At 34.3% G+C, this 144,179-nt stretch overlaps 2 protein-coding genes across 6 annotated transcripts; both read left to right on the forward strand.

Moving 5' to 3' along the window:
• The first annotated feature begins 25,435 nt into the window (after positions 1 to 25,435).
• LOC129924977 (uncharacterized) lies at positions 25,436 to 36,237 on the forward strand. Its single transcript, XM_056022772.1, has 10 exons — positions 25,436 to 25,720; positions 26,318 to 26,401; positions 26,546 to 26,726; positions 27,789 to 27,864; positions 27,986 to 28,066; positions 30,334 to 30,385; positions 31,186 to 31,295; positions 31,690 to 31,784; positions 33,458 to 33,581; positions 34,216 to 36,237. Exons 3-8 carry the CDS (start codon positions 26,680 to 26,682, stop codon positions 31,771 to 31,773), a joined length of 450 nt encoding a protein of 149 aa, XP_055878747.1. The 5' UTR covers positions 25,436 to 25,720; positions 26,318 to 26,401; positions 26,546 to 26,679; the 3' UTR covers positions 31,774 to 31,784; positions 33,458 to 33,581; positions 34,216 to 36,237.
• Positions 36,238 to 38,997: 2,760 nt separating this feature from the next.
• LOC129924978 (uncharacterized) lies at positions 38,998 to 84,276 on the forward strand. 5 transcript variants are annotated; one of them, XM_056022776.1, is made up of 12 exons: positions 38,998 to 39,024; positions 40,981 to 41,009; positions 53,865 to 54,028; positions 58,236 to 58,382; positions 58,957 to 59,045; positions 59,270 to 59,340; positions 70,708 to 70,796; positions 72,405 to 72,526; positions 73,100 to 73,193; positions 79,064 to 79,125; positions 81,049 to 81,113; positions 83,001 to 83,041. In XM_056022776.1, exons 4-9 carry the CDS (start codon positions 58,366 to 58,368, stop codon positions 73,144 to 73,146), a joined length of 435 nt encoding a protein of 144 aa, XP_055878751.1. In that variant the 5' UTR covers positions 38,998 to 39,024; positions 40,981 to 41,009; positions 53,865 to 54,028; positions 58,236 to 58,365; the 3' UTR covers positions 73,147 to 73,193; positions 79,064 to 79,125; positions 81,049 to 81,113; positions 83,001 to 83,041. The 5 variants fall into 5 exon arrangements, with proteins under 5 accessions (XP_055878751.1, XP_055878749.1, XP_055878748.1 ...); XM_056022774.1 differs by lacking the exon at positions 38,998 to 39,024 and adding an exon at positions 40,176 to 40,584; XM_056022773.1 differs by lacking the exons at positions 38,998 to 39,024; positions 81,049 to 81,113; positions 83,001 to 83,041 and adding exons at positions 51,065 to 51,180; positions 51,995 to 52,098; positions 79,464 to 79,533 and having other exon boundaries at positions 40,853 to 41,009.
• Positions 84,277 to 144,179: the final 59,903 nt, after the last annotated feature.

A 144,179-nucleotide genomic window follows, 5' to 3' on the forward strand; every position in this document is an offset into this window, starting at 1 on the left:
TTAAATACAACTTTGTGGCCTAGCATGTTTCAACTTCTGACCAGTTCCTCACAAGTGAAGGTTCTAATCCTCTGATAACTAGACATTGATCTGAAAATGTTCCAAAATTTAATTATGATAATGAATACATAAAACATTTATGCAGAGTTGTTGAGTTTAAGTCTGTTTGAAGATCAAATTTCAACTTAACCATTAAAACCTTTTTTTTTTAAACTAGATCTATAAAATTTATATGAAGCTAAATGATTAATTATCTAACAATTATTCTTAAAATAATTTTAATTAAAAACATGCTCGATTTGCATGCAATAACACAAAAGGTAAAGCAACAAACAAACAAAAAGAATGAAACTTATAAAGACACTTGCTTTGCTGGATCAGCGGTTTCATCGCTTGCCCTTGCTTAGTAAAAACATTTTTATGATAATAAATCAGAATAGTTAAATTCTAGCTTTGTATGACTACTTGCCTTAAAGAATGCCGGCATCCTTGATTCACCATTTTTTTTTAAAGTGTTTTCATTTCTTGTCTGTTTCTCAAAGGTAATAATTACCAGCAATCTTTATGATGTTCCCATTGTATATTACAAAGAAGAGATCTGCGTTTTGATCTGAAAGAAAAAAAAATCTGCAGTTAAAAATTATTTATTGCAACACTCCTGTTTAAAATATAATTGGTTGGTAAATTTTTTAGATCTAACTTATATTTCTAGCATAACAAGGCACCATCTTTAATACAAAGGACTGTGAGGGTAATGAATAAGTAGACAGTCTTTAATACAAAGGTTATGGATGTGTAGGCACCATCTTTAATACAAAGGACTGTGAAGATTATGGATAAGCAGACAGTCTTTAATACAAAGGTTATGGATAAGTAGACACAGTCTTTAATACAAAGGTTATGGATGTGTAGGCACTTTCTTTTAAACAAAGCTTATGGATAAGTGACACCATCTTTAATATGTAGGTTATGGATGAGTGACACCATCTTTAAAATGTAGGTTGTGGATGAGTGACACCATCTTTAAAATGTAGGTTGTGGATGAGTGACACCATCTTTAATACAAAGGTTATGGATGTGTAGGCACCATCTTTAATACAAAGGTTATGGATGTGTAGGCACCATCTTTAATACAAAGGTTATGGATAAGTGACACCATCTTTAATATGTACCTTATGGATGAGTGACACCATCTTTAATACAAAGGTTATGGATGTGTAGGCACCATCTTTAATACAAAGGTTATGGATGTGTAGGCACCATCTTTAATACAAAGGTTATGGATAAGTGACACCATCTTTAATATGTAGGTTATGGATGAGTGACACCATCTTTAAAATGTAGGTTGTGGATGAGTGACACCATCTTTAATACGTAGGTTGTGGATAAGTGACACCATCTTTAATACGTATGTTATGGATGAGTGACACCATCTTTAATACAAAGGTTATGGATGTGTAGGCACCATCTTTAATACAAAGGTTATGGATGTGTAGGCACCATCTTTAATACAAAGGTTATGGATAAGTGACACCATCTTTAATATGTAGGTTATGGATGAGTGACACCATCTTTAATACGTAGGTTATGGATGAATGACACCATCTTTAATACGTAGGTTATGGATGAGTGACACCATCTTTAATACGTAGGTTATAGATGAGTGACACCATCTTTAATACGTAGGTTATGGATGAGTGACACCATCTTTAATACGTATGTTATGGATGAGTGACACCATCTTTAATACGTATGTTATGGATGAGTGACACCATCTTTAATACGTATGTTATGGATGAGTGACACCATCTTTAATACATAGGTTGTGGATGAGTGACACCATCTTTAATACGTAGGTTATGGATGAGTGACACCATCTTAAATACAAAGGTTATGGATGAGTGACACCATCTTAAATACGTAGGTTATGGATGAGTGACACCATCTTAAATACAAAGGTTATGGATGAGTGACACCATCTTTAATACAAATGTTATGAATGTGTAGCCTGCAGTATTTCACATGACTATGCAGACCAAGTTGTCAATGCATATTTTGCCACAAATGGACAACTTAAGACCACTTAAGACCTAAAATCTAAACTAAGTAACTAGTTATGTTATTAAGGCAGCATTTTTCTTTTCACAAATATAGTTAGGAACAACTTAAGACCTAAAATCTTAAGTAACTAGATTTTACTAGATCTAGTTATGTTCTTAAGGCTGCATTTTTCTTTTCGCAAATAGTTATGCTTTACAGTATCTTTTTTTGTTTGTTTACACATTTATCATTAAGATCTAGATCTAGAATGTTGTTTGTAAGCTATACAAGATCTAGCAAGACTAGATCTAGATATAATCTAAATTATTCTAAATCTACAGGTCAGCAAGCCTAACAAGGAATGAAAAAGAAATGTCCAAGTTTTGCATAATCTCTGAGCTGGTTTAAGTTTAAGCCCAAAAATTGATTATTCAACTAGATCTATAGTTACAATGGCAACAACGCCCCTTAAGGATTACATTTTTGATAAGTTGTGCTGACAGCTATTTCTAGGACTAGATCTAAGCCAATCTTATCTAGAGCTAGTCTAGATCTAGAGTTCTAGAGTCTTGATGATTAATAATAATACATCTATGGTAGATTCTTATAACTGAACACAGACTTTCGGGAACTAGATCAATTTTTTATTTTATTTTTTTATTTGGTGAAGGTTTAACTTACAAAAAAACTGAAAGCAGATTCTTATTCTGCAACTAAAGGACTATAAAAATAGCTGTGTTCCTTTGTATTACCACCCATAGTCAAGATTTTATTTTAAAATAAATTAGGTCACTTCATGCTCCTATTTTGAACGCAGTTTTTGGGCTTTCTCCTTTAGTTGAACAGTGAGCACCGGTGTTGAACACCACTATGTAATTGCTAATAAATTATATCGGTGTTACTTAAAAATTATTTAGATTGTAGTAAAAGAAGTAGATTCAATTTTGCAATATGTATTTATAGTCTATTTCCTCATATACTCTCTCTATTTGTCTCTTTTATATATATATATATATATATATATATATATATATATATATATATATATATATATATATATATATATCGTGTATAGTTTATTTATTTAAATACCTATATAATCTATGTGTAGAAACAGACAGAAATAAATTTATATAGATTATAGAGCTATAAATTAATTATTTTAATTTAATAAACATGATATTTTCTACTAGGCTACTTGTATTTTCTCTCTGTCTTTCTTTTAACTCCCATCCAAGGACCCTCTTCTTGTTTTCATAATTTGGATGTTCGTTTTGTGACACCTTAACATCCCCTCCCTCCCATAGATGCTTATAATTCTTTTCATGACTCTCTCCCCCTTCCCTCCACTGCCTGTTGGATAGTTTGTGACACTACTCGCTGAGTGTATACCTCTCCTTACCGCCAGCTTATCTTGCTTGATCACATGCAGTGGGCATGGTCTCTGGCTTCAAATTAGCAGCCCACACTTTTTCTTTCATTCATAAGTTATATATTCTAGATATCTCTATCTAGGTCATGTTTATTCATTGAAAAAATCATAGATTTATTAATCCCAATAATATTTCTTAATACAATTTTGCTGTGTTCAAAAAGGAGAATGAGCTGAATTCATTATTATTTGTTTGGACACCCCCTTTTTTAATTTTATTTAACAGCTAACGGTATAAATGTGATTGGAATGTCTTTCTAAAGATGTTTGGAAGCTTATTTTGATATGCCCATCAGCCTACGATCAAACAGGCTCATGATATAGCCTTCATCCCTTATATGGGTATGAATTGCCGGGGGAGGTTAAAACAACAGCTTAACATACATGGTTACCGAGAATCTAAATAACTGCCATCTGCTTTGGAAAAACGGAACAAAATTACCAGAACTTATCTAAAATTGGACATGCTCAGTCCCGAATCGTCGATTTTAGCTCCAAACATAAAAACAAATGAATTACAAACAAAAAAAAGCGACCCGTTTAGAAAGGAGAATCCGATGGGGTGTTCAAACTATAAGAGCCTCCTCTAGATCTAATCTAGATTCTAATGAGACTAATGTAGAGAGGTCCTATGACTATGTAGTCATGATAAATCTAGTTTACTGTAATAGAGTTACTAGATATAATAGATCTAGATCTATATTCTATATAGCATAGCCATAGCCGCCATAGGATAGCATAGGCCAGGCATCCATATTAATATATATATGAATTATATGATAGAGAAGACCACTAGACACTAGAGATAGAGATCTAGATATAGATCTAGTAATAGTAGTATCTAGTAACTAGTAGAGATCTAGACTACAGATGAGCTGGTTACCCTAATAAAATTATTAATTATTCTACTTTTGTGACTTTATCTAAAAATAAAAGGCCTTAATAAATGCCTATCTATTATTATAGTATTAATTATTATTTATAGATGATAATAGATCTAGTAGGCTATACTATTAAATTACTAGTAACTCTAGTATAGTTATACTAGTTATAGAATAGATCTATATAGATCTAGATAAGATATAAAATATAGCTATTATTTAGATTCTAGACAATCTAGAATTCTAGATCTAGTCTATCACTATCATATTATAAAAGTTATTGAATCTTTGACAAAATTTATTACCATATCATAAAGTAAAGAAAATAGTTTGTTGCCAAAGCAAATAAATATTGACTAGATAAAACGATGGTATGAGATCTTCTTTATAATAGTTGGATGACACTGGAAACGAGATGACACAGATAGAACTAGATAAATAGGAGCGTACCGTTTGAATGCGCCACACGTGACTGAGCTCTGTTCACTTGACCACGGCAGTGACCCATCATATGATCATAGGCATCTGTGCCAAAACTTGATTTGATTAGATCTAACTAAAAGATGACCGATTGGTCAATTTATCCAAGGCGTGAAATAGCTTGTTACATCCGGAACTAGATAGACCTACACGGTACACACTTTGACGTTTAGTTACTATGAAACTATAGATCGCTTAAATTACTCTGACCCGTGACCCCTAAATACACATACACACAATCTACTAACCAGTGGTCGCCAAACTCGTCATCCAAAAGAGAGATATGTAAACAATACAAAATTGAAGTTTGATCAGAGTTAGCAGCCCTGAAGACATTTTTATTGCAATAATTAGGTTTAAAAGTACAATCTCGCGCCAACCGCTACCTTTGTCTTAGGTTGGGGGGGGGGGGGGGGCTAAAACTTAGTATTATACCAGGGCCGGATTTACCTAGCCTATAGGCAACACATGTTAGGATTAGGGTTAGCCGTCCCTAACCCTCACAAGCTACGGTCTGCGGGCTTTTTCTGTGCACGACCTACAATTTGGAACTCACTTCCCATTGATCTCAGACAACCTGCTTCGGTACACTACATTCAAGAAGAACATTAAGACCTATCTGTTTAAAACTTTTTTAGATTAGTTTGTCATTTTATGTTTGTAATGTTATCACAGCGCCTTGGGCCTACATTTTTTGTTTGTTAATTAACAGCGCTTTATAAATAAAATTATTATTATTATATAGAGCCCCAAAACATATTTAGCAATCACATAATCAGGACTTGGCCGGCTAGGGTTTAATTTGTGTTGTTTTATTCTCTGCGCACTACGCGGCACATCCGAGCAACAGTGTCTCTTTGCCTGTGTGCTGTTGTCAAAGACTGTGTTTACGTCATCTCTTAGCGTCCTTGGCTACCGATGGACGATTGTTCAGCATGGCACAGAGGCTGTTTGTGGTATTGTACCTTTGTTGCCCCTTTCAACTAGGAACGAGATCTACCTTTAAGGTGTGAGCTAATGATTCGACCAGGTTCAATATTTTGCTGAGTGATTCGCTAGACTTGCCAAGGTGTGTTGAATTTATGTTGGCCGTGTAGATTGGAAGTTGTGTGAAGAGATAATAATAAATGTAGCTTTTATATAGTGCTACCTTCATGCTTGTAAACACAACCCTACTCGAGTCGGGTGTCGAACCTCGAGCCCCCTTCATAGGTAGCCAAGCCAAGATAAGTTCAAGCGTACTTAGCCTCTCGACCACGCTTCCCAGATGTGACGACATATTCGATGATTAAATCGCAAAGTGTTGCGTAATAACATGACTTATGTCACTCAATTATTCTAAAGTGTTTTACATGTTTCGGATGTTCCTTCAGAGTAGAAGATAATTTACTTCCTAGTCCAAACCTTAGCCAGGAAGACGGGAGCGGGCGGGGTTTGAACACGGGACCATCGAGAAGTGCGAACGACAGTCCAGCGCGCATACCGCACGACCAGGCAGCCATCCTCGTAAATTATCCCCCATCGTAAATTATCATTCCATCAAATATTGACTATGTTCGTTATCTGTGCACAGTGAATAGTGAATACTCATGAAGATTTTTAAAAAATTCTATTTCTCTCTCTCTCTCTTGTCTTGTCGCATGCTCATGAGTCATTAATAATAATAATATCCCTCATAATATGTACAAGTAGCTCCGAATTTACGGCAGTGCGACTACCAAAAGCCTTACCGTCCACAAACTCAAGACTATGGGCCTACACTTTTTAAAACTAAAATATGCGTTTTAAAAAAATGGTTTTTAAAATGAGATTAAATGTAAAAGTAGGTCTACTATTTCTTTCTTCTAAAATATGGCATCCTTTTGGATATAAAAGTACCGGTAGTTATTTATATTAATCATAAGTGGGTCTTTTTAAAGGTTTTCGAAAAAGTGTAGGTGCCTTAACAAAATCCTGCCCCGGGGCCTACACATATTTTAAATCCGGCCCTGTCTATTTCAATAGCCGACGCTTAACGATAGTGCCATGTGGCCAGCACAGCGACCAACCTCCCCACCAGGTACCCATTAGTAGCATTAGAGTAGTGTAGACACAGGCGTCATAATTATCACGAACTTAAAAATACCAGTCTTTAGAAATTCTTGCTGAGAACCCTTGGAAGCCAAGTGCTTCACCACACAGGTACTTATCCCGCCTTGGAGTTTTTAGAGCGGATAAAACAAAATGGAGTTGGGGGTGGTAGCTCATAGCGCACCCACCCACGTTCCCCTGTGTCCACCAACTGACATTTATACTGTTACGAAATGTCCAGTTCGGTTGACTCATCGAACAGCTCCGTGTTAGTCCGGCGCCTTCACGGGGGTCACGGAGGTCACGGTTAGTCTCACATTTCGTCCCGCGCCATAGACATCTGCCAGTCTACCATCACAACAGTCTATGGCAGGGGCTCTCAACTGGGGGGTCGATCGACGATTTGCCAGGGGGTCGCCTAAGACCATCGAAAATATGGATTGTTATTGTCTACTCTTTTAATGCTGTATGTGTGTGTTGGAGTGGGAGATTGTAAAAAGGGGTCGCCGAGCATAGAAGATTGAGAACCGCTGGTTTATGACGTAATCTTCTCTGCTTGAGATTTTTTTTTCTGGTTGCGCTACATCGAAGAAGGCGCAAGTCACGGAGAGTTCATAAGGCTGTCTTTCCCGAGCGGGTCCTTCGCGATCAGTGCAGAAGTCGGCTCAGTGCAAAACATCGTGATTTAATATAGACCACGGCGACTCGTGCCAATAAGTCCCACAAGGCACGATAAAACCTTGGACATGTGTTATAGCAACATAAAAATGGCCTACACATCTCTATCGTTATTTCCCCTCGAAGAGTCGGACCACACTTACACCCGTGTACAAATCGGTTTTAAAAACAACAAAACCCGAAGTACAGTCCATCCAGTCATGGTCTGACGACGCTGTTTTACAGCCACAAAGTTGCCTGGAGCAAACAGATTGGGACATGTTTGTAAACAACTGCCCAGACAGATGAACTTACCACAACTAAAACATTCAGTAATAATAGACCCTGGATGACTAACATAAAAAAAAAACATTCTGTCATCGAGAATTCATAGAAGTCTATTTATAAAGCGATGGTTATGAGTGTGTATGTGTTTTTCGTGTGTGAATGTTGTTCGTATGTGCATCTATATCGTGCATCTATATTGTTATTGTACAGGAGTTACGCTGAGGGTGTCAATTGTAGTCAAACTGAATTTCCATTTGATTGGATCAATAAAGTTATCTTACATATTATAAACGTTACTTCAAAAAGGAAAATAATTACGTCATATCACGTGTCAATCTAGTACCAAGTGTCTGCAGTCAACCCCGCAACGTGTCATACAGCCCAAAAGTATCTCCGTGCTTCAACACAGCCATCGCGTGTGTCCATTAGCGCACGAGTTTCTCGTCAAAATAATGCCAACATTGGCAAGACTGCACTGGGTCGGAAATAAGGAAATTAATTCAAGTCATTATAATAGGTTAATGAATGCCTGCTGACCACAAGTCCTCAGTACTTGCAAAGTCCTTTCTTCAGAGAACAGTACCAGGAAAAAGAAGAGGCAGACAGAGAAAGCGATTAGAAAACAACTTTAAAGAATGGAAGGGGCCTGTCTTTGAAAGAGATTCTATTCAAAGCAAAGGATAGACAGGGATGGGGGAAGACGGTTGAGCGATCATGAGTGGTGCCCCAACGGGCTAACAGACCAAGGGATAGGTGGAAGTCAATAAAGGCGCCACGACAAATAGTACAGAGACAGCTGGTTCAATGACACCGAGTTAATTTTCGAATCCCCACGGCCTTAAGTGGCGCCTTGGTAGAAATGTTAGCGGAAGCAGATAGGCGAACAGCGGGTAGTGAGCCTCGCTTCTGTCCGTTTTTTGTATCGTTGTTATTTGGGGGGTGGGGGGGGGGGTATTTTTTTTTTGGTGTTTTTTTAATGTTTTTTTTTATGTTTTTGTTATGATATTTTTTTTTCAGTGTTTTCCAGTGCCTAAAGAGCCCCGCCACAAAGAGAATCTTTCGTCCCCTTCAGCCCATTGTACAAATATTCGTGCCCCTAATGCTATCTTCATTTTTTTTTTAAATACAATTTTGTAGTAACAAAGGGAGGATACTAGAATCAAAGCATACCAAACGACGAGAGAGAGGAAGAGAAACACAAAGAGAGAAAGAAAAAGAGATGTCGACATTGTGTTGATGTGTATGTGTTTGTATGTAGAGTTATTCCCCTTGGTAAGAAAGCTCCTATTTGTGTGTGTTACGTGTGTTATTAAAGAGTGTGCATGTACCCAGCGTCTAGTGTTAGCGCGGCACCTTCGACACGGAGGTCACAGTTAGCGTCGCAGGTATAGAACATCTTAATCGACCACCGGCGGACAATGGTTATGCTTGCCCTGGGTGTAGTAAAATATGTAGGTCACGGCTGGGACTGCATATCACGAGAAATGTTGCATTCCCCATTAATCTTCGGACTCCAAAACAAGCATTATTATTATTATTATTATTAGTTAAGCTAACATGAGAGGGAAAGAGAAAAATATAGAGAGGAAAACAGAAAAAATGAGAGAGAGAAAGAGAGATTGGAGCCCTGATGATACTCGAAGAGAGGGAGAGAGAAGGAGAGAGAGAGAGAGAGAGAAAGAGATAAAAAGATAGACTTGTTGACATTGTATTTATGTGTATGTGTTTGTATGAAGAGTTAGTCCCCATGGTAAGAAAGTTCATACTGTGTTGTGTGTAGCCTGTGTTTTAGAGAGTGTGTTATGAAAGAGTCTGGTGTAGGCTATCCAGCATGTAGTGTTCTTAAGTGCTTTATTAGGCTAATGAGTGTATCATTATTTAAAAGAAATAATTTATTATTTTAAAGAAATAGAGGAAAAGAGAAAAATAGAAAGAGAAAGATAGAGAGAAAAAGAGAGAAAGAGATTGGAGCCCCACCACAAAGAGAATCTTTCGTCATCTTCAGCCCATCCTACAAATATTCGTGCCCCTAATGACACTCGCTCAGGCCCCGTCCAATGCTAACGCCGTCTCTGAAGACTGCCCACCTTTTTGAAATAAATTACCATTTTTTAATTACTTTTTTTTAAAGATTAGAAGTTGTAATACCATCTTCCAATAGAACTAGACCGTTGCAATATGACGAATTATAGATATTAATTAAAGATAGAATGTGTCCATTTCGTACACCAAAAAAATAGGTGATTCTTTTCATTACCTGCTGGTGTGTGAGCATTTTAAACAACACAGACTAAGGTTGGTAAAAAATGAAAATATTATTCCAGGCCCAATGTTGAAAAATTAGCTGAACTGTTAAATTCTAAATCTGTAAAAAAAAAAAAAAAAAAAAAAACTTAAAAAAAAAATATTGGTTAATTCATAAAGTTAATTCTGCCTTTTTTCAGAAGCTAAATCGTACTATAGAATGTTATATTGTTATTTTAATATATACGTTTATTAAATTATTGACATCAATATTCTCATATTGTGTGTTGCTATGTCTATGGCTTAGAATGTAATTGGGTTCTAGATGACAATTTCACTGTTTGTGAATCACGTGATCTGATAGTTGCGGTATTGTTGTTCATTATTACTGTTGTAAATATAATTTAAATTACCGATTTCATTATTACTAGTCGACCGGCGGCGTAGCATACGCCGCTATTTTGCAGGGCCGAGCTTAGGCCACTGCAACCTACGCGACCACAGTGGGACACGCACTTTTATAGGACCCGCGCTAATTTTAGGTGTATAAATTATTAAATTAAACCATTTTATAACTTATAACAGATTTCTCGCGGCCTCCTGTCGATTTAACAGGAGGTCCTGGAAATATTCTGAAATTGCAAAATATACCTACGAAAAAGTCCTGGAAATATCCTGAAATTATTAAAATCTTTTGAAAACTTATACAAATCTCATGTAATATATAGACGAATATTGTCATTTTGGGGTGTCATTCAATATGGAAAAAGCCAATCCTACGCACGATAAAAAAAACGGCATTTTGCAATACCCGCAATTGTGGAATCTAGTGAAATAAGCTTCTCGCGCCTCAAACTAATGAAGAATTACTTGAGATCAACAATTCTCGTAGATAGGTCGAAACATTTGGTAATTCTTGCTATTGAGCGTGATCAATGTAGGAAATAGAATTTTTATGATAGACTGTATATGACTTCGCTACACGCAAGGCTCGTAAAGTAATTCTGTACGTAGTAAAGAATGAATAAAAATGCAAAGTCGAATTTATTTTCTAATACAAACTCTTAATTTTCACTTACTATCCGTAACCCTACCCAAACTTGGCCCCGCGAAATCCGTTTCGCATAGGGCTCTACAATGGTTAAGTCCGGTTCTGCTATTTAGAGACGGATGAATAGTACTTCACCCTCCCCCTCTCTTTTTTTTTTTTGCCTCTAGACTCTAGGATAACTCCCTCCGTCCGACTTGCAAAAATAAAAGAGTGATCTTTCCATGGTGTCCAAACTCTTGAGCGTGCTCCGTGTCGCCTCGATAGTCACTACAGAGTAGATTACCCCCCCCCCTCCCACACACCTTTTTTTAACGTGAGGTAGAAATAAAAAAAAAGTGATATTTCAATGGTCCGGCTCTGCTATTTTGTGACAACGTGTTAACCCCCCCCCCCCCTTGTTTTCTCGTAGAATATCCGCAGAGATAAGAGAGTGATCTTTCCTTTACTTTTATACTATTGAGGGAAGAGGAGAATTGTATGTATATATATATATATATATATATATATAGATTACTTTTCATTTATCTTAATCTTGATCATGTGTATGTTGAAGTTTTTATTTTAATTGACTGCTTCAGTAGCACTTGTGCTTAGCGACGAAACAAATCACATTATGAAATTGTTCAAAAAAAAATTTTATTCTTGTAGTAATGCAATTTTTATTTTTTTAATAAGAAAAAGAAATGTAATATACATATATTTATAATTCCCCCCCCCCCCCCCAAAAAAAAAAAAAGGATTGTAGAAGCGCAGGGAGGATACTAGGATCAATCCATAATTCGTGGATTATTTACCCTGTCTATTTACAGTGTTTAACTAATCTCCATCGTTTGAAGATCAACATGTTTAAGAGAGTCTCAATTTTAGAATAATTTTGTTTCAAATCATGTTGCTATTGATGTCTAGATGACACATTGTACAGTAACTGTTAATAATTATTGTTTAAATAAAAAAAAATTCAGAAATTTTATAAATGTCATGCATTTTTAATTTTTCTTTTTTTCTTCTTTTCTTTCATTCTAAAGAGAAAAATAATTAGGCAGTACGAGGATCGAACCCACACGCTGTAGCATGACGCTATAATAACTTAGTTAACCAGCCATACTACTAAAAAGTAAAAAGTAGTTACCCTTTCAGACCATGCGGTTTATAGGGAAGATGATGTTCAGGTCATCTATATCTTAAGCCAACGGTTTACAAGAGTGTCATGTGGCCAGCAAAACGATCAGCCTCTACTTCCCTCAACTAAAGTCATTAGAGTTGGGTGGACTCTGAATGCAGAACTAGAGGGAAGGATCCTAGCAATGAAATTGAGATGCTACTAAAAGATCCTAGGTATCACATACAAAGACCTTATCACAAATGAAGAGATTAGGATTAGCACTGCGATTGGACCCCACGATAACTTGCTAACTACTTTCAATAAAACGCAAACTAAAACTCTATGGCCATATCACAATATCCTCAGGGCTTGTAAATGCCTTCCTTCAGGGAAAAGTACCAGGTAAAAAAAAAAGAAGAAACAGATGGAGAAAGAAGAAGGCAACATCAAAGAATGGACGTGCTTGTCATTGAAAGAGATTTTATCCAAGGCAAAAACAGAGACGATCTATTGGTCTAAACTGGGTCAAAGGTTGTGACGAAGCAGGTCAAGGTTGAGGTCTTCTATAGCGATTGGACTCCATTAACTACCCACTTTTAGACTTTGCGGTCTACATGGCAGATGATATAGAGATTATTTTTCTTTGACAAACGGTTAACGAATGAGGGTGTCATGTGGCTGACAAACGATCAACAGCCTTAATTTATCCCAGCTAATGTCAGGTACCTATTATAGTTGGATGGACTCATAGGTGTCCTAAAAAATCCCGAAATTCAAAAACCAAGCCTTCACCGAGATTCGAACCTGAGACCACTCATCCCCCAATGCCACATAGTAGGCCTATTTTTTTTAAAAGAAATCGTTAAATGAGGTAGTTTCGTATTCCCCCCTAGTCACGTGGTTGTGTGTATACAACGCGCACCGTGCTTAGTTTTAGTTAGTTTGTAGTGGGAATCTGAAGCGTTTTAAGTCAATATTTAGTGGTTTCAATTTACTCATTAGCGCTAAACTATAATTTGTTAATAACAGGAGAATCTAGAGATACATTTTTTAATAGTTTCAACTAAAACAAATAGTTAAACCTTTGATAGAAGGTACCGAAGCGTTGGCCTATAATCTGCCATACTGAGATCAAGATTTCATGATCTACAATGAATGACTTCACTTACAGTTCTTAGCGTTCGGGTAACCAGTCCTAGAAAAAAAAAGTAACACTTTCATCCCCCCCCCCCTTTTTCCTCTCTGCCCAAAAGTAAACAAACTTGAACTTGAGTAGAACACTAAAAGTTGGACAGCAGACCAGTGTGTATTGGTCAGATAGCTCTAGGGCAAGTCTAGTGTGTAGTCGATATGTCGACTAGTTGTTATAAAAGATAAAAAGACCGCCATGTGTTTTTCTTGTGCGTAATAGGCTTCAGTTGTTTAGCGAACAAATAACACATCTGATAGTCAAGGATAAATCTAGATCTACTCTTACAGTTACACAAGCCAAATGTGTCTTACCCCGCCCTTTCATTGTTAAATTTGGTTTCTAAGTAATAAAATAGATCTAGATCTGTTTCGTCAACGCATTTTTGAAACTTTAATGTAACATTTTGTGAATTTCTTAAAAAAATGTTAGAACTTTTAATAACATAATAATACATCATGTATCCAACACAATAACCGGAATATGAAATATATAACGTTAAAAAATAGCTGAAGTTTATGAAAATAACAATGTTTCAACTAATATGCATATTATCCCATATATAGGCCTCTCTCTCTCTCTAAATATATATATATATATATATATATATATATGTGTGTTTGTGTGTTTTGTGTAGTTTATACCAAGCTTTTTTTTTTAATCTTACAAGAACGTTTGTAAAAACATCTTCTGTATGTGAATGTATCATCGGAAATGTGTTGACGCTTGTTGTGGACTATTAAGGAAATATCATTGATAATTTAAAATTTATCCTTAAACAGTTCTTGGCCCTTTATGAAAACATTCGTAAAGTTATTTGAACATTCAGGGAGTTTGTTGATGTACTCTGAATATTTTAAAATGTTTGTAAATGTAAAATTTCGTAAAAATAGAGGAGCAACAGCAATGGAAATATAGGAAGACAAGGCCATTCTCCTCTTTGTTGTCCAACGATCACGTGACTTTGGTTAAAGTAGGTCAGAAATAAGGAACTACCTCATTGTCTGTGCTGGATCAACTATCTTGCATAGACAGTAACAACTGACAGTAAATGCCTTTCAAAACACATATAGAGGTGTATGTTTTACAAGTTTCGGATGTTCTTTTCAATATGAAGTGTATTACATCCTACGGCGTTGGTGGGGTGGCGGGCGAGGTTCAAACTATGCACGAGTGAGACAACAGAGCGCATAACACAAAACCTGACAACCAAATGTCCACATTTGATATCCCATGAAAAGCTCTTGCTGAGAGAGAGAGAGAGAGAGAGAGAGAGCTTATAGAAATATACTGGCCTACAAACATACAAACAGACGGAAGTACGGATAGATAGATAGATAGACAGACCATGAAAAAGACATGTCGTAGAAATCAACGTGCATGCCCTCAGGCCTGTCTACCAAGTCAAGTGAGACCATGGGATAGAAATGGTGTACACATAGCACTGGCTTAACGAGTTCTCTATTGAACTCCTGGAGAGTAGTTCAGGTCATTTAGAGCAGTTTATCTTTCTAAAAATAGTTTTCTTAGTCAATGGTCGGCTTTGAGTATTAACTTGTTTGAATTTCCTTTCATATGTTTCGGATGTTCCATCAGAATAGAAGATGAATACATCCTAGAAACCTTCGCCAGAACAACTTGTGTAAAGCAACGGGCGGGGTTTGAACCCGGTACCAATGAGACAATAGCCCAGCGCTCTTACCACGTCACCAGACAGCCATAAATAAAGTAATCACCCCTTTTTTACCTTGCAATCTATAAGGCAGATAGTGTAAAGATCATCTGTTGCTATGGCCTACGAAAGTGTCATGTGGCCAGCACAACGACCAACCACTTTTACTTTCCCTAACTAATGTCAGGTTACGTGTTGATAGATAGATAAATAGATAAGACAACAGGGGCGGACTGGCTATATGGACATTCGTGCAAATGCCCGGTGGGCCGGTATCCAAATGGGCCGGTAGCCGGTAGGACTAGAGTAAGCATCTTCTTTTTTTTTAATCACGTCTGTATTTTATAAGATAAGGGCCGCATGGATGCCACTAGTATTAAATTGTTAAATGTTTTATAATATTCTTTTTTCAGGGGAAGTGGCCCCTGAGCGAAGTAGTCTTAGTAATAGTAGGTACTTCAACATCGCTATTTTTGTACGCCGGAAGTGTGTTTAAATTCTGGTCCTCATGGTTTCGGTCGCGTCCCCGGTTACCGTCGGAAAAGTGCGTAAAACGTCATTATTTATGAACCGATCTTCTAGATTAGAGTATCATTTTGTCGGGGAGAAAATGGCGATTCTTTTGATACCAAATTTGACGGGATTGGTTTACTAGTACTAGATCGTTTTTTTTTAAGTTTCCAAAATTAGGGTGTGTTCCAGATATGATTACTTTTTTATTTTTGTTTTGTAATTATTTATATTGGTTAGTAATTTGTAGTATCCATATCTACATAAGAATCACGTGTGATTATAAAGCTATTTTGGATGGCACTCTTGGTATATGAATGCCATACTAATAGTAGTTGTTTTTTTTTTTAAATATACTCTACTAAGGCCTATTAATTTAATCTAACATATTTTCCGAAATAATGTAATAGCCTACATTCTACATCCATAGAGCTTCATCTTTTTAGGGCCTATGCCTATACACTTTGCGATTAAAAAGCAATATAAAGGCTTTATTCCTTATAAGGACACAGTGTTCACTGTAAGCATGTGTACAGCTTTCGATACATTATCAAATTTAACATAATGATTATGACGTCAGGTAGACCTAGATCTGGATGTCCATCATATAATATACAATTTATGGGCCGGATGGTATAGAATGCCTGGGCCGATTTTGATACCCAGTCCACCCCTAACAGACAGACAGATATATAGTGTAGAGCACCTATTTTAGACCTTGCAATCCATAAGGCAGTTGACCACGCTTAACTAGAATGTCATGTGGCTAGCACAACGACCAACCGCTTTTACGTTTGCTAACTTATGTCAGGTACCATTAGAGCTGGATGGACTCAGGAGCACCCTTAAAATCCAGAAATTCCTAACCAACTTTTCACCGAGATTCGAACCCGAGACTCATCGGTTAGCAAGCCAAACCACCAAGCAGTCATCAAGCATTTTCTTTCTTACAAATTTTATTTTCGAAACAGGCCTAAATTGATTGTATGCAATCTCCCATAACAAATATTGTTCTGTTACTTTGATATTGTCCTTAGAAACTTTGCAGGTAAAAAAAAAAAAAAAAAAGCACAGACATATGCCTTTATGTCTGTGGTAAAAATATAAACTTAAGTAATTGTTTCGTTCCCCAAATACTTCAAAAAATAAAACTCGGCCACTTTTGAGTCTTGAACTTACAGCAACGCACAGACCACAATTACAAGTCGCTAAGGCACTTTATTGATGTAAAGTAAAAAATAAAAGTAACTTTTTATAACAAAATGAATTTTTTAAAAAAGCACTATTGTGATATAAATTAAATTTTGGATACATTTTATTCTGAGCGCTGATCTAAAGTATTACCAACAAATATGATAATAATATTCACATAGGCCTAGTTACTAGAATTCTAGTATATTAAGTATATAAGTATAATATACTAATATAGCACCTATACCTATAGTAATAGTATCCTATAGATCTAAGTATATCTACTACTAGATTTAACTAGATAGATTGACTTGATCTAGATCTAGTTAAAAAGTAGTTAGTAGTAGTAGTTTATTATACATTATAAGGCTTGTCTTTGAGTCCCAAGATTAGAGAGGAATGCTTGTATTTCCCATGACTGTGCAACCCCAGCTGTGACCTACATATTTTGCCACATCCAGGGCAAGCATAACCATTGTCTGCAGGTGGTTGATTTAGATTTTTTTTTTTGCCATCTGCATTTGTCCTTGGCAGCGGATTTTATTTTTGTCTCAAATGTGTATCCCGTGGCCTTCGTGAGTGACCTCTAGCTGTCTCGTTCTGAGGCCGCCTGCAACCAGGTGCTCTCTTCTATGTCAGCTAAGGAAAGTGGACACTTAAGCTGGTGTTTGAAGCGTTTCCGTGGAGCACCTCTGTTACGTTGACCACCTTTTACTTCATTAAAAAAGACTGCCTTTGTCATACGTTCGTCTCCCATATGGGATACGTGCCCTGCCCAGCGTAACTGTCAGACCATAAGAAGCCCTTCTATACTGTCTATACTGGCGTTTGCAAGGACATCACTGTTTGTAGTGCAGTCTTAACACTGTATGTCCATGATGGAGCGCAAGCATCTTTGGTGAAAGCGCTCAAGAAGTCTTAGTTGTTTTCTGTATAGTGTCCATGTCTCAGAGTCATACAGAAGGGTTGGGAGAACCACCGCCTGGTAGACATTGATATTTGTAGGCAGGCGGAGCAATTTGTTATGCCAAACTCTTGCCTGAAGGCATCCAAAAGCGCTACTGGCCCTGGCCAGACGGTTATCAACTTTCCTTGAAAGTGAGGCGTTATTTGACACAATACTACCTAGATATGTGAAGTGGTCTACATTTATAGTACCATTTTATAATTAATATTGTTATAATATAGAATATCCTAGATACTGGAGATTTAGTAGAGGTAGTCTAAGGTCACTATGGAGATTTAGTTACAGTTAGTGTATGAGATTAGAGTCTTATTAAAATTAATATTGTTTGTCTACAATAATAAAATAATCATTTCATATCACCAACAGAAAGAGAGACCTGACAACCCAGCAAGTCCGACACTTCCTTTTTCAAATTAAGGACACAGAATAGAGGTACTTACACAGCTTTTGTAGTTACAAAATAGGTATATGAAGAAATAACCTGTGGTTAGCACGGCCTTTGCCCCCTTGTAGTAAGTGGGCTCATGACTGGAGTCTGGGCACTATGTATGTGGCACAACCCAATCTAAAAATGGTTGCTGCCTTTGTGGAACCTTGAGACAAGACTTGGGTTGAAGAGATTTTGATCCATATCTGGCCTTAAGAGAAATACTTTCTAACAGTCAAATGAATAATGGAGAGCATTACAAGCACTCTGATTTCCTAATTGACTTTTTCAAAGTCTACAAATGTGTATCCAGTTTTAAAAGAAAAAGTTCTGAAATATATCTTGCCTTTTCAAAATTAAAATTTATATGACGTTACTTTTTCAGCATTAAATTGAAAAAATAGGAACAGATGTGGCACAGTGTCTCAGATTAAAATTAACAACCAGGAACAGATGATCTGTCATCTCGGTTAGGGGGGGCTAGGTATGCATATGTTAAAAGTTTAGGAAACGCTGGTGTAGATCTATTTGAAAATTTAATTACATGACTGATCCAAACTTATTGATACAGCTATAGATGCTTAATATAATCTTTGTTTTTCTTTTTTTCTCTGAATACTAATAGCTCTGATGTACTGTTACATAAAAATGATTATGCTTTGTTTTAAATATTTATGTATTTAATTATACTTCAATGTTTATAGAACACATTTTTTGTTTTTGGATAGAACAACACATTAACAATATATTGTTACGTATCTCTCCTTCTACTATCCAGGCTCTCTTCTCACTGCACCACACGACACAACAAACTCAAAGAACCTCACAACTCAGGGCTCCAAAGTAACAGTAGCAATTTAATTTCAAATACATTACAAATACTGTACAGTTGGCAACAACATCACACTAACTGTCCAAAAACCTAGCCTTGCTCCACCTGACTTCACACACTGTGCTGTTTCTAACTTCGCCTCGTCTGGTCACATTGCGAGGTAACGTGAAGTGATTCTGACACACTCGCTCTTATATAGTGTCTCTACTGGCCTCGAACCTTCTTGACCACTTCAGTTGATCACTTTCGCCCGTGACTTGCGTCCGTAATATTTACTACACTGTTCCTTGCCGTACTGGCGTGCACTGTCACTGGTCACAGTTGACCACTCGTACTGCGCTGGACTGTGGCAATTTGAGTAGGCTAAAAACACACAGCACTACCCCCATCTGTGTCACCACCAGGTTTACAACAATATTTTTTTTAATTTACAGCTGCAAATATATATGGATCCATCAATCAGGTTAAGCATTTTTATTTTATTTAATTATTTTCTTTAAAGCACAATATTTCATACTGTTTTTCATAATTGTAAATTATTTTTAATGTACCAGTATTTTAAAAAATCACCCTGTAGTTTATAATAAAACATTAAGCATAATTGATAATCTTTGTTTACCTTTATTTACTTATTTAACTTTATTATTTCTTATAACATAAGTGATGCTTATGCCAGATACATTATGTGTTGAACCTTTTTACAAAGCTTAAATATCAACTCTCTATCTGCCTGTATGTTATGTCTGACACCCGATCTCAGATTAAGCTGAAATTTTTCACAATCATTTCTTTTACCTGATAATACAACAATCAAAAAAAAAAATTTAGTAAAATAACTATTGGTAATTTATTATTTTGTTTCATATCTTGAATGAGGGAAAGAAATTGTTCCGATACTTGACTGAAGTGGTGGTATAAATTGAATGTCCCCTTTATAGGTTGCCCCTCTGAATGGAAACAAACATACAATCTTCCAGTCATAAGTACCTCACTAGCAGACTGGTTAGCACCTCAGCCCAAGGAGGCATGAGCCTGGATACTAGTTTGAATTCAGGTCATTCCCTTTTTTTTTAAATGCCTTTAAAAATCAATTACAGTAACATCCACCCTGGTCCAGATAAGTGTCATAGCATACTGAGAAAGCTAAAAGCATGAAATAATTCTAAAAAAAAAACGTTGGTAAAATTATTATTAATCGTACAGATTTATTGTTGTTGTTCAATATTACTATAATTTCTTATTATAATTTGTTATAATTATAATCTATTAGAAATTTGATTACATGCCTGATCCAAACTAATTGATACAATTACACTTCGTTTAAGCTTTTTTTTTTTCAAACCATTTTTGTTTTTATAATTTTAACATTAAGATCAATAGTAACTCAACACATGCATGGTTGCAGTGCTAGTCATTTAGTGTTGAAGAGTCATGTTTTTTTTTAATTTATTTTTTTAAGCATTTCAATAGTACCTAGTTTCAGACATTGTAATACATGGAACAGATGATGTACATGTCATTTGTTTCTATGGCTGATTAGGGTGTCATGCTGCTAGCACAATGGCCCACTGCCTTTACTTTCCCCAAAAAATTTCAGGTAACCATTAGAGATGAGTGAGCTCAGGTGCATCCTTAAATTCCTGAAATTCAAAATCAATCAGATTGGAACCTAAGATCCCTCTGTTTAGAAGCTAAGTGCTTTGTCACTAAGTCACTTGCCCTTTTTAGCTTAATAGCTTATGAAATATATTAAGTTTCAGTATTTGTAAACCTGCTTTCTTTGTCTACATCTTTACTAGGGGTGCACCGGATAGTCCCTCCGGCTCCGGCTTCTGCCGAATATCCGGCATTTTTTACTATCCGGTGCTATTCGGCTCCGGTCGGATATCACTACCGGATAGTAAACCGGATAGTAAAAAATACACCTATTTAATATGCATAAAGTGGACCTCGTTCCATTACTGTCTGTTATAGAATGTATTAATGCTTATATGAAAACAAAATAATGTGCTTAAAAATAGAGCCATTATGAATATGCACCAAACTTCGTTTATTATAAAGACAAGACGTGTTAATAACTTAATATAAATAGAGATGAAACTTTACATCATAAATGCGCTTTACATACAGAGCAGCAATGGCTGGCACTTTTTTCAATTTGTCTTGACCTTTGAGTAAGTTAGTTAACATGTTAAAATGCTACATTCCTTGACTACGTCATGCTGACCAGACGTCTGTCTAGCTGTGCGGGTATATCTCCAGAGGTAGAGATGAACAACTCCCACCCCCTTTTATTTGTTTAGTCCATCACATTGAGTTTTTTTATGGGTGGGTAACCACAAGTTAAATACGATGGACGTAGGTTTAATGTCAGCGTATTGACACTCTCTAGTGGTCACACCTTTCGAGGGAACTGAGTTTGTTTACTTAGTAGTTAATCTTTATTGGGGGGGGGGGGGGGGCTGGACTACAAGAGCCACACCTCTAATGTAACCAGGTATATTTCTAGATGAACAACTCCCTTCCCCTTTTATTTGTTTAGCCCATCACATTGAGTTCATTGATTGACAGGTGACCCCAAGTCAGATACGATGGACGTAAGCACTCTCTAGAGGTCACACGAGGGAACTAGGTTTGATATTGGGTGGTGGACTAGACTTTACATTATAAATTCGTATTACATACGTAGCAGCGATGTCTGGCACATTTTAAAAGCTTGTCTTGACCTTTGAGTGGTCTTGTAAACACGTAATATTCTTTAACTACGTCACGCTGATAATCTGTCTAGATGTGCGGGTATATTTCCAGAGGTAGAGATGAGCACCCCCACCTCCTTTTGTTTGTTTAGTCCATAACATTGAGTTCACGGGTAGGCAGCTGACCACATTAAGCCAGATGTCAACGTGTTGACACTTTCTAGAGGTCACATCTTATGAGGGAACTGAGTTTGTTTACTTGGAGAAGAATTTTTATTAGGGGCGAGACTACAAGCCAAATCTCTATAAGGTTAATCTGGTATGAGTTTGTTTATTATGAGATAGGTTGTCAATCAAGGGTCTGGTCCACAAACCAAATTGTTAAGACATATTGACACTGTCTAGAGGTCACTAGATGATGACACTAAGTTTGTTTACTTGAAGAGAAATGTAAATTAGAGCGCTGAACTACAGGACACATCCCTACAAGTATTTTGTTACACAAGCCACGGGTATAAAAGTGGCATGCAAGGGCATTTAGTAAATTAAATAGTAATAATAATGGCTGATAAAAAGTCATCACTTATATGGCGTTACTTTAATGTCAAAACAATGGACTACTCTAAAGCAATTTGCAATGCTTGTAAAATAGTAATGTCACGTGGTAAACCAGGCAAACCTAAAGACTTCTCAACCACCACTATGATTAGTCATCTACGCTCGAAACATCCAGACTTATTCAACGAAATGACTGCATTGAAATCAGCATCAAGTAATATCACTGCCTGTGCCAGTACGTCTACGAGCTCCAGTGATTCGTCAAGCCTCACACACAAGCAGCAACCAGGGATTAAAGAGGTCTTAGACAAAGCTAAATTGTGGGATATTAATAGTGATAATGCTAAACGCATTCACTTGGCCATAGCAAAGATGATTGCAACTGACATGGAACCTTACCAAGTAGTTGAGAAGCCTGGATTTATTGGACTTTTAAAAGTACTGGAGAAAAGATACACTGTGCCTAGTCGCAAATATTTTACAGAACGTGTTATTCCAGATATCTACGACAATATTTCCTCAAAGCTTCGTGAAATGCTATCTGATGCTAAAAGCATCGCTTTCTCAACGGTCACTTGGACAGCTGATAATACCACCGAATCATATTTTGGTTTAACTGCCCATTGGTTGAATGAGTCATTTGACCGAAGCAGCTATGTTTTGCATTGTACAAAATTTAATGGCCAGCATACGGCTGCAAATTTGCTGTACTTAAGATATTTACTAAGCCATTATCTGTATTAGATACAAACCAGAAGCGGTTTGTGGCCTTTAAAACACGAGCCTAAGGACAAGTTGATGGTGTGAAATACATGAACACAAACATCTACCCACTATACAACTTAGATTGTACTTATGAAAGATTTACGCTATAAAACCAAGAGTGAACTTCACCTTTGAAAGATTTACATTAGTTACATATATGTTTATATATTCTGCATGAGTTATCCCACATTCTACTTTACAATACATACGCACACACCATCCCATTTTACAAAGATTAGTTTATGATAAACATATCTGTAAAAAAAAATGCTGTTCATTTTAATTTATCAATCAGTGATAGAGTTTAAAGTAAGAAAGTAAATAACAAAATAATATGAATATAGGTATGTTATATAGAAGATTTGCAAAAACTTCAGTAAAACGAGCTGTTTGAGTCATGTAGGTATCCGGCTCCGGCTGAATATCTAATTGTACTATCCGGTTATATCCGGCTCCGGCCGGATATCAAAAAGTACTATCCGGTGCACCCCTAAATCTTTACAAAGAAATTCAATTCAAATATTGCTAAGAGTTCGCCCTCCTGATCCAAGTGAAAAAGACTTTGCACCACGAGTTCTGGATGTTAACACTGCAGACAATGCCATTATTCTTCACACAAAGCCAGAGCCTAAAATTTTCAGATATGACAATGTAGCAGATGCTGACACCACACAGGTCGGTCACAGTAAAGAATGAAATTTTATCCTTAACCTTTAACCTTTAAAAAAAAAAAAAAAGAAATGAATTAGAATGTTTTATCTAAGTTTTTGATGTTAGAAACTACTTTTCCTTTAATATTCCTTTTTAATGTGAAACATTTAAATTGTGTGAATGCTTGGTCCAGACAGTAGTAGAGCAACTTAGTTTATACAATTAAAAACAAATGTTCACTCTATTCAATTTTTATTTGCAAGAAATTCTATCAAAATTTCTGCCGCTGTCTTAGTAAGCCTATCTATATAATTCAGTGTAGCAAGCAGGAAAAAATCATGTATGATTTGAGATGAAAATGTGTATATTTTTATATACACAAGAGTAAACCATATCCTCTTTGAATGCCCCTACCTAATCCACCTTAGGCAGACCCTACTTCCACTACAGCCCAACATAACCAACACCCTTTACGGCAGTGCTGAACAGCTGAAGAAAACAGCACACTTTTTTTCCTTGGCACAGTCTGCATAAGAGCTCACAGCTCAGCAGCAATAAAGCTGGCTAGAAGAAGAAGAAGAAGATATAAACAAGAGATATGATTTACAGTAGACAAATAGAATAGGTTTAGTTTTGAAGAATTGAAGATTTCCTTCTTCTTCTAGCCAGCTTTTTGTTGCTGAGCTGTAAGCTCCTTTGCGATCTGTGCCAAGGAAAAATTAGAATGTTTTTTTTAGCTGTTCCACACTGCCATACTGAGTGTTGGTTATGATAGGTTGTTGTAATATTGTCTGCCTAAGGTGAATTAGATTGGAGCATTCAAAGAAGATATGATTGACAGTTTCAAGAGGCTGGGCGCAATGTTTGCGGAGGGGTTGGTGGATCTGGTTTATTCTGTTATGGTGAAAATGTAAAGCTTTGTGTCCTGTTCTAAGTTGAAAGAAAGTAGATAGCTGTTTTAAGGGGAGGAAATTGATACTGTTTAGAGAAAGCTTGTTTTGCATGGTCATGCAATTGCTTGCTAACATTGAGTTTTGAGTGTGGCAATTAAATGGTCTGTTGGGTTTTTCCATGGATAATTTGCCTATTCATTTCCCATGATGCCTGTGTTACCAAGGATCTATTGTAATGTCACAGTGATGTTAAAATTCAACATTATATAAGATAAGATAATGTTTATTGATCCAATCTAATGGAAATTCAGTTTGACTACAATTGACAACCTCAGCATAACTACTGTACTGTATAGGTTATCAAGATTTCTTGGGCTAGATGAGTCTGTACAGACAATAATCTCTGATAGTGATAGTTGTTATAGACTTTGTTTCTTACTATCTGTAAAGAAATAGTGATTGCATCCATTTCGGCTTCAATATTTGACTAATGCTTTCCACATTTTACATTTATCCTTAAGTGTTTATTTTCGGGAAAGACCTGGAGGACACTTAAGACCATCATTTATGGTGGCTTTGAAGAATGAAGTGTATATGTGGATAGCTATTTTTGGATAGCTTTCTATTGATTCTAGAGTACCTGTATCCAATTGGTTAGGTTACTGCTTATTAATTTTATCTTTTAGATTTGAAGATAAATTTCAAGATATTATTAAAACATTTCTTTTTCATTTCCAGGAAGCTGTGTTTTCACTAGTTGGTAAAAAGATTATTGAAGATTGTTTAAATGGCTACAATGGATCCATATTAGCTTAGTAAGTCATGAAATCTAATTTATTGAAGGTATTTAGAAGATGGAGTGATAAATACATCATTGTCTAGTAGTGTTTGTCAAGTCTTAGCTCTTTCCTCTTAAGCTTCAATAATTTTAAAGCTCACCTTTGTTTCAGATTTGTTTTTAACTTGTAACAGTATTTTTTTTTTATACAAATACTCTGTCAGGGGCAGTGGTAGAGGTTTGTACACTGTACACTTACATTTCACTCTCTCTATTGTTAACATTTTATTTCTTTTGCACTTTCTTAGTGGCCAGACTGGCTCAGGTAAAAGTTTTACTATGTTTGGTAAGTGTTCTTTCATCATTAAAAATATAAATCTTGGCATTTATGATATTGTATTATTTTTTTGTTACAACGAATATTAATTTTAAAAATGACCTTAAATTAAATAGATTTTCTGAAGGAGACGCGGTGGCTGAGCGGTAAAGTGCTTGGCTTTCAAACAAGTGTTCAATTCCTGGTGAAGACTGGGATTTTTAATTTTAGGATCTTCAGGCGTCCACCCAGCTCTAATGGGTATCCAACATTAGTTGGGAAAAGTAAATGTGATTGGTCATTGTGCTGGCCACATGACACCCTAAGTAACTATAGGCCACAGAATCAGATGACCTTTACATCATCTGCCCTATAGACCACAAGGTCTTAAAGGGGAATAAGATTTTATGAGTTCTTTGGCCAGCATTTCTCAAGTAGGGAGACATGACATGCATACAAAAGGGAAAGCTTTTTTTCAAAGGACAAAATATTAGTTATATTTTAATTGTAGTTATAAATATCTATATTTGAATATATTGATCTAGTAAAAACTGCATTATTGCCGATGTTTAAGAAAAACATTTAACAGAGAAATTTATTTTAAATCTTTTTTTTTTTTAATTAAAGGTCCGTCTGAGAACTTGGAAAGCTCGTGGTGTGATTCCCAGAAGTTTGGAGTATCTCTTTAGTGTAATAGCTCACCAACAAGATGTAACTTTCTTTTATTGTATACAATTGTTTTTATAAGGTTTAACTGGTGTAATGAAACCATTAGATTTAAATGTTTACTTTTTTTTTTCTGCCCCACTTTTGTTTAAAACACAAATCATAACATTTTTTTAATTCTCTTCACAGCATGTCAGTAAAAAAACAGTTTTTGTGTCACTGCTCCTTTTTAGAAATCTATCAAGAGCAAATCTTTGATCTTTTGGATACAGCTTCACAAGGTATTCGCTTATGTAAGAATATGAACAAAGGTGTCTTTGTAGATGGACTCATTGAGCAAGTTATCTGCAACCCAAGAGATGCTTATCAGGTATTAAAGCCATCGAGTTAATTCTAGTTTTACACATTTTTGTTTTTTGTAAGATTTTTCTTGATAATAATATGCCTGAATTGAGTTTTAAAGGAATGGAACATACTTTGTTGTCTTCAGTTACTAATCAAGGGCTAGTTGAATCGTAGAGTAGCTGCATCGTCCATGAACAGTGAGGGCTCACGCTCACATGCTGTTTTTACAGTTAAAATAGAGTCAAAGGTATAGTTTTTATTTCAATTAAATGTTAATTAAAACATGTACACTTAATGTACAAATAGACATTTATTTTGTCTGTGTTGATCTACTAGGAGGAAGTAGGTGGTTTCCAAAAAAGCAATATATCACAGATAAATCTAATTGATCTGGCAGGATCAGAGAGACAGAAAGCTACCAACACTGACAGCACTTGGCTCAAAGTAGTTCTTCATTTTCTTTTGGAGTAGAACAAAGTTATATTAATTTCTGATAATTGCTCATGAAATAGTCTATGATAGAAAACTAATGTCAAAATGGATTCTAGCTGAATTTTATGTTTTTGCTAAAGTTACTTATATTCTGTGAAATTTTACAAAGGAAATGTTTGGTAAGTTTTAATGTTTCAATAGAGATAAAAGAAAAAAAAAGTATAGTTTCTTAACTTTGATAATAAAAATCATGCAAGTAATAATTTTTTATTTTGTTATCTGAAACTAAAATAACTTTTGGTCCTTTAATGATTATTTAATTTTATTAAAAAGGACATACATTTCTCCTTAATTCTTTACCAATCATAACATTTTTTTAATAACAAAAAGGTTATTGAAGTGAAATCATAACAGGCTAGTGAATGATGAACATGCCAAGTTAATAATTCCATCAGATGTTGAAAATAATTTTGGCAAGAAATATTTGAACCTGTGCCTTTGTACTATTTTTTGCTTCTCTGAAACATATATATGCTCATTAAAAGACCATATGTGTACTATACAATAGGCCAAACTCATGCACTCTAACAAGTCTAAATCTCTGCTAGTAAGTTAAATATGTTTTACATAATCAATTTTTACCTTTTTACTTCAGATCTCCAAAAATAGAGGATTTGAATCTTTCTTTCAAAGATTATCAAAAAATCTTTTTACAGGAGGATTCATTTAAGGTTGGTTGAACTTGAAAAAAAACCTGTGCTCATAAAGTGAAAATAAGATATCATGTATATACATTTTTTTTTAATTGAATTAGGGGTCGGTGAAAAACTGTCTATTTTTATTTATTAACAGAAATTGTATGCTGTCAATAGTAAACTTCAACAAGAAAATCAAAACTTGCTGGAAAAGTTGATCTTTATGAATCACTTAGAGGTTTGTTAGTGATAGCTAAAATAAATTAGCACTTTTCATTTAAAGTTTTTATAAAACCAATATTTATGTATTGTACGATAATAATAAGGCTTGTCTTCGAGTCCAAAGATTAGTAAGGAATGCAGTATTTCCCGTGGCTCCTCAGCCCCAGCTGTGACTTAAATATTTTGCCACATCCATGGCAAGCATAACCATTGTTTGCAGGTGGTCGATTTAGATTTTCTTTTCGCCCTCTGTGTTTGTCCTCGGCAACGGATTTTCTTTTGGTCTCAAATGTGTATCCTGTGGCCTTTGTGAGTGACCTCCAGCTGTCTCGTTCTGAGGCCGCATGTAACCAGGTGCTCTGTTCTATGTCAGCTAAGGAAAGTTGACCCCTAAGCTGGTCTTTGAAGCATTTTGTAGGGCGCCTTTGTTACCTTTTAGCTCACCAAAAAAGACTGTCTTTGGCATACGTTTATCTCCCATATGGGATAACAATAGACTTAAAATGAGTTCTTTGTTTGCGCAGCAGCTTTTAAAATGGATGAATAAAAAAATGACCTGTAACAAATCAAAGCAGCACTAGGGTACTTAAGTATAAAGTTAATAACATTTGGTGAAGCATAAGCTCTTAAATCATAGAGTTCTGAACTGCCAACCTTGACCAGGTACTAAGCTAACATCTGACTGTGCCATACAGGTCCCCCCAGAAAAAAAAGCTTCCAAGCCAGTAGAGTTATTTTGGTCTGTAGACCTGTATTGTTACCTAGGGTAATGTCAGAGCCTATCTTTGTTTCACCAGATTTTGTTCACTTTTTTCTGTCAGCAATTATTGTGCTTATGTTATATGTCATGTTTCATTTGTTTTAGGAGGCCTGGTAAATGCTGGCCCTCCAAGCCGGGGGTCCCGGGTTCAACTCTTGGTGAAGACTGGAATTTTTCATTTCAGGATCTTTGGGCGCCTTAATTGGTACCTGACATTAAGTGGGGAAAAGTAAAGGCTGTTAGTCATCATGCAGGCCTTGTGACACTGTTGTTAACTGTGGGCCACAGAAACAGATAACCCTATATTTCACTAAGGAGAACTTTACTGACAACACTTTTTTATTTGTTTAACATTTAAGCTTCAAACACCATTTACGTTACCTATTAAAGAATCCCACTTTGTAAACTTTTCTATTTAAATGTTAAAATGGTTAAAGTCCACGTGATAAAGATGTAAAGAAAGATACCGTTTCTAACTTCTTTACTTCTTAAAATTTGCTTTCAAATTCCACAATCAAAGAATAAGTCTTGTACTTTTCAACCCCTTTGCTAGAAATAGTTTCACATTTCAGCAAATGTCAAAACCTGTCTTTACTTGCTTGCCTGGAGAAATGGGATGACTTTGTTTGAAAAGATTTAACATGCACATACATTTCATGTGCAAATAACCAATTGGGATAGTGTTGATGGCAAACATAAAGGCTATCTTTCACTCTTCCTTAGAAATATTAGTTACAAAGTCACAGGAACAAAACAATTTCTTCCTTGAGATCTCATGTTTTTCTCATTACCTTGAACATGCTACGCTAGCGGATAACACTGTAGTACCGAACATGGGAATGATATGTTTCCAAATATCCAAGTAGTTCTCTGAACTGCCTGTGATCAAGACCCCTAGCTCTGATAACTTTGAGCTCTGAGATAGTTGGGTCAATAACATGTCTAATATTCAATGCAGCTTTTCACAAACTTTCCAGTGTAGAGGTAAGAGGATATTGTTCTATATTTTATTAGGAAAGCTTTGTGCGTGTTTTTCTCAGTCAAAGCTCGGACACCATGTTGTTAAACTCGCCATCTTGTTCCATGCCAACCCAACACTTTCAACTAGTTCTTTATAGTACTGAATAAAAAAATGGCCTGAGTTTGTGTCTTTGACTAAATGTTTCGACATATTACCAATTACAAAAATCCTCCTTTACTTTAAACTTATTCGAATGGCATACAAAGAAATGTTTCTTTAGCGTCTTCGTCATAAGAATCAGAAGTTTCAATAATTTAAATAGATTTTTAAAATCATTATATTTTTACACATTATGTAGGCATATATAATGTTTTTGGGTGTCAGCGGGCGGCATAAAATGCTCCAGTGGGCTGCATGTGGCCTGCTGGCCATAATTTGCCCCACCCCTGGTCTAGATGGAAGGGCAAATTTTTAAAATTCTTTAATAAGGGGAGTGGATGTACAATAAACCTTATTTAAAAAATTATAATTGGTTAAAAAAAACTTTCATTTTGATTTCTAGAAATTTGAAAAAGACAACAAAGTTTTACAAGCTATGTTGAAGCACACAGAAGGTAAGACTGCCCTATTACTAACAAATATTTTATTGTAACTTTCAGAAATAAATTTGCTTAGTTGTTTGACATTGCATTCTGATAATAGGAAATTTCTAGCTCAGGTTCTCATGATAGTCCCTTGCCATTAACAATGTCAGAAGGTTATTACTTTGGTTTGTAAATAGATGTATGTGGTATTTGTTATGCTTGCTCATGAAAAGTAAATTATATAAGTAAAAAAGTCAAAAGGACCAGGTAGCCCATCCATACCTAGTTGTCATTGTAGGCAGTGGGCTTTTTTGAGGGGAAAACTATCTGAAAAACCTAGGAAAGGGAAGTCACATTATTTTTCTTGTATGAATTAAACACTTTAAAAGTTCAAAAGAAAATACAACTTATGACACTTGTAGTTGTATAGTTGTATAGTCTTATTAAATGAGCGTCACTAAACAAGATAGATAACTTGGACCCACTACAACTATGTGAGATCATCTCAAAATGGACAAATTCTGTCAAGGAAAAAACTGAACATCACAAAAACATAAACAAATGCATTAATGGCTCTAACCTATTAGCTTTGCTACTTTATTTCAATTCTTTTTTAGTATCATGATTTTTTTTTTTATTTAATACTTTGAAATAAGAAAACTGCAAAATAAAACAACTTAATGAAATAAAAAAGCTTCTGTGTTTATTTATTTAGCTCTGTAGTTTGTAAAGTCATTGGTCTTTACCAAATTCAAATGATCAAGCTAGAATAATTGTATAATTTTGACTTTTCTGGAATAAAATCATTCTAATTTCTTTGTGTTCAATAGTTTGTGAGCAGAAAGCTCCTGAAGTGCCAAATTTTCAAGTTATTAAGAATATTGAATCAGCCTATAGCCGCAAGATGGAAGAGTTTGAGAGGTCAATCTTTGGCAAAGATGTAAGTATCAAAGATACTGTCTAACTGTTGTAACTGTTGAGGAAACTGTAACATTAACAAAAAATTCCTATGCCTTTTTTTTTTTTTTACAAACCCTGCCTTTTTCTTAATTAATACAATGATTCTTCACCAATTTAAGGACTCAGCATTGATTATGTTTAATTTTACTTGTTTAGATTTGTAATCTGTTTTTATGAGTCAAGTTTACTTAGCCCTTTTACTAATATGTTATTCTTGCAAGGTTTAAGAAATTCTAATTTATCATTCTTTTAATGGTCATTGTATTTCCTTTGAACACTTGTAACTGAATATCTCAGCTACACCACCTTGTGATCAATATCATTTAAATATTGCATGCAATTATTGTAACTATACATGTTTTATTTTCAATCAGAAAAAAGTAGCTGAGTTATTATTTGAAGTAGCAAAATTAAAAGAGGAACTTCACCTTGCAGGGAAACACATGCATCTGTTCTAAAAGACAGGAATGTAAGTATATTTTGTATTTTGCATTGTTTTCCCCCTTCACTTTACAATTGATTCATCAAGCAAACTAGGGATTACTAAGACACTCCCTTCTCCTATATTAAGCCTTTTTTTTTTTCTTTACGATGCCATCTGTTCATTTAAGAAACTGGTGAATTCTGGGACTCACCTTTGATTATGTTGATCCCCTCACAGCTTAAATTCAATGACACACCCTTAAATCTTAACAAATGCATCATGCCCACCCAGTTGAGAAGGAGACTTTTTATAGTATCACAAGCCTTAACATTAGGCTCTACTCAACAAAATCTACTTTGACTCATTCCTTTCTGTCTTTTCCATTTTTTTCCTTACATTTTAGTGCTGTTCTGTGGAATCTTTTCAAACTTCCTTGAAACATTGAGAACATGCACACAATTCAAAACTTCCCACTCTTGATGGCTAGCCATGCAGCTTTTGCCATTCAGAAGCGTGGTCGAGAGGCCAAGTGCGCTTGAACTTGGCTTGTCTTGGCTACCTAGAAGGGGGCTCGAGGTTCGACACCCGACTCAGGCAGAGTTGTGTTTACTGAGCGCCTAAAGCCAGCACGGAAAACCAACTCCTAGATACCCCCTCCCCCCCACCGGTCCACAAATGAGATTGGACCAAAAGCACTCTGAGCATGCTATAAGCATGAAAGTAGCGCTATATAAAAGCTATAATAATAATTCAGCTGAACATCACGTTTATAAGTAGAAAAACTCCTGCTCATGAATACATTAGATTGAATAGATTTTAAAGACATTTTGTAACTTGTATTAATTTCCTCAAGTCAATGATGCTAATTAAAACACTATTTTTAAGGTATTAATAATCTATTACTTTTTTCTAATGATTCATTTTAACACAGGGATGTCTACCTTGTCTAATTGTCATTAGATGGTCACAATGTTGACTTAGTTGACTTATTCCTTTTGACTCCCAGAAGGGCATAGGGCTTTAACAGTACCACTCCATGGGTGTCTGTTCTGGGCAACTCCCTTCGGTTGAGTCTATGTTGCTTCTTGGATGGCTGCCAGATCGTGTGCTTTGTGCTCTGGACTGTCATTAGATGGTCATGATTGTCACAGTCTCAGTTGACATTGCCTGATTTAATGTTCACGTCATGTTAAGAGGTTAAAAGACACGTGGAATTCCTGATGTAGAAAACAGGAAAAGTAAAAAGTATGCTACAGGCTTGGAAACTGAGGTTTGCATTGCTCAGTCCATACCACATTTGTTACTGATTGTCCTGATGGAAAGTTAAATTTGAATTTGGCCATGTTAGCACTATTGATAAGGGTTAGGATCATTGAATGTGTTTGTTCTCGCTCTCAAAATTACTGAAAGGATATAGACTATATACATTCTATATATTTTTAACATTTTTGCATAGTATCTTTTTCATGCTTAGAACATGATCATTGCTCTAAGGTTTTTTTTGTTTTTTTTTTTGTATGGAAATGGAGGGGGAGGGGTATATGGGTTAAGGTTTTCTGTGCTGATTTAGGCCGTCAGCAAACAACTTAGTTGGGTTTCGAACTAAAGCCTCCTTGTAGCCAAGTAGTTTATGCCACTGACTTGTAAGAACATATTCTTCTTGTTTTCATATCAACACAATTATTTTACACTTTATTGTTATTTATTTTTTTTTTTAGTGCAATAGAATGGGTGCTGCTGAGGCTTTTCAAGTATTTCAGAGTGCTGTGCCTATGCAAGGAGGTGCTATTGGTGAGCCTGGAGAGAGAAAGTCATCTTCAGAAAAAAATGGCTCGGTTAGAGGTAATTATGCCCAGAATAGTAATGCTTTACACTTTATATATTTATATTTCACTACACACACAGATTATATCACCCAATTATATCACCAAAAAATGGACAACAAAGATTAAGACTACCAAAACAATGTCCTTATTATGCATTACAAAAAATATTGTCAATGTACTATGCTGTCATCTGTAATATTTTATTTTTCAATATCTGCCTGGTTTGGTATTCTGAACATTAAAAATAAAATTAATATGCCCTTAAAAGTACAATCATTGGCATTTAACACAAACCATACTTGGATACTTATTTGAGGAAAACATTAAGAAAATTATAAATATTTTAAAGATAAACACCCTCTGGGTCACAATTTTAACATTTACTATCACATGGACAATTATAAAGACACTGATCACAAAAACAGAAAAACACTCTTTGTGTTTCCATAGCAAATTAATTATTGAATAAAATCCAACTTTAGATTTTAACTCCTAGCACTGTGTTGAAGTGAACTGGGCAATGAATGTATAAAATGTATTTATTTGTTACAGTTTAGTAGCTATTAGTATAGATAAAGTAGTAAGTACATAGATCTTCATTAAAAATATTTAAGTATTTTTTTGATTCTATTTACTGTTACATTTTTCAGGAAGAACTCTAATAAAAGAAACAAAAATGCCAGAAATAAATGAACAATCTTGGAGAAGTAAAAAAAGTGAATGAACTAATAACATCCTTTTAAAGAGTCACTGTTTTTGTAAAAGCAGTATAAAGTTTGTTTTTTTATACCAATCAATGGTTATAATTCAAATGAAAGCCACTTCATTCTTCTTAAAAAATCCAGTACAAGAGATACAGTACTTGTAAGCATGTCAATGATTGGTTGAATTCTACCAGTATTTGAATTAACGTATATTTTAGTTTGATGCCCAAGATTGGCATTGACTCTAGACAAATAATTGTGTTTATACACAGTTTGACTGTAAAAGAAATATGTCGAGATATTTTTGTTAAGATTTTTCTTAAGTTCTACTACACTCTTTTAGTCAATAAGTTCTACAATGGAATTTAAAAAGATGTTTATGGAAATTGTCTTTCATTTCACTAGCCATTTGTTTCTCATAAAAATTGTGGAATTGAAAATGTCTGTTACATGTGCTTCTATATCTAATATTTATGAATATATATATAGAATATTCTCTGCTTAAAAGTATGCTTTATTGGAATATGTTTGATGTCAATACTTGTAATAAAATGAACAAGAGGTGTTTCACTCTAGTAGTTTAAATTTTCATAAGTTATGAACTAGAGGCCTTAAATCAAATTGACTACTTTTGGATAAATTTGTCATCTCTGTAACTGTAATGTAACTAGGCCTCAAGGTTTCCTAAATTGAGCAAAGAGAAAGAGCATCCACATTTATCTTTTTTCTAGAAAGAACAAAAATAAAGCTCAAATATTTCTCCTATTTTGACACAAATTAAGAAAAATAATATGACCATTTTTGTAGGAGCACACAAGGTTGAATTTATAGGTAGGCTAATTAGGCATGGTTGTATTTTACACAGCTACAACTGTATTAATACATAAATAAGCTGTCCTATTGTAAATATGTACTGTACATAAAGAATTAGTTATTAGAAATAGCTATTTGATCTTCATGTATTGTCTTGAATCCTTTTTTTTTTTTGTTGGTGTTTTGATTTTTCTGAATAACTTATATGTTAAACTACCTGTATAATGTGTTTGTAAATATTCATATCAGATAATTTCTATTGCTGTTTATTATGACAGTCTTAAGTTTAAGGAAGTTGGAAGTTTTTGTTTATGTATCAACACAGACCATGAGCTCTATTATAACTGTCTGTCTGGTCTTTCAGTTTTTCTTTGGGTCATCTTTGTTTCATTGTGGCAGTCTGTATTTATATTTAGTGTATTCTTGCCATTTTATGCCCATAATTGAACCCAGACTCCTTTGGTTCAATCCTTCTAGCACCCTTAAATGCTTTGCATGTAGCTGCCAAATCTGAGAGCCATAATGAAGTGCTTCGAGGCCACTGCCTGGTAGATATGTAACTATTTATCTATCACTAATTGCAAAGTTTGGGCCCTCTGAGTCCACCCAACTCTAATGGGTACCTGGCATTAGTTGAGGAAAAGTAAAGGCGGTTGGTCATTGTGCTGGCTACATGATACCCTCGTTAACTGTAGGCCACAGAATCAGATGACCTTTACATCATCTGCCCTATAGACCACAAGGTCTGAAAGGGGAACTTTACTTACTTACTTAATTGCAGAAGTGTTGTACATAAAAACATTCCGTACTCAAGTTTAACTGCCATTAGTTAGAATCAATATCTTAAATAGAATAAGGTGTAATTTTTAACATTAAGCCACAGAAATGTGACCCTACAATGACTATGCTACGAGTAGTAGTTGTTATTTATAATTATAGCAATCAATTTTTTTGTTAAAGGCCCCTAGCACTATTAGATCTTCAAATTAGCTTAGTGATATTGTAATATGTGATTTATATTAGCTGATATTTTATTGCTTTCATGGATTAACAAGAATTGGTTCTGTTACTTTTCATAACATTTGTCATTACACCACAACTGATGCCTTGCTGAACAAAATGTTCTAATGAGTGAAAATAAAGTTATTTATTTTCTAATCTTGTTTTCAAGTTTCATCAATTTTTCTTTTACTTGGCAGAATTTACAACAGAGTAAGAAGCATCACACAAATTTTATTGGGATATATAAATAGGGTCATCAAGTGGCTTCTATACTTTAAATACCAAACCACACCTTATAGTTCTCTAGTTCTGACTCAGTGTCATGTTGATCTGGTTGCTCTGTTCATCACATTTGACTTATAGCTCAAGATTTGAAATAATTGGAAAAAAAAAAAAGCTCAACATTTCTTTAAATTTGTTCAAAATTTAGATTAGACCAATGAAAATGATTATATAATTTCAAGTAAACTTTAAATGTATAAAATATTAATAAGGAGAGATAATATAGACCTAAAGGCTGTGGAATATGCTAAATTTGAAGTAAGTGGGAACTGGGAATAAAGGGAAACAACTGAGCATGATGTATATTCTACAAACGTACTTTTCTTGTTAGTGAAAGTAAACATGAGGATATAACATGTTCTATGTTTTAGATTTGTATTTTCACTCCAAAGAATTTGAAGGAGGGTGCCATTCTATTTTAATAATATAGATCAAGTAAGTGATAAATGCATTATAACTTAGAAAGAAGATAGCGAATAGAGTAGGAGCAAGTACACAGCCCTGCTTTACGCCATTTTCTATTGGAAAGTGATCAGAAAGGGCACCTCTGTGTCACACTGGCTTTCAGAAAAGACCTAGTCCACTAAAGAGTGGGTTAGTCGGTCGAGCAACACTCGAGCAAAGATCTTTCCTGCAACTCACAGAAGTGTAATGCCTCGATAGTTTTAAGGTTTGAGCAGATAGACTTGACACCCTTTTTGTATAGGGATATGATTACGGAGTCTCGAAGTTCAGGTAGGACCACGCACTTCTCCCAGCGTAGAGCGAACAAGTCTGTTAGCCTCTCGGTTAGGGCGACACCACCCATTTTAAATATTTCAGCGTCCATCAGAGCCAGGTGCCTTGTGTTTTTTTTTTAGTTTAGATATTCCTGTCTCAATTTCCTCTGATGTCGGTAGGTCGTCGAGCTCCTCTCTCATAGTTTTCTGGGGGACATTTGCAAGCGATTCCTTCGATAATGATGGGTCCATTGAGGCAGCGATTGCACGAAGGCATCTATATCCAGCTTCGTTCTACCGGCAATGTGTTCAATCTTCGACGTCTACTATTCCATACAAAAACAAAGGAGATGGTCATAACGGAGCTTCTCTATGCCGATGATTGCGCCCTGCTAGCTCACAATAAACATGACCTCCAGAACGCGGTAAACGAATTTAATTACGCTGCCGCCTAACCCTAACCTCGGGAAAACAGAATTCATGTTCCAGAAGTCGCCCAATAAAACATACTCAGCCCCAAGGATCACCGTAAACGGACAGCCCCTTAATGTGGTAAACCACTTCACATATCTAGGTAGTATAGTGTCAAATGACGCCTCACTTTCAAGGAAAGTTGATAACCGTCTCGCCAGGACCAGTAGCGCTTTTGGACGCCTTCAGGCGAGAGTTTGGCGGAACAGATCGCTCCGCCTGCCTACAAAAATAAGTGTCTACCAGTTGGTGGTTCTCTCAACCCTTCTGTATGGCGCTGAGACATGGACACTATATAGGAAACATCTAAGACTTCTTGAGCGCTTCCACCAAAGATGCTTGCGCTCCATCATGGATATACGATGGCAAGACCGCACTACAAACAGCAATGTCCTTGCGAACGCCGGTATGGACAGTATAGAGGGACTTTTTTTTGGTGTGACAGTTGCGCTGGGTAGGGCACGTATCCCGTGGGAAGCGTGGTCGAGAGGCTTGGCTTGGCTACCTAGAAGGGGGATCGAGGTTCGACACCCGACTCGGGCAGAGTTGTGTTTACTGAGCGCCTAAAGGCAGCATGGAAAACCAACTCCTAGATACCCCCTCCTCCCACTGGTCCACAAATGAGATTGGACCAAACGCGCTCTGAGCATGTTATAAGCATGAAAGTAGCGCTATATAAAAGCTATAATAATGAGAGACGAACGTATGCCAAAGGCAGTCTTTTTTTTTTTTTGGTGAACTAAAAGGTGATCGACGTAACAGAAGCGCCCCACGGAAACAAGTCAAAGACCAGCTTAGGCGTCAACTTTCTTTGGCTGACATAGAAGAGAGTAGGCCTACCTGGTTGCATGCGGCCTCAGAACAAGACAGCTGGAAGTCACTCACGAACGCCGCGAGATACACATTTGAGACCAAATGAAAATCTGCTCCCTAGGACAAACGCAGACGGCGAAAAGAAAATCTAAATCGACCACCTGCGGACAATGGTTATGCTTACCCTGGATGTTGCAAAATAAGTAGGTCACAGCTGGGACTGCGCAGCCACACGAAATACTGCATTCCTGTATTATATAATTATATAAAATAAGATATAATCTTCGGACTCAAAGACCAGTCTTATTATTATAACAAAGAAAATAACGTGGAGGTCATTGATCCGATATAGCATGTTCAGTTAGTATAGACATATAGATATAAGTACTGTCATAGACTATATATAATCTATGGTACTGTCAGTAAAAAATACTTTTAAAATGTTTCGTATAATCTTTTTTTTTCATTTCAAACATTGGTATTCGTTTCGGATCAACATCAGAGAGAGAGAGAAAAAAAAAAGGGGTTATTTGACACGGTTTTCGACTGGGTAGTAATGAGCTCTTCTGTTAAACAAAATAAGATTTTTTCGTTGTTACAATTTTTACATGATTTTTAATTAGATGGGCCTTAGCCTTAGGCATAACTAAGTAAAGTAAGTACCTAGCTAGCTGATTAGTTTTACCGCTGATTCTATTTTGGCTAAGATCTAAATCTAGACTGACATCTAGATCTATCTAGGATTAGAATCTATTATTATTCTTTATTTTTATTCTTATTATCTAGAATCTTAGATGACTGGTTCAGTGGTTGCCGCATCTAGAAACCATGATACTTAGAAACTTACTAGTCTAATACTTATTATCTTATACTTATACTTATATACTAGTAATAGTAATACTATGCCATACTATGAGTATGAGTTATGAGTAAGTATGGATTAGTCTTGTAGTAAGTAGTAGCAGTCTAGATCGTCTGACTCAAGATCTATTGCTAAGGCGTCTAAGTCTAAATGTAGATTCTAGTAGTACTACCGTAGTAGTAGTAGTAGTAGTAGTAGTAGATTTAAGTAGATACTAGATCAATCTATCGACTATTCTAAAAATAAAAAAAGAGTCAAAAGACTAAATCAATCAGCAATCTAGTCTAGATCTAATGATCTATAGTATTAGGAAGTATACTTTATATACTATTTACTATACTTAACTCAGTCAGTTAATTAATACTTGACTAAAGTAGAGTCTACTTAAAACTTAGTCATAGTACTTATAATAGTTATATAAGATAATAAGTTACTAGTCTAGTTAGACTCTAGTTATTAGGACCAGTGACAGTGTCCCAGTCACGCCCAGGCCAGTGACAGTGCGTTTTGTGACACTAGGCGTGACTAGAGCAGGGGTTTAGACTTAGTGACAGTGCAGTGAGCGACTGACACCGAGTGAGTGCTTTTTGAAGTTTTTGTGTATAGATCTAGATATGATATAAATTAACTAATAACTTAATATAAGTCTCTATCTAATTTAGTAATTATATATCAAAGTATTAGTTTACATGACTAGATATGCACAATCATGTGGTAAAACTTCCCATCGAAGGACCCTTTTGAAGAATGTTATGCAAGTGGCAGTGCCACGCTGGCTATTGCTTCAGTAATCAGGTCACAAGTTTACCGGCTTGACGGTGTCAGTAGTATCTCCCTCTAAAGCAAAAAAAAAAATAAATATTAACATCAAGGCGTCGATGTCAGGAAGTGTCTTTTTAGACATATATATGATATAGGCTATATTATATAGTATACATGCTTTTGGCCTAGAGATCTAATTTTGAAGTCTTGATATTGTTATAACTGTGGAGGCAATGCAGATAGGGGAATTGTGTGTGTGTAATCAGCTGACACAGATAACAGTGGCGAGTGCTTGGCAACCATTCAGCATAGATTTGTGTTGTAAACAGTACTGAGGCCAGTCACATAGGATGGGTTATGTGACATCCAGAAAGGACAAGTGAAGCTCTATTGGTTTTGAGAAGGCTTTTAGGGAACCTATGTAAAGAGAGAAGGTGACAGTCAAAATGGTTTGGTTTGGATTCAAAGTGAGGACACTTCACAAGTACGAGACAAAGTCAAGTTCAGTACAGTGAGTCCAGTGTGAAGGTGGTACAGAACAGTTGAATCCAGTTCGAGCCTGGGATGAGGTGGAGAGGCCAGTAGAGTTTGGTACATCAGTATGGTTATCTACTTTGAAGCATTTGTACATTCATTGTTACATGTTGTCAGTGGTACAGTATTGGCTGTGATTTATTAGTCATTGGTTACTTTACACATTATTTGGAGCCATGACTTCTCAAGCTCTTTGAGTTCTCAATGTGCAGAGTATTTATTTGTGTCTAAATATAGACAGATGTTACAATATTTAAATCTAGTAGTGCTTATTGAACTTTAGATAGAGTAGTTTATTTATTCCAGACATTACATGAATTTGGACAACTTGAAGTGTTGTTGATTTTACCTCGTTTTGACGCGATTTATTTGCAAAAGTGAGGGTTTGTGCACTGTGCATGTCCATTTTCAATCAATTCTATGTCACTTTCGTTCGTTTTCAATATTTTCCAGACAGTATACATCATTTTTAAAGTTGCATGGTAAGCCATTTTTATTTCTGTCACCTGGATAAACTTAGCTAGCTTCCGGATGAAAAGTTTTTTTTTTGGTTCCTGTTAAATGTTGTGGACTTTCAAAATTGATAATTACGTTCATTTATAGACAGAGCATCACTTGTCACATTGACTGTGCTTCATTTATAGACAGAGCATCACTTGTTACATTGACTGTGCTTCATTTATAGACAGAGCATCACTTGTTACATTGACTGTGCTTCTTTTATAGACAGAGCATCACTTGTTACATTGACTGTGCTTCATTTATAGACAGAGCATCACTTGTTACATTGACTGTGCTTCAAAGATGTGTCATTACAATCTTAAAGGGATGTTGCGATTCAGATTTTAAAAAGCGATGGAAAATTTATTTCGGACAACTCTCCAAGAATAAAAATGACCGAAAAAAATAGCCAAAATTTTTTTTTTTTTTTTATGCTTCTATGGACCAGACCTAGTCTATTTTCTTTTGATAGTCTATGAGATTTTTCTATTTACTAAATAATTTTTTTTCCTATTTCTAATCTAGTCTTAGCCTATAATATTTTTTTCATTCTTCTTTGCTTTTTATTTTTTAAACAATTCTTTTTGATTATAGACTAGATCAATTAATTCTAGACTAGAGATTCTAAATTCAATTTTTTGATTTTAACTCCAGATTATTTTAAATAGAATTGAATTGAATAAATATTTATCAAATATAGTCTATTTATAAGATAATTTTATCCTTACAAAAGAATACCAACCAAAAATCTTTAAGAAGGTTTTCCAGAAGCACCGATTCAAATTTCTTCCAATGGCACCCATTTTTTACTCCTCGCTCCATGATACCTTCATCCCATTAGCTAGCCATCTCCCTAAACCCATTCTTCTGATTATTGATGGGCTGTACACCTCTCACACTTCCCTCATTGAAACATCCCAACTTTGTTTTGATTACCAAATCATTTTGAATTGTCCTCTTCCCCAAGCCTGATGCAGCCCCTTGATCAGGCATTTTTTGCTGCCATTAAGAATGCTTGGAAGGATGCATTAAGATAGCACGTGGCATCAACTGGTGATGGTGTGTCCTTAGAAACATTTGCTAAGGTTTTTAAGCCTACATGGGAAAAATGTGCTAAAATTGAGTTAGTCAAACAAGGCTTTATGGCTGCAGGGATATACCCTTTCAGTCCAGAAACAGTTAAATCAAAGCTGGAAAGTTGGGTCCCAGTTTACTATACAGACCACAAACATTGTCATCTGCCTCACTGGCTGTGCAAACTCTTTCTTCCACCTCCTATGATGTCTCACCTCTTGCTTCCCCACTCCACGATGCCCTACCTATTTCTCCCACCTCCCACGATGTCTTAACTCTTGATTCTGCCTCCCATAGTCCTGCCATCACTCATGATGTCTCACCTTTTGCTTCCCCACTCCATGATGCCCTACCTATTTCTCCCACCTCCCATGATGTCTTAACTCTTGATTCTGCCTCCCATAGTCCTGCCATCACTCATGATATCTCACCTCTTGCTTCCCCACTCCATGATGCCCTATCTATTTCTCCCACCTCCCACGATGTCTTAACTCTTGATTCTGCCTCCCACAGTCCTGCCATCACTCATGATGTCTCACCTTTTGCTTCCTTTTCCAATGATATTCTACATCTTCCTTCAACCTCCCATGATAACCCACCTCTTCCATCTGGCTCTTGTTCCTCAACTCTACCAGCAACATCACCTGATTCACCTTTACCTTCCACCTCATATGGAAGTTTTTTTTCAATATTGGCTAATCTCCTAACACAGAGTTTTCCAAACCTCATGACAAAATTATATTTGAAAAATTTAGTGAACTTTCCCTCTCTGAGGACATTTTAAAGATACCCTCCTTTAAGAGCAAGGACAAAAGTAGTGCTAAACCAAAAAAATTACCCCCAACTCTCCCAATTCTTGTAAGCAGCGAGGAATTTTGGCAAGCCTTTAAGCGCAAGATTACAGAAAAAGATGAGCAAGAAAAGATTAAAATATCTAGGAAGGTAGACAAAGATGAGACAAAAAGATGAAGATGCACTGCAAAGAAAAGTCTTGAGAGAAAAGAAGAAGGTAGGGAGACAATAGAAGAAAGATGATGATGCAAGGAAGAAAAAGGAGAAAAAAAGTTTTGCCAAGAAGAATGACCAATGAAGACAGGAATGATGACTCTGAGGTAGAGAAACTGAAGGAGGCTGAACAGAAAAAATGTGAAAATGAAAGTGGTGATAAAGTTTCTGACAGCCTTGTTGAGTAGGGAATGAAGATTGTCCTGCTGGTTGCCTTACAAGAAACAAAGGCACTCTTTAGGTTCTATGTAAACAAATGAAGATTGTCCTGCTGGTTGCCTTACAAGAAACAAAAGCACTCTTTAGGTTCTATGTGAACAAATGAAGATTGTCCTGCTGGTTGCCTTACAAGAAACAAAGGCACTCTTTAGGTTCTATGTGAACAAATGAAGATTGTCCTGCTGGTTGCCTTACAAGAAACAAAGGCACTCTTTAGGTTCTATGTGAACAAATGAAGATTGTCCTGCTGGTTGCTGTAAGGGAACTCGGGTGAGTTCTTTACCACTTACATATGGCTCGATAATCTAGGGTATGATTCTCAATTACACTTGTCAATACTTGCTTAACTCAAATACGAACACTTAGTATACATCAACTCTAACTCCTTATATTCACGAATATCGATAATACTTTAATACTTAATAAAGCACACAATTATATCACTCTATGAAATACACAAAACATCAGCACCCTACTCAGACCAGGTCAGCTCTCCAACTGTAAGACTGACCGCTAGAAAACCTAATTATCCCCCCTTGAAAATCTCGTGATAAAAACAATTCACACACCAACCAATAAAATAAACAAACACACACACAATCTCACATCTTACACACCCACGCTCTTGACATCTCCCCCTTACTTCCCCTAGATTTTCCCTGAAAATCTAAGTCTATATTATGTACACTGAAAAAAAAAATTATTAATGACATTGTTGAAGTACAACATGGTTAAAAAAAATACTACTCAAAAATACACAGTACATCTTACTATGTTTACATAAGTAATTAATTGCATTTCAACAAATTACACCTATGAGTTTAAGTATGAAATAATGAATACTTTGTTTCTATGCATCAACATTAATAAAATACATGAATTACCTTTCCATTACCAAACAAAACAAGTTCATCAATAATAATGCATATGTAATAATAAAACTAATAATATAACTAAACTAATCTTCATCTGTTCCACTTGTCCAGTTCCTTCTCTTGTGACGTCAGGTTACAATGTAGGCTACTGTTTATTGTTTATGAATATAGAGCTTAAGACTTGACTTCCGATGCTTCTCAATACTGGATGAGACGACGCGTGTTGTGCAAAGTACAATTAAAACACAAAGAGATGAACAGTTCAGTCAATTTAATTGAGCAATAATAATAATAGTAGTAGTAGTAATAGTAGTAACTTCTCTGACGAGACGATCATAGTTGAAAAAGTTCAACGTACATACTGGATTGCTGAGACGTGCACAGTCTGAAAACGTTACAATACCAGGTATGCTTCTGACAGAGGCAATAATGTGAGTTCAAACTGTCAGCCTAGACAATGGGTCAGCCCAAAAGTTGTCTGTACCTTTAATGTGCTGTATTTCAAAGTCAAAGTCCATAAGGTATAATATCCATCTAGCAATACGAGCATTGGTGGTTGCAGACTTGAGATACTTGAGATTCAGGTGATCAGTCCAAACAATGAACTTACGTGAATACAAGAAGTGTTCCAACTTCTTAATTCCCCATGTTAATGCTAACAACTCACGCTCCATAATGCTGTATTTACATTCACGTGGGAGTAATTTTCTGCTGAGGAAACGGACAGGATGCAATTTGTTTCCCACGTACTGTAGAGCAGCAACTGCAACAGCCTTGTCCGAAGCATCACACTGTAGATAAAAACATTTATCCGGATCAGGCAACATTAAAATGGGGTGAGAAGTCAAGTATCTTTGTATACGCTCCAATGCAACCTCCCCCTCCACAGTCTTAGCAACTTTAGAAGGGTGCCCTTTTTTAAGAATTTCAGTAAAGGGAGACAACAAGCTTGAAAAGTTTGGAATGAAGGAGCGATAATAATTGAGCAGACCTAATAATGATCGGGTTTCCTTCTTTGTTTTAGGGTACCGTAGCTGCAGAATCTTACTGACATTAGAATTTTCAGGCTGAAGAAAGCCTTGGCCTATCTTATGGCCTAGGAATGTAATAGTTTGGAACCCAATTAGTAACTTGTTAGGCTTAACAGTAATATTGAATTCTCCTAACCTCTCAAGCACCTGTCTCAATGAGAACATGTGACTTTGCCAATCAGTGTTGTACACACACAGATCATCAAAATAACAAACTACTTGTTCTAAACATTTTAGCACTCTACGCATTGTTCTGTTAAAGAAACTAGGACTGTTTTTTAAACCAAATGGGAGATATTTGAATTGATAGTGTGCATTAGGTACTTTGAACGCTGTGTACTGCTTACTACTCTCTTCTAATGGTACCTGCCAGTAACCTTTCGTTAGGTCTAATTTACTAAAATATTTAGCTTTCCTTAGTGTGATAAATAGTTCTTCTTGATCTGGTATGACTTCTGCATCAAATTTTGTTATGGAATTTAATTGCCTATAATCAACAACTGGTCTCAAGGTTCCATCTTTCTTTTTGATTAAGATCATAGGAGATGCATAAGGCGATTCACTCTCTTCAATAATATTCATGTTAATCATCGACTCAATTTCTTCTTGTAGCCTTTGTCTCAATGCCATTGGTACATTATAAGGTTTTAAATTGACAGGCTTATCCGATGTTAGAGTTATTTTAAAGGGCTCCACTTTCGCTTTTCCTGGTACATCTGAGATTACGTGTGCGAAGTCTTCAAGGAGTTTTTCAATTTCATTTTTCTGAGTTTGGTTTAAGTCTTTATTAATGGTTATTGCCCTTTGGTTTATTTCTCCATTTCTATGGATCATTTCCGGTAGTTTTAATTCCTCTATTTCATTATCAATGATTTGCCCTGTTTCATCATGGTCATATTCATCAATGACTCCAATAAATGCAGCAGACAAAATGTTACTCTTACAGCTACTGTTGGCAACATTGTTACTTGATGCTTCAACTGGGGTGTAATATTTGATTAATCTGTTTACATGAAATATCTTTGATTTGTTTCCTTTCTTTACTATGTAATTTAAGTCTGATAACCTCTTTTCTATCTTGTACGGGCCTTCCCAATATAATTTGAGCTTATCTCCCTTTTTTGGTTTCAACACTAATACCATTTCTCCTGTAGCAAAACTTTTTTTTACAGTGTTTCTATCATATAGTCGTTTTTGTTCTTGCCTCGCTGTGTCTTCATTATCACATGCAATCTTAGCTGTGCTTTGTAGTCTTTCTTTTAATTCCTCAAGATATTCAAACAAGTTAGTATAATTAGTGTCAACTTCTTTTTCTTTGGTCATTATTTTATTCCATAGTGGTGCCCGAGTTTCAATTTCTTTTTGTTCCTTCTCTAGACTCCCTTCTTTACTTGTTCCTATAATCGGAGTCTTTACATGAGTTTCTTCCCTTTCTCTGTCCTTCATTCCTCTCGTCTCTACGGCTGACACAAACAGACCTTTCACATTGCCTATTAACACATCAGCGACCGGCTCAGGAAATAGCACAACGATGAATTCTCCTTTCAGGTAAGGTGTGTCAAGCATTGCCTTTGCGGTTTTGTATATAAATACTTGTCCGTCTGCTAAGCACAAGGAGCATTTCTCTGGCAAAATATCTTTTTCATTGACAAGTGTCTCTCTTACGGCGATAACGCTACAGCCGCTATCTCTCAGGATCGACGCCTTTCTTCCATTCAGCTTTCCTTCTTCTATATTTAGCGATCCTATAGACTTGTCGTTCATAATGAAGTTAGCCACACTTTCTGGATTATGGTAAATCAGATTGCAAGTCCCTTGTCTTTCAGGCAATTGCACCACGGCACATTCGGCTTGATTGGAGTAGTTCCTTCTTGTCTCATTCCTATACCTTCCTTGGTTATTCTGGTACATTCCATTTCCATAGTTGTTTCTTCTGTTAAATTGGTCGCTAAATGTGTAATTTGGCCTATTCCATCTCCCTCTTGCTCTGTTGTAAGAATTGCTATAGCGGGGTCTGATGAAATGTCTTCTGGGCTCATTGTATTCAATGTTTGGCCTGATATAGTTTGCTCTGCTAGGGCTGGTTTGGTAGCGGTAATTTTGCCTATTCAAATCTCTTCTGTCACTCACTGCGTTGGCCTGATAATTTCTCGATTTCTTGAAAATGCTTTTGCTCGAGAAGATAATCTTTCTGTTCTCCAACAAATCAACTAGCTTTTCCAACGACTCAGGTTCTTTATCTAGGATCTCTTCTCTTACCTCCTCGTTTAGGGCACTGAGTATACAGTCTTTCAATATTAACTCCTCCAGCTGTTCAAAGTTCCGTTCTATTTTCGCCGCCTCGCACCACTGTCGGAAGTTCTTTTGTAATGCCACAAAAAATTCTCTTGGGCCATCTTCAATTGGGACAGTCTCATGCCATCTTTTCCTGCAGGCTTCCTCCGTCATTCCCACATAGTCTAAGAGCTCTTTTTTTATCTTCTCGTAGTCAGTGCAGTCCACTAATCTTCTCTGTGTCAGGAATTGCCTTAGTTTAGGTGTTATTTTCTCCTGCAACTGTGCCACCCAGTCTTCTTCTAGAACCTTGTCTCTCCTAGCTGCCATTTCGAACATGTCGAGGTAACAGGGTAGATCTTCTGTTGTCATGGCAGGGAAACCTTTACTCAGTCTTGGTCTCTGGGCCGTGACTCCGGTTGTCGCGCTTGATTGTGTTTTATTTTTTTCCTGGGCAATTAGTAAGTCAAGTTTCTTCATTTCTCTTTCGTGTTCCCTTTCTTTCTCTTTCTCCTGTCTTTCTTTGTCTTTCTCCTGTCTTTCTTTTTCTTTCTCCTGTCTTTCTTTCTCTTTCTCCTGTCTATCTTTCTCTTTTTCCTCCAATTCCAGTTCCTTTAATCTTATCATCTGTTGCAGCTTGGACATTTCTCTTTCCTCCACCCTCTCAGATCTTTCTCTTCTTTGTTTCTCTGCCTCACTTTCTTTTTCCATGTTTTACTTTCTAATCCTTATAATACACAGCACTCAGTACGTTTGCTACACTAAGTTTACAGAAAATGTTAAAATAACAGTCCTAGTATTTCTTTTACCTTAAATTACTACCTTAAGAATAGTTATAGTGCTCTATTATACATACAATAAGAAAATAAAATCAATCCTAATTTTGCAGAATATTTTTAGTTATACAATAGATTAGAAAGACTAACTAGGCAAGTAAATGATCAAGACAGAAAAATACAAATTGAAATAATGATCAGATTATTAGATTCAGATAGGAAGTTAGAATACTTTGAATTAAAGACTCTTGCTTTTATAGCAAAAATTGGCAACGATAAAATCAGAAAGAAATGACTGAAGCCTTAAATTGAGAGGCTAGTATGATAGTAAAGAAAAAAAAAAGCAGGAATATATATGATAGTCATTTGAAACAAATTATAATAGAGGCAAGAAAACAGAGGCTAGAAAGTAGAGGGTTCAGCTACACGAGAGGTAACACAAATCACTTAACTTCCACTCCCTGCACGTGATCCAACCTGTCCTCGTGATGCAACTTCGGGCTGTCGCTGTCCTCTCTGTACTGGTACTTCAAACCACCGCCGTTCCTCAGGCCAAATCAAGGGGCATAACACATGAGGAAAAATGTTTGAAAATAGAATGAGTGTCAAATTAACAACAATATGACATGTAGAACAATATTTGTAAGTTTAAGTACATCAATAACAATTTATAACTGCTCTACTTATACAATTTATGCGACGAGAGGTCCTGGTTTTCTTTCACAAGAGCCCCCAACTGTAAGGGAACTCGGGTGAGTTCTTTACCACTTACATATGGCTCGATAATCTAGGGTATGATTCTCAATTACACTTGTCAATACTTGCTTAACTCAAATACGAACACTTAGTATACATCAACTCTAACTCCTTATATTCACGAATATCGATAATACTTTAATACTTAATAAAGCACACAATTATATCACTCTATGAAATACACAAAACATCAGCACCCTACTCAGACCAGGTCAGCTCTCCAACTGTAAGACTGACCGCTAGAAAACCTAATTATCCCCCTTTGAAAATCTCGTGATAAAAACAATTCACACACCAACCAATAAAATAAACAAACACACACACAATCTCACATCTTACACACCCACGCTCTTGACAGTTGCCTTACAAGAAACAAAGGCACTCTTTAGGTTCTATGTAAACAAATGAAAGATTGTCCTGCTGGTTGCCTTACAAGAAACAAAGGCACTCTTTAGGTTCTATGTGAACAAATGAAGATTGTCCTGCTGGTTGTCTTACAAGAAACAAAGGCACTCTTTAGGTTCTATGTAAACAAATGAAGATTGTCCTGCTGGTTGCCTTACAAGAAACAAAGGCACTCTTTAGGTTCTATGTAAACAAATGAAAGATTGTCCTGCTGGTTGCCTTACAAGAAACAAAGGCACTCTTTAGGTTCTATGTAAACAAATGAAGATTGTCCTGCTGGTTGCCTTACAAGAAACAAAGGCACTCTTTAGGTTCTATGTAAACAAATGAAGATTGTCCTGCTGGTTGCCTTACAAGAAACAAAGGCACTCTTTAGGTTCTATGTAAACAAATGAAGATTGTCCTGCTGGTTGCCTTACAAGAAACAAAGGCACTCTTTAGGTTCTATGTGAACAATGCGATCAGTGGTGGCACACTTGTTGCACAACAGTCCCTCAGAATGCAGAAGAAGGATTAGAAAAATTCAACCTTCTGTGTTCTGCCTGTTGCCCCGATCAATATCGTTAGTTCACATTAAACTTTTAAAAAAAATGTTATCATACATAACTCTTTACATTTCTATATTAAATACTTTCATTATTTCATGCTATATTATAGCATTCATAATTATTGTTATTGTGATATTATTGTTAAAAAGTTAAAGATGGTCACTTTAATTTTATTTTTATTTATTTTCACCAATTGTGAATAATATTGAAATTGTAAATATATAAATTTGAATACAGCTGTATATAAATCTTTCTAAGCCTGTAAAAAAATCTTTGTTTTTTTTTCTTTAATTTTTTTTTTTTTTACTTTTTGGTGAAAGTAAATAATATTAATAACATGTTCATGCTCAGAAACCACAAAACAAAAAATTAAAAAAAATAAAACCTAATTTAAAATTATATATTAATAAGAATAGTGAAAAATTAATACACACAACATAAAATAAAAAGTCCAAATTAAAGTAAAGCTCTCAATAAAACATGCAAACATAAAATAAACTACAAATTAATATAGGCTACAATCTTCATCATTTAACTCTATTCAGTCATACAATATAAACTGATTTTAGTATGACAAAACTACTTTGAAATTAAAAATAAATCTATATTGTCTTATTGGAAATGCATGGGGTATCTTAGAATTTTGTTAATATTAATATCAAATTAAAATCTGAGTTTATTAAAGCCTGAAATAAATTATGATGTCCGAAATCAAATAAACTGTGACAAATCTGTCTGAATTAAATAATGACACATGGTCTCTTTGACCTTAAATATAATAAAAAATATAGGATAGGGGTACAAAAATAAGTAGACATCCTTTTCTTCTTAAATTAAAGAACATTTTGGTACTTCATTTTCGTTTCTATGTCAAACAATTATCAAATAATGCGCTGTCAAAGTCAAACTTTGAAATTTTGGCCTGTAGGTGTCCAAATAGCATAAACTACTCTAATAATTTTTAACGTATACTCCAATTTTTGGCTGAGTCTTACTCTGCAAGTGACTGGTCTAAAATGTTTTTGTTATGAAATGGCTGTTATTTATTAACGTTTTGTTTTCTCTACCTACAGATCTTTGAATCAGCTTGTTGACTTTAAAATCATTCTGTATAAATAAATATAGAAAAACTGTAAAATGTTTGACATTATTGTTCTAACAGAAGGTTACACCCAGCTGGACTCACAAGGTATAGACTTTATTTTTTTTCTTTGTTTTCTTGAAATCATTTTTTTTATTCAAGAATACTTAAGGACTTAATGGTATTAATCATTTATAACTTTTAACCCATTGACATTTTTTTAATGTTTAAATATTACTGAAACCCTTGGATTTAAAGGTTCTGTTTTTTTTGTTTTTTAAAACCTATTCTGTATTTGCCAATAGATGATAAAACTTTTAATTTAGGGACCATGGCTTCTCAGCTCAATAAGTTGGCAGTTATCTATCCTTACATATTCTGACATACTATTCTGACCTACATGCACTCTCTCTCTCTCTCTCTCTCTGTCCTAGTTGATCTAGATCTAACTGCAAGATCTATATGTGATATAGATTAAATACTTCAATGATTTATTCTGGGTTTGATTTGACCCCCCCCCTCTTTCCCTTTTACCCCTCCCCCCTAAAAAAAATCTTCACATAAGCTATTGTAATTAAGCTAGATGTCAAATCATTATAATTGCATACAAATGGTGTTATTATTGATAATTAGTGCTATTGTATTCTATAATCTACTTTTAAAAGGCTTCATCATAAATAAAGTTCATAATTTGATTCAGTTTGAAAAGATGTGGTAACACATATTTTTTTTTTATACTAGAGCAACATTTAAAAAAACAACAACCAATGAATAAGAAAATATTCATTCCTTTGATTTATAAAATTTTAGACCAATTTATTCTCCTACTTATTAATATTATGAAATTTGCTGTATAATACATATTTTTTTTTTTTTTTCAAAATCTACAATGATGTTAATTAATATATCGTTTACTTTGAAGGAACTGTTAGATCATGTAGCACTGTCACACTTACTAAAAGGTCCCCACCGCAACATTATTGTTAATACCGGGAACCCTTGGGGAAAGGGACTTACTTCTCAAAGGTAAACTTTAATTTTACTTTCATTTTTTATTTTCCCTTTTTTAGGATATATTTAGCTCTAGATGATCTGCACATCTTTGTGAATAGATTTGTGTCCGAACCTTATATAGGCCAGACTAGATTTGTATCCGAACTTTATATAGGCCAGACTAGATTTGTATCCGAACTTCTTTGGTCACCTACTGAATACATGTAGGATTGCTTAGATCCAATATTTTCCATCTAAATAGCTTTGTATTGCTAATTGTCTATAAATCTGTCTTTCATCCAGTAAAATCTTTTCTTATATAATACTGATACTTGGACTCATGCATTTCTTAACATTTTTACAGATGTTTAGTTTTTCATTTTGGCTAATTCAGACAGATATTTTATGTCTATTTGAACTATTTCTCAGAAAGAAAGGCACTTAAAGTATTAGACCATAATTGGAAAAAATGATTAACATGCTTTAATCTTTCACTAGTTCCTGTTTCGAACCTTGCAATCTATTGTGCAGATGATTATGTGGCCAGCACAATGACCAACTGCCTTTACTTTTCCCAACTAAGTTAGGTACCCTACCTATTTCTTCTTGGGACTGTGGGTCACACTAGAATTCTTGCTTAGCCTTTAAGATCAGTTTTCATCTCCAAACCAAGTATTTCTCAAATATTTGCTGGTCGAAAACAATAAGAATTTCATTTGTGCCGCCTTAAGTTGGCTGGAGAAATTTTTAGCGCTGTAGGCTTTTACAATGAAGGCTTTTAGAATGTAATGAAAAAGAAGACATATTATTATAAAACAATATTCTGATTTTATTTATCATAAATATTTACAATATGTATAGAATCCAAATTTATGTATTGGTATTAAATGTTCATTGACTCGCTGTTTTTCTTCCACCCCCCTTTCACATTTTTTCAAATTGTCACTCCCCACAGTTTGAGAAATACTGTCCTAGCCAAAACCTCTTGCAGGGATAAAAGCAGTCTGGTTCTAACTTTGGACCATAGTGGTGACATTCTAAAACACATACCAAAATAACTAGGCAGCCATCTCTTCTGTCTACTAGTTGCTTGCATCCCTCTCTGCACTCAGAATGACAGTCACAGAGTCAGTTCTGTCCACTCCTTGCTCGATTCTTTCCCCTTTATAATTCACCAGATGAAGGACAAATGATGTTGTAACATGACCATACATTGTTTATGGTTTTATCAGTAGTCAATAGGGCACCATGAGAAGGAATCAACTTCAAAACACTTGTCACAGTACAAATAATGTTGTTGTTTTTTTAAACTAAAACAGATGTTTAGACACAATTTATATTTGTCTTCATATTTTTACTACTTTAAAACATTTAAATACTGTACTCTTCCCTTTGAGGCCACATACTTTTTTTTCTTTAAGGTCAAGTGCATTTGTCTTTGAGGCCAAGTACCCTTTTCTTTTTAGGCCAAGTACTCTTTAGCTTAAGACAAGTACTCTTCCCTTTGAGGCCACATACTTTTTTTTCTTTAAGGTCAAGTGCATTTGTCTTTGAGGCCAAGTACCCTTTTCTTTTTAGGCCAAGTACTCTTTAGTTTAAGACAAGTACTCTTCTCTTTGAGGCCAAGCCATTCATGAGACAATTCCAGTACATCATTTTCTTGCGACTAGTCATCTGGCCTGCATTTTGACAACCTAAAATAACTTTCTCCAACATAATTCACATACATAAGATCTGACTTACATAAAATAAGAGTTAAGATCTTTTTTTACTATTTAGAATCTGTGTATGCTCTGCAGCTTTGAGTGACCAGGGTTTGAAACCTGAAGACATCCACTATGTTATTTGCTTAAATGGACACATAGAACAGATTGGCAACCTCAACCTCTTCTCTAGAGCTGTCCAATGTGTAGGCTATGATATTTGTCGACATGATCAGTACTTACTGCATGAGTTGAAAGAGGTATCTACAGACTATTATTTTTTGTTTGTTTTTAGTGTTTTGTGCAGACACAGTTTAAATTCTTTTTATTGCTCCCCTACGATTGCAGTAGTTGCATAGATAAAGATTTTGTAGACATAATAATGCAACTAGCGAAGCTTCCCTTTGCTATCTTAATATCCATATAGCTGGTGAAGTAAAAGTTCATCAGTCGCTGGGCCATTTGAAGAGCTCTTTGTCAAACTCAGAGATTATTCTAATCAGGTCTTAAATGTAATTTTTCTATGGGAAGATTGGACAGACATCTTAATGTAGACAGAAAATGTGATTATTCTACAAATTTATTCTTAAACACTCAAACATTCATAAATGTTCTCAAATCTTAAGGCAATTCTCAAACAGAATCGAACTATCCAACTCATCACATTCCATTTAAATTCCTCTTCTGCTATACCATGGCATTACGATGTAGCCTGATCAGTGGCGTAGCTAGAGTATATGATGCCTGGTGCGGTACCTCATCTTGATGCCCCCCCCCACCCCCTGTATAAAAAAACAAGAACTAACTAATTAATAACATTGCAAAACCTTACTTTTTTTTCAAAATAATATGTATTCATTAATCAAATATTGTTAATTCTTTCATGACCGCAGCATTATCATAGCCTTGACCCCTGCAGTCCATTATGTCTAAGCCATCCAAACGCAATTTCTCTAGAATCATCTCAGCGATTCCAGCAGCATGCGTGTCCTTTGTGTCGATGAAGTCAACAAAAGACTCACGAACCTGCACCCCATCATTGTCCATGACAACATACCGTAAAATTTGGGAAATTCGATCCAGCTTTGAGATGTCAGGTGTACTGTCAAAAATAATAGAGAAATATTTGGCTTGTTTTACTTGCTGTATGATTTGTTTTTTAGCGTGATCCCCCAATATTGTAATAAATTCATTTTGTATTTGTGGAGACATGTATGTATTCGGTCTGAAACAAAGATTAGTTCGAAGCACATGCTCCCTCAAGAGAGGATCGTACTTTGATAGTAATTTTACTAACTCTCCAGGTTTTTGTCTCTTGTATAATCAAATCTTGGGCCTTGTTGTCAATATTGTTCCCTACTCTCAGGTGAAGTTCCCTCCAAGCAAGTGATGACTGAATGTGAGCTCTGCTGGTCTCATGTTTTTCTATTTTTGGGGATAACCTCCACCACTCATTGAATCCATCTTTGGTTTTAAATGAAGATTTGGTACTTGATCTTGTTGAAAAGAGTGTGCAGGGGAAGCAAAATAAGGATTCTTTTTTTTTTTTTTTTTTTGCGAATAACACGTCCACTTTTTAAGAACTTTCTCGCCGTTTGACATTGCCGGAAAAACCAAGCCTTTGAAAGCTTTCTAGCCTTTCCTTTTGCAGATTCTTGATGTTTATACGCCTCTCTGAATTGACTGTCCATACGCTGAACTTTTTCAGATCCTTGAGTGACAAGGTGTATGCGAATATTATCAAAGAAACTGATTTATGCGGATCACATTGTCCTCTGGTCAACCGGCAAGAAAGCTGACCAAATACAGGTGGCATTACAAGCAGACCTCCAAACCATCTCCTCGTATTGCGACAAATGACAGATTCAGATAAACGTTGCCAAAACGACCTGGTCCCTGTTCAGCCTAGGGATCGACATTCTTAAGGCTCTATTCGAGCTTCAACTCGGTGGGCTGCGACTCCAACGTGAAAACACGCCAAAATATCTAGGGGTAACCCTGGATAGAAAGTTGTCAATGCTCCAGCACGTCCAGGAAGTTGAAAGAAAAGCCTCGGAGAAGTTAGCGTTACTAAGAAAGCTGGCCAGCACTAAGTGGGGTGCCAAAGCTTACATGCTACGCACATTGTACTTAGGGGCAGTCAGATCACAAATTGAGTACAGCTCAAGTATATTCTAGTAAAACTTCCCTCGAATCACTCGACCGAGTACAAGGTTCATTTGTGGCACCTTTCGGACAAGCCCAACAAACGCTGCTGAAATCTGAACAAATGTGGCCCCTTTACATTTAAGAAGGGAGAGGGCGGTACTTACGGCCTACGAGCGCTATAAAAGGGGCGACTCTAGGCTACCCACCTCAATATTAGTGCGACAGTGGAGAGAGAGGAACCGCATAAAATGCGATTGTTCCTCCACATTGCGGCCAATTTGTCTAAATCAGCTGGGCTCTCCACTGACAGAATCCCAATTAGAATAATTAGTACTTGCCCTCCGTGGAGGAGAAGCCGGCCCCACAAATAAGCATGTCCCTTTTAGGGCAAGAGGGAGCCACCAAGAGGCGATTAACACCTGCCATACTCCAAAACTTGGCATCATCTACACTAAAGTCCTACCCATCAGATGCTATTTTCTGTTATACCGATGGGTCGGTAATGAGGGACCCCGATAGATCTGGGTATGGGGCCCTTATAGTCTACCCAGACCGGACAGAACCAGAGATGCCGATTTCTCCGTCTGAGCTTAAAAGGTTTTGAGGCGCTGAGCTTAAAAGGTTTTGAGGCGCCAGCCAGACTAGTCAGTCTTGAGCATTGTTCATCATTTTGTTTTCGTTACAGTATTACAATTAATTAGTTAGTTTAAAAAAAACCTCGTAGAAAACAAAGGTTAGCTTATTTTAAAATATTGACATTACAATAGAATTATTTCCAAAATTAAACTATAAAGAATCATTAAGAAATGAATAAACTAAAACAATTGTTTAGAGCTAGAGTTTAGAAATATATGTGTAAACTCAATATCTAGATTGAACCAATGGACTAAACAATGAAGTAAAAAAAGGTTGGCCTATCTTCTTCTTCTTCTTTATATTACAAAGCATCGATCAGTGTAGTAACAACATGTACCGTGTGTCCGAAATAAATCTAGTAAATTAGATTCAAACTGTTCTATAGCCTACATTGTATGGAAGAAATAGTCAAGGAGATGAAACAAAATAGCGACATGACTAGTTGATAAATCGTTAGCTCATGTTTAAAATACAGTAGTTTATATTTGTTCGTGTCCATACAATTAGTCGTTTTTACTGAAAATCTCATGGAAATTGATACACACTTGGAGAATTTTGGTGCCCCTCTCCACTTGGTGCCCTGTGCGGCCCGCACCACCCGCACATTGGTAGCTACGCCACTGAGCCTGATTTAGACATTTTTATTTTTTGACATGCTGAAGTTGAAGTTTTGTTTGTTGACTGGCTTGCATTTTGAACATGTTTATGTATTTGTATTGATGATGTTTACTTTTGATATCCTTGAGTTATTTTTGTGTAAAACAAGATAAGAAATAGAAAACTTCATTGTTACACTGACTGTTTAAATAGAGCTAAGTAATTTTTTCCCTATTTCATTCATTTGTTAGTAAATAAAGCAACTGGCTTGTTTTATCAACTACTTTTCATTTGCCATTAATAATTGCATACAACGTTTAATTTCTTTAAATATCTTTGCGTGCTTAACTACCTAGAATGTCATCATTATCCTTTCCTCAGGGGGCAACACAGAGTATGATGAATGTATATGTCAGATCCTTTCTATGTGCTAATTTCTTAGTATAAAAAAAAATAGAACTTAGTATAAAAAATCAGAACAAATTAATTTCTTAATAAATAAAAATACAAATCATTTTGTTTGAATAAAAACGTTTCAATCTTGAAATAGCTTGAAGAAGCCATCAGTTAAGTGAATATCTCATGTTTACTTTTTTACAAATATCTTTCTGAGTCCTACCCTGCGTCACTGCACATTATGGATAAACTTTTCTTTATTTATTCTTGATACTGCAGGTCTTATTTGTTCTTCCTGCAGGGGATGCCCTTCAACATAGATGAGGATGTAGAAATAGGGCCAACACCTGGTCATACAGGAAATGATGTGTCGGTGGTGGTGAAGAAGGCTAATCTTGGAGTATTAGTTGGGTTGGCTGGTTGTTTTTTTGTTGTTGTTGTTACTTGGTGTACGAAAAGTACAACCTTCTGCTTGACACAGAAAATCATGTTGAAGGATTTGTACTATCCAGCTTTAAAAGTATGGTTAAAGTTCCCTTTCCAACCTTGCAATCAAACGCAATATGATGTAAGGGCATATGTTTCTGTGGCCCCCTGGTTCAGAAGCCAAGGGCTTTACTGTTCAGCCATTGGGCCTCCTGTTTATTTTCAAACTGATGTTTAATGTTTTTTCAATTTTGTGTTTCACAGGGGATTTATTTTATTGTGAAGGTGATCTTTTCTCCCCCTCCCTTTGGCTAAAAAAAAAGTGAGCGACCAAATCTCCAGGTGCAATCAAGATATACCATATTGGAGATGACTGACTTTATCATACCAGGACATGGACCTACGTTTAAGGTGCATTTAAGTTGTTTTGTCCTTCCCTTTGGCATGAGTCTGTCTTATATGTTTACAGCATTGTCATTTTCCTCTTAATTGATGTGCATTCTTGAAAAGTTTATGTTTGATTTTAGTAGTATTTAAGTTGATTTTAAAAAACAGTTGGATATAAAACCATTGTTTAGATTGATAAGTGTATTGCCAGGCCTAAGGCATTATCTGTTGAGATTATGTGAGACTCCATGACCTGGTACATTACAGTTTGACCACTCACAATCTGTTGAGATTATGTGAGACTCCATGACCTGGTACATTACAGTTTGACCACTCACAATTGTGATTTGTTTTTAATCCAAAATGTAATATCTGCAACTTATAGAATGTATAAAAAAGTAGCCATTGGACAAAGGTTCAAACTGAAATGTGCTTGTAAATAATAATAATATGGGATTAATATTAAAACCGTTTAGGCACCAATATCCAACATTAAGTCTGATTTGAGCTGATCAGATTTTTAAAGACTGAATTAAGAGACAAAATAAACTAGTGCAAAATTTATTTTTTTTATTCTGAAATTTTTTCCTTCTTTCAGGTCCCAAAAGGCTATAAAAAGTCAGAGGATCTTGGACGAACATGAGGAACACATCAGCTCTCCACAGATGACAACATCCACTTCAGAATGTATTATTATTGAAACTGATTAATTGTTTTTTTGTTGTTTTTTTTTGACAAGTTCTAGATTTCTAGATTATGAAACAAGCAAATAACTATGCATACAACATATCTTTTTTTTTTTTTTAAATATTAAAATTGATATTTCTTGATTTCAGAATCAAGAATGTAGTTGTATTTTAAGCCAGAATGCTTTACTAAGCCACCTCTTAACATCTTTATGTTTCCTATAGTGGATGAAAAATTATACTGGACGAAAGGAACTGCTGAAATAGATGAAGGAAACAGAGGCGATGGAAACGAGGTAATCCTTTTTTTTTTTCCATTTACAAATATATTCTGTTATCAGATGTAAGGCTTGCTAAGAATACATCATATGGTCTATTTCTAGGGGTGCATGGGATAGTACTTTTTTATATTTGGCCGGAGCTGAATATTGTCGAATAGTAAAATATGATATTCAGCCGAATCTGGATATCTACATGTCTTGTAAATACCTTGTGTTGATGAAAATTTAGCAAAACTGTTAAATAACACCTATATTATTTTTTTTCCTTGTATATGCCTTATTGTTTTAAACTCTTGTTACTGGTTAAAGTTAGGGCCCTAACCCAACCCTGCCTAATTAACTAATCTGTGTAGCATGAGTGTCTGTGTTTGTGCGACCAATTGTAGAGGGTGTGTGTGGGAGGGTCAATGAAAATATGTAACTAGTTACTAAAGTAAATTTTTCAAAAGTAAAATCTGGCTTGTATAGTGGGTAGATGTATGTATTCATGAATTTCAGACCAACAGCTGATCATCAGACTTTAAATTTAAAGTCCAAAGACCGCTTCTGGTTCTGGTTTCAAGGGATTTATACTGATAATAGCTGTTTGTTAATAGTTGGAATCTGAAGCGTTAGTTGGAATCTGAAGCGTTGTAGATCAATATTTATTGTTTTAGATTAATCCGTTTGATGTAAATATTAGGTTAATAGCGGGAGCATCAATAATACCTATTTATAGCTTGAACCTTAGATGGTGCCGAAACATAGTTTTAATTGTAGTCTTTAGGCCTGTTATTGAGATCTGTTTAGATCTACAGTTGTATAGGTCTAAGAGCATTAGGAAAACCAAATATAGAAGAAAAAAAACCTCTTCCACACCCTCCCTACCAAAAAAGAACATAAATAGACTGTATGTTTGACTGATTGTAACAACCTGGTCAGATAGATGTAGTGGGCTTACACATATAGTCCTAGTGTAGTTTGTATTGTTGATGGTGTTGACTATCACACTTTTTTTTTACCTTGGGCATATGCAACAGTGTTGAGTGGTTGTCAGGCAAAAGGATTGGCCTGGTCAATCAAGCATGTAGACTTAGTATACCCGTACACTAATTACAGGGGTTAAGTGTTTCTTAACACTCCAGTATATGTTTGTTATTTCTTTGCTAGATTTAATTGCGTGCCGTAGATCAATTTCTTTTATGTGATTTTAACCTTTACTGTAAGCTTTTCCATTATAAAATAAGTCAATAGAATTAAACAATGAAATGAACTTTCTTCACATGCACATCTTTGTTTTATTTTATTGTGCAAAGAACCTATGCCTATGTAAAAAAACACATCTTCCTTAATTATTTCTGATTTTATTGTGGTTTCTGTAACTGTAACAAAATGGCACGGTAATAAGCCTATAGGTGTTAGGAAAATTAGATCAACCGTAATATTTATTTACAGTGTAGTATGCTTCCTTAGCACATTGTGTTTTTCCATTCTGGCTTAAAAATGGTCAATCTCTATCAGTAAATTGAGTGAAATAAAATTATAGGGGTGTTTAAAGATAGGCCTGGTCGTGTTTTTTACGCCAATATACACAAATCTGAGACTTGTACTTTTTTCTACAAAATAATTAGTTACTGGATAACTGGGCTATGCTTTGAGTTTGTTCTGTGTAGCAAAAGGTCACTCATTTAGTTATTCCAGCTAACTGAGATTTATATCCAAGTAACTAGGCACACAGGAAGAGGTGTGGCCACTAGTACAGTCACATGATTGAGATTTTTCTACAAATAAGCAAACTTATTGTCCAGTTCCCCGTGTAGAGGTGTGGCTCCCTAATTAAGATTTACTACCAAGTAAACAAACTCAGTTCCCCTGTGTGCCCCTTTCCATCGTATCTGACTTGTGGTCACCTGTCAATCATTGAACTCAATGTGATCGACTAAAATAAAAGGGAGTGGGAGTTTTTCATCTCTACCCCTGAAGATATACCTGGTTACCCGTATAGAGGTGTGGCTTGAAGTCCACCCCCCTACTAATGATTTACTAATAAGTAAACAAACTCTCTCGTAAGGTGTGACCTCTAGAGAGTGTCAATATGCTGGCATTAAACCTACATCCATCGTATTTGAATTGTTGTCACCTGTCTATCAATAGACTCAATGTGATGGACTAAACAAATAAAGAGAGGGGTGGGAGTTGTTCATTTCTACATCTGGAGATATACCCGCACAGCATGACGTAGTCAAGGGATATAACATCTTAACATGTTAACTAACCCCCTCAAAGGTCAAGACAAAATGAAATTGCATACCATTTGTTGCTCTATATGTAAAACACATATGTAATGTACAGTTTCATTTCTATTTATATTAACACACCTTGTCTTTATAATATTTGATGTTTGGTACATATTCATGTAGGCTCTATTTTTAAGCACATTATTATGTTTTAATATTAACATTAATACATTCTATAACAGACATTGATGGAAGGAGGTCCACTTTGTGCATATTAAATAGGTGTACTTTTTACTATTCGGCCAATTACCTGGCAGTGATATTCGACCGGAGCCAAATATGGTAGAATGGGGAAAAAAGGCCAAATATTCGACAGAAGCCGGAGCGACTATCCGGTGCACCCCTATAGGCTATCTATTACATTGCTATGAATTAAAGAAGAGGGTCTTTTACTTTGTGAAAGGTGAAAGGTTTTGTAATAGACTATAACAACAAGAGTCTCAATTAACACATTGAATTTTTTTAGTCTTCCATTCGTCTCCTTTACTCCAGCATCTTGTTATGAGTCTGACCCACTTTTACACACAGTCCTGACTTACACACTTTCTTTGCTGTTCACTCAACCATTTACAATGAAGATCAACTGGTCATTTCTTACACAGGCACACACACTGCCCTTCTAGCCACTCAAAACGCATTCACTTACTATCTCAGGTTTTTCTATGACCTTTCGCTTGTAGGCCTTCATTCAATTCTTTTTCTTGATTTTTCTATTGATTTTCATGTGAGTGAAGAGCTTTACCCACTCAAGGTAGCTTACACATATGATGTGCTAAATTATAGAATGTAATTCTTATATTAAGGACTGCATCTTAATTTCTAGGCATCTCTTCTCTTTGTCTTGTATAGATAAGTCTAATCAGAGGTAACACTATATATGGCTCCTTTTGTTTCGAAAGGCAATGGATGTGCCCAAGTGAGTCACTGGTTTTGGCTTAATCTTGAGACGGGGCAGAATCTGGTGTGGCTAATCAAGCCAATTCTAGAACGGCAGACTTTGCCACAATTCGTACATGTGTATGCCTCTGATTTAGGGCTAGCAGACAAGGCAGCTTTCTTTTTTTCCCTCTTGATTAAAGCCGCTTCAATTCTTTTGTTCTCAGCAAGGGTTGTCCCAGCACGCACAGTCTGTCTCCATGCACTCCGGTCTTTGGTTATGTTTTCCCACATACTTTCACTGATGCCTGAGGCTCTCATGTCTCTGTCACAGTCTTAGTTGACATTGCATGATCTAAAGTTCACGTCATGTTAAGAGTTTGAAAGACACATGGAATTCCTGATGTAGAAAACAGGAAGTAGAATGAAAAGTTGACTTTGAGTTCAGTCAAGTCAAGTCAGTAAGGTCTTGCTCCCGGTCCAGGGAGGTTGGACGTTTCTTCCTGGACTGGTGTATATATGTATATAGCATGATTGTTGTTTAATAATATTTGAGAGTTGATTTCATTATGTGCTTATTGGATATTAAGGTATTATTCGTATTTCAATGGATATCTATAGTTGAAGCTCCAGTGTCACTAGTAGTAATTGTGCTTATTGTTACCCGCTGAGATGCGGACGTGATTGATACTTTTGATACCGCTGTTATGCGGATAGGATTATTATTTCTTGACTTGTAGCACTAACAAGGTGTGCAGTATATTATTATTATGTTGTAAATAAACTTCATGTTGTCTGCTGAACGGACTTGAGTCAGTCGTATAGTGTTTGTCTCGTCACGTGTCTAGAGTACTTCAGGAAGTAAGAACCCAGTATTACACGACATTCGCATTCTACAATATTACACCATTCAATCAGTCTCTAATATTCAACCGTTCATTTACATTTTTGGTAGCCAGTATGTTGTATTCTAGACACGCCCGGACTCAACTCAAACACCACTCAAGCGAAACCAGTCACAAGTATTCAAGTAGATCATCATTGAACTAACCTGAGCCTGCACTTTTTCACCGGTTGACCTGACCCGTATTTACTAGAGTCCACTTTATCATTGACCAATTCGAACTTAACATCAATAACTTGTATATTTTAAACCTGGTCAATGCTCATTTCTCCACTATTGTCGACATCTTGAGATTTAGCACGGCGTGACATCACCATCGGCAGAAACCGAAGACAGATGATACATTTGTGTGGGTGAAAAACTCAAGGCGTCGCTCGAAGACAGCTGATACATCGTTTCCACGTGAGCGCTCGTCACCAACTTTTGATACGTTCTTGCATTGTCGAGGTTTCACCTTACATTGCTATAAAGAAGGTCCTCCATTTAGACCTCTGTTCACTTATGGTCATTCTAAATTTTTCAGAGACTTTACATATTTGGATTATCTAAGCTGAAATTTTCCACTTAGGTACTGTTGGATTATTTATATGAATGTTCAAGTACTTTTGGATTATTGATCTTTGACGTTGAAGTTGGACTAACTTGTACCTATTGGCGCTCTCCTAGTCATTGTTGTACGCCTAAGAAATAACACGTGCCTGCATTACTACACTTACCTCTTGGATTATCTTATTGGATTATTTGGATTACCTGTTGGACTTGTGTTAATTGTAAAGGTCAAGCGAAAATATTTTTTGACATTACTTGAGCATTTGAGCCATCTTATGGCATATGACTGGATTATTTTACTACTACTTTGATGCTCACATTGATGTGTATTCTCAATCGGATTATTTAGTTACCTTACCCATGGATTATTATTGAACTACTCAAGCTGTATTTGTATTTGACAAGCTACAAGAGAGGATTAATCTACATCAGTCTACAAAAGAAAGTCTGTAAGTTACAATTAAGGATTGAATATATTCATATGATTAATAAAGTACATGATTTTGCTGTGGTATAGCAGTAATTGAAGTTGATTATATATAGAGTTAGTGATTGATAACTCTTGGAACCATATTAAATAGATTTTCATTTTTTATCTTTGTTACCTTATAGGGCGGTCGGCGTGGGTCTGTCTTATGTTTTGAGACTGAAGCGGCACAATTTATTTGTTCCGTTCCATTTCACTTCATCTGATAGGGATCTTTAGGGATTTTCTTTTTGTTCTCCTAGTCCTAATAAGGTCCGAGTAGACCAGCCTTGTTCGGTAGGGACTTCTAGATCATTTAGAAATTTTTTGTTTAGTCGTATATAGTTATGTTTGTACAATCGTAGTGTGATTTCTCTTTGTATTCATATTGTTTGTTTGTGTAAGTCTCGTATTTACATATCTGTGATTCTCTTGTCAAAATCTTCTATTTATTAATTTCTTTTAAAGCAGACTGTATTGTTATCTATATTGTTTTTGTGTTCGTCATTTATCCTTTGATTTATCTCTCTATCCTCTTATTAATTTAAATTTTTATTTTTTTTATTTTTTTACTGCACGTATAACATCTTACAAAGATATATTTGATGAGTGTGATGTACACTGATTTTTTTGAGGAGAAGATTGTATTTAATATGAGAAAATTATTGGAGCATTATTGATGGCTCGTGAAGCAATATATTTGAAGAGTGTGGTGTAGACACTGATTTTTTTGAGGAGAAGATTGTATTTAATGAGAAACTATTGGAGCATTATTGATGGCTCGTGAAGTAGTATATTTGATAGTGTGTGATGTAGACACTGATTTTTGAGAAGAATATTGTATTGATATGAGAAAATTATTGGAGCATTATTGATGGCTCGTGAAGTAGTATATTTGATAGTGTGTGATGTAGACACTGATTTTTGAGAAGATTGTATTTAATGAGAAAATTATTGGAGCATTATTGATGGCTCGTGAAGTAATATATTTGATGATGTGTGATGTAGACACTGATTTTTGAGAAGAATATTGTATTGATATGAGAAAATTATTGGAGCATTATTGATGGCTTGTGAAGTAATATATATAGTGTGTGATGTAATCACTGATTTTTTGAGAAGATTATATTTAATATGAGAAACTAATGGAGCATTATTGATGGCTCGTGAAGTAATATATTTGATGATGTGTGAAGACACTGATTTTTTGAAGAGATTGTATTTCATATGAGAAAACCATTGGAGCAATATTAATGGCTCAAAGTAATATATTTGATTTTTGAAAAGAACATCGTATTTGATTGATGACGACTATTGGAGCAATATTAATGGCTCAAAGTAATATACTTGATATTGTGTAATGAAAACTAATTTTTTGAGAGAGGATTGTAACTTATACATATTTTAAAGCAACTTGAGTTCACAGTAAGACATATGAGCCAAATGAATATCATGATAACGACCTTCACGCTTTAATATGCTTATGACTTTGATGATTTAGATATGTTCCTCATATATCATCATTGAAGAATATATTTTCTTGACTTTCATGATTTAGTTGCATTGTCAAAACATTGTCATTATTTTCGTACACAAACCATTGAGACAACATACATATTTATTCTAGAGATATTTCACTTGCATTGATTTATTTTAAAGAACATTGTCAATATTTTTTCATTTGACCATGTAACCATTGTCAATATTTTTCATTTGATTATGTAACCTGATTGGATAAACTAAGTATATTAGTATACGAGCATTTTTCACGGCTGCTCTCACTCTGTTGTAAAATTAATATTGAAAGCATTCTTTTGATAAATTGAGAATTTACTTTGAAATTTTGTGTAAAAAAAACAAAAACAAGACAACTTTCTTTTTCAAATAATGTTGACAACTATGAGTATTGTCTACACAGACAAATATTTTTTCAAATATTGTAAGATCAAATGAGACCATCTATTAGCCTCATCAAATTTTTTGATAGCCTGATAAGACATGTGCAAGAGATTATAGCAAACATTGTACATTTGTATAGATTTTTTTTCTCTCAAAAGATGAGACTATACATATAATAGTATTATTACTTAAATTTTAAAAGATTTTTTCAAAATCTTTTTTTGAGGGAAAGGGCGTAATGTCACAGTCTTAGTTGACATTGCATGATCTAAAGTTCACGTCATGTTAAGAGTTTGAAAGACACATGGAATTCCTGATGTAGAAAACAGGAAGTAGAATGAAAAGTTGACTTTGAGTTCAGTCAAGTCAAGTCAGTAAGGTCTTGCTCCCGGTCCAGGGAGGTTGGACGTTTCTTCCTGGACTGGTGTATATATGTATATAGCATGATTGTTGTTTAATAATATTTGAGAGTTGATTTCATTATGTGCTTATTGGATATTAAGGTATTATTCGTATTTCAATGGATATCTATAGTTGAAGCTCCAGTGTCACTAGTAGTAATTGTGCTTATTGTTACCCGCTGAGATGCGGACGTGATTGATACTTTTGATACTGCTGTTATGTGGATAGGATTATTATTTCTTGACTTGTAGCACTAACAAGGTGTGCAGTATATTATTATTATGTTGTAAATAAACTTCATGTTGTCTGCTGAACGGACTTGAGTCAGTCGTATAGTGTTTGTCTCGTCACGTGTCTAGAGTACTTCAGGAAGTAAGAACCCAGTATTACACGACATTCGCATTCTACAATATTACACCATTCAATCAGTCTCTAATATTCAACCGGTCATTTACAGTCTCGCTTGCAGACATCTCTATATGTTAGTCTTGGGTGGCCCTTGGGTCTGACTCCTTCCACAAGCTCAGCATATAAGATATCTTTCGGGATTAGGTAACACTATAATAAGGAAATAACACAGGTGTAAGGCCAAAAATATTAATTCAGTTAACGCTGATGAACAATGTCGAACAAGAAGTTTAATACGTAATAAAGGGAACTGTTGAATGTTGTATTATTTAAACATCTACTACTTCAGAAACTAAAGCCGACCTGACTCAAGAGCTGCACAAAAATTCTACTATTAACCTTTTGCTCTACTTCCTAAATCTAGTCCTGGATAAAACACATATGAACTGTGTAAATGTATATCTAGATTTATCCTTGACTATCAGATGTGTTATTTGTTTGCTAGACAACTCAACCCTATATTACACAAGGAAAAACACCTGGCAGTCTTTTCATCATTTAAAGCAAATAATCGACTAGACTAGAATCACTAGACCTATCTGACCAATAGACCAATGCAACACACATTTATGGTCTACTGTCCAACATTTAGTGTTCTAGCCTGTTTATTTTAGGGCAGAGAGGGAGAGGTGTAGATGAAAGTGTTACTTTTTTTTTTTCTAGGGTTGATTACCCAGATGCTCTGAGCAGATAACTGTAAATGTGTAAGTCAAGAAATCTAGATCTCAGTACTGCAGACTATAGAATCTATTATATAGGCCAACGCTTCCAAACCATCTGTCAAATGTTTAACTATCTGTTTTAAGTTGAAACTATAAAAAAGATAAACATCTAAGTTCTCCTATTATAAACAAATTATAGTTTGGCACTAATTAATTAATTAAAACCACCAATTATTGTTCTAAAACGCTTCAGCTTCCCACTGTAAATTAACAAAAGTAAGCAGAGCATGAGATGTAAACACAACCATGGGATGTAAACATAACCATGTGACTCAGAAGAAATTTGGAACAACCCCATTTGCCATCACTGTTCTAGATCAACAAATATTAGATTATAATTTAATCTAAATTTTATACTAATTACTAAATCTAGTAAATTTTAGGATCTAATCATTCTATCATTAATTTAGATCTAGTCATCTAGACTAGCGTCACGATTACGCTAGATGTCTAGATCTGGAAAATCTAGATTACTCTAGATTTAGACTTTACATAGTGACAGAGTAGATGATACTAAAAATTGATAAAGATTTTTAGAATCTAGGTAAGATCTAAAACTATAAGAAGATCCAATACTATAAGAACTACTCTGAATTTAGATCTTAACTTGGTCAGAGTCTCTATATTCTATCATGGAGACTATCTAATTTAGTCTAGTACTAGTAATCTAGATTAGTTTCTAGCTGTATTCTGTGTTTAATATATACTTTATAGACTTTTTTAGAATGGTAGAGATATTTAGTATATTATTATGGAATGTATACACATTTCTGGTTAGTGTGATTCCAGCCCCCACCTCATTGTGGTTGCCCTGGTGTGGTCAAGAAGAACTGTTTTTTTTTTTTTTTTTGGTTGTGGTTTCATGGCCACGACCAATGTAAAATAGCCACGCAGCTCTGTCCCAGCTTGTTGGAAATATGGCAAGCTTAGTAGCCACTGTACCTGACTCACCAGGTTCGGAATGAAGGCAAAAAGCTGGAGGTCAATATGCTAGCTGAAGAAGACTTGAACAAGTGAGCCCAGCCAATTTCAACATTACAATACCATTGCACTGAAAGACTGCACAAAACAGGAAGAGTTGAAGGTCACCTTATCAAACAAGTTTCAACATTACACTACCATTGCACTGAAAGACTGCACAAAACAGGAAGAGTTGAAGATCACCTTATCAAACAAGTTCCAGCTCCTAGAAGAGGAGACAGTAGAACAGACATGGCAGAAACTGAAGAAAAAAACAGTAAATTTCACATGCCAAGAAGTACTGGGTCTCAAGTCATACACCCACAAGGAGTGGAGTTCAGCAGAAACTCTTCAGAAGATCAAGGAAAGAAGAGAGAAGAAAGCAGGCATGAACAACAGTAAAACAAGAGCAGCAAAAGGAAAAGCACAAAAAAGAATATGCTGAAATAGATAGGAGTATCAAGCATAGCATCTGAACAGACAGGCGAAACTACATTGAAGCACTAGCAAAAGAAGCCGCTCTTCAGAACAGTACCAAAGAACTGTAACCAGTCATCACAAATATATCTGGAAAATTTGCCATGTCAGAGAGGCCAGTAAAGGACAAAAATGGTGACTTGATAACAGATGAAGAGGACAAAAGAAGAGACTGGTCGATCATTTCCAAGAGCTTCTTTACAGACCTACTCCTGTCAACCCACCAAAGATACCGCCAGCTGTAAGAGACCTATCAAGTGCAGTGCCCCCACTAAAGAGCTGACAATTTATTTGAAGAAGTAGTTGATAACAACACAAACCATATTCATCTATGAAATTTGCAATAGAAAAATTTCATGTAAGATTCAAGCATATATTGTATTTGTCCTCACTGTCATGAGCTCTTTTGCAGAGTAGTATTGTCTCTATTCAATCACACTGAAGAAATTTAGATTAGAATGTATCTTTCTTGAGTTTAATTTCTTCAAACTTGATTCAATCAAATAAGCTATCCAACAATAAAAAAATTAACATGAATCACTTTTATGAAATAGCTGGCTATCTTACAATATTGTCAAATAACTGAATTACATAAACTACTAGTCGAATAATGACCACTGAACAATGACTCATCTAGGTAGCTTTGTGTTGCCTGGCCTTTCTTGCTACATAATTCTTAGTCTTCTACCTATTCCTGACTACTCATGCATGTTTACCTAAACATCTCTTCAAGGTCATCTAAAAGAATGACCTATTTACCTAGTCGTTCACTCACACACTCCACTTTTAGCCCACTTGACTAGTTAACTTATTCTTGGAATTAAGGCACTTAACATTATTTCCTGTACCATGACAAATAAAAATTTTCTTCCTACTTGAGCTATGATTGTACAGAATGTTACTGGTCTCTGCCCAGATTTTCAACTATTCATTGTATTCACAAAACTTTTTTTTTTTTCTAAAAGGCTTCCATTCTGTACTCTGTTTGTTCATTTGGCTTCAAACAAGCTACAAAATGAATGTCTGTCCTTGTGTCACTTTCATCTCTAATAAGTTCACAATCTCCATCAAATATTTCGCTTACACCACTCTTGACGACGTCTTGAATCGTTTCTGTGTTCTCCTCATCATCTTCTGTACTCTCTTCCTCACCCAGGCTCGCTTTATTAAGTCCGTTTAGTGCCACTCTGACAAATACACCACCATGTCTCACAAAAAAAACTTTTCCATCTTGAAAGACCAGGTCCGAACCATCTTTCTTTGCCTTCACGCTTGTAAAAAACTTTGTCACCATTTTCTGATGTTTGAACTTTAGAATGCAGGGCTCATTGTATTCTTTCACTTGAATCAACTATGTTATTCTTAATTAGGAGAGAAAGTCTAAATTACACTTTTTTTTTCTTAAGTTCATTCGAGAGTAGTAGTTGCTGTTTGTTTTGACAGGTTGAACTAGAGGAGCAAAAAAGAACTAAAGAAAACCTTAGGAAGAGAATGCGTGAAGTAAAGAAACTGGATATAACAACTGACAATCTGTGAGTCTTGAAAAATATATTTATTTACTTATTTTTTTACCATGTTTTTATCAAATATATGAATATGTTTTTTTCTTACTTAAAATGTGAGACAAATAAAACAGGGTTCTCAATTCTATATGAATAGAACAATATCTTAATTAAAGAGCCTTTTTATTACCCTCTTTTTGTTCTGTACATTGTCTACTTTAAGATTTAAAATTACATTGCCCAAGCTAATGTGCATTTTGGACATAAATTATAATAGGATGTCTAAATAAGATAACTTACTAAACTTTAGAGTTGCAATTTCCTACTAATACCAATGGATGACACTGTTAGACATTGTTATGTACAAAATAATATCCTAGAATTAGCGAAAAACAAGAACAAAGCTTTTTAAATATTTACTCTCATTCTGAAACAGTAAAAGGAAAAAAAAACAACAATTAACTTAAGTGAATGTATTATGAAAACAATGTAAGGAACATCATAATATATAAAGCAAGACATTTTGGCAAATATTTTTTTAATGGTAAAGTCAGTCTATATCCTCTTAGCACACTCATCAAAAAAATGTAGGCTTTCATTTATTGACTTATTCAGACAGACTTAGCTTGAAATACATAAAAAGTGAAATTAAAATTTTATTTTTTTAAAAAAAGCTTATCAGATGATCCAATTATTGTCAGCTTTAGTAGAAAAGGTTGAAGATACTAGAAAAAGATTAGCATTAGCCTACTATAAACATATACACCTTAATCAAGAGTGAGACCAACTCATGATCTTTTTAATGCCTATGAAAATGTCCTAGAAGAAACTCCAACAATCGAAAAATGAGATTTTTGTAAAATATTTTGACAAGATATGGACAATCAGTAGAGAGAGTTTTGTAGGTGAAGGAGAGCTGAGAAAAGTACATCCACCACATTTCTACATTTAAATTCCAGTGTTTCTCATACTGGGGAAAGGGAGAGGGGCTTAAAGGTCCTGACAAAGGGGGATGGGGGTAGTCAATAAAATTTTAGAAGCAAAATAAAAGTTTGAATGTCATTAAAGTTATCACTCCATGTTTGAATATTAACACACACACACAAAAAATGTCATTTCTTACTGTTGCTTCAATAAATTAAAATATTTTAAATAAAAGGCATCCTTCATCTTTTTAGGACCTTTTCAAAATGTATACTGTTTCGTGAGATGTGACCGCATGAAGACATTTCAAAGTAACTCCGCAATGTGACTTTATGTCTGAGTGGTTGAAATTCTCTCGACTTCTTGCGATGATGCCTTAACATTAATAGTCTTTTTTATGCTTGAGGACATTTGTCTTATTTGTGTATCTGTGTTGATCTCAGAAGCTGTTGTTTTTTTTAAACTTTAAAAAAAAGGAAAAAAATTTTTTAGTCAACATTCACTTTTGGATAGTTTCATTTCAGTTTTCTAAATGATTCAACTAAACACTTTATTTCTAATTCATTTTTTTAATTGACAATGTTTAAAATGAAACCAGTACGTCCCAACCCTATATTTCAACTGTAATAGGCTTTGCCAGAAATGTCAACTAAAAGTTTATTGCGTAGGCATCAGAAGTTTCTATTTAGTTTCAATTTTTTTTCTTGATCTCAGGGTCAAGTCTCTAGAAAGTTCATTGAAAGAAAAAGAGCATGAGGTGAAACAGGAGCAGCAGAGAAACAGAGAGCTGGATGCCAAATTTAAGAATCTACTCCAGGAGAAAGTATTGAAGCTCAGTGAGTGTTCTCATTACTTTTTGATGAACTTAAGTTGAAACAAATTCACTTTGAAGAGGACTGATTCTAGATTGGCCTTGAGGGATTGTCAGCTGTAGATGGAAATGTTTTCATTGTCGCTGAACTCTGCAGTAACTTATATAACCTATATATAAGAACATTAGTTACATGCTAGGAAAATATTTTAACTTTCTGCAACATCGTATTTTAAGTCGCTGCTACAGGCCAGTTTACAAAAAGGGGGGGGGGGGGGGATTGGACCAAAATTTCCTAAAATTTTTGTAAAGTCTATTCCCATCCCTGTTATGTGTAACCACATATAAAACCACACTCCCACATAATCTTTCAGAGACAATACTATATTACTATATTGATTGTAAAGTATAACTTAACATTATGTAAAGGATCAATGAAAACAAGGCAGTTGAATCCTTGTTACATAATTCCCAAAATGTTTGCATGATAGAAGTGTGTTTATTATATAAAAGAGTGAAAAAAAAAAGGTTGATGATGGATCTAGATTTTTATAACTCTAGTGATTCACTAGGAATGTTAACCTTTCTTTACTTTCAGGCTTCAAAAAATACTTGATAATCATTACACAGAGAAGTCAGAGTTGAGTTCTAAGATTAAAAGTCTTCAAGAAGAGAAAAAAACCCTCAAAGATGTAAGAATTTAGTAAACTAGAAATAACATTTATTTCTTTGTCTTTGTCAAATCTATGACTGCTGACTGTATAGCTTATTGTTATAAAAAAAACAATATGTTAATTGTCATACAAGGCTCGATAAAACCTTGGACATGTGTTATAGCAACATAAAAATGGCCTACACATCTCGATAGTTATTTCTCGGAGGGTTGGACCACACAATGATCCATCTTACACCCAAGTACAAACCAGTTTTAAAAAACAACTAAACCCGAAGTACGGTCCATCCAGTCATGGTCTGACGACGCTGTTTTACAGCTACAAAGTTGTCTGGAGCAAACAGATTGGGACATGTTTGTAAACAACTGCCCTGACATAGATGAACTTACCACAACCGTTAATTCGTATATCCAGTTTTGTGAAAACAAGATTGTACCAAAGAAGAAAATTAAAACATTCAGTAATAATTGACCCTGGATGACCAAAGAAATAAAGGAAGCGATTCTATACAAAAAAAGAATGTTCAAGAGCAGTTCTTCTGAATTCATCTTAGCCAAAAGAGCTCTTAAAAAGAAATTATTTGAAGGAAAAGAGAGATTCAAGGAAAAAATTGAAAGCTCTTTCAAGAAAAATAACTCTAAAGCTTGTTGGAGTGGCTTGAAACAAATTACTGGCTACGTACTCAAGCGCAAACCAATGTGCGTCGCTGACCATAACAAATTTGTCAATGAATTAAATGATTTCTACTGCCGATTTAACTGCTTGAGAAAGACCACCATGATTTATTGGCATCATTTGAAAACAGTAATAAAAAACCAGTCTCAAGAACTGTTCAATAAACAAGAAGTGACTAAAGATATTTAAACAAGTAAACACCGCCAAAGCCTCGGGACCCGACAAAGTAAGTGGCAAACTTGTAAAGCTATGTGCGGAATAACTGGCTTTTGTGCTAGATTCAACAAGTCCTGGCAAATGCACAAAATGTCTTCCATTTGGAAGACATCTGAAATAATTCCAGTACCTAAAAAGAAGATCATTGTTTCCAACATCGACCTACGTCCAGTAGCACTTACATCAATTCCAATGAAGTGCCTTTAGAAAATGATTTTAAAACATCTACTGAAAGAAGTCGAAACCGGTCTTGACCGCACCAGTTCGATAACAAACCGTCAAGAAGTATAGAAGATGCAATACTATTCATGCTGAATTGTCTATACCTGTTATTTTAATTTCTAACACTCGTGTCACGGGCCACATTAAGAAAAAGATACCAAAAAATGAAATAGAGAATAAACCATTTTAAATAGTTATTTTACAAATTTGTGGCTCCAATGGGCCTACTTACACCATAATTAAGTTACGTAACAAGGGTTTCAGTTGTCTTATAACTGAAAAAGTTTTCTACTAAAATAAGCACTGGTAAACATTGTGATCACACCATCAATTTTTGTTCGGAAATGTGCAAGGCTTATGTAGACAACACAGCGTAGAAATCTATTGTCCTTATTGTTCGAAATTTCTCAAGCTGGAAATCTGGATTTGTAAGTCAATCAGTTCCAGTTGGTGTCACTCCTCAGCGGCAATAGTAATTATTTCAAAATCTGCTGCTCTGTCATTTAGTTTTGAAGAGATTTTCACCAACACCGTCTACTCGACTCGTTTTGCTATTGTCATGCCAGAAAGGCTGACAGGTTCATTTTTTTTCAGGCCGATTTTATTCCATCACTGCTAGCAAGCACCTTTTTATGCTTCATTTCTCTTGTTAATGTGAGCAACTCTGTAGCCTCCATTACAGTATACTAATTTCTTGACTTCTTGGTAAATATTTTCGTCAATCACTCAACTCTAGACGTAACTTTGTGATCTTTTCTTGGTGACTCAAACCAACAATGCCACCATATTTTTGTAATGGTTTTTTTTAGAATGCCGTTTATGCTATGTTCCTTAAAACACATTTTACAGATCAAACATGTTGGCTTATTATGTTCCACCAACAAAAAAAAGACCTGTCAACTTTACCTGAAAGTTTTAACATCCAATTTTCGTTTCTTCAGCTCTCCCATTTCATTAACGTGCAAATGTTATACGATACGGCACCAATCATGTTGCTGTCAAAAGTACACGAACCAAAATGATGCAGAAAAGATGTGCAGTGTTACACACATGAGATGTCAAGAACACGGCTAGCTCTATACAGCCGCGGTATTGTCCAAGACTCTAAAACAACTGTCAATTCTTGTCGCTGAAAAAAAAAACTAGTGTTCTTATAGAAAACAAATCAACATGAATAGTACAAGGGCCGTTCTAGATCATTATAACATCATTCATTGGTAAATATCTGGAGCTTGTCTGTATTCTTAGTTGTTATTGTTCAAGTCTTTGTGCCAAAGAACTGCTTTCAGATTTTATTGTGTAGGGACAGCCTTGTATTACTCCTGTCTTCAATTTAAAGGATAAATAAACATATAGTAACAACTATTTCAAGTATAGCGCAGCACATGGATTAGGTAATAAAATATCTGTCGACAATACTTAGCACCAAAATGACTACTGCATCAAAAAGCCTTGTTTTAAGGATACTATTAGTTTAATGTGGTCTGTCTGTCTATCATATGTAGGTCTTCAAATTTGAAAAGCTATTGAAAATCCCATTTCATGATATTTTGCAAAGGCTACATTTTCTGTTCTGAAAGCAAGCGCACCATTTTGTTTTCAAAATTATGTATTGTTGTCATTCTGCATGCACAAGGCACAACAGTGCACTATTAGATCACTGTATATGAGCTGGAGCAACTGGAATTCCATCTAAGTGGAAAAGGAAGAATATAATATTTTAGACAAGAACTTGGTTGGTTACTTGGAGTAATGGTTCAGCAAGGTTCTTTGTGTGGGTTGTCTAGTCAGGAAGTTGCCTAGGAAAACTGTGGTAAGGGTGTTCTAGTGAGTGGAAGACATTCCTGTTGGTTTGTTATTCGAAAGTGAAGACAGAGGCGGCGACAGTGAACCCTGCAGGAAAGAGTTTGAAGATCTAAAAACCAGAACTGACATTTATGTTCATTGTAATCATCTCACATTTTTTACATATCATAATGAAGTTATATCTATCTGTCTATCTATATATATAGGGCCTATCACATCTCTCTCCATCTCTAAATATATAGATATATAATTAATGTGTTTTCTGTTATATGGGTTAGTAAAGTTTACCAAAAATATTTTTTTTTTTTAAGAATGCATATTCTAGTTGTAAGCACCTATATTTGTTCATGTTTTTAATCAAGGCATCTTTTAGTGTTATTTATTACCAGCTTCTATAAGCAGTAAGCTTAGCCTGTGGCCATTTCAATTGTATCCAAGGAAAGGACTTTTCCCAGAAATCAGGAATGAGAGTTTGGCCATTCATCAGTTTCTTGGTTAGAAGGTCAACCATCAACAATAGATGATCATTTAACTATCTGTATTGTGTGATCAATCCTCAGTTACCCCAGCCATTACAAGGCCAGAAGCCCAGCATCTCAAGGGGCCTTCATATTCTACAATTTAGTGGGGAAAAAACACCACAATTAGGGGTCAGGTTCTGCTTGAATAGATGTATTTAACAATATATACATGCATTCATCATACAAATTCACTAGGTACTGGGCCTAACACCTATTGTTATGAAATGTTTTGAAAAATATATGCTTAAACAACTTGTAGCAAAAGTCAATAACAGCCTTAATCCTGATCAATTTGCATTCAAAGCAACTAGAGGAACTGAGGATGCCATTCTATTGCTTTTGGACCAGCTTTATAAGCATCTCGATATACCCAAAACATATGCACAAGTCCTCTTTGTAGATTTCTCCTCCGCTTTCAATACCATACAGCCACATCTAATGATAAACAAACTGAGTAACTTAAATGTAAGCCCTTACTTACAAGCATGGGTTTTAAACTTTTTAACCCAACGGCCCCAGTATGTTAAAGTCAACAACACCAAATCGTCAACTTGAGTACTATGTACGGGTGCTCCACAAGGTTGTGTACTTTCTCCTGTACTATACACTCTTTACACTAATGACATAAGAAGCATCTATGACTCAGTTAAACTCATTAAATTCGCTGATGATACTGCCATAGTCGGTCTTATTTCAGGAGACGAAACTCAGTATCGAAGCTCAATAGAAGAGTTTACAAACTGGTGCACCTACAACTTTCTAGAACTGAATGTCACAAAAATTAAAGAACTTATAATAGATTTTAGAAAGAAAAAACAAACTATACGTGAACTGCAAATAAACACACATCTTTAGAGGAAGTAAAGGCATATAAATATCTAGGCGTTATCATCAACAACAAGCTTTCATGGAAAGACCACCTTGGAACTCTGACAAAGAAAACAGCCCAGCGACTCTTTTTTTCTATACAAACTCAATAGCTTTAAACTAAACAAGAAGATCCTTGAGACTTTTTTACGGCGCGACTATACAAAATCTGCTAACATACAGAATAACTTGTTGGCAAGGTGCGACGTCTAGAAAACATTAAAAAAGCACAAAAAATTACACTCACAAATTACATTTAAAGGAACTATTTGAACAAAAGTGCCTAAGAAAAATCGAAAAAATCTTGGAAGACAATGGCCACCCGCTCCATCAGAACTACGTCAGGTCGTCGCGAAGTGGGCAACTGCTGTCAATCAAAACAAGAACGGCGCAGTACAAAAACCCGTTCGTACTTCACTCGGTCAGACTCTATCACCGCCACTCATTGATCAGGGAACATGAAATGCACCAAGATACATGTGTGTAGTCGCTGAATAAACTCTTTTTGTTGTGTCTGTTGTAATTATGTGTATTTTTCTGTTGTGTTGTCTTTATATGAGAAAAGAGTCCTTGTAATCACAAGTTTCAGTAAGGATCAATAAAGCAGTCTTAGTCTTAGTCTTGTGTGCATTCTTTTCAACATACAAAAACATTATTTTATGCTATAAGTTTTAAACAATAAGAATGTAATTCAGAAAAGTACAATCATTAGGTTAGGCTCATACTGAACTTTATCCTCATAACAATCAGTTCACTGAAAAAAACATGTCAGGTAATCTAGATACCCTCAGTTCAGAAGCCAAGAGCTTGACTACCAAACCCTGTTATTAATATTAAAAAGTTACCAAAACAAAAAAGTAACGTTTACCTTTCAGACCTTGTGATCTATGGGACAGATGATCTTAGGTCGTCTACTTCTTAAACCAATGGTTAATGAGCAGGCTGTAGCGCCACTGGGATGGATGGATGGTTATTTGGCCAGCACAACGACCAACTGCTTTTACTTTCCCCAACTAATGTCAGGTACCCATTAGAGTTGGTTGGACTCAGGGGCGCCATAAAAATCCCAGATTTGAACCCAGGATCCCAGATTTGGAAACCAAGTTCTCAACCACTCAGCCACTGTGCCCCATTATAAATATTAAGAATGTAATAACAATAATAATACCTCAGCAGTCAGCCAAACAAAATACTTTCTCCTGCACACATCTACTTTGTATAGAAGGAGATAGGATTGTGGTTGTTGATAGTTTATACCTATTGATATTTCTTTTTTACCTGCCTAGGTGGATCTAGTGGAGGGCTCCCTCTGAGCTTATGTGAAAACACAAACTCTCTTTGAAATTTATTTTTTAAAATTATTATGGCTCCTGTTGGTATTTTAGAAATACATTGAGCTGCAAAATGAACACTCCATATAATACCCCATCATTCTGCAGGAGGTCTGGACTAGGAAGTAAATTATCTTCAACTCTGATGTAAAACATTTTACAAAAAAAAAACATATTCCAATTCTGACTCTGATAATGCTTTCTGCTTCTACTTCAACTTAGCACATAACATATGTTGTTTTTTGCACAGGTCAAAGAGCAAAACAAACAATGTGAACATTTGAGCGACTCTGACAGCACTGAAATAGATCTGTGAGTGTTGATTAAAAATTACAAGTATTTTATCAAATATATTATTTTGTTTCTCAACTTTGTGAAATTACATGAAGCAGAGCTGACTGGTATATTCCAGTCTTTTTATTACCCTATGTTCTGTACATTGTCTGCTCTAGCATTACTTCTATGGTGTATCTTTTTGTTTATATTTACTCACACTCTGAAACAACAAAAGGAAAAAAAAAGCAATTTAAGCTTACTGAATTCAGAAAGAAAATAAATAAAGCTAAACAATTAGAAAGAAATATTTTTTTTTTAAATCTTGAATGGATAAATCAGTATCTAACTTCTTTGCACATTTAATATTTTACAAGAGACAGTTCAATTTTCCTGCAGGAAGACGTGGGATAGCAGCCAATAGACCATGAACAACCAAGCAGCCATTCTGTGTAAGCCATCATTTATTGAATTATTCATTTATACTTATCTTGAAATATTTTTGAAAAAAAAAACAAGTAATGGTCAAGACAAGCAATCATATATATAAATATATTAATTCTCGGTTAACTGTTTACAATAGCCACTCTCTCTTGAGCTGACCAGTGCATTTTGAACGAAATCTCCATCCATAATGTTTAACTAATACTTGTGTTGTTGTGCTCTGACTGTGTTACTCAAGAGGAGTGTGCCACTGTTATGGGAAGAGTGTTTCGTTAACGAACTCAGTAGACTTTATTTATTTGTTAGTAATAAGTTGGTTTATGTAAATAGTATGTATATTTTTTTTTTTGTAAAAGACATATTTTGTTTTGATATGAGACAGTAGTGTGTCTCATGGATGTTGTCATTTGATTATGACATTTATTATATTATTGTAAACCATTGTTTTGGTTTTTGAGATGAGACACTATTGTGCCTCTGTGATGCTGGTTCCTGTCCTACTATTTTGAATTTGTTTCATTATTTTATTTCAAGCGGTACTTAGAAAAAGCTCAAGGTTGTTGTGTATGTAAAATCTTTGTTTCATGAAGTATCTCTTTTTTTTTTATATAATATCGCCTATCAAACTTGTATAAGCTCTCTGCTTATAAATTTCTGATAATTCAATTTCCAAAAGTTAAGAAAAATGCCCTGAAGCCAGTGGCGTAGCTCAGGTGAGGAGAGGAGAGGGGAGAATTTGAAGATTCCCCCAAATTGAGTGTCTGAAATTTGTTTTTAAATAAATTAAATGTTATGTTACTTTCATGTAATCCTGCCTTTCACATTGTTATATCAGCTAGTGACCCTGTTGCATGTATTCCACACAGAGTATTAACTCTTTCCATGCGGGGTCATCCTCAATTTCAAGGATTAACTTCCATAGCGCTGACTAGTGCCGTGTTACTCTCAGGAAGTAACTTAGTATAAAGGGTAGTTTAAGAGCACTGAAAACAAAGGAGACCATGAACGTGTTGAAGAAAAGTATCACTAGTCAGATGATTCATACAAAAATACAGCTATTGAAGTAGTGAAAATGTCTCTTAATAAGAGAAGTAGTGCTGAAGAGATTTCATTCTGTGCGCTGCTTCTAGTGTCCATCCTACAGTTGCTGATTCAGAGAGTTTCTTCAACAGCTTGATGATTTGGTTAAGCTGGAAAGAAACTGCCCACGTAGTTTTCTCTCTTGCAGACCACCTTGTATTACTGTCCTTTTTAAACTCCAGGCTCCAGCTTCTTTCAGTTTGGCCCATCTCTGGGGTGAATTGGAAAAAAAGTTGACTTCATATGGAAATGAAGGACGAATTCAAAGTCTGGAAAACCATTTGGACACCTTTGGGTTTCTTCTTGAATAATGACACGCTGATGATAAACTGTTACTTTTTGTTTGATGAAATACAGGCAAAGTGCTTAATAAGCTAAAATGTTGTAATTTTTGTTGCCTTAGAAAAAGACTAATAAAACTACATCTCTATGTTATAGCTAGGAGTGAAGAGAACTTGAGAAACACAAGCAATGAAGTTAGTAACATAAAGTCAAGGTTGATAGTAAGTATTTACAAACTTATATCAACTCACTCTGCCTGTCTGTCTGGCCAAAAGTTTGTACACAATATTTCTCTGACACCCAATCTTAAGCTGAAATTTGCACAATTATTTCTTTTACCTGAAAACACAAGAATCAATTTTAAAAATTAATCAATTAGTACCCTAACCCGCACACATGAGGGGACCTTCACCACCCATAGAGGTAACAGCGGTGGGTTTTGAACTGGTTAGCAAGCCTTTCTCACATCCCCACCACGTGAAGGTACACTCAGGTACACTCGCTAGAGCATACAGTGGTAGCTCACTGAGAGCCATGTTTGCTCACGTACTTAGCCATCATAGTGGGTAACAACTGGCCACTTCAATACATGTGTACTGCTCCGAGTACCAAAGACAACTGACTTAAATTGAGTTTAGTAATTATCACTTCCTCTTCTTCTTTGAGGTTTTTCTCATGCTATCACCTTTTTGACCCAAGGTGAACAAATAACATAGTGGCTGAGGGGCAAAGGACTTGACTTCTGAACCAAGGGGTCATGGGTTTAAGTCCTGATGAAGATGGATTTTAATTTTTGTGATTTCTAGGACACTGAGTCAACCCAAGTTGAATGTGTACCTAGCATTAGTTGAGGATAATTAAAGGTGGTTGTTTGTTGTGCTGGCCACATGACACCTTTGTTAACCTTTGGCTACAGAAACAGATGACCTTACATAACAGGTTTTTTTTTATAAATAAACAAACAAAACAACATTTAAACCCATTAGCCACTTCTGCTGTCCAGAACGTTTTAGTCCTATACTGTTTTTATTAGATGTTCCTAAAACCCCTTTTCAATATTTGAAACTTTTTAAATTAAATATTTCTTCAGTCTCATTGCTAGGTTAATTACAAATCATTTTGGAGAAAACTGATTTTATTTTTCATTAAAAGGAAGAATCTTTATACCTTATTTTCAGTTATAATCTCTATTTTTCTAGCTGTAGTTTGTATTTTTATATTAAATACAAAAATGTGACCTACTTCTCTTCGCTTAAGATTATAAAGGTAATCTGGGGTAGGACGTATTGGGCTTATATAATGTTCAATATCAAATGGTTAATTTTTGGTAAACTCTTTAATTTCTTCAAATTTATCAGTCTTAGAGAAATTGATTTAAAATTTTGTCTTGGGAAATGCTATTAGGATGTAGCTTATATCTTTCAAGACAATTTGTCTATATTTTAAATTGCTCTCATTTCAGGATGTGGAGCATGAAAAAATCATGCTAGTGAAACAGCTGACACAATTTAGATCAGTAAGTTATATCTTTTACAATCAAAGTTGATCTTAAGGACCATACAGAAAAAAAAGTAAAGTTTCCCTTTCAGACCTTGAGATCTATGGCGCAGATGATGTTAAGGCCATCTGTTTCTGTTGCCAACGGTCAAATAGCAGGATGCCATGTGGCCAGCACAATGACCAACCACCTTTACTTTGCCCAACTAAAGTCAGGTACCCATTAGAGTTGGGTGGACTCGGGGGCGCCCTAAAAATCCCGAAATTTAAATTCCCTAGTCTTCCCTAAGATTCCAACCCAGGACCCCAGTTTCAGAAGCCAAGCGCTTAACCACTCAGCCACTACCACCCCACCCCTTATTCCATATGCTTAAACAAATTCCTGCAAGTTCTCCTTCTTCCCTAGTGTCATTAGAGAATGGAAAGGGTTGCTCAAATCATCCAGGAAAACTGAGGACTTAGCAAAAAGTCATTGATTAACATGCATGACTAGTTTGAAAGGCGTAGGACCTAATTACCTTTTTATTTGATACAAAGTCTGTAAGTAAAATTGTGATAAGAATAGTATAAGAAAATGAATCTGATTAATAAATATTGGTTTTTCTCTTCAGAAATACAACTACATAACCAGACAGAAAGACAAAGAAATCCAGGTAAGAATAAAAAAAAGCTATGAAAATTTTTAGACAATACATTTTTTTTTCTTAAAGGTGTCAGAGAGAGAAAGAAGATTAAAATCTTTTTTTTTTTTCCAGAGACTCAAAAGTGAACTGGAGCGGTAAGTATCTTGCATAAGACTTTCTTTTTAGCACTTTTTTGTTCTAGATTAGTGCTTGTTTTTTTTTTTTCTGTAACAATATTCACTTGTGGTTGAAACAGACAAGTCTTGAAATGGAGAAAAGGGATTGCTCTTCTTCTTCTTCTATAATACAGACGTTACTTCAAAAAAGAAGATGATTACATCCCATGCGTCTTGCATTCAGTCATGCATATTAACCAATGACTTAAATTAAATATTAGACCTAGACTATAGTCTATAGCAGGGTTAGCAAATTATGGGCTGCAGGCCACATGCGGCCCGTCAGAATATGCAGTCTGCGGACACATACAGAAATCAGGTGTGTCCACAATATATACATATAAAAATACAAATAAATTAAAACTAATTTTAAATATCTTTATAAATATTTGGCAATGTCTCATAAAATGTTTCATGTAAATGAAGATTATTCTTATTGGCTATATTTCAATACATTCAGTTAAAGCAGTAGTGGCCTTAGGGGGTAGCTAGTGGGGCAACCACCCCCCTGCAATTAGAGATTCCATTGTTATAGTCAACTTCGAAAACCAGATCAGTTCTCATAAACTAAGATATTTGATAGTATATGATTTGATTTGATACAAATTATTATGTAAGTTCTTAACTTTTGGTTACAAATTCTCATTCTGGTTGGAAAAGACAGCATCTTATAACCTGCAGTATTTTTTTTTAAGCCTTTTTTTTTTTAAATCTTGTTAAATTTCTTTAAATTACAGTGTACAAATTACAACTTGTGGATTGTTCTTTGCATTATCATTACATGATTCATTTCATGTGAGGACAAAGAATCCGCTACTAGCCCTAAACTTTTATAAACTCAACAGAGCATCACATCTTAATTTAATATACTCCAGCTATATCGTGCTTTGGTATTCAATGTATTCTAATGTTTAAAATAAAAAAGCTAAATAATTTATTTTTTTTTTTTCTTTCAGCCAATATGAAAAAGAGTTTTCACAGCATGACAGTTTTTTCTTAGAAGACTTTTCACAGTGTCAACTTTGTATTGTGGCTTTCTTCAATTGTCATTAAGATCAGTGAATTCTGTTAATTCTAGATTTGAAATTTTGTTACTTAATACTGTGATTAAATACTGAATTGTACCTCACCCTTGTTGCTTTTATCTGTACAGCCAATGATTATGAATGTTAAGAATTCCATTTTTTCAAATTATGAATTGGGTACAGGCTGAGAATATTATTTGAATAATGGCTTTAAAAACATAGTTTAATTTATAACAAAATGAGTTTGATTATTGATTGCACTAAAGTTTTCAACTAAAATAAAGTATTTAAACTAAAATTTTATTATGAATTTCAAAATATAGTTAACCAAACAAACTTTTCATAACTTTTGTATTGGAGGGAAAGGGGTTGAATTTGACCTATATAGGCCTAGATGTAATCATTCAACTCTATGCGTACAGTTCGATCTTATTCTTTTTACTTTGTACAAATATTTATCCATAATAAAATCAGTAATAAGGAAAATGTTTCTTACATAAACATTAATGCACAATAAAATAATGTTTAAAATGCAAGCACAATACAAATGTCTAGAATAAAAACATAGAGCCCGGAAGCTCAAAATTGGAACCAGTGAAATCTGCCCATGTGGAGTGTCACCAGATAATGCCAACCATGTCCTCCAAAACTGCTCTCTTTACCAAGAGGCCCGTACTAGACACTGGCCCCAAGACACCTCAATAGAAAGAAAACTATACGGAGAGCTCCCTGATTTGGAAGCCACTGCGCAGAGCTTCCTGATTTGGAAACCACTGCGCAGTTCATCACATGTATTGGTCTAGTCGTCTGAACACTTTAACATAAAATGAGAACGAAGAAGAAGCGTAGAACCTACTGTTAACATTTGTGTTAGTGGAGCCAGGAGAACCTACGCATAGCTTTTGTGGAGATATCTACCTTCTACAAGTTTCATTACAGATCTACTTGATAAGACGATATACACTTTAAACACTTATGTACATTTGTACATACACATATGGGATTCAATGTAGTTAAGACTGCCCAAATTAAGCTTGTCGCAGTTAGTAATGTTGTTGAGTATATTTGTAAAAATTGTACACAATCAAATAGCGCCACTTTCTTCTGTAGGCGATGTCGTCATTCATGGTATTAATATTTTGTGCAACATTTTATTCCTTGTCCCATTGTCATGAGTGACATAATTTATCAGCTCTTATTTTGGGGGCATTTTCGCCTTATTGTAATTGATAGACAAGATGTACTTTTTGAGGTCCTGAATGAATCTTGGTTTTATACTACTGGTTAGCCTTAGCATATTGCCTTGGATTTGTTCTTGTTAGGACTATTTGACCTCTGTTTAGGGTTAACTGTGAATAGACCATGTCTTTAATGATTTAACTGTATAGAATTTAGCCCTTGTTATTTTAAGGGAGCGTGATCCTTAAAGGATTACGGGCACGACATGGCCTAAATTGTGCTGATGTGCCTAAACTGAAAACTCCCCTGTTTAGGATGAGTTGTATTTTATATTTTAACGATATTCTTTAAACGGATTCGTTCGTATTTCTAGTTTTAGAGATTATCTGTTATTTTTATAGGGTTTCAGTTAATTATTTCATCGTTGATTCAATGCTGTGGGTTTTTGGTATTACCCTTGACATTGTCGTCGTCATCGTTGTATTGTTGGTCAGAAGTTAATGACAGTTCTAGTATGCTGCTATCATGATTGATGTTCATTGGCAGTTTATACAGAACTTATTACAGAGACGAATCTTTGGCAAACGATATGAAACTGTGATGTTGAAATCAGTGTATTCAAGCAACATATTGGTGCTTACTTTATTTATGCTTTTTTAAGTTATTACTTACAATGAATTTATGACTTTTTATCTTTATATTTTTTGTGAAAAAAATTATCATTCACATTATTCCTTTCGATATTATGGTCTAAATATTATTCTATTAAATTCATATTTTATTTTAACTTATCATACATATTGTTTATTATTTTATGAACAAACTGTATGGTATGTCTGTTAGGCTGAACTTCGAGACTATGTTTAATCATCAAGCAAAAGATAACATTTATTCTTTAATACACACACATATTGCAATTAAAATAAATTTTACTTAATTACCTAGACATTTAAAAATCTAATCTTAAATAAAGTCCTGACAGGACAGGCATTATTTAGATTGTCTTTAGAATAATTTTTAAAAAAATGTTAAACCATATAAATACATAAATAACCATTTGCAGAACTAATTCACAACAATAACCACTGAATCATAGTTCTACAAATGACAAGAAATAAAATGGCCGCCACTAGAATGATTGTAGGAATCAGGAGAACACAAAAGAGTTCTGTCAATATACAAGGTGTTTAAATGTAAAAAAAAAAAATATGGATTAGTAACAGTAATGAATAATAATATATCATATTACAAAATTGTTTTTGTTTTAATGTACTAATCACAAATCTGAGATAAAAGAATATTTTAAATTAAGTCAACAATAAAGGCTTTAGAAAAAAAAAACCCTAAAAAAAAACGCTACCAAATACAATTTATATATATAAAAAAGTATTAATCAGATGTTCCCTCAGCAGCTTGTTTGGTTTCTTCATACTGGTACTTAGAGAATGAATAACAAAAGAAAATAAATGTCAATTAAAATAAAGCGTAAAAAAAACAACATAGAAAACACTTTTAAGAGGTGATAGTCCAGCCAGCAAAACCAATGTTTTGATGAAGCAAGTTTTATCCAGCAAAACTTTTGCAGTTTGTCTAATGAATGGAATAATGACAAATTTATGTGGTCAAATAAAAATAAGTATCATCTGGACATCTAATACAAATGTCACTGGTAAACTTTAAGAACAGTTCTAGAGAAAAGAAGATATGTGTTAAAATAAATAAAGATCTATACAAACAAATATACACTTATAAGTGTATGATATAAGAGTAATTAGCCACAGAGAAACTGAAGTGAAACTCGTTAGTAAAAATCATGAGCCATTGTAATATACAATATTTATATAATATTTAACTTTTTTTTTTCAGTTTATGTTGTAATAAGTGTTTCTATGACAAAATAATTCACACTTTGTTTTTCATATTGAGAATAATTCAAGTTGGAGGTGATGACATTTTTAAAATGGACCTTATAAAACAACAAAACAATTTGAAGTCTCAATAAACTAATCTTTTTGTAGGACTGAACACTATTTTTAAATACTAGTCCAAAAACTTAAGGGTACAGAGCACCCCACCCTGAAAAAGAAATTTTTTTTTTCTTTCTGTTCTATCAACATTTAAAAAATCCAACAAGTTTTTTAGGTCTATGAAAAATTGGACAGGAAATAAAATCATGTATTGATGTGGACAAAACTCAAAAGGGATGATTTAGGTCAGTGCTGCCCAACCTTTTCCAGCCTGAAGGCTGAATTTCTTATACATGTCATGGGCCACATAAAAAAAGGCAAGTCCAATGAAATTAGTCCCTGCACCATGAGCAGAAGCTTCAAAAGCCAAACTGCACTGCATCATGGGTCAGATATGGCCTGCAGGCTCTAGGTTGGGTAACACTGTTTTGGATGCATACATTCTTTTTAAGAATGCAAAAAAAAGACATGAAAAAAATGTGCATCTATTTTTATTATTATCTCGGATTGCCAATAGTGGTTACCATGTTCTAAGATACATAACAAAACAGTTTTAACTCTTTCTCTCCTAACTGACGATACCAGCGTTGATTCCACCAGAATGTGGTAAATAATTATGGAGAGAAAGAGTTAAAAAATGTGATATGTTAGTTTTAATTTTTTTTTTATATATTTCAAAGATTTGATAAAATATTATCATTAAATAAATAAACTTGAGCTAAACAAATAAATGTGTCATTAGCAAAGATGAAAATGAGGAGAAAAGAAGCAAAGAAAACTGACAACAAAATCATTGTATTTATTTAAGAGAACTTTTCCCCTCTTGAAAACATGCACTGGCTGAAAATCCTTTTTATATTGGTTGTTAGCAATAGTCAATAAATACTATTTTCCTGTGCATTAGCTTATTACCAAGATGCAGTAGTTCCTTGTGTATTGGCTATGCCACTCTGCCACCCAAACCTTGAATGCAATAAGCTTTTAAAATAGAGTCATCTTTAAGTTTTAAGGAGATTTTTAAAAATGTTCATTTTTATGAAAGAGACAAAATTCCTAGTGCACTGGCTAATCAAACAGAGCTCCCAATAAACAAATATTGCCCAAGTGGACTTATTAGACATTTGAAATACACCTGGTTAAAATTGATACTTATGAATTAACTCAGTTTAATTTTATTGGAACCAACTTTTGAAGAAGCCTATCACAAACTTCATCCTTTTAACATGCTGCAGGTTACCTTTGTAAAGAATTGAAGAAAGTGGGCCTCAAGTTTGGTAGACATTCGTGTTTTTGAAATACAACAACAACCAAATCATCTGTTTGTTATGTCAGCATTGAAATAAAGGTTTCAGGTCAGGATGAGAGGTCAATAGCCGGAGAGGATTTTTCACTCATAGTTTCCATGTTCTGTTTTGGGCTGGGCAGAGGGGATAGGTCACATATGCTCTCCACATCAGCACTGACCTGGGATGAGCATTAGCTGCTACAAGTAGCATCACTGCAGCCACCATCACAGCCAAAGCAAACATCATTAGTGTTATTGTCTTGATAGGATGAGTGCTGCTTTTACTTACAGGAGAATGTTTTGAGATTGGCGAGTGCCTAGTGGCAGAAGTGGATGAGTTTTTGCTACAATGAACTTGACGTTTTTTAATGTTGTTAACCTAGTCTCTTGCCCATCAGCTTCATCTTCACTTCGATACTCCCTGATTGCAGTGGCAGGTCCCAAAAAGTTTAAAGTCTTAGGATAGGTCAGTAGGATGAAGCCCTGCAGTTTGTCTGATGTTTGGGTGTCCAGTGAAGTTTCATATGTAGATTGAGATTTGAGCGGAGAGGTAATGTCTTTCATAGACCCTCTGCTGTTATTGCGACGATGACGAGACTTCCTGGCACGCATTTTCGTAGGGGGTGGTGGTACCAGCTTAGACCTGGTTATCATGCTCCCTTCTGTGTTTTTTTATAGAGTCAGGCCTAAAGTCAAAAGAGAAAAAAAAGTGTCTTTATTTTTGTTACCTCATCTCTTAAAAAAAACTAGATGTATAACATTCTAAAATTCATTTCTTTTTCTGAATATCAAACTATTGGTCCTAATAGCACAGTCCACAGCAGCCCTTTCAAAACTTAAAATAATATGGAAAAACAAGGGCTTAGCCCTCGGCACCAAAATCAGACTGATGTGCTCCCTGGTAATGGCCACATTTTTATATGCTTGCGAGTCTTGGACACTGACTGCAGAGCTAGAGAGGAGGATCCTAGCAATGAAACTGAGATGAGACAGAAGGATCCTAGTTATCACATTCAAAGACCACATCACAAACCACGAGATTTGAGACAGGGTTACTGCAGCGATCGGACCCCATGATGACCTGCTAACTATTGTAAAAAAAAACCCAAGCTTAAAATCTATGGCCATATAACAAGATCTACGGGGCTTGCAAAGACCTTCCTTCAGGGAACAGTACCAGGAAAAAGAAGAAGAGGCAGACAGAGAAAGCGATGGGAGGACAACATAAAAGAATGGACAGGCCTACCATTGAAATAGGTTTTAAAGAAGGCAAAAGACAGGGAGGAATGGAGAAAGACGTCGAAAAGTCTTGCTTGGTGCCCCAATGATCCAACAGACTAAGGGATAGGTCAAGGAATACCATTTTTATATTTTGTCACATACATATTTAATAAGTCAAACATTTATAGGTCTAATGGCAGGCCATTTATCTGTACATAACTCAGCCTGTGCATCCTAAACCATTTGGTGAAGATTTTCCTTCTCGTGTGGAGTTTTTTTTTTATCTCCCATCGAGCGCCTCCCCAGGTGGCAGATAGGGGAATGCCGTCCAGATATGGTGGGTACAGGGGAAATAAAATACCCGGGGTGGACCAAAATCAAACCTGCTGCCTTGCAGGAAGTGGAGGGATCCACAAAGGCTAGGGCACCTTACCCAAAAAATAAAGGCAGCTATCCAGAGAGCTGAAAGGGGCAGCCCCCCAGATGGTTATGCACAGGGCTAACAACTCTGTCATATAACAAAATACTGTCACGAAAGCTAATACACACAAGAAAACCCGGACAGATCTCAAATGAAAACAACCTAGGCCTGGAAAAGGACATGATTTTTGTTTTGCAACATGGAACGTGCAAAGCCTTTATAGAGCAGGTGCGCTAGCCCAACTTACTGAAGTGTTAAAGAAATATAGGATACCCCTTATAGCCCTACAGGAAATCAGGTGGAAAGACTCAAACATTCTCAGAACCAAGGAGTATACTATATTTTATAGTGGTGGAAGCACTAACAACTTAGGTACAGGCTTTGCTATTAAAAAGGAAATGGTAGGTAATGTCATTGGATTTAAACCTGTAAGTGATAGACTCTGCTCACTACGTTTGAGAAGAAAATTCTTCAACATATTATTCATCAATGTCCATATCCCAACTGAAGATCCAGATGATAACACAAAAGAAGCCTTCTATGATGAACTGGAAAGAATTTATGATGAAGCACCAAAGCATGACATTAAAATAGTCCTAGGAGATTTCAATGCAAAAATTGGAAAGGAACCAGCATTCAGACCAATAATTGGCAAAGAAAGCTTACATGAAGAGACCAACAATAATGTCATAAGATTAGTGGACTTTGCATCAGGAAAAGGAATGTCTTATCAGCAGCACAAAATTCCAACATAAGAATATTCAAAAGGTTACCTGGATCTCACCTGATGGCAACACCCCCCAGAATCAAATAGATCATATACTCATAGATAAGAGACATGGATCAGATATACTAGATGTAAGAAGTTTCAGAAGAGTAAATGCTGACTCAGACCACCTAATAGTAAAAGCTAAACTTAGACAAAGAATAAGTACCATACACAATTACCAAAGACAGAGAGCACAGCAATATGATAGTAAAAAATTCACAAAGGATCCACTTGTTGCAGAAACATATAGAACTGCACTTCAAACGCAACTACCAACATTAGAAAAAGACAGCGAAAATAACATAAATGAGCATTGGGAAATAATAAAGCATGCTATCAAAAGAACAGCAGAAGAGGTAGTTGGATTTAAACAAAAGAACGAGAGAATGGGGTGGTATCATGATGAATGCAGACAAATTATAGAAGAGAAAAACAACGTTCGGATGATAATGCTACAGAGAGAAACCAGAAACACTAGACAGCAATACAATGAAGCAAGAAGAAGGGCCACAAAAGTTGTGAGAAAGAAAAAACGGGAATGGGAAAAGTCCAAGATTACTCAAATAGAGGAACTAGCAAAGGAGGGAGACATGAGAGGAATGTATATGAAAATTAAAGATGAAAAGAACAGATTTCAAGCTAGATCACACATGTGTGAGAACAAAGATGGTCAGCTTATTACAGAAAACAGCAGGGTAATTGAAAGATGGACTGAATACTTTGAGGAGATCCTGAATACCACTGAAGATGGAGACAATGGAGAATATGAACTACCACATGGGGGACCAGATCCCTTAGTGAACCCCCCAACACTCATTGAAACATCAGAAATAATTAGGACCATGAAGAATCACAAAGCACCAGGAGAGGACCAAATCACAGCAGAACTAATTAAATATGGAGGGAAAGACTTACATTCCCAAATACACAGACTAATATCAAGAATTTGGGAAGAAGAAGTAATACCAACAGAATGGGAGATGGCTCTTATAACCCCAATACACAAAAAAGGATCCAAGCTAAAGTGCTGTAGTTACAGAGGAATCTCTCTACTAAATGTGGCTTATAACATACTGTCTAGGCTTATAACTAAGAGGCTTGGAAAATATTCAGAAGAAATCTTAGTTGACCACCAATGTGGTTTCAGACCCAACAAATCCACAACCGATCACATCTTCACACTAAGATGTATACTAGAAAAATTCCATGAATACAACATACCAGTCCACCAACTCTTTATAGAATATAAAATGGCTTATGACAGTATCAGAAGGAAATACCTATATGACACTCTACAGGATTTTGAAATACCCAACAAGCTGACAAGACTTATACATATGACATTAAACAACTCAAAAAGCAAAGTCATAATACAAGGAGAACACTCACAGGAATTTAGGATTAAACGAGGATTAAGACAAGGAGACACACTTTCCTGCATGCTTTTCAATTTGACACTGGAGAGAGTTATAAGAAATATACACATAAACACAAGGGGAACTATTACTAACTACTTCAGGAGAGAAAACATGGGTCCACAACCAACAGGGACGATATACAGCCAACCTCTACAATACCTTGCTTATGCCGATGATATTGCCTTATTGGGTAAAGAAACCTCTGACATCGCTAGAGCCTTCACACAACTAGAAGAAGCATCTCGACCAGCAGGACTTGAGGTCAATGACAGTAAAACCAAGTACATCGCAATGACAAGAGACAATCAAACAGAGGGACAGCATATCAAAATCAAAGACCACGAATTTGAAAATGTCCAAACTTTCAAATATCTAGGAAGTACTATTAATTTCAACAATGACATACTAACAGAAATAAAGGAAAGAATAGCAGGAGGCAACAGGGCATTTTATAGCACCCACCATTTACTTAAGAGCAAAACAATTTCAAGGAAAACCAATAAAATAATATACAAAACCATAATAAGACCAGCAGCAATGTATGGAAGTGAGACCTGGACACTGACAAAGATATCTGAAAATTTACTTAATACTTGGGAAAGGAAAATTCTTAGGAAAATCTATGGTGCCATACAGGATGAAACAGGGTGGAGGACACACACTAACCATGAGATATATCAATTGTATGAAGACCCACCAATAGTGAACGAAATAAAAAAGAACAGACTACGTTGGGCAGGTCACCTTGAAAGAATGTCAGATAAAAGAGGAGCGAAAATCGTTTAGACAAAAACCAAAAGGCAGGTGACTTAAAGGCAGACCCCGAATGCGATGGATTGATGATGTAGAAGCAGATCTGAAGCAGCTTGGGGTCAGGGCATGGAGACGAAAGGCCCAGGAGAGTTCTGAATGGAAGGATGTGTTGAAGCAGGCCAGAGCCCTTTTTGGGCTGTAGCGCCATAGGGATGGATGGATGGATGGATGGATGGATGAAAATTTTCTTTATGATTGCTAGTTAATATTTACTTAACAGTGTAGTAAATTACAAGTCTTATCAGTTCCTCAATTGAGGACCCTAACTTTGACATTATGTCTACCTTGTCATTTAACTTTAGCCTAAAAGTCCGCCTCTTTATTTCCTTTCATAAGTCTATCTTTTCATTTCTCTTTATGCCTACATGGCCAAGTATCCCTTGTGGTATGATAGTGGAGTGTGAGCTATAGATAGTGAAAATAAAGATACACTCACACAACAAGAAAATTTACTTACATGGTGACTTCAGACTCTGACCTATGTGTCAGTTTTTTTTACCAAGTCGATCTGGCATTTCTTGAACTTTTATGACTGGACGAATTATACTCTTTCTAGTATTATTGTACATAGTCAGTAATTGTTCTCATCTGATAAAAAAAAATTCATTATTAAAATTGAATGTTTGCCATGATACAAAATAATCATACAGAAAATAAAACATCAACATCATAAATAAGTAAGGGTCAGGTTAGAGGGTATTTAAACTTATGAATGAAGAGGTGAAAAGATCCAAAATTATTTCACATAACTTGGGTTCTTGGGTTCAAAATCCATTTGTTAGCATTGAACTTACCACTGCTGGGTCTAATTTAAATAAGATACCGGGTATGCACTTCAAGGACCCAAAGTCATAAAGTCATTTTTTTCAATATTTTGATTATAACAACAAAGTTTATGCTAAACATAAATTCTAATACAAAATAGAAAATGTGTTTCAAAATATATATTTAACATGTGAGGAATGTTCTACCTTTAAAAATAAGATAAATGTTAAGCTAAATTTTTCCTATGTGCAAAAATTTGTTATTACAAAAATTTGGGAAACACTTATTTGGATACATTTAATGATACATACATAAATAAACAGCAGCACATGGGACCAAGTTTTTAAATGAGAGAAAGTAGTGAATTAAATGCGACGAAAATAAGGGACTGCGCCGACCAAGGCTCGAACCAGTGACAATTGACCACTGGGGTGGTAATTTGCATATAGGCAAATGACTCTGGACCAAAAGAATGTTTTTTGGACATTCCGATGGTCTAGAGGTTAGTGCGTTATCGTTAGGCGGTGTTGTTGTTTGCAGGTTTTTTATCCACATATTTTAATTAGAAAATGAGAATACCTCAGATCCTTTCTTAGAATATCTTGATGATAATGACAGAATCTGTGTCTTTCAGTTAAGGACTTCATTGAGATTCAGAAAAGTCCTCCCGACTGAATCAAAGTAATTTAGCAGAGGCAATCTCAAGGTGCATGAGAATTTGTCTAAATGATGGTCGATTTTTAGCTTTGCACTCCTGAAAAAAAGAGAAAGATATTTACTATTCTTGAATGATGGTCTTTTTTTTTAAGGAGTGTGTTGATGATTTTATAAATTTCATTTTTATAGAGTGTGTGGTAAATATTGCACATATTTTAGTCAATTAATAGTAGTAAACCTTGTTTGCATAAAAGTATCACACATGACAAAGATTTCAGACACGAAAACTATGTACAGCTGTGTCTACTGGTTAAATAGATCATTTTTGGGTCATCTTAAAAATATTATTTCTCATTTTTGGTTCTAAAATGTCAATTATAATGTTTATTCTGACTGGCTTTATAACAATGTCATTGAAATTATGTATACATCTTTATCGAAAAAAAGAAATTACAGCAACAACAACAACAAAAAATGATGAAAACTTAAGGAATCATATCTTGCATATCAATACTAAGGCTAAGACTAAGACTGCTTTATTGATCCTTACAGAAATTTGTTGTGATTATGAGTGTGGACACCTAAGACCATAAAGTCATATCATAAAATACAGGTAAATTATTTTTTTTAGGCAGGAGAAATCGCACCAGGCTACTTACCAAATGTCTACTTTTTCATTTCACTGCACATTTTATTTCAAATGACTGATGCCATTCAGGTCACAGTGCCAGCAAATGACATTTTAGTGCTTTTTTTTTTTCATTCCACTCTCGGCTGGTTCCTGACAATATCATTGGATGCCACAAGAACACTGCAGACAAAACGAAACAAAACAATTTTTGAAATAATTCTTTTTAAACATAATCACAAAATGATTGCTGAGAGGTTGGAAGTGACAGCATTCCAAAAGTAGGTAGAAGCACACATATTAGTTCTAGCTAATTGCACTAAGAGAAAAACCCAGTTTCAGGTAAAACGTAAACAATTTACCACTACATCATTAAAAAAGTTGAAGAATTTCTAAAACAAGAAGGATGTTTCTCTCTGCACTTTCAAGTATGAATGAAAATCTCTGACAAAGGAACATAGCTACTGTAGTATATAATCTGTTTAAGTTCCTGCATAGGACAATAAATATAACAATATGTTTTTGTAACAAAATAAACTTAGCTTTCAGCATAGGAAACTTATTGCTATTACTATGACATCTTTCATAATATAATATACAGGTTTGGAGAAAGATTCAAATAAACAGATTTAAAGGATTAAGTTAAAAAACCAGAGTTAGCATGTATAGTTGTGCAAATAAAATTATCAAGCCATACAGCTAAGAATATGATACAATCTAATCAAGATTCCAATCTTATGTGAGTCCTTACTGCTGCTTAATTGCTCAAAACTTCAGAAAGTAAAATATTCTCATTTTACATCTGACAATGTTTACTGATGCAGAAGGAAATATGTTGTCTTGTGTCTATCCTATACAGTTATTTTCCTAATTCCCTGCTTACCCCATCACCTCCTTTGGTTTATAACACAATACAAAAAACTATTTTCTATGAGAAGATTCAAAACTGGATCACACTCACAATGACCTGCTGACTACAGTCAAAAAATGGGTACTAAAACTTAATGAACAATTACAAGGTTCTCAGTGTTTGCAAAGACTCTCTCTTCAAGGAACAGAATCAGAAAAAAGGTAGAGGCAGAAGGAGAAAGTGATGGGAAGACAACATTAAAGAATGGATGGGTCTGTCACTGAAAAGATTCTATTCAAGGCAAAAGACAAAAAAAAACAACGGATATACTAATGGACAGATGAGGATGATATACAGAGATAAATATACAGCTTAGAGATGTTTTAATTAATAATAAAAATTATACTTGCTGCTTTGCATACATTTTTAAAAAGATAAATTTTAAATTGACTTTAAACCCAGCTGTGACTGATCACATCCAGGGAACAATAATGTATTTTTTTTAGCAGGAATGTCTAAAACTTATTGTTTTAAATTAAAAAAGAAGTCTGACAGATTTAGTACTGGTGTCGATTGTTATTGCTAGTACTTATATTACAAATTTTTGTTTTAGTCATGTTAGGAAAAAACATTGTCTAAAAAAGTATCTTTACAAAAAAAAAACAAAAAAAAAAAACAACTGCAGTCAATTAGTTAAAAGACAATGGAAAATGCAAAAATACTACAAGAAAACCTACTTGAAGGCTATAATGTTTGGGTGATTCAGTTTCCTTAAGTTCCAAATGTCTGTCTCTTTAACATCTCTGACCTTCTTGAATGCTACTTCTTCATTACAGAGTTTGCCAAGAAACACAGGCCCATGGGCTCCACTTCCCAGCCACTGGAGATCTGTGATACTTTCAAATGTAATTTCCCAATCATAAGAAGAGGAAACTGAAATAAAAACATTAGATTATAAGGAGAATATGGTCTTTGTATTAACTGAAGGGTACTTTTCAAAACTTAAGTTTAAAGCTTGCTGATATCACCAGCACTGCACAGTCTGTCTGATGTTAGGCTATTTCCTCCCACATACTACCATTGATGTCTGCAAACCTGATAGACCTAATGCAGTTCTTAGTTTAAAATGTCAATAATTATAGGGAAGAAAATGATTGAAGGATTAAAAAAGAAGATGGCTGAGGGGAAGGTTGCAAAGCGATCTACTTAGATATCAATGAGTCAACAACAACTTAGATATCAATGGAGGTAGTAGAAGAGAGATAGAGTCAACAACAACTTTGATATCAATGGAGGTAGTAGAAGAGAGATAGAGTCAACAACAACTTAGATATCAATGGAGGTAGTAGAAGAGAGATACAGTCAACAACAACTTAGATATCAATGGAGGTAGTAGAAGAGAGATAGAGTCAACAACAACTTAGATATCAATGGAGGTAGTAGAAGAGAGATACAGTCAACAACAACTTAGATATCAATGGAGGTAGTAGAAGAGAGAGTCAACAACAACTTAGATATCAATGGAGGTAGTAGAAGAGAGAGTCAACAACAACTTAGATATCAATGGAGGTAGTAGAAGAGAGAGAGTCAACAACAACTTAGATATCAATGGAGGTAGTAGAAGAGAGATACAGTCAACAACAACTTAGATATCAATGGAGGTAGTAGAAGAGAGAGTCAACAACAACTTAGATATCAATGGAGGTAGTAGAAGAGAGAGTCAACAACAACTTAGATATCAATGGAGGTAGTTGAAGAGATATAGAGTCAACAACAACTTAGATATCAATGGAGGTAGTAGAAGAGAGAGTCAACAACAACTTAGAGATCAATGGAGGTAGTTGAAGAGAGAGTCAACAACAACTTAGATATCAATGGAGGTAGTTGAAGAGAGAGTCAACAACAACTTAGAGATCAATGGAGGTAGTTGAAGAGAGAGTCAACAACAACTTAGATATCAATGGAGGTAGTTGAAGAGAGATACAGTCAACAACAACTTAGATATCAATGGAGGTAGTTGAAGAGAGATACAGTCAACAACAACTTAGATATCAATGGAGGTAGTTGAAGAGAGATAGAGTCAACAACAACTTAGATATCAATGGAGGTAGTAGAAGAGAGAGTCAACAACAACTTAGATATCAATGGAGGTAGTTGAAGAGAGATACAGTCAACAACAACTTAGATATCAATGGAGGTAGTTGAAGAGAGATACAGTCAACAACAACTTAGATATCAATGGAGGTAGTTGAAGAGAGATAGAGTCAACAACAACTTAGATATCAATGGAGGTAGTTGAAGAGAGAGAGTCAACAACAACAAAAAAAACTTCAGTCCTACTTCAAAATGTATATATAGCATAGGTATACTGTTTGTAATATAGAGTTACTCAGTATATCTTTACTTTTATAGTAGAAAAAGGATGATGAAAGGAGATAAAACTGTGAAATTTTTATAGTCATATGTTTTAATTGGTGGGAAGCGTGGACGAGAGGCCAAGTGCGCTTGAACTTGGCTTGGCTACCTAGAAGGTTGCTGGAGGTTCGACACCCGGCTCGGGCAGAGTTGTGTTTACTGATTGCCTAAAGGCAGCATGGAAAACCAACTCCTAGATACCCTCCCCCCCCCCCCCCACTGGTCCACAAATGAGATTGGACCAAAAGCACTCTGAGCATGCTATAAGCATGAAAGTAGCGCTATATAAAAGCTATAATAATAATAAAATAATATTAATGATTTTTTTAAGTTATCCAAGAAATAGTTGCCAACCAGGCAATTGATTTAACAAGAACTTTGAACAATTTTAACTGCCTCTATGGCCTAACTTTTGGCAAACCATGAAAACATTAGTATTAAGTGTGTATGAGTGCGAGGTAGAACTTACTTGTTACACCAATTCTTCTTGTGTCCCTTGCAATACAATTAGCAATTAATATGGACCACATACTGGTCTTGCCTGAACCACTCTTCACCATAAGATGTACCTAAAAACAAACATAAAAGTATCTAGTTCAGTTGCAGCAAATAACTTCTTATAATCTTGTGACAAAGCAAGACATAGCAAGAGATCAAAACAAAAGAATTTCAAGAATGGATGGCTAACAATGCAGGGGAGATGGCTGGAATATAAAAGAAATTAATAGAACTACTCAGCAGATCACTAGTGGTGCTTAACTAGCTACAAGATAAGTGTAGATTTGGTCTGCTCATTTTTTCCCTATAACAATAAAAAAAAAAAAAAAAAAAAGATTTTTTTTTATTCACTTCTTAACTACTATTATTTTTTACAAACAAAAACACAAACACTTGTTAGGCCTATCAGTTTGGCCATTGTAGATAATCTTATGAAACAGCTGTCCTCGAATTCTAGAAACACAGAGCTATATCTGATACCCATGCTGCGCTACAGTTGCTATATTTTTTGTGTATATCCCCTTCAACACTTTTGAATCCATCAATAAAAAAGCCTGCATAAAAATGCTACTCCACAACTAACATAATTTTCTAGCCCTCGGATTTATAAGCCGCCTTTATTTTTTTGTCTCTTTGATCATTCAATCGAATGGCCTGAAAACCCATATTATAGAGTATGCACAAACTCTTCTTAGGTTCATCAGTAGTAGTCTTAGACATTAAAATGCCCCCAAACACACATATAATATTTTTAAAGAAACACCCCCTCCCCCAACACTACACTTTTTGGCCCTTGTATATTCAGTGGAACAACCAGTACTACAATCATTTCTTTATTTGCTACTTAGTCAACTCTTTACTTATTGATTTTTATTTTGTCATAGATATGGATCTAGAGAGGTACCTTATTTAGAATAACCCATCTTTACAAACTGTGTTATACCCCCACCTACCAAACACATACACATTTACACTTTTAACAGGCCCTTATATTCACTGTGACAATTTTTAGGACTTTAAATTTTTGCTTATAAAGGCCTACTTGTAGATCTACTTCTAGTCATAAAAAAGTTTTTTTTACACACACACATGCTTTCAAACAGATTAAAAAACAAAACAAAAAAAAGTTTAAAATGCTGGCTCCCAAATATAGATAAGCTTGTAGAAATTGCAAATAAAATTTTAATGGTAAATTTAGCCCCTGCAGTTTCGATCTAGACAATAGCTTAATTGTCTAAGGCTTCAGTTAAAAAGAATAGGTTAAATATTTGTATTTTATCATCCACTGCAAGTGTGAGAATTATTGATTTAATGAGTGAATGCATTTGTGGTCAGGACCAAGAATTTTAAATTGTATATATTATATATATATACCATATACCACTGACTCATTACTAATGAGGTAGTTTCGTATTCCCCCCTAGTCACGTGGTTGTGTGTATACAACGCGCACCGTGCTTAGTTTTAGTTAGTTTGTAGTGGGAATCTTAAGCGTTTTAAGTCAATATTTAGTGGTTTCAATTTACTCATTAGCGCTAAACTATAATTTGTTAATAACAGGAGAATCTAGAGATACATTTTTTTTAATAGTTTCAACTAAAACAAATAGTTAAACCTTTGATAGAAGGTACCAAAGCGTTGGCCTATAATCTGCCATACTGAGATCAAGATTTCTTGATCTACAATGAATGACTACACTTACAGTTCTTAGCGTTCGGGTAACCAGTCCTAGAAAAAAAAAGTAACACTTTCACCCCCCCCCTTTCCTCTCTGCCCAAAAGTAAATAAACTTGAACTTGAGTAGAACACTAAACGTTGGACAGCAGACCAGTGTGTATTGGTCAGATAGCTCTAGGGCTAGTGTGTAGTCGATATGTCGACTAGTTGTTATAAAAGATAAAAAGACCGTCATGTGTTTTCCTTGTGCGTAATAGGCTTGGGTTGTTTAGCGAACAAATAACACATCTGATAGTCAAGGATAAATCTAGATCTACTCTTACAGTTACACAGGCCAAATGTGTCTTACCCCGCCCTTTCATTGTTAAATTTGGTTTCTAAGTAATAAAACAGATCTAGATCTGTTTCGTCAACGCATTTTTGAAACTTTAATGTAACATTTTGTGAATTTCTTAAAAATGATAGAACTTTTAATAACATAATAATACATCATGTATCCAACACAATAACCGGAATATGAAATATATAATGTTAAAAAATAGCTGAAGTTTATGAAAATAACAATGTTTCAACTAATATGCATATTATCCCATATATAGGCCTCTCTCTCTCTCTCTCTCTATATATATATATATATATATATATATGTGTGTGTGTGTGTGTTTTGTGTTGTTTATACCAAGCTTTTTTTTAATCTTACAAGTACGTTTGTAAAAACATCTTCTTTTGTATGTGAATGTATCATCGGCAATGTGTTGACGCTTGTTGTGGACTATAAAGGAAATATCATTGATAATTTAAACCCATCCTTAAACAGTTCTTGGCCCTTTATGAAAACATTCGTAAAGTTATTTGAACATTCAGGGAGTTTGTTGATGTACTCTGAATATTTTAAAATGTTTGTAAATGTAAAATTTCGTAAAAATAAAGGAGCAACAGCAATGAAAATATAGGAAGACAAGGCCATTCTCCTCTTTGTTGTCCAACAATCACGTGACTTTGGTTAAAGTAGGTCAGAAATAAGGAACTACCTCATTATTAAAAACAAAATGAAATGTATGTAGTCCATTGTAGGGCTTTACATTTTTGTTGCATGTGGAGGCATGGGATACTAAAATTCATGGCTTGGAGAGGGGAGCATTAGGATGTATGGTATATAATGACATATGATGATATATATTATATTATATTGTCAGATACCACAAATTTATGTAAATCTACATTTCTAGTCTTGTTTTCTAGATCTAGATATGATCAGATGTGTATATATACTAGATCTATGTCTATGACTTATGACTGTCTATGAAGACTGAAGACCAATGTGAATGTCAATGAATTAGTCTATTAGACTATATATTAGAACTAAACAGTTACAATAAGTTTAAAGTTTAAGTTTGGAGTCTAGAAATAAACTGACACGTGACATTGAAAGGAACGCTGCTTTATTTGCATCAACAAGTTCTAGATCTAATAATTATTTTAAATCTTCGTAAGATAGCGCGTGAAAAAAGGATAGATTTTAGATCTAAATCTAAGATTTTATAAGCTAAAGTGCCTAAAGTTAAAGCTAAACACACCAAAATTGCCATAATCAGCTGGTATGCCATCCATGATCTTGGTTGACAACAACTGTTACAAGGGATGTTACTCCTAAACACCGAGTGGTGCAACCTATATAAAACACACATCAACTCGGGTTTAAAAAAAAAATTCGCATTATTTGTAGTGTTAAAAGCGATCTCCATGTCTTGTCTAGATATAATATGTAGGTGTGTGGTGCTGATTACCTCCATGACGGTTCTAGTCTGTCTTGTATGTTACTATAATTATCTAGACTTTGCTATTAAAATTACGTCACTTTTAATGTCGCGTTAACATTCCGTCCATTTTAGCGCGCTAAAAAGTATTTTAAATACAACACAAGAATTAAAACATTTTCAATAAATGATTTTTCGTTGGTTTACAGTACAGATATTAATATTAAGGAATGAGAAAATGTTTAGAAAAACAGAGTTTAGGGAGAAATTTTAAGGATTTAAATAATGTAAAACTACTAAAACTACTAAATGCTTCCGAAATTCGACGAATTTCATTAGAATGGAACACTACTGATAAGCAATGCATCAGGTAAACTGCCTGATCTCCCCTTGGATGGGTCCATAATCCGGTGAAAACTGAGATTCTGAACTTATCTTTAAGACACCATGTGTTTACATAACTCTACTTGAAATCATACAGACTTTTTTAAGTAAAGGCGGTTGGTCGTTGTGCTCGTTAAATAGTAGGCCATAAAAACAGATAATACCATCTTCCTCATAAAGATCGCTAGTTCTAAAAGGCACATTCCTCGTCCCATATGCTAGGACAAATTTGTACAAATACTCCTTCTTCCCTAGTGCTATTAGAGCATGGAATCGGTTGCCTGAGCTAGGCAGGAAAACCAGTGACTTGGCAGAATTTAAGTCATTGGTTAATATGCATGACTAAATGCATGACGAGTAGGACGTAATCATCTTCTTTTTTGAAGTAACGTCTGTATTATATAAGATAAGATAAAAGAGTAATTTAATTAACATGTGTCCACCACAAGGCATTACATTACCAGCGTTTTAACTCTCTCTCTCTCTCTCCTAATTAACGATACCATCGTTGATTTGACCCCATTGAATTAAATAAATTTTTGGTTTTAGAAAGTAAAACGTGTGTTATATGAAAAGAGCATGCATTCTCCTATAATTCTATACCAAAAGCAACATTTTCTGATTATAAAAAAAAATAAATTTTATTAAAGTTTAATCATAACATAACAGGGTAGAATGTACCTCCCTAGCCCAGTTCCGAGTCGGCCACTGTCCAATTGGTGTCTACTTCAGATGGCTCCGAGAGAACTACGACACACGGTGCCGCCACTGCATGAAAGATGAAGAAACAGTCAACCACATTCTTAAAAAATGTCGCGTTATGCATAGGGGGCAATTGGGAGAGAGATTCGAGAGAGAGAACTGGTTAATGTGCGACAATGATTCATTCTGTCTTTGTACAGGCACAAGGCGAGCTTAAGACTCACTTCCCGCTTCCTTTCACGTGCTCTAAGGGAGTAATCTCAGCACTAATGAGGTTTCTGATACGACCCTTTTGGAAGCAAAATATTTATACTGATACTTCCATCTCGAGGGACAAGGGATGTGCCCACATGGATTCCGTGGGAAACTATTCTCAGCCTCAACGTGTCGCTCTGGTGTTAGAAGGCAGACTAAGGAAGGTGAGGCAGAACCGCCATTGGGGTTCCAAATGGAATGAAAGAGAGCATCACATACCGTTCCTTAAAGGGACTTCCAAGGGAGAGAGGATCAGCCTCGTTATTTCTCCCGACTTCAGATTGTAATTTATATTGTCTTTGCAGCCGAGATCCCTTCTTGTTTGGAGCTTTTTTAATCAGATCAAATTTGTTTTATTTTAGGTGTAGATGAGTTTCCATGGGCTTAAAGTGTGAATTTATTGTCAACTCTGATGACAGTCACAAATGTAGAGTATATTAGCTTTCTAGGACTAAACAAGAGACAGAGAAGGTGCTTTAGTCCATGCATGAGACCATGAGTATGCCATGAGTCTGTTTTACAACTTATCAAATTGCGCACAAAATAAAGAACAGGAAAAATTTAAACTATAATAAAATGTAAAATACGTTGTTTTTATACCATCCCTCTATTCCAGTAAGAACTTCATGGAACCTGGACTCGGATCTCAAAATGGCTCTAACGGCTCTACATTTATTTTTTTTAACTTAAAAAATGATAAGAGTCAAACAAGAGTTTCCCCCCGTGTGGCTATCATCATCATCTTTCCTTTGCGCTCTTCATGGAACATACGGCCTCAGTAAAAACACGCCCCTCTCCACGGCCTCTTGCTAATGTTTTCAATGGCTATTTCCTGTCTCCTCGGCTTCATCTAGTACACCGCGTCGCCACTTTCTTGTTTGGTCTTCCTCTGCGTCTAATGCCCTGGGGGTTTCACTCTAAGGTCTGTCTAGCGCTTGTGTTGGTACCTGTTCTAAAGCTGTGACCAATCCATCCATTAGTGTGGCCAACGAGCTAATAATTCTTTTCTCAGCGACATACATCAACTGTTAAATTTTTTAGGAAAATCGTTTGGTGCGTTTTTGAGATCCGCGTCCAGGTTACACCTTCCACCCTCCGCCCACACTCCAATTTCCAGGTTCCATGAAGTTGTAACCTGAATAGAGGCATTTAAAAAAAACATACTTAAAATCTCATGCGCTAATGTACTCATTATATACAGATTTTTCTTTAGAGATGGGTAGACTCAGAGGCTCCCTTAGATCCCGAGATTCTCTCCTTCTCCCTCTTTGTATCTCTCTCTCTCTCTCCTCTCTCTCTCAAATTTACATCAAATCAAGGTGATTCCCCATTTGTTTGTAAACGCTTATATAATATTTGCAGTTACCTCTAAAATCAATACTCGTAGTCACAAGAAAAAGTTGGATATACTAAATTTTATGATTATACTAATCCGGAGAGCTGTCTCAGTCAATCTTACTTGGTTCGTCTTGTTGTGATATTTCAGAAGTGAAAACACTCAATGAAAATGCGTCTGTGGGTCTCGAATTAGTTACGTAAGGAGGTTTTCAATTTATTCATATTATTTAAACTTGTTTTGTTTGTGAAACACATTCACGCTCTAGTCTTGTCTTCAATCTCTACTCATCTGCAATGGAGTACACCTTTGATCTGTAGTCTTCAATCTCTAGTCTAGTTTTCAATCTCTAGTCTTGTCTTAAATCTCTAGTCTTGTCTTAAATCTCTAGTCTTTTCTTCAATCTCTAGTCTAGTTTTCAATCTCTAGTCTTTTCTTCAATCTCTAGTCTAGTTTTCAATCTCTAGTCTTTTCTTCAATCTCTAGTCTAGTTTTCAATCTCTAGTCTTTTCTTCAATCTCTAGTCTTGTCTTCAATCTCTAGTCTTTTCTTCAATCTCTAGTCTAGTTTTCAATCTCTAGTCTTTTCTTCAATTTCTAGTCTTGTCTTCAATCTCTAGTCTTTTCTTCAATTTCTAGTCTTGTCTTCAATCTTTAGTCTTTTCTTCAATCTCTAGTCTTTTCTTCAATCTCTAGTCTTTTCTTCAATCTCTAGTCTTGTCTTCAATCTCTAGTCTTTTCTTCAATCTCTAGTCTTGTCTTCAATCTCTAGTCTTTTCTTCAATCTCTAGTCTTGTCTTCAATCTCTAGTCTTGTCTTCAATCTCTAGTCTTTTCTTCAATCTCTAGTCTTGTCTTCAATCTCTAGTCTTTTCTTCAATCTCTAGTCTTGTCTTCAATCTCTAGTCTTGTCTTCAATCTCTAGTCTTTTCTTTAATCTCTAGTCTTGTCTTCAATTTCTAGTCTTGTCTTCAATCTCTAGTCTTTTCTTCAATCTCTAGTCTTGTCTTCAATCTCTAGTCTTTTCTTCAATCTCTAGTCTTTTCTTCAATCTCTAGTCTTGTCTTCAATCTCTAGTCTTGTCTTCAATCTCTAGTCTTTTCTTCAATCTCTAGTAATGTAAACCATTAGTTCATACGAATTGGGCCTCTGGTGAGTTATACTTAAAGATTTCACAGTGTTGACTTTTTTAAATGTAAAAACGGCAAACGTTTTTCCAGTTAGCCTTGGGTAAGGAAATTCTTTTAGACATATCACAGTTAAGTAGTCGCATTGTGGAAATTGACCGCTTCTGTGACATAACCTTCATAATGGTCACTTTGTTTAATAATGGTGGCATTATTGTATAGATCGCTGTTTTTACGTTGTCTTTTGTGCTTTTGTAGAATTTGTTGAATATCACAATTCAAACCTATAATTATTTTTTTTAAGGGAAGGTGGAATGGAGAGAGAGAGAGAGAGAGAGAGAAAAAAAAAAAAGAAGAATTAACAAAAAATTGTTAGGGGAGTTAATTAATGATAGTTATTGCAATATGACAATTGTTCATGAGTTTTGAACAATCGCTATCAGACTATACATTGTGCGTGTGGTTATATGTATAAGTGTTTATATCTTATTTTATAACAAAAAAAAAACAACAAAACAATTAATTAAGTTGTCTTACACTTAAGTACTTAGTATACCATGCAAATTAGTTTGAGTTACTTCTTATGCTGGGTAGGTTTCAAGCTAAAATATTTATTGTATACATTTGCGGCTTTTCTTGTGCAACAGGGAAAGTTTGGGATGATTTCTATGGGCTGCCTCTCTTGAATCCAAGACAATATTTAATTAATTTTATTTAGATCTAGAGACTGAAGATTCTTAGTAATTTGGGGCGTGGATATGAGGAAGTCTAACACGTTGGGGGCCGTTTTTTTCAGGTGCTCAGGGCTGCTACACTTAAGTACTTAGTATAACATGCAAATTAGTTTGAGTTACTTCTTATGCTGGGTAGGTTTCAAGCTAAAATATTTATTGTATACATTTGCGGCTTTTCTTGTACGGCAGGGAAAGTTTGGGATGATTTCTAGACTAAGACTAAGACTAAGACTAAGACTGCTTTATTGATCCTTACGGAAATTTGTTGTGATTACAAGGACTCGTTTCTCATATAAAGACAACACAACAGAAAAATACACATAAATACAACAGACAAGATAAAGAGTTCATTCAGCGACTACACACAGGTATCTTGATGCATTTCATGTTCCCTGATCAATGAGTGGCGGTGATAGAGTCTGACCGAGTGAGGTACGAACGAGTTTTTGTACCGCTCCGTTCTTGTTTTGATTGACAGCAGTCGCCCACTTCGCGACGACCTGGCGTAGTTCTGATGGAGCGGGTAGCCGTTGTGTTCTAAAATTTTTTCGATTTGTCTTAGGCACGTTTGTTCAAAAAGTTCCTTTAAATGTGGTAATGTTGTGAGTGTAATTTTTGATGCTTTTTTAATGATGTTTTCTAGACGTTGCACCTTGCCAACAAGTTATTCCGTATGTTAGCAGATTTTGTACTGTCGCGCCGTAAAATGTCTCAAGGATCTTCTTGTTTAATTTAAAACTGTTGAGTTTGTATAGAAAAAAGAGTCGCTGGGCTGTTTTCTTTGTCAGAGTTCCAAGGTGTTCTTCCCATGATAGCTTGTTGTTGATGATAACGCCTAGATATTTATATGCCTTTACTTGTTCTATAGATGTAGTGTTTATTTGCAGTTTAAGTAGAGTTTGTTTTTTCTTTCTAAAATCTATTATAAGTTCTTTAGTTTTTGTTACATTCAGTTCTAGAAAGTTGTCGGTGCACCATTTTGTAAACTCTCCTATCGAGCTTCGATACTGAGTTTCGTCTCCTGAAATAAGACCGACTATGGCAGTATCATCAGCGATCTTAATGAGTTTAACTGAGTCATAGATGCTTCTTATGTCATTAGAGTAAAGAGTCGACCTAGAATACAGTAGACGAAGTCGCCCTGGCTTCTCTACCAGATCTTCCAGTACTGGAATGCCTAGATGAGCTTCCGAGCCTTAGTGACCTCAAAAAAGCAATTAACTGCTTAAAAAATAGAAAATCTCCTGGGAGTGATGGTATCCCAGTGGAAGTAGTGAAAGTCAACGAATCACCCCTGCTCCCTGAACTCTATATTCTCCTCTGCCGCTGTTGGGAAACAGGTCATGTCCCACAGGACATGCGTGACGCAACTATAGTCACAATATACAAGAACAAAGGGGATCGGAGTGATTGCAACAACTATAGGGGTATCTCTCTCCTCAGTATAGTGGGCAAAATCTTTGCTAGAGTGGCACTATCCAGGCTGCAAGTGATAGCTTCTAGAGTCTACCCAGAGTCTCAGTGTGGATTCAGGAGTGGTAGGTCCACTATAGACATGATATCTTCTCTACGACTACTGCAGGAGAAATTTAGAGAGAGAGACAGACCCCTTTACATTGTTTTTGTCGATCTGACTAAAGCTTTTGACATGGTCAGCAGAAGTGGCCTTTTCAAACTCCTGAGGAAAATAGGTTGCCCTCCCAAACTACTGAAGTTAATTGAGTGTTTTCACGAGGAAACTAAATGTACTGTCAAATTCAATGGAGCCCAATCAGCACCTTTTGAGGTTTGCAGTGGTGTCAAGCAGGGATGTGTGCTCGCACCTACTCTGTTTGGCATATTCTTCTCCTGTCTACTGCATTATGCGTACAGCGACATAAACGAAGGTGTGTTTCTCCATACAAGATCCTCTGGAAAACTATTTAATGTATCAAGGCTGCGGGCAAAAACCAAGGTTAGGAAGCTACTCGTCAGGGAACTCCTGTATGCCGATGATGCAGCTATTGTGGCTGATTCTGATATTCAGCTACAGTCCATGGTTGACAAACTATCTGTTGCTTGCCAGAAGTTCGGCTTAAACATCAGTCAAAGCAAGACTAAGATACTTGTCCAAAACACAAACACTGCACCTCAAGTAAGCATTAATGGCCAACCACTAGAAATTGTTGATCACTTTTGTTACCTTGGCTCCATCATATCCAACAACACTCTACTGGATAAAGACATAAACAACAGGATAGCCAAGGCAATGGCCACCATGTCACGGTTGCAGAAAAGAGTCTGGGACAACATATTGCTGACTAGCAGGACTAAAGCCCTAGTCTACCGGACCTGTGTGTTGAGCACCTTGCTGTACGGAAGTGAAACATGGTCAACCTACTCATGGCAGGAAAAAAAGCTGAATGTCTTCCACCTCCGATGCCTAAGGCGGATCTTTAAAATAAGGTGGCAAGATAAGATAACAAATGAGGAAGTGCTACATAGAGCAGGATGCCAGGACATCCGCTCTGTTATCAGCAGCAGACGCCTTGGCTGGCTTGGCCACGTTCGTAGAATGCCAGTAGGTCGACTTCCACAGGACATCCTGTATGGCGATCTAATTGAAGGCAGGAGAGCCGCTGGTCGCCCACTTTTACGTTATACGGATGTATGCAAACGCGACATGAAGCTCTTCAAAATCGACACTGGCAACTGGGAAGAGGTGGCACTGGACAGATCCACATGGAGAGAGAGCATAAAGGAAGGGTCACAGATTGCAGATGTCATACACAACAGAAGCAGAAAGAAGGGTGAAAATGCAATGGCGCCTGGTGATTTTATATGCCCAACCTGTGATCGCAGCTGTGTATCAAGGATTGGCCTCTTTAGTCACACAAGAAGTTGCAAAGGGAAAAGATCGTCTCGCGAGACGTAAAATGCCACAGAGTAAAGAGTGTATAGCACAGGAGAAAGTACACAACCTTGTGGAGCACCCGTACATAGTACTCGAGTTGACGATTTGGTGTTGTTGACTTTAACATACTGGGGCCGTTGGGTTAAAAAGTTTAGAACCCATGCTTGAAAGTAAGGGCTTACCTTTAAGTTACTCAGTTTGTTTATCATTAGATGTGGCTGTATGGTATTGAAAGCCGAGGAGAAATTTACGAAGAGGACTCGTGCATACGTTTTGGGTATATAGAGATGCTTATAAAGCTGGTCCAAAAGCAAAAGAATGGCATCCTCAGTTCCTCTAGCTGCTTTGTATGCAAATTGGTGAGGGTCTAGGCTGTTATTGACTTTTGCTACAAGTTGTTTAAGCATACATTTTTCAAAACATTTCTATGGGTTGCCTAACTTGAAACCAAGACAATATTTAATTATTTTTATTTAGATCTAGAGATTGAAGATTCATAGTAATTTAGGGCGTGGATATGAGGATGTCTAACACGTGGGGGGCCATTTGTTTCAGGTGCTCAGGGCCCCAAGAGCCCAAAAAAGAGGCAACGCCCAAAAGAGAGGCAAAGAAAAGAGGCAAAAGCCCAAGGATTCCTAGGATGTACTAAGCTAGACAACTGAAGTTAAAAGCTAAAAAGCTGAGGTTTGCTAAAAAAAAAAAAAAGTTCTAGGTATCTGTTCACTTTAAGACATAATTTTTTTTTGAAAATGTATATGAACAATAAAAAACAATACATTGGACATACTATTGTTTTTTTTCTAAGAATATATATATATATATATGTATATTTAGACAAAATTATCATTATTTACTTACGATTTCGTTGAACAGATTTTTGTTTTTTGTTTTCGACAAAAAAAAAATTTGTATATGTTTATGCTTACAGAGAGATTTGAACCTCGTACCTTTGGCTCCAAAAGCCACCATTTAACGGACAAAGCCATACGTCCTATGTAAACATATAATATTTCTGTCTATATAAATTACTTTCAAATAAATTTTCTTTTTGAATGATAAATCTTAATCTTCTTTTTCGGCTATACTTCATAAACATTTTTTTTTTAAATCTGTAACTTTAAATAACTAAGACGTTATAGATTATTCTACAAGAATAAGCAAAACAAAAAAAAAAGGTTTTATGTGTCATATTTTCTTACGGTTGACCTTTAAAATTGTTAGTCTAGTAATACTTATACATATTAAAAATAGATAAACCTTTTTTCCAACAGTTATCTACCTTTGAAGGTTGACCTTTCCGTACATTATTTTCGTAACAGAGTGACATAGAGAACTCTATTGACATTTTCTAAAGAAAATTTTTGCATTTTTTATAATAAAAAAATATTTGTTTTAATTTTAGAATTAAATAGGCATAATAATTAGATAAATATTTTAAAATTGTATATTATAAAAAATCTAAAACATCCATTATCTTCTAATTATTTTTGAAACCTACAATTAAAAGTTATTAAAACTTGTACGTTTTTATAAACAACCAAATATACGTTTTATACGTTCTTTATATATTTTGAAGAACCTAATGTTCATTATTTAGCCGAATAATACTACATAAAGAGTAACCAGTCAACCGTTAGGCTCCCGACACTGAAATCTTGGTTTGATATCTCGACAAAGATATTACAATTTCATAATTGTCCTTAGCTATTCTAAGTCCATCCAAACCCAGTTTTGTATCGTAATTTAGGTAAAAAAACCACTTTCAGACTGGTGCTGGCAACATTGTTCGTTAACGAAGCAGATGATCAGATCATTTTCTACTCTATAGATCGCAAATTCTGAAAGGAAATCCAACTACTTTAATTAATAACCAAACAAAACAAGTCGTGTGTACTTTCGAATGACTGTAGAAGGGCCATTAGTCTTAACTTTTTACAAACATGGAATGTGATTGATTATTTGAATACAAAATAAAGACTGGATCTTTATAAGAGTATACTTTAAAAAAACAAGTTGAAGGGCCAATCGTACTTGAAATATACAATTTTCAATACGTTCAAAATACAATATCTCAAATACACTTGTATTTATTACGATCTAACTTCTTGTTCCACAAAGAGATATATAGATATACTTCGTCCATCGTGGTTCGAGGATGACCACTTTGTCATCCAGGTGGCTGAGGGCTTTGCACTGGGGTTTCATGCCTCCTCTTGTGGCTGGTGAGACCTATGTAAGCCCGGAATGTTCGGCCGCACACTTGGCAGGTTATTCCAGCTGGAGCTAGTGTCGTTTGACTTGCTTTTCTTCTCTGGCGTTTTTCTTCTGCCAGCGTTATTCTTTTTTCCTCAGCAACCTGTGAGCCAGTTTTCACAGCGCGACGCCATGATGCTCTGTCATGTGCCTCTGTCTTCCAGGTGGCTGGGTCTTTGCTAAACGCCTTCAGAGAAGCTTTGAGGGTGTCCCTGAAGCGCTATCTTTGACAACCCTGAGAGCGCTTTCCTTCGCTTAGTTGGCCATACAAGAGTCGTTTAGGGATGCGGTGGTCTTCCATTCTGCAGAGATAACAAAGGACAAACATACTTACTCTTTCTCAAACACATGGAAAGAAAATTAAGAAAATAAGTTTACATCACGTGCAGACTTATCACATTCATAACCTCAAAGTACATAAAACATGGATATAACTCATACCAAAGTTACAACAAATAAACAATGCATTTTATTATTCCATACATAACCCTGACATAAACAGACTACCACAGTAAATATTGGACAACGTTCAACGTCTGTTTAAACAATGAAGAAAATAAGTTTGAATGTATTGGTGTGTGTGTTTGTATAAGTAATAACTATTAAAATGTGCATGTGTATGTATTTAATACATCATTTATTTGCTTTAAAATTATAATTACTAAAAATTACCTATAAATTATTTATTAATTTTTTTTCAACAAGAGAGACAATTAGGACTGAAAGATGCAAGCTGGCAATTTCTTTTGGTTACATCCCTTTGACCAAATTAATAAATTTTCAATACAACCCAAACAGGACAGGATTTCATGAAAATGGACCAAATGGACTACTAAATTGTGAAAAAAAAATAAAACAAAAACAGAAAATTAAAAAAAAAACACTATTACAATAAATAATAATAAAAATAAATTTCATCTTAAAAAGGAACACTCTCAAAATATTTTGTGAATGTTTTTTTCACCAATTTCTGGACATTTGCTGTCATCATTTTATGGACCTTTGCTGTCACCTTTTTCCTGACCTTTGCTGTCATCATTTTTTTGAACCTCTGCTGTCATCAGTTTCTGGACTCATCGCTGTCACCATTTTATGGATCTTCGATGCAGCCTACTCCGCGATTATACTGTAAATCCTGGAATATGACTTTGATAAAAATGTTTTGTTTTTTTTTTAATGAAATTTTCCTTGCGTTATTAGTAATTTAGAATGATGCTTTGTGTGTTTTCTTTGAAAAAAAAAATAAAAATAAAAATAAAAAGAAACCCAATACAGAGGCCAAGAGCCACAAAAAGAGGCAACGCCCATAAAAGAGGCAAAGAAAAGAGGCAAAAGCCCAAGGAGTCCTAGGATGTACTAAGCTAGACAACTGAAGTCAAAAGCTAAAAAGCTGAGGTTTCCTAAAAAAAAAAAGAAAAAAAAAAGTTCTAGATATCTGTTCACTTTAAGACATAAAATTTTTTGAAAATGTATATGAACAATAAAAAACAATACATTAGACTTACTATTGTTTTTTTTTCTAAGAATAAAGAATATATATATATATTTAGACAAAATTATCATTATTTACTTACAATTTCGATGTACAGATTTTTGTTTTTTGCTTTGGACAAAAAAAAATTTGTATATGTTTATGCTTACAGAGAGATTTGAACCTCGTACCTTTGGCTCCAAAAGCCACCATTTAAGGGACAAAGCCACACGTCCTATATGAACATTTAAAATTTGAGTCTATACAAATTACTTTTAACTAAATTTTCTTTTTGAATGATAAATCTTAATCTTCTTTTTCGGCTATACTTCATAAACATTTTTATTTTAAATCTGTAACTTTAAATAACTAAGACGTTATAGATTATTCTACAAGAATAAGCAAAACAAAAAAAAAAGGTTTTATGTGTCATATTTTCTTACGGTTGACCTTTAAAATTGTTAGTCTAGTAATACTTATACATATTAAAAATAGATAAACCTTTTTTCCAACAGTTATCTACCTTTGAAGGTTGACCTTTCCGTACATTATTTTCGTAACAGAGTGACATAGAGAACTCTATTGACATTTTCTAAAGAAAATTTTTGCATTTTTTATAATAAAAAAATTTTTGTTTTAGTTTTAGAATTTAATAGGCATAATAATTAGATAAATATTTTACAATTGTATATTATAAAAATCTAAAACATCCATTATCTACTAATTATTTTTGAAACCTACAATTAAAAGTTATTAAAACTTGTACGTTTTTATAAACAACCAAATATACGTTGTATACGTTCTTTATATATTTTGAAGAACCTAATGTCCATTACTTTTCTGAATAATACTACATAAAGAGTAACCAGTCAACCGTTAGGCTCCCGACACTGAAATCTTGGTTTGATATCTCGACAAAGATATTACAATTTCATAATTGTCCTTAGCTATTCTAAGTCCATCCAAACCCAGTTTTGTATCGTAATTTGGGTAAAAAAACCACTTTCAGACTGGTGCTGGCAACATTGTTCGTTAACAAAGCAGATGATCAGATCATTTTCTACTCTATAGATCGCAAATTCTGAAAGGAAATCCAACTACTTTAATTAATAACCAAACAAAACAAGTCGTGTGTACTTTCGAATGACTGTAGAAGGGCCATTAGTCTTAACTTTTTACAAACATGGAATGTGATTGATTATTTGAATACAAAATAAAGACTGGATCTTTATAAGAGTATACTTTAAAAAAACAAGTTGAAGGGCCAATCATACTTGAAATATACAATTTTCAATACGTTCAAAATACAATATCTCAAATACACTTGTATTTATTACGATCTAACTTCTTGTTCCACAAAGAGATATATAGATATAGTTCGTCCATCGTGGTTCGAGGATGACCACTTTGTCATCCAGGGGGCTGAGGGCTTTGCACTGGGGTTTCATGCCTCCTCTTGTGGCTGGTGAGACCTATGTAAGCCCGGAATGTTCGGCCGCACACTTGGCAGGTTATTCCAGCTGGAGCTAGTGTCGTTTGACTTGCTTTTCTTCTCTGGCGTTTTTCTTCTGCCAGCGTTATTCTTTTTTCCTCAGCAACCTGTGAGCCAGTTTTCACAGCGCGACGCCATGATGCTCTGTCATGTGCCTCTGTCTTCCAGGTGGCTGGGTCTATGCTAAACGCCTTCAGAGAAGCTTTGAGGGTGTCCCTGAAGCGCTATCTTTGACAACCCTAAGAGCGCTTTCCTTTGCTTAGTTGGCCATACAAGAGTCTTTTAGGGATGCGGTGGTCTTCCATTCTGCAGAGATAACAAAGGACAAACATACTTACTCTTTCTCAAACACATAGAAAGAAAATTTAGAAAATAAGTTTACATCACGTGCAGTTTTATCACATTCATAACCTCAAAGTACATAAAACATGGATATAACTCATACCAAAGTTACAACAAATAAACAATGCATTTTATTATTCCATACATAACCCTGACATTAACAGACCAGGGCAATAAAAATTGGACAACGTTCAACGTCTGTTTAAACAATGAAGAAAATAAGTTTGAATGTATTGGTGTGTGTGTTTGTATAAGTAATAACTATTAAAATGTGCATGTGTATGTATTTAATACATCATTTATTTGCTTTAAAATTATAATTACTAAAAATTACCTATAAATTATTTATTAATTTTTTTTTCAACAAGAGAGACAATTAGGACTGGAAGATGCAAGCTGGCAATTTCTTTTGGTTACATCCCTTTGACCAAATTAATAAATTTTCAAGACAACCCAAACAGGACAGGATTTCATGAAAATGGACCAAATGGACTACTAAATTGTTAAAAAAAATAAAACAAAAACAGAAAATTAAAAAAAAAACACTATTACAATAAATAATAATAAAAATAAATTTCATCTTAAAAAGGAACACTTTCAAAATATTTTGTGAATGTTTTTTCACCAATTTCTGGACATTTGCTGTCATCATTTTATGGACCTTTGCTGTCACCTTTTTCCTGACTTTTGCTGTCATCATTTTTTAGAACCTCTGCTGTCATCAGTTTCTGGACTCCCCTCTGTCACCATTTTATGGATCTTCGATGCAGCCTACTCCGCGATTATACTGTAAATCCTGGAATATGACTTTGATAAAAATGTTTTGTTTTTTTTTAATGAAATTTTCCTTGCGTTATTAGTAATTTAGAATGATGCTTTATGTGTTTTCTTTGAAAAAAAAAATAAATAAAAATAAATAAAAAGAAGCCCAATACAGAGGCCAAGAGCCCCAAAAAGAGGCAACGCCCAAAAAAGAGGCAAAGCAAAGAGGCAAAAGCCCAAGGATTCCTAGGATGTACTAAGCTAGACAACTTAAGTCAAAAGCTAAAATGCTGACGTTTTCTAAAAAAAAAAAGAAAAAAAAAAGTTCTAGATATCTGTTCACTTTAAGACATAAAATTTTTTGAAAATGTATATGAACAATAAAAAACAATACATTAGACTTACTATTGTTTTTTTTTTCTAAGAATAAAGAATATATATATATTTTTAGACAAAATTATCATTATTTACTTACAATTTCGTTGTACAGATTTTTGTTTTTTGTTTTTGACAAAAAAAATTTGTATATATTTATGCTTACAGAGAGATTTGAACCTCGTACCTTTGGCTCCAAAAGCCACCATTTAACGGACAAAGCCACACGTCCTATATGAACATTTAAAATTTGAATCTATATAAATTACTTTTAACTAAATTTTCTTTTTGAATGATAAATCTTAATCTTCTTTTTCGGCTATACTTCATAAACATTTTTTTTTTAAATCTGTAACTTTAAATAACTAAGACGTTATAGATTATTCTACAAGAATAAGCAAAACAAAAAAAAAAGGTTTTATGTGTCATATTTTCTTACGGTTGACCTTTAAAATTGTTAGTCTAGTAATACTTATACATATTAAAAATAGATAAACCTTTTTTCCAACAGTTATCTACCTTTGAAGGTTGACCTTTCCGTACATTATTTTCGTAACAGAGTGACATAGAGAACTCTATTGACATTTTCTAAAGAAAATTTTTGCATTTTTTATAATAAAAAAATATTTGTTTTAGTTTTAGAATTAAATAGGCATAATAATTAGATAAATATTTTACAATTGTATATTATAAAAAATCTAAAACATCCATTATCTACTAATTATTTTTAAAAAACCTACAATTAAAAGTTATTAAAACTTGTACGTTTTTATAAACAACCAAATATACGTTTTATACGTTCTTTATATATTTTGAAAAACCTAATGTCCATTATTTTGCTGAATTATACTACATAAAGAGTAACCAGTCAACCGTTAGGCTCCCGACACTGAAATCTTGGTTTGATATCTCGACAAAGATATTACAATTTCATAATTGTCCTTAGCTATTCTAAGTCCATCCAAACCCAGTTTTGTATCGTAATTTGGGTAAAAAAACCACTTTCAGACTGGTGCTGGCAACATTGTTCGTTAACGAAGCAGATGATCAGATCATTTTCTACTCTATAGATCGCTAATTCTGAAAGGAAATCCAACTACTTTAATTAATAACCAAACAAAACAAGTCGTGTGTACTTTCGAATGACTGTAGAAGGGCCATTAGTCTTAACTTTTTACAAACATGGAATGTGATTGATTATTTGAATACAAAATAAAGACTGGATCTTTATAAGAGTATACTTTAAAAAAAAAGTTGAAGGGCCAATCATACTTGAAATATACAATTTTCAATACGTTCAAAATACAATATCTCAAATACACTTGTATTTATTACGATCTAACTTCTTGTTCCACAAAGAGATATATAGATATAGTTCGTCCATCGTGGTTCGAGGATGACCACTTTGTCATCCAGGGGGCTGAGGGCTTTGCACTGGGGTTTCATGCCTCCTCTTGTGGCTGGTGAGACCTATGTAAGCCCGGAATGTTCGGCCGCACACTTGGCAGGTTATTCCAGCTGGAGCTAGTGTAGTTTGACTTGCTTTTCTTCTCTGGCGTTTTTCTTCTGCCAGCGTTATTCTTTTTTCCTCAGCAACCTGTGAGCCAGTTTTCACAGCGCGACGCCATGATGCTCTGTCATGTGCCTCTGTCTCCCAGGTGGCTGGGTCTATGCTAAACGCCTTCAGAGAAGCTTTGAGGGTGTCCCTGAAGCGCTATCTTTGACAACCCTGAGAGCGCTTTCCTTCGCTTAGTTGGCCATACAAGAGTCGTTTAGGGATGCGGTGGTCTTCCATTCTGCAGAGATAACGAAGGACAAACATACTTACTCTTTCTCAAACACATGGAAAGAAAATTAAGAAAATAAGTTTACATCACGTGCAGACTTATCACATTCATAACCTCAAAGTACATAAAACATGGATATAACTCATACCAAAGTTACAACAAATAAACAATGCATTTTATTATTCCATACATAACCCTGACATAAACAGAGTACCACAGTAAAAATTGGACAACGTTCAACGTCTGTTTAAACAATGAAGAAAATAAGTTTGAATGTATTGGTGTGTGTGTTTGTATAAGTAATAACTATTAAAATGTGCATGTGTATGTATTTAATACATCATTTATTAGCTTTAAAATTATAATTACTAAAAATTACCTATAAATTATTTATTAATTTTTTTTTCAACAAGAGAGACAATTAGGACTGAAAGATGCAAGCTGGCAATTTCTTTTGGTTACATCCCTTTGACCAAATTAATAAATTTTCAATACAACCCAAACAGGACAGGATTTCATGAAAATGGACCAAATGGACTACTAAATTGTGAAAAAAAAATAAAACAAAAACAGAAAATTAAAAAAAAAACACTATTACAATAAATAATAATAAAAAAAAATTTTATCTTAAAAAGGAACACTTTCAAAATATTTTGTGAATGTTTTTTTCACCAATTTCTGGACATTTGCTGTCATCATTTTATGGACCTTTGCTGTCACCTTTTTCCTGACCTTTGCTGTCATCATTTTTTTGAACCTCTGCTGTCATCAGTTTCTGGACTCATCGCTGTCACCATTTTATGGATCTTCGATGCAGCCTACTCCGCGATTATACTGTAAATCCTGGAATATGACTTTGATAAAAATGTTTTGTTTTTTTTTAATGAAATTTTCCTTGCGTTATTAGTAATTTAGAATGATGCTTTGTGTGTTTTCTTTGAAAAAAAAAATAAAAATAAAAATAAAAAGAAGCCCAATACAGAGGCCAAGAGCCACAAAAAGAGGCAACGCCCATAAAAGAGGCAAAGAAAAGAGGCAAAAGCCCAAGGAGTCCTAGGATGTACTAAGCTAGACAACTGAAGTCAAAAGCTAAAAAGCTGAGGTTTCCTAAAAAAAAAAAGAAAAAAAAAAGTTCTAGATATCTGTTCACTTTAAGACATAAAATTTTTTGAAAATGTATATGAACAATAAAAAACAATACATTAGACTTACTATTGTTTTTTTTTCTAAGAATAAAGAATATATATATATATTTAGACAAAATTATCATTATTTACTTACAATTTCGATGTACAGATTTTTGTTTTTTGCTTTGGACAAAAAAAAATTTGTATATGTTTATGCTTACAGAGAGATTTGAACCTCGTACCTTTGGCTCCACCATTTAACGGACAAAGCCACACGTCCTATATGAACATTTAAAATTTGAGTCTATACAAATTACTTTTAACTAAATTTTCTTTTTGAATGATAAATCTTAATCTTCTTTTTCGGCTATACTTCATAAACATTTTTTTTTTAAATCTGTAACTTTAAATAACTAAGACGTTATAGATTATTCTACAAGAATAAGCAAAACAAAAAAAAAAGGTTTTATGTGTCATATTTTCTTACGGTTGACCTTTAAAATTGTTAGTCTAGTAATACTTATACATATTAAAAATAGATAAACCTTTTTTCCAACAGTTATCTACCTTTGAAGGTTGACCTTTCCGTACATTATTTTCGTAACAGAGTGACATAGAGAACTCTATTGACATTTTCTAAAGAAAATTTTTGCATTTTTTATAATAAAAAAATTTTTGTTTTAGTTTTAGAATTTAATAGGCATAATAATTAGATAAATATTTTACAATTGTATATTATAAAAAATCTAAAACATCCATTATCTACTAATTATTTTTGAAACCTACAATTAAAAGTTATTAAAACTTGTACGTTTTTATAAACAACCAAATATACGTTTTATACGTTCTTTATATATTTTGAAGAACCTAATGTCCATTATTTTTCTGAATAATACTACATAAAGAGTAACCAGTCAACCGTTAGGCTCCCGACACTGAAATCTTGGTTTGATATCTCGACAAAGATATTACAATTTCATAATTGTCCTTAGCTATTCTAAGTCCATCCAAACCCAGTTTTGTATCGTAATTTGGGTAAAAAAACCACTTTCAGACTGGTGCTGGCAACATTGTTCGTTAACGAAGCAGATGATCAGATCATTTTCTACTCTATAGATCGCAAATTCTGAAAGGAAATCCAACTACTTTAATTAATAACCAAACAAAACAAGTCGTGTGTACTTTCGAATGACTGTAGAAGGGCCATTAGTCTTAACTTTTTACAAACATGGAATGTGATTGATTATTTGAATACAAAATAAAGACTGGATCTTTATAAGAGTATACTTTAAAAAAACAAGTTGAAGGGCCAATCATACTTGAAATATACAATTTTCAATACGTTCAAAATACAATATCTCAAATACACTTGTATTTATTACGATCTAACTTCTTGTTCCACAAAGAGATATATAGATATAGTTCGTCCATCGTGGTTCGAGGATGACCACTTTGTCATCCAGGGGGCTGAGGGCTGTGCACTGGGGTTTCATGCCTCCTCTTGTGGCCTATGTAAGCCCGGAATGTTCGGCCGCACACTTGGCAGGTTATTCCAGCTGGAGCTAGTGTCGTTTGACTTGCTTTTCTTCTCTGGCGTTTTTCTTCTGCCAGCGTTATTCTTTTTTCCTCAGCAACCTGTGAGCCAGTTTTCACAGCGCGACGCCATGATGCTCTGTCATGTGCCTCTGTCTTCCAGGTGGCTGGGTCTATGCTAAACGCCTTCAGAGAAGCTTTGAGGGTGTCCCTGAAGCGCTATCTTTGACAACCCTGAGAGCGCTTTCCTTCGCTTAGTTGGCCATACAAGAGTCGTTTAGGGATGCGGTGGTCTTCCATTCTGCAGAGATAACAAAGGACAAACATACTTACTCTTTCTCAAACACATGGAAAGAAAATTAAGAAAATAAGTTTACATCACGTGCAGACTTATAACATTCATAACCTCAAAGTACATAAAACATGGATATAACTCATACCAAAGTTACAACAAATAAACAATGCATTTTATTATTCCATACATAACCCTGACATAAACAGAGTGCTACAGTAAAAATTGGACAACGTTCAACGTCTGTTTAAACAATGAAGAAAATAAGTTTGAATGTATTGGTGTGTGTGTTTGTATAAGTAATAACTATTAAAATGTGCATGTGTATGTATTTAATACATCATTTATTTGCTTTAAAATTATAATTACTAAAAATTACCTATAAATTATTTATTAATTTTTTTTCAACAAGAGAGACAATTAGGACTGGAAGATGCAAGCTGGCAATTTCTTTTGGTTACATCCCTTTGACCAAATTAATAAATTTTCAAGACAACCCAAACAGGACAGGATTTCATGAAAATGGACCAAATGGACTACTAAATTGTTAAAAAAAATAAAACAAAAACAGAAAATTAAAAAAAAAACACTATTACAATAAATAATAATAAAAATAAATTTCATCTTAAAAAGGAACACTTTCAAAATATTTTGTGAATGTTTTTTCACCAATTTCTGGACATTTGCTGTCATCATTTTATGGACCTTTGCTGTCACCTTTTTCCTGACTTTTGCTGTCATCATTTTTTAGAACCTCTGCTGTCATCAGTTTCTGGACTCCCCTCTGTCACCATTTTATGGATCTTCGATGCAGCCTACTCCGCGATTATACTGTAAATCCTGGAATATGACTTTGATAAAAATGTTTTGTTTTTTTTTAATGAAATTTTCCTTGCGTTATTAGTAATTTAGAATGATGCTTTATGTGTTTTCTTTGAAAAAAAAAATAAATAAAAATAAATAAAAAGAAGCCCAATACAGAGGCCAAGAGCCCCAAAAAGAGGCAACGCCCAAAAAAGAGGCAAAGCAAAGAGGCAAAAGCCCAAGGATTCCTAGGATGTACTAAGCTAGACAACTTAAGTCAAAAGCTAAAATGCTGACGTTTTCTAAAAAAAAAAAGAAAAAAAAAAGTTCTAGATATCTGTTCACTTTAAGACATAAAATTTTTTGAAAATGTATATGAACAATAAAAAACAATACATTAGACTTACTATTGTTTTTTTTTCTAAGAATAAAGAATATATATATATTTTTAGACAAAATTATCATTATTTACTTACAATTTCGTTGTACAGATTTTTGTTTTTTGTTTTTGACAAAAAAAATTTGTATATATTTATGCTTACAGAGAGATTTGAACCTCGTACCTTTGGCTCCAAAAGCCACCATTTAACGGACAAAGCCACACGTCCTATGTAAACATTTAAAATTTGAATCTATATAAATTACTTTTAACTAAATTTTCTTTTTGAATGATAAATCTTAATCTTCTTTTTCGGCTATACTTCATAAACATTTTTTTTTTAAATCTGTAATTTTAAATAACTAAGACGTTATAGATTATTCTACAAGAATAAGCAAAACAAAAAAAAAGGTTTTATGTGTCATATTTTCTTACGGTTGACCTTTAAAATTGTTAGTCTAGTAATACTTATACATATTAAAAATAGATAAACCTTTTTTCCAACAGTTATCTACCTTTGAAGGTTGACCTTTCCGTACATTATTTTCGTAACAGAGTGACATAGAGAACTCTATTGACATTTTCTAAAGAAAATTTTTGCATTTTTTATAATAAAAAAATATTTGTTTTAGTTTTAGAATTAAATAGGCATAATAATTAGATAAATATTTTACAATTGTATATTATAAAAAATCTAAAACATCCATTATCTTCTAATTATTTTTGAAACCTACAATTAAAAGTTATTAAAACTTGTACGTTTTTATAAACAACCAAATATACGTTTTATACGTTCTTTATATATTTTGAAGAACCTAATGTCCATTATTTTTCTGAATAATACTACATAAAGAGTAACCAGTCAACCGTTAGGCTCCCGACACTGAAATCTTGGTTTGATATCTCGACAAAGATATTACAATTTCATAATTGTCCTTAGCTATTCTAAGTCCATCCAAACCCAGTTTTGTATCGTAATTTGGGTAAAAAAACCACTTTCAGACTGGTGCTGGCAACATTGTTCGTTAACGAAGCAGATGATCAGATCATTTTCTACTCTATAGATCGCAAATTCTGAAAGGAAATCCAACTACTTTAATTAATAACCAAACAAAACAAGTCGTGTGTACTTTCGAATGACTGTAGAAGGGCCATTAGTCTTAACTTTTTACAAACATGGAATGTGATTGATTATTTGAATACAAAATAAAGACTGGATCTTTATAAGAGTATACTTTAAAAAAACAAGTTGAAGGGCCAATCATACTTGAAATATACAATTTTCAATACGTTCAAAATACAATATCTCAAATACACTTGTATTTATTACGATCTAACTTCTTGTTCCACAAAGAGATATATAGATATAGTTCGTCCATCGTGGTTCGAGGATGACCACTTTGTCATCCAGGGGGCTGAGGGCTTTGCACTGGGGTTTCATGCCTCCTCTTGTGGCCTATGTAAGCCCGGAATGTTCGGCCGCACACTTGGCAGGTTATTCCAGCTGGAGCTAGTGTCGTTTGACTTGCTTTTCTTCTCTGGCGTTTTTCTTCTGCCAGCGTTATTCTTTTTTCCTCAGCAACCTGTGAGCCAGTTTTCACAGCGCGACGCCATGATGCTCTGTCATGTGCCTCTGTCTTCCAGGTGGCTGGGTCTATGCTAAACGCCTTCAGAGAAGCTTTGAGGGTGTCCCTGAAGCGCTATCTTTGACAACCCTGAGAGCGCTTTCCTTCGCTTAGTTGGCCATACAAGAGTCGTTTAGGGATGCGGTGGTCTTCCATTCTGCAGAGATAACAAAGGACAAACATACTTACTCTTTCTCAAACACATGGAAAGAAAATTAAGAAAATAAGTTTACATCACGTGCAGACTTATCACATTCATAACCTCAAAGTACATAAAACATGGATATAACTCATACCAAAGTTACAACAAATAAACAATGCATTTTATTATTCCATACATAACCCTGACATAAACAGAGTGCTACAGTAAAAATTGGACAACGTTCAACGTCTGTTTAAACAATGAAGAAAATAAGTTTGAATGTATTGGTGTGTGTGTTTGTATAAGTAATAACTATTAAAATGTGCATGTGTATGTATTTAATACATCATTTATTTGCTTTAAAATTATAATTACTAAAAATTACCTATAAATTATTTATTAATTTTTTTTCAACAAGAGAGACAATTAGGACTGGAAGATGCAAGCTGGCAATTTCTTTTGGTTACATCCCTTTGACCAAATTAATAAATTTTCAAGACAACCCAAACAGGACAGGATTTCATGAAAATGGACCAAATGGACTACTAAATTGTTAAAAATAATAAAACAAAAACAGAAAATTAAAAAAAAAACACTATTACAATAAATAATAATAAAAATAAATTTCATCTTAAAAAGGAACACTTTCAAAATATTTTGTGAATGTTTTTTCACCAATTTCTGGACATTTGCTGTCATCATTTTATGGACCTTTGCTGTCACCTTTTTCCTGACTTTTGCTGTCATCATTTTTTAGAACCTCTGCTGTCATCAGTTTCTGGACTCCCCTCTGTCACCATTTTATGGATCTTCGATGCAGCCTACTCCGCGATTATACTGTAAATCCTGGAATATGACTTTGATAAAAATGTTTTGTTTTTTTTTAATGAAATTTTCCTTGCGTTATTAGTAATTTAGAATGATGCTTTATGTGTTTTCTTTGAAAAAAAAAATAAATAAAAATAAATAAAAAGAAGCCCAATACAGAGGCCAAGAGCCCCAAAAAGAGGCAACGCCCAAAAAAGAGGCAAAGCAAAGAGGCAAAAGCCCAAGGATTCCTAGGATGTACTAAGCTAGACAACTTAAGTCAAAAGCTAAAATGCTGACGTTTTCTAAAAAAAAAAAGAAAAAAAAAAGTTCTAGATATCTGTTCACTTTAAGACATAAAATTTTTTGAAAATGTATATGAACAATAAAAAACAATACATTAGACTTACTATTGTTTTTTTTTTCTAAGAATAAAGAATATATATATATTTTTAGACAAAATTATCATTATTTACTTACAATTTCGTTGTACAGATTTTTGTTTTTTGTTTTTGACAAAAAAAATTTGTATATATTTATGCTTACAGAGAGATTTGAACCTCGTACCTTTGGCTCCAAAAGCCACCATTTAACGGACAAAGCCACACGTCCTATATGAACATTTAAAATTTGAATCTATATAAATTACTTTTAACTAAATTTTCTTTTTGAATGATAAATCTTAATCTTCTTTTTCGGCTATACTTCATAAACATTTTTTTTTTAAATCTGTAATTTTAAATAACTAAGACGTTATAGATTATTCTACAAGAATAAGCAAAACAAAAAAAAAGGTTTTATGTGTCATATTTTCTTACGGTTGACCTTTAAAATTGTTAGTCTAGTAATACTTATACATATTAAAAATAGATAAACCTTTTTTCCAACAGTTATCTACCTTTGAAGGTTGACCTTTCCGTACATTATTTTCGTAACAGAGTGACATAGAGAACTCTATTGACATTTTCTAAAGAAAATTTTTGCATTTTTTATAATAAAAAAATATTTGTTTTAGTTTTAGAATTAAATAGGCATAATAATTAGATAAATATTTTACAATTGTATATTATAAAAAATCTAAAACATCCATTATCTTCTAATTATTTTTGAAACCTACAATTAAAAGTTATTAAAACTTGTACGTTTTTATAAACAACCAAATATACGTTTTATACGTTCTTTATATATTTTGAAGAACCTAATGTCCATTATTTTTCTGAATAATACTACATAAAGAGTAACCAGTCAACCGTTAGGCTCCCGACACTGAAATCTTGGTTTGATATCTCGACAAAGATATTACAATTTCATAATTGTCCTTAGCTATTCTAAGTCCATCCAAACCCAGTTTTGTATCGTAATTTGGGTAAAAAAACCACTTTCAGACTGGTGCTGGCAACATTGTTCGTTAACGAAGCAGATGATCAGATCATTTTCTACTCTATAGATCGCAAATTCTGAAAGGAAATCCAACTACTTTAATTAATAACCAAACAAAACAAGTCGTGTGTACTTTCGAATGACTGTAGAAGGGCCATTAGTCTTAACTTTTTACAAACATGGAATGTGATTGATTATTTGAATACAAAATAAAGACTGGATCTTTATAAGAGTATACTTTAAAAAAACAAGTTGAAGGGCCAATCATACTTGAAATATACAATTTTCAATACGTTCAAAATACAATATCTCAAATACACTTGTATTTATTACGATCTAACTTCTTGTTCCACAAAGAGATATATAGATATAGTTCGTCCATCGTGGTTCGAGGATGACCACTTTGTCATCCAGGGGGCTGAGGGCTTTGCACTGGGGTTTCATGCCTCCTCTTGTGGCTGGTGAGACCTATGTAAGCCCGGAATGTTCGGCCGCACACTTGGCAGGTTATTCCAGCTGGAGCTAGTGTCGTTTGACTTGCTTTTCTTCTCTGGCGTTTTTCTTCTGCCAGCGTTATTCTTTTTTCCTCAGCAACCTGTGAGCCAGTTTTCACAGCGCGACGCCATGATGCTCTGTCATGTGCCTCTGTCTTCCAGGTGGCTGGGTCTTTGCTAAACGCCTTCAGAGAAGCTTTGAGGGTGTCCCTGAAGCGCTATCTTTGACAACCCTGAGAGCGCTTTCCTTCGCTTAGTTGGCCATACAAGAGTCGTTTAGGGATGCGGTGGTCTTCCATTCTGCAGAGATAACAAAGGACAAACATACTTACTCTTTCTCAAACACATGGAAAGAAAATTAAGAAAATAAGTTTACATCACGTGCAGACTTATAACATTCATAACCTCAAAGTACATAAAACATGGATATAACTCATACCAAAGTTACAACAAATAAACAATGCATTTTATTATTCCATACATAACCCTGACATAAACAGAGTGCTACAGTAAAAATTGGACAACGTTCAACGTCTGTTTAAACAATGAAGAAAATAAGTTTGAATGTATTGGTGTGTGTGTTTGTATAAGTAATAACTATTAAAATGTGCATGTGTATGTATTTAATACATCATTTATTTGCTTTAAAATTATAATTACTAAAAATTACCTATAAATTATTTATTAATTTTTTTTCAACAAGAGAGACAATTAGGACTGGAAGATGCAAGCTGGCAATTTCTTTTGGTTACATCCCTTTGACCAAATTAATAAATTTTCAAGACAACCCAAAAAGGACAGGATTTCATGAAAATGGACCAAATGGACTACTAAATTGTTAAAAAAAATAAAACAAAAACAGAAAATTAAAAAAAAAACACTATTACAATAAATAATAATAAAAAAAAATTTCATCTTAAAAAGGAACACTTTCAAAATATTTTGTGAATGTTTTTTTCACCAATTTCTGGACATTTGCTGTCATCATTTTATGGACCTTTGCTGTCACCTTTTTCCTGACTTTTGCTGTCATCATTTTTTTGAACCTCTGCTGTCATCAGTTTCTGGACTCCCCTCTGTCACCATTTTATGGATCTTCGATGCAGCCTACTCCGCGATTATACTGTAAATCCTGGAATATGACTTTTGATAAAAATGTTTTGTTTTTTTTTTAATGAAATTTTCCTTGCGTTATTAGTAATTTAGAATGATGCTTTATGTGTTTTCTTTGAAAAAAAAAATAAATAAAAATAAATAAAAAGAAGCCCAATACAGAGGCCAAGAGCCCCAAAAAGAGGCAACGCCCAAAAAAGAGGCAAAGCAAAGAGGCAAAAGCCCAAGGATTCCTAGGATGTACTAAGCTAGACAACTTAAGTCAAAAGCTAAAATGCTGACGTTTTCTAAAAAAAAAAAGAAAAAAAAAAGTTCTAGATATCTGTTCACTTTAAGACATAAAATTTTTTGAAAATGTATATGAACAATAAAAAACAATACATTAGACTTACTATTGTTTTTTTTTCTAAGAATAAAGAATATATATATATTTTTAGACAAAATTATCATTATTTACTTACAATTTCGTTGTACAGATTTTTGTTTTTTGTTTTTGACAAAAAAAATTTGTATATATTTATGCTTACAGAGAGATTTGAACCTCGTACCTTTGGCTCCAAAAGCCACCATTTAACGGACAAAGCCACACGTCCTATATGAACATTTAAAATTTGAATCTATATAAATTACTTTTAACTAAATTTTCTTTTTGAATGATAAATCTTAATCTTCTTTTTCGGCTATACTTCATAAACATTTTTTTTTTAAATCTGTAATTTTAAATAACTAAGACGTTATAGATTATTCTACAAGAATAAGCAAAACAAAAAAAAAGGTTTTATGTGTCATATTTTCTTACGGTTGACCTTTAAAATTGTTAGTCTAGTAATACTTATACATATTAAAAATAGATAAACCTTTTTTCCAACAGTTATCTACCTTTGAAGGTTGACCTTTCCGTACATTATTTTCGTAACAGAGTGACATAGAGAACTCTATTGACATTTTCTAAAGAAAATTTTTGCATTTTTTATAATAAAAAAATATTTGTTTTAGTTTTAGAATTAAATAGGCATAATAATTAGATAAATATTTTACAATTGTATATTATAAAAAATCTAAAACATCCATTATCTTCTAATTATTTTTGAAACCTACAATTAAAAGTTATTAAAACTTGTACGTTTTTATAAACAACCAAATATACGTTTTATACGTTCTTTATATATTTTGAAGAACCTAATGTCCATTATTTTTCTGAATAATACTACATAAAGAGTAACCAGTCAACCGTTAGGCTCCCGACACTGAAATCTTGGTTTGATATCTCGACAAAGATATTACAATTTCATAATTGTCCTTAGCTATTCTAAGTCCATCCAAACCCAGTTTTGTATCGTAATTTGGGTAAAAAAACCACTTTCAGACTGGTGCTGGCAACATTGTTCGTTAACGAAGCAGATGATCAGATCATTTTCTACTCTATAGATCGCAAATTCTGAAAGGAAATCCAACTACTTTAATTAATAACCAAACAAAACAAGTCGTGTGTACTTTCGAATGACTGTAGAAGGGCCATTAGTCTTAACTTTTTACAAACATGGAATGTGATTGATTATTTGAATACAAAATAAAGACTGGATCTTTATAAGAGTATACTTTAAAAAAACAAGTTGAAGGGCCAATCGTACTTGAAATATACAATTTTCAATACGTTCAAAATACAATATCTCAAATACACTTGTATTTATTACGATCTAACTTCTTGTTCCACAAAGAGATATATAGATATACTTCGTCCATCGTGGTTCGAGGATGACCACTTTGTCATCCAGGGGGCTGAGGGCTTTGCACTGGGGTTTCATGCCTCCTCTTGTGGCTGGTGAGACCTATGTAAGCCCGGAATGTTCGGCCGCACACTTGGCAGGTTATTCCAGCTGGAGCTAGTGTCGTTTGACTTGCTTTTCTTCTCTGGCGTTTTTCTTCTGCCAGCGTTATTCTTTTTTCCTCAGCAACCTGTGAGCCAGTTTTCACAGCGCGACGCCATGATGCTCTGTCATGTGCCTCTGTCTTCCAGGTGGCTGGGTCTTTGCTAAACGCCTTCAGAGAAGCTTTGAGGGTGTCCCTGAAGCGCTATCTTTGACAACCCTGAGAGCGCTTTCCTTCGCTTAGTTGGCCATACAAGAGTCGTTTAGGGATGCGGTGGTCTTCCATTCTGCAGAGATAACAAAGGACAAACATACTTACTCTTTCTCAAACACATGGAAAGAAAATTAAGAAAATAAGTTTACATCACGTGCAGACTTATAACATTCATAACCTCAAAGTACATAAAACATGGATATAACTCATACCAAAGTTACAACAAATAAACAATGCATTTTATTATTCCATACATAACCCTGACATAAACAGAGTGCTACAGTAAAAATTGGACAACGTTCAACGTCTGTTTAAACAATGAAGAAAATAAGTTTGAATGTATTGGTGTGTGTGTTTGTATAAGTAATAACTATTAAAATGTGCATGTGTATGTATTTAATACATCATTTATTTGCTTTAAAATTATAATTACTAAAAATTACCTATAAATTATTTATTAATTTTTTTTCAACAAGAGAGACAATTAGGACTGGAAGATGCAAGCTGGCAATTTCTTTTGGTTACATCCCTTTGACCAAATTAATAAATTTTCAAGACAACCCAAAAAGGACAGGATTTCATGAAAATGGACCAAATGGACTACTAAATTGTTAAAAAAAATAAAACAAAAACAGAAAATTAAAAAAAAAACACTATTACAATAAATAATAATAAAAAAAAATTTCATCTTAAAAAGGAACACTTTCAAAATATTTTGTGAATGTTTTTTTCACCAATTTCTGGACATTTGCTGTCATCATTTTATGGACCTTTGCTGTCACCTTTTTCCTGACTTTTGCTGTCATCATTTTTTTGAACCTCTGCTGTCATCAGTTTCTGGACTCCCCTCTGTCACCATTTTATGGATCTTCGATGCAGCCTACTCCGCGATTATACTGTAAATCCTGGAATATGACTTTTGATAAAAATGTTTTGTTTTTTTTTTAATGAAATTTTCCTTGCGTTATTAGTAATTTAGAATGATGCTTTATGTGTTTTCTTTGAAAAAAAAAATAAATAAAAATAAATAAAAAGAAGCCCAATACAGAGGCCAAGAGCCCCAAAAAGAGGCAACGCCCAAAAAAGAGGCAAAGCAAAGAGGCAAAAGCCCAAGGATTCCTAGGATGTACTAAGCTAGACAACTTAAGTCAAAAGCTAAAATGCTGACGTTTTCTAAAAAAAAAAAGAAAAAAAAAAGTTCTAGATATCTGTTCACTTTAAGACATAAAATTTTTTGAAAATGTATATGAACAATAAAAAACAATACATTAGACTTACTATTGTTTTTTTTTCTAAGAATAAAGAATATATATATATTTTTAGACAAAATTATCATTATTTACTTACAATTTCGTTGTACAGATTTTTGTTTTTTGTTTTTGACAAAAAAAATTTGTATATATTTATGCTTACAGAGAGATTTGAACCTCGTACCTTTGGCTCCAAAAGCCACCATTTAACGGACAAAGCCACACGTCCTATATGAACATTTAAAATTTGAATCTATATAAATTACTTTTAACTAAATTTTCTTTTTGAATGATAAATCTTAATCTTCTTTTTCGGCTATACTTCATAAACATTTTTTTTTTAAATCTGTAATTTTAAATAACTAAGACGTTATAGATTATTCTACAAGAATAAGCAAAACAAAAAAAAAGGTTTTATGTGTCATATTTTCTTACGGTTGACCTTTAAAATTGTTAGTCTAGTAATACTTATACATATTAAAAATAGATAAACCTTTTTTCCAACAGTTATCTACCTTTGAAGGTTGACCTTTCCGTACATTATTTTCGTAACAGAGTGACATAGAGAACTCTATTGACATTTTCTAAAGAAAATTTTTGCATTTTTTATAATAAAAAAATATTTGTTTTAGTTTTAGAATTAAATAGGCATAATAATTAGATAAATATTTTACAATTGTATATTATAAAAAATCTAAAACATCCATTATCTTCTAATTATTTTTGAAACCTACAATTAAAAGTTATTAAAACTTGTACGTTTTTATAAACAACCAAATATACGTTTTATACGTTCTTTATATATTTTGAAGAACCTAATGTCCATTATTTTTCTGAATAATACTACATAAAGAGTAACCAGTCAACCGTTAGGCTCCCGACACTGAAATCTTGGTTTGATATCTCGACAAAGATATTACAATTTCATAATTGTCCTTAGCTATTCTAAGTCCATCCAAACCCAGTTTTGTATCGTAATTTGGGTAAAAAAACCACTTTCAGACTGGTGCTGGCAACATTGTTCGTTAACGAAGCAGATGATCAGATCATTTTCTACTCTATAGATCGCAAATTCTGAAAGGAAATCCAACTACTTTAATTAATAACCAAACAAAACAAGTCGTGTGTACTTTCGAATGACTGTAGAAGGGCCATTAGTCTTAACTTTTTACAAACATGGAATGTGATTGATTATTTGAATACAAAATAAAGACTGGATCTTTATAAGAGTATACTTTAAAAAAACAAGTTGAAGGGCCAATCGTACTTGAAATATACAATTTTCAATACGTTCAAAATACAATATCTCAAATACACTTGTATTTATTACGATCTAACTTCTTGTTCCACAAAGAGATATATAGATATAGTTCGTCCATCGTGGTTCGAGGATGACCACTTTGTCATCCAGGGGGCTGAGGGCTTTGCACTGGGGTTTCATGCCTCCTCTTGTGGCTGGTGAGACCTATGTAAGCCCGGAATGTTCGGCCGCACACTTGGCAGGTTATTCCAGCTGGAGCTAGTGTCGTTTGACTTGCTTTTCTTCTCTGGCGTTTTTCTTCTGCCAGCGTTATTCTTTTTTCCTCAGCAACCTGTGAGCCAGTTTTCACAGCGCGACGCCATGATGCTCTGTCATGTGCCTCTGTCTTCCAGGTGGCTGGGTCTTTGCTAAACGCCTTCAGAGAAGCTTTGAGGGTGTCCCTGAAGCGCTATCTTTGACAACCCTGAGAGCGCTTTCCTTCGCTTAGTTGGCCATACAAGAGTCGTTTAGGGATGCGGTGGTCTTCCATTCTGCAGAGATAACAAAGGACAAACATACTTACTCTTTCTCAAACACATGGAAAGAAAATTAAGAAAATAAGTTTACATCACGTGCAGACTTATCACATTCATAACCTCAAAGTACATAAAACATGGATATAACTCATACCAAAGTTACAACAAATAAACAATGCATTTTATTATTCCATACATAACCCTGACATAAACAGAGTGCTTCAGTAAAAATTGGACAACGTTCAACGTCTGTTTAAACAATGAAGAAAATAAGTTTGAATGTATTGGTGTGTGTGTTTGTATAAGTAATAACTATTAAAATGTGCATGTGTATGTATTTAATACATCATTTATTTGCTTTAAAATTATAATTACTAAAAATTACCTATAAATTATTTATTAATTTTTTTTCAACAAGAGAGACAATTAGGACTGGAAGATGCAAGCTGGCAATTTCTTTTGGTTACATCCCTTTGACCAAATTAATAAATTTTCAATACAACCCAAACAGGACAGGATTTCATGAAAATGGACCAAATGGACTACTAAATTGTTAAAAAAAATAAAACAAAAACAGAAAATTAAAAAAAAAACACTATTACAATAAATAATAATAAAAATAAATTTCATCTTAAAAAGGAACACTTTCAAAATATTTTGTGAATGTTTTTTTCACCAATTTCTGGACATTTGCTGTCATCATTTTATGGACATTTGCTGTCACCTTTTTCCTAACCTTTGCTGTCATCATTTTTTTGAACCTCTGCTGTCATCAGTTTCTGGATTCCTCGCTGTCACCATTTTATGGATCTTCGATGCAGCCTACTCTGCGATTATACTGTAAATCCTGGAATATGACTTTGATAAAAATGTTTTTTTTTTTTAATGAAATTTTCCTTGCGTTATTAGTAATTTAGAATGATGCTTTGTGTTTTTTCTTTGAAAAAAAAAAATAAAAATAAATAAAAAGAAGCCCAATACAGAGGCCAAGAGCCCCAAAAAGAGGCAACGCCCAAAAAAGATGCAAAGAAAAGAGGCAAAAGCCCAAGGATTCCTAGGATGTACTAAGCTAGACAACTGAAGTCAAAAGCTAAAAGCTGAGGTTTCCTAAAAAAAAAAAGAAAAAAAAAGTTCTAGATATCTGTTCACTTTAAGACATAAAATTTTTTGAAAATGTATATGAACAATAAAAAACAATACATTTAACTTACTATTGTTTTTTTTTCTAAGAATAAAGAATATATATATATATATTTAGACAAAATTATCATTATTTACTTACAATTTCGTTGTACAGATTTTTGTTTTTCGCTATTGACAAAAAAAAATTTGTATATGTTTATGCTTACAGAGAGATTTGAACCTCGTACCTTTGGCTCCAAAAGCCACCATATAAGGAACAAAGCCACACGTCCTATATGAACATTTAAAATTTGAGCCTATACAAATTACTTTTAACTAAATTTTCTTTTTGAATGATAAATCTTAATCTTCTTTTTCGGCTATACTTCATAAAAATTTTTTTTTTAAATCTGTAACTTTAAATAACTAAGACGTTATAGATTATTCTACAAGAATAAGCAAAACAAAAAAAAAAGGTTTTATGTGTCATATTTTCTTACGGTTGACCTTTAAAATTGTTAGTCTAGTAATACTTATACATATTAAAAATAGATAAACCTTTTTTCCAACAGTTATCTACCTTTGAAGGTTGACCTTTCCGCACATTATTTTCGTAACAGAGTGACATAGAGAACTCTATTGACATTTTCTAAAGAAAATTTTTGCATTTTTTATAATAAAAAAATTTTTGTTTTAATTTTAGAATTAAATAGGCATAATAATTAGATAAATATTTTACAATTGTTAATTATAAAAAATCTAAAACATCCATTATCTTCTAATTATTTTTGAAACCTACAATTAAAAGTTATTAAAACTTGTACGTTTTTATAAACAACCAAATATACGTTTTATACGTTCTTTATATATTTTGAAGAACCTAATGTCCATTATTTTGCTGAATAATACTACATAAAGAGTAACCAGTCAACCGTTAGGCTCCCGACACTGAAATCTTGGTTTGATATCTCGACAAAGATATTACAATTTCATAATTGTCCTTAGCTATTCTAAGTCCATCCAAACCCAGTTTTGTATCGTAATTTGGGTAAAAAAACCACTTTCAGACTGGTGCTGGCAACATTGTTCGTTAACGAAGCAGATGATCAGATCATTTTCTACTCTATAGATCGCAAATTCTGAAAGGAAATCCAACTACTTTAATTAATAACCAAACAAAACAAGTCGTGTGTACTTTCGAATGACTGTAGAAGGGCCATTAGTCTTAACTTTTTACAAACATGGAATGTGATTGATTATTTGAATACAAAATAAAGACTGGATCTTTATAAGAGTATACTTTAAAAAAACAAGTTGAAGGGCCAATCGTACTTGAAATATACAATTTTCAATACGTTCAAAATACAATATCTCAAATACACTTGTATTTATTACGATCTAACTTCTTGTTCCACAAAGAGATATATAGATATACTTCGTCCATCGTGGTTCGAGGATGACCACTTTGTCATCCAGGGGGCTGAGGGCTTTGCATTGGGGTTTCATGCCTCCTCTTGTGGCTGGTGAGACCTATGTAAGCCCGGAATGTTCGGCCGCACACTTGGCAGGTTATTCCAGCTGGAGCTAGTGTCGTTTGACTTGCTTTTCTTCTCTGGCGTTTTTCTTCTGCCAGCGTTATTCTTTTTTCCTCAGCAACCTGTGAGCCAGTTTTCACAGCGCGACGCCATGATGCTCTGTCATGTGCCTCTGTCTTCCAGGTGGCTGGGTCTTTGCTAAACGCCTTCAGAGAAGCTTTGAGGGTGTCCCTGAAGCGCTATCTTTGACAACCCTGAGAGCGCTTTCCTTCGCTTAGTTGGCCATACAAGAGTCGTTTAGGGATGCGGTGGTCTTCCATTCTGCAGAGATAACAAAGGACAAACATACTTACTCTTTCTCAAACACATGGAAAGAAAATTAAGAAAATAAGTTTACATCACGTGCAGACTTATGACATTCATAACCTCAAAGTACATAAAACATGGATATAACTCATACCAAAGTTACAACAAATAAACAATGCATTTTATTATTCCATACATAACCCTGACATAAACAGAGTACCACAGTAAAAATTGGACAACGTTCAACGTCTGTTTAAACAATGAAGAAAATAAGATTGAATGTATTGGTGTGTGTGTTTGTATAAGTAATAACTATTAAAATGTGCATGTGTATGTATTTAATACATCATTTATTTGCTTTAAAATTATAATTACTAAAAATTACCTATAAATTATTTATTAATTTTTTTCAACAAGAGAGACAATTAGGACTGGAAGATGCAAGCTGGCAATTTCTTTTGGTTACATCCCTTTGACCAAATTAATAAATTTTCAAGACAACCCAAACAGGACAGGATTTCATGAAAATGGACCAAATGGACTACTAAATTGTTAAAAAAAATAAAACAAAAACAGAAAATTAAAAAAAAAACACTATTACAATAAATAATAATAAAAATAAATTTCATCTTAAAAAGGAACACTTTCAAAATATTTTGTGAATGTTTTTTTCACCAATTTCTGGACATTTGCTGTCATCATTTTATGGACCTTTAATGTCACCTTTTTCCTGACTTTTGCTGTCATCATTTTTTTGAACCTCTGCTGTCATCAGTTTCTGGACTCTCCTCTGTCACCATTTTATGGATCTTCGATGCAGCCTACTCCGCGATTATACTGTAAATCCTGGAATATGACTTTTGATAAAAATGTTTTGTTTTTTTTTAATGAAATTTTCCTTGCGTTATTAGTAATTTAGAATGATGCTTTGTGTGTTTTCTTTGAAAAAAAAATAAATAAAAAGAAGCCCAATACAGAGGCCAAGAGCCCCAAAAAGAGGCAACGCCCAAAAAAGAGGCAAAGCAAAGAGGCAAAAGCCCAAGGATTCCTAGGATGTACTAAGCTAGACAACTTAAGTCAAAAGCTAAAATGCTGACGTTTTCTAAAAAAAAAAAGAAAAAAAAAAGTTCTAGATATCTGTTCACTTTAAGACATAAAATTTTTTGAAAATGTATATGAACAATAAAAAACAATACATTAGACTTACTATTGTTTTTTTTTCTAAGAATAAAGAATATATATATATTTTTAGACAAAATTATCATTATTTACTTACAATTTCGTTGTACAGATTTTTGTTTTTTGTTTTTGACAAAAAAAATTTGTATATATTTATGCTTACAGAGAGATTTGAACCTCGTACCTTTGGCTCCAAAAGCCACCATTTAACGGACAAAGCCACACGTCCTATATGAACATTTAAAATTTGAATCTATATAAATTACTTTTAACTAAATTTTCTTTTTGAATGATAAATCTTAATCTTCTTTTTCGGCTATACTTCATAAACATTTTTTTTTTAAATCTGTAATTTTAAATAACTAAGACGTTATAGATTATTCTACAAGAATAAGCAAAACAAAAAAAAAGGTTTTATGTGTCATATTTTCTTACGGTTGACCTTTAAAATTGTTAGTCTAGTAATACTTATACATATTAAAAATAGATAAACCTTTTTTCCAACAGTTATCTACCTTTGAAGGTTGACCTTTCCGTACATTATTTTCGTAACAGAGTGACATAGAGAACTCTATTGACATTTTCTAAAGAAAATTTTTGCATTTTTTATAATAAAAAAATATTTGTTTTAGTTTTAGAATTAAATAGGCATAATAATTAGATAAATATTTTACAATTGTATATTATAAAAAATCTAAAACATCCATTATCTTCTAATTATTTTTGAAACCTACAATTAAAAGTTATTAAAACTTGTACGTTTTTATAAACAACCAAATATACGTTTTATACGTTCTTTATATATTTTGAAGAACCTAATGTCCATTATTTTTCTGAATAATACTACATAAAGAGTAACCAGTCAACCGTTAGGCTCCCGACACTGAAATCTTGGTTTGATATCTCGACAAAGATATTACAATTTCATAATTGTCCTTAGCTATTCTAAGTCCATCCAAACCCAGTTTTGTATCGTAATTTGGGTAAAAAAACCACTTTCAGACTGGTGCTGGCAACATTGTTCGTTAACGAAGCAGATGATCAGATCATTTTCTACTCTATAGATCGCAAATTCTGAAAGGAAATCCAACTACTTTAATTAATAACCAAACAAAACAAGTCGTGTGTACTTTCGAATGACTGTAGAAGGGCCATTAGTCTTAACTTTTTACAAACATGGAATGTGATTGATTATTTGAATACAAAATAAAGACTGGATCTTTATAAGAGTATACTTTAAAAAAACAAGTTGAAGGGCCAATCGTACTTGAAATATACAATTTTCAATACGTTCAAAATACAATATCTCAAATACACTTGTATTTATTACGATCTAACTTCTTGTTCCACAAAGAGATATATAGATATACTTCGTCCATCGTGGTTCGAGGATGACCACTTTGTCATCCAGGGGGCTGAGGGCTTTGCACTGGGGTTTCATGCCTCCTCTTGTGGCTGGTGAGACCTATGTAAGCCCGGAATGTTCGGCCGCACACTTGGCAGGTTATTCCAGCTGGAGCTAGTGTCGTTTGACTTGCTTTTCTTCTCTGGCGTTTTTCTTCTGCCAGCGTTATTCTTTTTTCCTCAGCAACCTGTGAGCCAGTTTTCACAGCGCGACGCCATGATGCTCTGTCATGTGCCTCTGTCTTCCAGGTGGCTGGGTCTTTGCTAAACGCCTTCAGAGAAGCTTTGAGGGTGTCCCTGAAGCGCTATCTTTGACAACCCTGAGAGCGCTTTCCTTCGCTTAGTTGGCCATACAAGAGTCGTTTAGGGATGCGGTGGTCTTCCATTCTGCAGAGATAACAAAGGACAAACATACTTACTCTTTCTCAAACACATGGAAAGAAAATTAAGAAAATAAGTTTACATCACGTGCAGACTTATCACATTCATAACCTCAAAGTACATAAAACATGGATATAACTCATACCAAAGTTACAACAAATAAACAATGCATTTTATTATTCCATACATAACCCTGACATAAACAGAGTGCTACAGTAAAAATTGGACAACGTTCAACGTCTGTTTAAACAATGAAGAAAATAAGTTTGAATGTATTGGTGTGTGTGTTTGTATAAGTAATAACTATTAAAATGTGCATGTGTATGTATTTAATACATCATTTATTTGCTTTAAAATTATAATTACTAAAAATTACCTATAAATTATTTATTAATTTTTTTTCAACAAGAGAGACAATTAGGACTGGAAGATGCAAGCTGGCAATTTCTTTTGGTTACATCCCTTTGACCAAATTAATAAATTTTCAATACAACCCAAACAGGACAGGATTTCATGAAAATGGACCAAATGGACTACTAAATTGTTAAAAAAAATAAAACAAAAACAGAAAATTAAAAAAAAAACACTATTACAATAAATAATAATAAAAATAAATTTCATCTTAAAAAGGAACACTTTCAAAATATTTTGTGAATGTTTTTTTCACCAATTTCTGGACATTTGCTGTCATCATTTTATGGACATTTGCTGTCACCTTTTTCCTAACCTTTGCTGTCATCATTTTTTTGAACCTCTGCTGTCATCAGTTTCTGGATTCCTCGCTGTCACCATTTTATGGATCTTCGATGCAGCCTACTCTGCGATTATACTGTAAATCCTGGAATATGACTTTGATAAAAATGTTTTTTTTTTTTAATGAAATTTTCCTTGCGTTATTAGTAATTTAGAATGATGCTTTGTGTTTTTTCTTTGAAAAAAAAAAATAAAAATAAATAAAAAGAAGCCCAATACAGAGGCCAAGAGCCCCAAAAAGAGGCAACGCCCAAAAAAGATGCAAAGAAAAGAGGCAAAAGCCCAAGGATTCCTAGGATGTACTAAGCTAGACAACTGAAGTCAAAAGCTAAAAGCTGAGGTTTCCTAAAAAAAAAAAGAAAAAAAAAGTTCTAGATATCTGTTCACTTTAAGACATAAAATTTTTTGAAAATGTATATGAACAATAAAAAACAATACATTTAACTTACTATTGTTTTTTTTTCTAAGAATAAAGAATATATATATATATATTTAGACAAAATTATCATTATTTACTTACAATTTCGTTGTACAGATTTTTGTTTTTCGCTATTGACAAAAAAAAATTTGTATATGTTTATGCTTACAGAGAGATTTGAACCTCGTACCTTTGGCTCCAAAAGCCACCATATAAGGAACAAAGCCACACGTCCTATATGAACATTTAAAATTTGAGCCTATACAAATTACTTTTAACTAAATTTTCTTTTTGAATGATAAATCTTAATCTTCTTTTTCGGCTATACTTCATAAAAATTTTTTTTTTAAATCTGTAACTTTAAATAACTAAGACGTTATAGATTATTCTACAAGAATAAGCAAAACAAAAAAAAAAGGTTTTATGTGTCATATTTTCTTACGGTTGACCTTTAAAATTGTTAGTCTAGTAATACTTATACATATTAAAAATAGATAAACCTTTTTTCCAACAGTTATCTACCTTTGAAGGTTGACCTTTCCGCACATTATTTTCGTAACAGAGTGACATAGAGAACTCTATTGACATTTTCTAAAGAAAATTTTTGCATTTTTTATAATAAAAAAATTTTTGTTTTAATTTTAGAATTAAATAGGCATAATAATTAGATAAATATTTTACAATTGTTAATTATAAAAAATCTAAAACATCCATTATCTTCTAATTATTTTTGAAACCTACAATTAAAAGTTATTAAAACTTGTACGTTTTTATAAACAACCAAATATACGTTTTATACGTTCTTTATATATTTTGAAGAACCTAATGTCCATTATTTTGCTGAATAATACTACATAAAGAGTAACCAGTCAACCGTTAGGCTCCCGACACTGAAATCTTGGTTTGATATCTCGACAAAGATATTACAATTTCATAATTGTCCTTAGCTATTCTAAGTCCATCCAAACCCAGTTTTGTATCGTAATTTGGGTAAAAAAACCACTTTCAGACTGGTGCTGGCAACATTGTTCGTTAACGAAGCAGATGATCAGATCATTTTCTACTCTATAGATCGCAAATTCTGAAAGGAAATCCAACTACTTTAATTAATAACCAAACAAAACAAGTCGTGTGTACTTTCGAATGACTGTAGAAGGGCCATTAGTCTTAACTTTTTACAAACATGGAATGTGATTGATTATTTGAATACAAAATAAAGACTGGATCTTTATAAGAGTATACTTTAAAAAAACAAGTTGAAGGGCCAATCGTACTTGAAATATACAATTTTCAATACGTTCAAAATACAATATCTCAAATACACTTGTATTTATTACGATCTAACTTCTTGTTCCACAAAGAGATATATAGATATACTTCGTCCATCGTGGTTCGAGGATGACCACTTTGTCATCCAGGGGGCTGAGGGCTTTGCATTGGGGTTTCATGCCTCCTCTTGTGGCTGGTGAGACCTATGTAAGCCCGGAATGTTCGGCCGCACACTTGGCAGGTTATTCCAGCTGGAGCTAGTGTCGTTTGACTTGCTTTTCTTCTCTGGCGTTTTTCTTCTGCCAGCGTTATTCTTTTTTCCTCAGCAACCTGTGAGCCAGTTTTCACAGCGCGACGCCATGATGCTCTGTCATGTGCCTCTGTCTTCCAGGTGGCTGGGTCTTTGCTAAACGCCTTCAGAGAAGCTTTGAGGGTGTCCCTGAAGCGCTATCTTTGACAACCCTGAGAGCGCTTTCCTTCGCTTAGTTGGCCATACAAGAGTCGTTTAGGGATGCGGTGGTCTTCCATTCTGCAGAGATAACAAAGGACAAACATACTTACTCTTTCTCAAACACATGGAAAGAAAATTAAGAAAATAAGTTTACATCACGTGCAGACTTATGACATTCATAACCTCAAAGTACATAAAACATGGATATAACTCATACCAAAGTTACAACAAATAAACAATGCATTTTATTATTCCATACATAACCCTGACATAAACAGAGTACCACAGTAAAAATTGGACAACGTTCAACGTCTGTTTAAACAATGAAGAAAATAAGTTTGAATGTATTGGTGTGTGTGTTTGTATAAGTAATAACTATTAAAATGTGCATGTGTATGTATTTAATACATCATTTATTTGCTTTAAAATTATAATTACTAAAAATTATCTATAAATTATTTATTAATTTTTTTTTCAACAAGAGAGACAATTAGGACTGGAAGATGCAAGCTGGCAATTTCTTTTGGTTACATCCCTTTGACCAAATTAATAAATTTTCAATACAACCCAAACAGGACAGGATTTCATGAATATGGACCAAATGGACTATTAAATTGTTAAAAAAAATAAAACAAAAACAGAAAATTAAAAAAAAACACTATTACAATAAATAATAATAAAAATAAATTTCATCTTAAAAAGGAACACTTTCAAAATATTTTGTGAATGTTTTTTTCACCAATTTCTGGACATTTGCTGTCATCATTTTATGGACCTTTGCTGTCACCTTTTTCCTGACCTTTGCTGTCATCATTTTTTGAGCCTCTGCTGTCATCAGTTTCTGGACCCGCCTCTGTCACCATATCATGGATCTTCGATGCAGCCTACTCCGCGATTATACTGTAAATCCTGGAAAATTACTTTGATAAAAATGTTTTTTTTTTTTTAATGAAATTTTCCTTGCGTTATTAGTAATTTAAAATGATGCTTTGTGTGTTTTCTTTGAAAAAAAATAATAAAAAGAAGCCCAATACAGAGGCCAAGAGCCCCAAAAAGAGGCAACGCCCAAAAAAGAGGCAAAGAAAAGAGGCAAAAGTCCAAGGATTCCTAGGATGTACTAAGCTAGACAACTGAAGTCAAAAGCTAAAAAGCTGACGTTTCCTAAAAAAAAAAAGAAAAAAAAAAGTTCTAGATATCTGTTCACTTTAAGACATAAAATTTTTTGAAAATGTATATGAACAATAAAAAACAATACATTAGACTTACTATTGTTTTTTTTTCTAAGAATAAAGAATATATATATATATATTTAGACAAAATTATCATTATTTACTTACAATTTCGTTGTACAGATTTTTGTTTTTTGTTTTTGACAAAAAAAATTTGTATATATTTATGCTTACAGAGAGATTTGAACCTCGTACCTTTGGCTCCAAAAGCCACCATTTAACGGACAAAGCCACACGTCCTATATGAACATTTAAAATTTGTATCTATATAAATTACTTTTAACTAAATTTTCTTTTTGAATGATAAATCTTAATCTTCTTTTTCGGCTATACTTCATAAACATTTTTTTTTTAAATCTGTAATTTTAAATAACTAAGACGTTATAGATTATTCTACAAGAATAAGCAAAACAAAAAAAAAGGTTTTATGTGTCATATTTTCTTACGGTTGACCTTTAAAATTGTTAGTCTAGTAATACTTATACATATTAAAAATAGATAAACCTTTTTTCCAACAGTTATCTACCTTTGAAGGTTGACCTTTCCGTACATTATTTTCGTAACAGAGTGACATAGAGAACTCTATTGACATTTTCTAAAGAAAATTTTTGCATTTTTTATAATAAAAAAATATTTGTTTTAGTTTTAGAATTAAATAGGCATAATAATTAGATAAATATTTTACAATTGTATATTATAAAAAATCTAAAACATCCATTATCTTCTAATTATTTTTGAAACCTACAATTAAAAGTTATTAAAACTTGTACGTTTTTATAAACAACCAAATATACGTTTTATACGTTCTTTATATATTTTGAAGAACCTAATGTCCATTATTTTGCTGAATCATACTACATAAAGAGTAACCAGTCAACCGTTAG

Source organism: Biomphalaria glabrata, chromosome 3 (genome assembly GCF_947242115.1).
Source record: "Biomphalaria glabrata chromosome 3, xgBioGlab47.1, whole genome shotgun sequence".
Classification (NCBI taxonomy): Eukaryota; Metazoa; Mollusca; class Gastropoda; family Planorbidae; genus Biomphalaria; species Biomphalaria glabrata.

What these genes read in the sequence shown, in the direction of transcription:
- LOC129924977 (XM_056022772.1), top strand. Translation starts at nt 26,680, where the DNA reads ATGGACTCATTGAGCAAGTTATCTGCAACCCAAGAGATGCTTATCAG. An exon ending in ACCCAAGAGATGCTTATCAG is followed by an intron (nt 26,727 to 27,788) that starts GTATTAAAGCCA and finishes TTTTTACTTCAG; the next exon opens with ATCTCCAAAAATAGAGGATT. An exon ending in TATGTTGAAGCACACAGAAG is followed by an intron (nt 30,386 to 31,185) that starts GTAAGACTGCCC and finishes TGTGTTCAATAG; the next exon opens with TTTGTGAGCAGAAAGCTCCT.
- LOC129924978 (XM_056022776.1), top strand. An exon ending in ACAGAGGCGATGGAAACGAG is followed by an intron (nt 59,341 to 70,707) that starts GTAATCCTTTTT and finishes TTGTTTTGACAG; the next exon opens with GTTGAACTAGAGGAGCAAAA. An exon ending in GATATAACAACTGACAATCT is followed by an intron (nt 70,797 to 72,404) that starts GTGAGTCTTGAA and finishes TCTTGATCTCAG; the next exon opens with GGTCAAGTCTCTAGAAAGTT.